The 126,899-nt window shown below is 28.5% G+C and overlaps 7 protein-coding genes, 1 long non-coding RNA gene and 1 pseudogene across 10 annotated transcripts; 5 read left to right on the top strand and 4 right to left on the bottom strand.

The window, feature by feature from the left end:
• Positions 1–19,156: 19,156 nt before the first annotated feature.
• On the bottom strand, positions 19,157–92,254 carry LOC119611199 (division abnormally delayed protein-like). Of its 2 annotated transcripts, none has more exons than XM_037966698.1 (2): positions 91,823–92,252; positions 19,157–19,179 (listed from the first exon to the last, which is right to left on the bottom strand). In XM_037966698.1, the coding sequence occupies exons 1-2, from the start codon at positions 92,118–92,120 to the stop codon at positions 19,172–19,174; spliced, it is 306 nt and encodes a 101-aa protein (XP_037822626.1). In that variant the 5' UTR covers positions 92,121–92,252; the 3' UTR covers positions 19,157–19,171. The 2 variants fall into 2 exon arrangements, with proteins under 2 accessions (XP_037822626.1, XP_037822625.1); XM_037966697.1 differs by lacking the exon at positions 19,157–19,179 and adding an exon at positions 73,633–73,704 and having other exon boundaries at positions 91,823–92,254.
• A 287-nt stretch (positions 92,255–92,541) lies between these two features.
• On the bottom strand, positions 92,542–98,390 carry LOC119611200. The gene is made up of 2 exons (XR_005232050.1): positions 98,133–98,390; positions 92,542–92,776 (listed from the first exon to the last, which is right to left on the bottom strand). It is a non-coding gene; the product is annotated as an uncharacterized LOC119611200 (long non-coding RNA).
• A 6,631-nt stretch (positions 98,391–105,021) lies between these two features.
• Positions 105,022–105,447, top strand: LOC119611198 (larval cuticle protein 65Ab1-like). The gene has a single exon (XM_037966696.1). The coding sequence runs from the start codon at positions 105,068–105,070 to the stop codon at positions 105,383–105,385; it is 318 nt and encodes a 105-aa protein (XP_037822624.1). The 5' UTR covers positions 105,022–105,067; the 3' UTR covers positions 105,386–105,447.
• A 1,993-nt stretch (positions 105,448–107,440) lies between these two features.
• Positions 107,441–123,087, top strand: LOC119611193 (larval cuticle protein 65Ab1-like). 2 transcript variants are annotated; one of them, XM_037966688.1, is made up of 2 exons: positions 107,441–107,807; positions 122,986–123,087. In XM_037966688.1, exons 1-2 carry the CDS (start codon positions 107,495–107,497, stop codon positions 122,988–122,990), a joined length of 318 nt encoding a protein of 105 aa, XP_037822616.1. In that variant the 5' UTR covers positions 107,441–107,494; the 3' UTR covers positions 122,991–123,087. The 2 variants fall into 2 exon arrangements, with proteins under 2 accessions (XP_037822616.1, XP_037822617.1); XM_037966689.1 differs by lacking the exon at positions 122,986–123,087 and adding an exon at positions 109,854–109,901.
• On the top strand, positions 109,499–109,938 carry LOC119611194 (larval cuticle protein 65Ab1-like). The gene has a single exon (XM_037966690.1). The coding sequence runs from the start codon at positions 109,541–109,543 to the stop codon at positions 109,856–109,858; it is 318 nt and encodes a 105-aa protein (XP_037822618.1). The 5' UTR covers positions 109,499–109,540; the 3' UTR covers positions 109,859–109,938.
• Positions 111,918–112,400, bottom strand: LOC119611196 (larval cuticle protein 65Ab1-like). Its single transcript, XM_037966693.1, has one exon. It carries the CDS (start codon positions 112,332–112,334, stop codon positions 112,017–112,019), a length of 318 nt encoding a protein of 105 aa, XP_037822621.1. The 5' UTR covers positions 112,335–112,400; the 3' UTR covers positions 111,918–112,016.
• LOC119611197 (larval cuticle protein 65Ab1-like) lies at positions 113,080–113,519 on the top strand. The gene has a single exon (XM_037966694.1). It carries the CDS (start codon positions 113,143–113,145, stop codon positions 113,452–113,454), a length of 312 nt encoding a protein of 103 aa, XP_037822622.1. The 5' UTR covers positions 113,080–113,142; the 3' UTR covers positions 113,455–113,519.
• On the bottom strand, positions 114,942–115,412 carry LOC119611195 (larval cuticle protein 65Ab1-like). The gene has a single exon (XM_037966692.1). The coding sequence runs from the start codon at positions 115,342–115,344 to the stop codon at positions 115,027–115,029; it is 318 nt and encodes a 105-aa protein (XP_037822620.1). The 5' UTR covers positions 115,345–115,412; the 3' UTR covers positions 114,942–115,026.
• Positions 122,632–123,087, top strand: LOC119611192 (annotated as a pseudogene).
• Positions 123,088–126,899: the final 3,812 nt, after the last annotated feature.

The following is a 126,899-nucleotide window of genomic DNA, read 5'->3' as shown; positions in this document are numbered from 1 at the left end:
TTAGTTATAGTCTAGTCTATAGATAGTCTATAGTCTAGTCTAAGTTAGTCTATAGTCTAGTCTATAGTCTAGTCTATAGTCTAGTCTATAGTCTAGTCTATAGTCTAGTCTATAGTCTAGTCTATAGTCTAGTCTAAGTAGTCTATAGTCTAGTCTATAGTCTAGTCTATGTCTAGTCTATAGTCTAGTCTATAGTCTAGTCATAGTCTAGTCCTATGTCTAGTCTATAGTCTAGTCAGTCTTGTCTATAGTCTAGTCTATATTCTAGTCTATAGTCTAGTCTATAGCTAGTCTATAGTCTAGTCTATAGTCTAGTCAATAGTCTAGTCTACAGTCTAGTCAATAGTCGTCTAGAGCTAGTCTATAGTCTAGTTATAGTTAGTCTATAGTCTAGTCTATAGTCTAGTCTATAGTCTAGTCTATAGTCTAGTCTATAGTCTAGTCTATAGTCTAGTCTATAGTCTAGTCTATAGTCTAGTCTATAGTCTAGTCTATAGTCTAGTCTATAGTCTAGTCTATGTCTAGTCTATAGTCTAGTCTATAGTCTAGCTATAGTCTAGTCTATAGTCTAGTCTATAGTCTAGTCTATAGTCTAGTCTATAGTCTAGTCTATAGTCTGTCTATAGTCTAGTCTATAGTCTAGTCTATAGTCTAGTCTATAGTAGTCTATAGTCTAGTCTATAGTAGTCTATAGTCTAGTCTATAGTCTAGTCTATAGGTCTAGTCTATAGTCTAGTCTATAGTCTAGTCTATAGTTAGTCTATAGTCTAGTCTATAGTCTAGTCTATAGTCTAGTCTATAGTCTATGTCTAGTCTATAGTCTAGTCTATAGTCTAGTCTATAGTCTAGTCTATAGTCTAGTCTATAGTCTAGTCTATAGTCTAGTCTATAGTCTAGTCTATAGTCTAGTCTATAGTCTAGTCTATAGTCTAGTCTATAGTCTAGTCTATAGTCTAGGCTATAGTCTAGTCTATAGTCTAGTCTATAGTCTAGTCTATTAGTGTCTATAGTCTAGTCTATAGTCTAGTCTATAGTCTAGTCTATAGTCTAGTCTATAGTCTAGTCTATAGTCTAGTCTATAGTCTAGTCTATAGTCTAGTCTATAGTCTAGTCTATAGTCTAGTCTATAGTCTAGTCTATAGTCTAGTCTATATAGTCTATAGTCTAGTTATGGTCTAGTCTATAGTCTAGTCTATAGTTAGTCTATAGTCTAGTCTATAGTCTAGTCTATAGTCTAGTCTATAGTCTAGTCTATAGTCTAGTCTATAGTCTAGTCTATAGTCTAGTCTATAGTCTAGTCTTAGTCTAGTCTATATAGTCTATAGTCTAGTCTATAGTCTAGTCTATGTCTAGTCTATAGTCTAGGCTATAGTCTAGTCTATAGTCTAGTCTATAGTCTAGTCTATAGTCTAGTCTATAGTCTAGTCTATAGTCTAGTCTATAGTCTAGTCTATAGTCTAGTCTATAGTCTAGTCTATAGTCTAGTCTATAGTCTAGTCTATAGTCTAGTCTATAGTCTAGTCTATAGTCTAGTCTATAGTCTAGTCTATAGTCTAGTCTATAGTCTAGTCTACGGTCTAGTCTATGGTTTAGTCTATAGTCTAGTCTATAGTCTAGTCTATAGTCTAGTCTATAGTCTAGTCTATGGTCTAGTCTATAGCTAGTCTATAGTCTAGTCTATAGTCTAGTCTATAGTCTAGTCTATAGTCTAGTCTATAGTCTAGTCTATAGTCTAGTCTATAGTCTAGTCTATAGTCTAGTCTATAGTCTAGTCTATAGTCTATTCTATAGTCTAGTCTATAGTTGTCTATAGTCTAGTCTATAGTTTAGTCTATGTTAGTCTATTGATCTAGTTTCTGGTTTTTGTCTCATAGTTTGGTCTTCTATATATGGTGTTTAGTCTATAGTTTGGTCTAAAGTTTAGTTATTGTCTAGTCTGCAGTCTAGTCTATATTTTAGTCTATGCCAAGAGTCTAGCCCTACTCTATAGTACTAGTTTTATAGTCTAGTATATAGTGTAGTATATAATCAGTATCTGCCTGAAACTAATTTCTCTAGACCATAATAAACTGAATCGCATACATTCTTTCTTAAAAAGCCTAAATAATTGAAATGCATGTTGCTGCCGCCTCTCAAAATAAATGACGTTATATGTATTATTATACATTAAATTAATTATTTTATAAATTTTTTGAAAATAAACCAATACTATATATAGCTGCATTTTAAGCATGGCTGCTACAGAACATACATGTGATCTAACTAACTGTAAGTGTGGCTACACTAACATAGCAACCGCATCCTCTAAAACAGTTGCATCATTTTGCTGCAATAAAACATGCAATTTTTTGCACTTTATTTCGTTTTATTGTTCATCTGTCTTTTTTTTTGTTAATATTAGACGATTTGCTGTTGTTGTGTTTGCAGCAACAAAAATAACAAAACTTTTGGTCACATGTGTTCTATGCCAATTTTAAGTTTTTTTTCTATTAAATGCGTGCCAGACAAATAGACAGCTTAAAATTGCATCAAAATTCTAAAAAATAACAAAAAAACCTATATACACATACTTGTGTATATGTATAGAATTACAGATGCATAGAGATGTGTGTGTGTTTTGTATGAGTAAAGTCATGTATGTTTTGTCTAAATAGTACTAATGCCAATAGTTTGTTAGTGGCTTTTGTAAAAAATTAATGAAAAATATAAGCGAAAACTGAAGCAATATGGATTTGTGTTTAAAAAACTATAAACAAAATATGTAACGAAAGGGTTCTACAATAAGGGGTGGTGTATAGCAAAGTCTGTAGTTTGAAATAATCAAGCTAGAAAGTCTGGACTTCAAATTGTCTATAATATTGACTATAGTTTGACTTTAATCTAAAATCTATATGTTGACTATTTTTTGACTATAGTCTAAGCTAAAGTTTCACTATAGACTAGACTAAAGCTGGACTATAGTCTAGACTTTAGCAGCTTATAGTATGACTAAAGTGTGGACTCTAAGGTTTGAACAAGGTTTTACTATAATCTACAATACAGTTCGACTGTAGTCTGAACGATAGTGTGACTATAGTCTAGACTACAGTTTGGCTGTATTTTAGTCGAATGGTTGTATATACTCTGGACTAAAGTTGACTATACTTTGGAATACAACTCAACTATATTATGGACTATAGTTTGACTGTAATCCAAAATAATGTTTAAGTATAATCTGGACTATACTTTAACTGTACTCTCGACTATAGTTTGCCTATAGTCTGAACTTTATTCTGGTTTATAGATTGACTATAGTCGGATCTGTAGTTTGACTTTAGTCTGGACTATAGTTTGACATATTAGCTTGAAAATAGTTCGATTATAGTCTGGACCATAGGTCGGCTATACTCTTTTACGATAGATTGTCTTTACTGCTAACTATAGTTTGACTATTCTCTAAACTGCAGTTTGAAAATACTGTGGAATATAGGTACTTATAGTTTGAATATAGTTCGTTTATAGTCTGGACGACAGTTTGTCTATACTCTGTACTATATCGTAGTTTGACTTAAGTCTAGTATATAGATTGATTATATTGCGAACTATGGTTTGACTATATCCTGAATTATAGTATTACGGTTATACGATACAAGGTTTGAGTATAATCTGGACTATATTTTGACTAAATTCTCGACTATATTTGGACTATACTCTTGACAATAGCTATAGGCTGACTATGTTAGGAAAATTTGCACATAATATTTTAAACATCCTCATTGTACAAAAATTTCAGAAATAAATCTTAAAATGTATAATATGAGGATTTAAACACAAGATTTATGTGTGTTAATTTTAAAAGCATTTATAAAATAAAACACACATATGAAATCAGCAGAAGCAACTAAAAAAAGAAATGTATATTTGAAAACAAATTATAATGTTTTTGGCACTACGATCAAAAAAATTAACTCAAGCGAAAAAAAGAAATTAAATTTAAAAAACTGATTTAAAAAAATAGCAACGACTAAAGCAAAAATATGATTCATTTTAGATGAAACTAAAAAACTAGTTCTGCTAACTTTTAGACAAGGTGTTAAAAATTGTTTGCTATAAAATGGTTCGAAATATTACGAAAGACGAAAGTGTGAGATTACTTTTCAACCACTTTCAATTCATTCCTGTCTATGTTATGAATATTCTATATAATTAAAAAAAATCTGCATAATTTCGTTTGAAAGCCATTATAAAACATGCAAAAATATATTGTTTTATTTAAAAAATGACTCATTTCTTTTTTTTTTCTTGCTGTTTTTTTAATTGTATGATGAATTTGTTGTATTTGTTCACATCATCCATCCATCTATCGATTCTCTTCTTAAACGAAAACATTCCCCAATTTTAATACCTTTCAATAAAATTTTCAACATTTTTTCGTTGTGTATAATTTGTGTTTACTGATGCCAACAAAATAAAAGATCTCGTGATTACCAACGCCTCTTTCCTTCTATATAGTATTTTGAAATTAAAAAAAAAAAAAAACATTCATATATCGTACTATTACGCCAGTCAATTCGGTCAAACGGTCTTTGACTTTTTCACAGTGAAATGAAAAATATTTTTATTCTTGTTTTTTTTTTCTTTTAATTTTATTATGTTTTTGGCAAATAAACCTATAGAAATTTTTACTGTTTAACAAATAATAAAAAAAAACTCTATGTGTAAAACAAATAAAAACTAAAAAAATTTTTGAATTTATAAACAAATATATATTTTTCGTGTTTGTGTTGCTGTTTTTGCTTGTTTTGCTAAAAAATATTTGACTCATTATATGACGGTTTGAAACGGATATTGCATAAATTATTTTGAGTTTTTTTTTTCTGTAAGCATTTTAGCTAATGACCCTACAGATGGAATTATAACAGGGTCTATAGTTGCTCTATAGTCGAGGCTGTGGATTTGCCCAGTTTTATGCTTAGACTATAGCAGTAGTTTTAACTTTAATCAATGCTATTGTTCGTCAATAGTTTGACTATAGACTGGACTAAAGTTTGACTATAGTTTGACTATAGTTTGACTATAGTCTGGCCTATAGTTTGACTATAGTCTGGCCTATAGTTTGACTATAGTCTGGACTATAGTTTGACTATAGTCTGGACTATAGTTTGGCCATAGTCTGGACTATAGTTTGGCTATAGACTGGACTATAGTTTAACTATAGTTTGGACTCTAGTCTGCACTATAGTTTGACTGTAGTCTGGATTTAGTCTGGACTACAGTTTGACTATAGTTTGGCTATAGTCAGGATTATAGTTTGAATATGGTCTGGACTATAGTTTGACTGTAGCCTGGACTATAGTTTGACTATAGTCTGGACTATAGTTTGGCTATAGTCTGGACTCTAGTCTGGACTATAGTTTGACTCTAGTCTGGACTATAGTTTGACTATAGTCTGGACCATAGTTCGACTATAGCCTGGACTATAGTTCGACTATATCCTGGAATATAGTTTGGCTATAGTCTGGACTATAGTTTGACTATAGTGTGGACTATAATTTGACTATAGTCTGGACTATAGTTTGGCTATAGTCTGGACTATAGTTTGACTATAGTCTGGACTATAGTTTGACTGTAGTATGGATTATAGTTCAACTATACTTTATCTATAGTTTGGACTATAGTCTAGACCATAGTTTGACTATAGTCTTGACGACATCTTGGCTATAATATAGATTATAGTTTTGCTAAAGTCTGGATTATAGTTTGGCTATAATATGGACTTGGATTTGGCTGTAGTCTAGACTACAGTTTGACTGTAGTGTGAGTGTAGACTAGACTACAGTTAGACTAAAGTTTGGACAATAGTTTTACTCTAGTTTGGACTATAGATTGACTATAGTCTGGACTGTAGTTTGACTCCATTTGATTACAGTTTTCATTATAATTTAGCTATAGTCAGGACTATAGTTTGACTATAGTCAAGACAATAGTTTGTCTGTTGTTAGGACTATAGTTTTACTGTAGTCTGGACTATAGTTCAGCTATAGTGTAGAATGTAGTTGGGATTATTGACTATAGTTTGATTATATTCTTAACTATAGTTTGACTATATTTTTAACTGTGTTTAGGCTGGGCTATAATTTGACTTTAGTCTGAAATATAGTATGACAAAAGTCTGGACTATACATTGACAAAAGCCTAGACTGAAGTTTGACTATAGTCTTGGCTATAATTTGGAAGATATTGTGGGCTAGAGTTTGACTATTCTATGAACTATAGTTTAATGAGATTAGGCGAAAGTTTCCTATAGTATGAGCTATCGTTTGACTATTTTAAACACAATTGATTTGTTACAGTCGGGACCGTATAGTGACTGTAGTTTGCCTTAACGTTTGACTATAGTTTGATTATAGTATGAGCTATAGTTTGCATAAGCCTGGACCATTGTTTGATTAAAGTCTGTTCGATAGTGGAGGTTGTTCATAAGTCTGATTGTCGAGACATAAAACTCTTCCGTGGTCCTATACATAAGCCTATTTAGTCTTTGGAAGGTGTTTTTCAAATTCGTCTTCTACCTCTGACATGAGTTTTATTTGCCATAGTGGTTGCCGGCATTTTTACGGCCAAATTATATGCAAAAATTTTAATTTACAAAATAAACAAATTCAAACGCCTATATTTTAAGTAAATAAAATATATATGTATTTATAGCAAAAAATAAACAAAATGTGATGCAAGATTATGCCCATCAACATGAAAGATTATAAGTTGGCAGCAAAAATAATTTTAAATTTTTTATTCCTTAAAATATTCTAAGAAAAATCATATATTTTTAAATACAAATAAATATTTAGAAATTTTTTTTATAAAAAATTTTCTTTAGCAAAAACAGGAAGTCTTAACTTAAAATTTAATTAAAAGTTTAGACTTATTAGAAAAAGTGAAATTAATGTTTTTTTTTTTCAAAATTCTTGTTAACCAACAATCTGGCTACCTTTTCATAACAGCTGATTTGAGAGAAATAACAGCAAGCAACTGGTTTTTATTCTTAATGAAATATTAGTTCTATTTAATTTTGTAATAAATATAAAATATAAGTGCTAAAAGTAAAAAACAATATAATAATTTATTACAACCATTAATTGCCAAGTGTTAAATATTTTAATTGCGTTTTATTTAAATAAAATTGAAAAAAACATATTTAATTTAAATTTATGATGGAGTCATGCGTAACAAATGTGACAATCAAACGTTATATTGCCACTATTTTTGAAATGAACAAAAAAAGTGTTAGTATGAGTGCGTGTTGTTGATTTATAATAAAAATTAAAATAATAAATAAGTTTTTTTATTTTTGTAAAAAATAAAAAAAAACTTACTACTATTTTTTATATACATACGTTGCATGCTTGCTAGCAGCAGAGAAAAACTTTTGTTCTTGACATAATTATAAACAAATGTTGTTATTTGTTTAAAATAATAATAAATATTTTCTTTGTTTTTTTTTTTTGTGTAACGTGTTTTTATTTGTTAGTGTTTTTTTACGAAAACTTTGACAACTTAAATTAGTTAAATTTCATAAAATAAACTTTTTACTTACATTTTGTCGGTAACTTAAAGTTAATTAGTAATAAATAATATACACATTTTTCAAATAATAGTTTACAAAAACAATTATGCAAAAAGTTTTTTTTATAAAATTTCTTTCACGAAATAAAAGGTCTCATAAAGCTGAATCTTTTAAATTTTTAGCAACTTTTATATATATAAGGCCTCCTTTATAGCTTTTTTCTTCATGTTTTAAAGCAACGGTCTAGAATCAATTACCAAAATCTGTCTTTGTTTATAGAAATAAAATATTTATATATAATCTGAATATTTAACCCTTAAAAAGATACGTAGTACATGACCTTTTATGAAATTATTTATTTTATTAAAGGATATACTTTTATTTAGGGTATTCATAACTTTATTAAAGTTTATAGTCGAGACTATATAGCCTGCTCTATAGTAGAAACTACAAACTACAGTTGAGGCTCTAGATCTGTTGCAGAGACTATATAGTAATCGAGTCTGTAAAATTATCTATAAGCAGGACTACAATCGAAATTGTAGCCAGATATGTAGTCGTGACTGTGGATGAATCTACACCTGAGTATATAGCACCTGATCTATAGTCGAGACTGTAATCTGATTTATAGTCGAATATATAGAGACTGTAATATGATTTATAGTCCAGACTATTGTCGAATATATAGTAAAGCCTATGGTATAATATATAGTCAAGACTATAGTCTAATCTAAATTCGTCAGTCGAGACTGTAGTCTCATCTGTAGTCGAGACTATAGTCTGATCTATAGTCGAGACTATAGTCTGATTTATAGTCGAGACTGTAGTCTGATCTATAGTCGAGACTATAGTCGAATATATAGTCAAGACTGTGGTTTAATCTAATTTATATTCGACAGTCGATACTGTAGTCTGATCTATAGACGAGACAATAGTCTGATCTATAATCTATCTATATAGTCGGAATCATAGACTGATCTATTGTAGCGAGTATAAACTGATCTATAGTCGAGACTATAGACTGATCCATAGATATATAGTCTGATCTATATATAAGACTATAGATTAAAGTCTGGTCTATAGATCTATAGTCTGATCGAGATCGTAGTCTATTCTATAGTCGAGACTGTAATCTGATCTATAGATCTATAGTCTGATCTATAGAGACTATAGATTAGAGTCTGATCTGTAGATTTATAGCCTGATTTATAGATTTATAGTCTGACTATAGACTGATCTATAGTCGAGACAATAGACTGATCTATAGTCGAGATTGTAGTCTGGTCTACAGTTGAGACTGTAGTCTGATATATAGTCGAGCCTATTATCTGATCTGTACTCGCGACTGTAGTCTGATCTAAAGTCGACATTATACTACTAATCTGATCTATTGTAGAGACTGTAAACTGATCAGTAATCGAGACTATAGTCTGATCTATAGTCAAGACTATAAACTGATCTGCAGTCGATACTAAACTTAATCTAAAGTCGAAGACAGTAGCCTGATCTATTTGACACGACAATCCGTTATATAGTGAAGAGTTTAATACATTTTTTTAACTTTAGTCGGGACAATGATCTGATCTTAAATTGAGACTTAAGTCTGATTTATAGTTGAAACTATAGTCAGATCTATATTCAAGTCTATAGTTTAATCTATATTCGAGTCTTTCAGACTGATCTATAGTCTAGTCTATAGTGTGGTCCATATTCGGGATTTAACACAGATCTAAGGTGTTGGCTATAGTCTGATTTACAGTCGTGACTAATCTACAGTCGGATCTCTATAGTAAAGAATTTGATCTGATATTTTATCTTTATTAGAGGCTGTGACCGACATTATAGTCTCTTAGTCTAAATTCGTCACTATATGTAGTCTCTTAAGAAGTAAAGATTTCTGTTGGCAAACTGTGAATACAACTATACGAAAATTATTTTTATTTACGCCATAAAGGAAACAAAAAATAAAATAATAAAAATTTTAAGAAGGCGTATCATACCCACAATCTATAAATATTTCTTGCAAATATCGAAATGTCTGGCTATGTACAACAAAAGAAAAGTAAAAATACAAAAAAAAAAAAAAAAAACAACATCAACAAAATATACTGCAAAAAGGCCGGGTCAACATTAACGCTAAATTACCCTTCTCCATATTACAAGCAACCTAAAAACAACAACAATAACAGCTATAAAATCCCCAACAATAACAACAGCAAAATTTAGTTTCTGTATAATACAACCCTAAATTATAGACTAAAACGTAAATGAAGACCATGAAAAAAGGGCAAAAAAATATTACCAGCAAAAAAGGGAAAATTTCGGTATTTACTGTCATTGTTTGCCAACGATGGCGAAGACGATGTGGTTGAGGAAAGGAACTACAATAACAAAAGCTATAGTTTATAATAGCAACAACAACTACTATAAAGAAAGATGACTAAAATATGAATGAATGATTTTTTTGGGAAATATATACGAAAAAATTTACACGTGCTTAGCAAATATTTTGTATTTCCTTTTTCCTATAGCAAACGATAACCCAGCGAAACATTTTAGAGGAGTTGAGGGTTTCGAGATATTTTTTTAATTTCTTATACTATAATATACTTTCGAGATTCTTTGAAATTTATTTTCATATATCATGTTTTTCATTAGGTTTTCTTGTCAAACATTTTGCTGGGTTATGTTCATACCGCAACAAACCAAATTGGTTTGAGAGTGCAGAATTGTTGTGTGTTCATGTTTTCAACATTCAACAACAAATAACCGAAAATTTTGAAATATGGTTTATTTATTCCGTGTTCACAATTGTGGTCTTTGTGTGAAGGATGAGGTACTAGTTAGTCACTGAGGAGTAGGAGTAATCGAGGCAACAAAACAAAAAAAAAAAATCACATGGAAAGAGTAAAGAAAATTCGTTTCGCGTGCCAAATTGTTGTTTAACCACTCAACCATGGCTTTTTTGGTCTTCTAATGTAATGGAAGACATAATAACCTCCTTCCCCCACTCACCACCAGTCATCGAAACCATCCCATTATTAAGCTTTAGCAAATTGTTAAGTTTGTTGCTGTTCCTGGGTTTATTTTGTTGGATTTAAACTTTTGTGTTCTACATTATTTTTCGCCAAAAAACAACCAGTCAAGTCTCTCGCTCTCTGTTGCCTCTTACTCTAATGGTTTGTTGTTTTCGCTAAAAAAGGAAAAATAGTTTATGGCTCATAGATTTACAAGGTTAAAAATTACATTTTTCATATTAGAAATACAAACAGCTTAGAATAGCACAAACGGCTGCTATAAACAGCATAATAAAAATTATCAAGAAATATAAGAATTAAACAGAAAAAACTCGTTACAAACGAATTGTCTGATGATAAATGATGGTGACTTAAGGGAAAATTATAAAAAACACACAACAGGAAATATTATGAAAAATATTAATTTATATTTTTGTTTGTTAAATGTTGTTTTTTTTTTTTTAGAGACAGAGAGGAAGAAACAAAACCTGGCTAAAATAATCATTAGTTTTAAAATATTTATTTAAGACTATTAAGGATTTATTAGCAGTTATGTTAAGGAATGTAATCATTATAATATTAATAAAATATTTTTTTCTTTTCTTTTTCAGGTAAGATTTTGAATTTAATTTCATCAGTAAGTAAATTTTATAATTTTTATATAATTAAAGAACTTTTTGAAATTTTTTCAATCACGGTTTCATAGTCAAGACTTTAAAATATACTATAGCTGAGATTTTTTATGTTCTGTAGTCATTCTGAAAACCGATCTACAGTCCAGCATTGAAACTACATCTACAATATGAACTTTAGGAGAATCTATAGTCGAGACTATAGTCGAATCTATTGTCGATACTGTAGTCTATTCTATAGTCGAGACTATAATCTAATCTATAGTCGAGATCAATGTATGATCTGGTCTATAGTCGTGATTATAGTCTGTTCTATATTCGAGACCATAGTCTGTTCTCTAGTCGAGATTGTAGTCTGATCTTCCGTCGAACTTTAAATCCAATCTATTGTCAAGAATATATTCTGACCGATAATCGAGAGTTTAGTTAAATAGTTGAGAGTTTAGATCAATATATAGTCGAGTCTGCAGTCTATTCTATAGTTAAGATAATTGTCTGATCTATAGTCGAGATTAAAGTACGATCTGGTCTATAGTCTAAATTATAGTCTCTTATATAGTCAAGACAAAGCTATATTCTGGTCAGAAAAATAGTCAAGAAAAAGTTCAATCTGATCAATAGCCAAGACTATAGTCTGTTCTATAGTTTAATTTTCAGTTGAAATTTTAGTTTAATCTATAGTCTGATCTATAATCGACAATTTATCAAGACCTATTGTCTAAAATTTAGTTTAACATACAGTCGAGATCAGTGCCTGGTCTAAGTTGAGACCAAGGTATCAAAGGTCGAGACAATAGGCAAGACTATAGTCTGGTCTATAGGCAAGACTACAGTCTAGTCTGTAGACAAGTCTATAGTCTGGTCTATATTCAATATTATAGGCTGGTCTGTAGGCAAGCCTATAGTCAGATCTATATGCAAGATTATAGTCAGGTCTACAGGCAAGACTATAGTCTGGTCTACAGTAAAGACTATAGTATACAGTCTAGTATTTAGGCAAGATTATAGTCTAGTCTATAGGTAAGACGGAACTATATTTAGGACTATATAGATATGTATTCCGGCTTATAGTCCAGATTATTTTCTGTCACTGTAGTCCATTTAATAGTCGGGACTGTTGACTATTCTATAGTCAACTCCCTAGTCTACTATATAGTCAAGAATAAAGTTAGATCCATAGTTTATGTTATAGTTATTCTTCTTAGCTAGAATTGCGTTCCAAAATTCTTCTTTAAATACAATTTTTAAATATTCTTCTAAAACTTTAAAGAAAATATTAAAATTTCTCAACTCCAAATTTACATTTTCCCTTCCCTTGAGTTTAAATATAATTTAAAAACTAGTTTATTGCAACATATTGTTTGATGGCTGATAGTATAGTTAAAATGTCATTAAACTTTTTTTTGTTTTAATATCATTTTGTGTTGTGTCATGTTGGATATTTTGATATTAAAGATTTTACAATATTCTTTTTTTTTTTTGCAATTTGGTGTGCTCTCTTTCATCATTAAAACATCAACATTTATGCAATCCAAACAACATTATTCATGATTCTCTAACATGGCTAAAGTCATCATCATCGTCATCATCCCTCATGCATTCATAACATAAGTTTGTCTGTCTATCCCTCCACACGCTCTCTTTCTCATTCTCTGGCTGCCTGCCACGTTGCTACTTCTATTGTCCTGTGAATGATATTTTTTTGTTCACATTCAAAGAAAATCATTTAACAGTGACATGTGCTGATGACACTGATATGACACTGACGTTGATATGGTTGATACTGAAAGTTGTCGTTGTTGTTTTTGCTATATGTATCTATGTGTGTGTTAGTGTAATAGTGTTAGTGTAATAGTGTTTTATTATTGTAAAAGTGTGGTGTTGGTGGTTACCACACACATACATACATCCATTAACATTTGTTACAGTATGCTTTTGATATGTCTGTCCCTCTTTTCAGTATTTTTGATCTGTCATGTTGTTTTAAGTGGGGTCGTCAATTGTTTACACCATTCTATATCCATCCATCCTGCCATCCATTCATATAGATTTTTCTTCTTCATCATTTATGTTTATGTTTTGTTTGAAATTATCTTTTTTTGTTGTCCTTATTCCTTCAATATACATAAGTTATCTAGAGGGTTGCTTGTTGCCAAAGATCAAGTTATTGTTTTCTGTTTCAATTGGAAACAAGTATTGAGAGTTTTAAGACTTTTACCCCAGTTTTGTTTATTTTCTTTATGTGTTGTTGTATTTTTTTATCCTTTTGCTTGAACTTTAGGGGATGTTATGAAAACTATAAATATATTTTTTTGTTACTTTATATTGTTTTTGTTATATTTTTGTTTTAAATTTCTTTAAAAACAAAAAGAGTTTATATTTTTTTTTTAACGAAAATTAAAGGAAAATGTTAAAGTTCAAAGGAAATGCTTGAGATTGGGGTTTTCTGTTGAAGTTAATATCTATGTATATATAAAGCATTGAATAGGCTACTTTCTTAACTATATAGTTATCTATAGGGTGGACTAAAGTTTATTTTAAAGTCGAAATAATGGTCTAGACTTTAGACGATACTATAAGTAGTCTAGACATTTGACTATTTTATAGTCAAGACTCTAGCCTTAAACACAATATGTATATTCTATCGTCTAGACATTAGCCTATACTATTGCTAAAACTACAATCTAGAATTAGGTCTATTCTGTAGTCTAGATATATACTATAGTCAAGGCTATAGTCTAAACCTTAATATATTCTGTAGTGTATACATTTTTATAGTCTATTCTATGATTTAGTCTCGACCAAATTCTATTCTGTAATCAAGACTATAGTCTATAGGCTGTTATATAGTCGAAGCAATACTTTATCTATTGCGAAGACTATAGTCTATGCGTTAGACTATTCTGTAGTGTACACATTAGTCCATGCTTTAGTCTATTCTATAAGCTAGACATTGGTCTATTTTATAGTCAATACTATAGTCTAAACTTTAATATATTATGTAATGTAGAGATTTGTCCATTTTGTAGTAAAACTATAGTCTAAACTTAAGACACTTTAAAGTCTTGACTAATATGTAGAATATTCTCTAGTCTAAATACTAGTCTATTATATTGTCAAGACTTTAGCCTATAGTAGGCTTTAGTCTATTCTATAACTAAAACTACAGTCTAGTCTATAGTTTATTCTGTAGCTAAGACTAGTCAATACTAATGTTACATGTAGTAAGAATTGGGTAAACTTTAGTGTAGACAATATCTATCTATCTATCTATCTATCTATCTATCTATCTATCTATCTATCTATCTATCTATCTATCTATCTATCTATCTATCTATCTATCTATCTATCTATCTATCTATCTATCTATCTATCTATCGTATCTATCTATCTATCTATCTATCTATCTATCTATCTATCTATCTATCTATCTATCTATCTATCTACTATCTATCTATCTAATCTATCTATCTATCTATCATTATCTATCTATCTATCTAGTATCTATCTATCTATCTATCTATCTATCTATCTATCTATCTATCTATCTATCTATCTATCTATCTATCTATCTATCTATCTATCTATCTATCTATCTATCTATCTATCTATCTATCTATCTATCTATCTATCTATCTATCTATCTATCTATCTATCTATCTATCTATCTATCTATCTATCTATCTATCTATCTATCTATCTATCTATCTATCTATCTATCTATCTATCTATCTATCTATCTATCTATCTATCTATCCTATCTATCATATCTATCTATAATATCTATCACTATCTATCTATCTATCTATCTATCGATCATCTAATCTATCTATCTATCCTATCTCTCTATCCATCTTCTATCATATCTATCTATCTATCTATCTATCTATCTATCTATCTATCTATCTATCTCCTCATCTATCATCTATCGATATATCTATCTATCTATCGTAGCTATCTATCTATCTATCTATCTATCTATCTATCTATCTCTATCTAAATCTATCTATCTACATATATCTATCTATCTATCTATCTATCTGTCTATCTATACTATCTATCTATCTATCTATCTATCTATCTATCTATCTATCTATCTATATCTATCTAATTAAAGCTTATTCTAATTTAAATTCTAATTTGATTATTTTCTGATGAATCTTAAAATAATTAAATCTACTAAAGTTTATTAACCCTCTAATGCTTTGTCAACAGGAAATAATATTGTAATATAAACATTTTTATAATATTTTTTTATATTATTTAACATTTTATTTTAGTTTGCAATTAAAAACTGTGGTTACTACGCGTTATAATTTAATTTGAAATTATAATTTTTCCATTAAGATTTATTTCATATTTTTGTCGCGCTCACAAGTCTTTGATATTATTTCAACATTTTTCATTTCACTTTCTATCAAAAATGTCTTTATAACTCTGCTCACATATTTTATATATATATTTTTCCTCATTTTTTGTTTGTTTTGCTTTTGTGAAAAACAACCAGACCAAAATGCAACAACTTCTTTAAAAGGAAGTGCTATGTGTATGTATGTGCATATCTCTGGCACTGTAGCTAAGTGTGTAGGTAAGTAAGTAGTAGTAGTAGTTGTTCACCTAGGTTTTGAAGTTATAGCTTGTCGTACGTGTATAATTTTGTGGAACTCTGTTGGCAGTAAGTAATAGTAAGTTGCCTCTAGTTGTCAACACATTTTTTAACCATAAATGTCGTACTTGTTGTGGTAGTTGTCGTTGTTGTTGTCTTTGTCACCATATATCGCCTTGATGGTCTTATTTTAGTCTTTAGCGTGGAATTTAAGAGATAACAACAAAAATTATTTATATGAAAAAAAAAAAACATATTAAAGTGGAGATGTCTTTAAAGGGAGTAGTGGTTTTATTAAGGGGCCTTATAAAGGAACTTATTTTCCCTTAAACAGTAGCAGGAAGTTTTTTCAAAGAAAGTTGGATTATCAAAATGCTTTAAAAATAGATTATGGATTATTTCATGGTTTCAGAAATTGAGAAAGGAAATTTTAATAATTTTTTTAATTACAATATATGCCTGCATTCTCCTTTCCCTTTTACCCCTAAAAATATTTTATATATATTAAACATTTACTTTTGCATAAATCATAAGAATATTTCAAAAATTTATAATTTATGATAATGCAGTAAAAATATTAAAAAAAATACCTATAAAAAACTGCTATTTTAAGTGCAAAAAAGAACCACCTGCCTTTAACAGCAACAAAACTATTCTGTTCAGCAATTTATAAAGAAAAAAAAATCGAACGACAAAAAGCACTTGCAGAGCAGTTGCAAATAATATGTATTAAAACGTATAACAAAAAATCGACTAGAAAATAGTTTCTATCTATTCTATTACAAAACATGTAACACAAAACACAGCCAGAGAGTCTTGTAAGTCACAGACTTATTGACGACAACAAAACTCGATACAATTTCAAACTGCAGCAAATAGATAGATAGACAGACATATATAGATTCTAATAACCCAGCAAACATTTCATAAACAAATTAAAACGCATGCTTAAAAGCACATAAATAATAAAGTTTGCTTTAACATTTTGTGTTAAAGAAAGTTAATAGTTTATAATATTTTTTAACGAAAATGTTTGCTGGGTTTATAAAATTATTTCACTTTAGTGTAGACTGTCTCTGTTACAATTGCCGCAGCATTACGACCAGCAATCTAGGTACATAATTTTTAATGAGTTTGTCGTATTGCAAAATAATAGTAGAGATAATATGGCTGAAATACCACGACAAACAACTTGACTCAACTATGCATTTATACAAATAGTTGCCCTATAGTTCTATATACTAATGCTTTAGTCAAAATTATAGACTAGACTTAAGTCTAATAATGTAGATTAAACTTTAGTCTATGCTATAGTTTAGACTTTTGTCTAATCTATATACAGGACTTTAGTCCATTTTACAGTCAAAACTATAGTCTAGATTTTTTTTCAGATTACTTTATAGTCAAGACTATGGTCTAGACTTTTGCCTATTCTATAGTCTAGGTTTAAGTGGGTTCAAGTTCATTATATCGAAGAGGGTATATTCCAGGCTGTAGCCTATTCTATAATAGAAATTATACGTTCTATTCTATAGTAAAGACCATAGTGTAGACTATATTATATAGGCTAAACTTAAGTCTATTCTATAGTTTAGACCTAAGCCTATTCTATCGTCTAGACTTTAGTCTATTTTATAATGTAATCTTTAAACTATTCTACAGTCTAGACATTAGTCTATTATAAATTCTAAACATTAGTATATTCTACAGTATAGTAATTAGTCTATCCTGCAGTCTAGACTTTAGTCAATTCTAGAATCTAGATTTTGGTCCATTCTATAGTTTAGACTTTAGTCTGCTCTATATTCTTGACTTTAGTCTATTGTATAGTCTAGACTTTAGTCTATTCTATAATCTAGACTTTAGTCCATGCTATAGCCTATCCTATAGTCTAGACTTTGATGTATTTTATAGTCTAGACTTTAGTATATTCTATAGTCTAGAGTTTAGTCTATTCTTTAGTCTAGAGTTTAGTCTATGGTCAAGACTTTAGTTTATTCTATAGTCCAGACTTTAGACTATTCTATAGTCTGGACTTTAGCCTCTTCTATAGTCTAGACTTTAGTCTATTCTATAGCTTAGACTTTAGTCTGATCTGTAGTCTAGACTTTAGTTTATTCTATAGCCCAGACTTTATATTATCTCTTTTTAATGGACTTCAAGTCTACTCTATAGTCTTTAGTCTATTTTATAGACAAAAGACTTTATTCTATAGAATGGACTTTAGTCAAGTATATAGTCTAGACTTTAGTCTACTCTATAGCGTAGTCCTCAGTCTATTCTATAGCCTGGACTTTGGACTATTATATAGTCTAGACTTTAATCTATTCAATTGTCTAGACTTTGATATATTCTATAATCTAGGCTTGAGTATATTTTTTAGTCTACTTTATAGTCTAGACTTCAGTTTATTATATTGTCTAGACTTTAGTCTATTCTATAGTCCAGACTTTAATCTATTCTATAGTCTAGAGTTTAGTCAATTCTATAGTCTAGAGTTTAGTCTATTCTATGGTCTAGACTTTAGTATATTCTATAGTCTAGACTTTAGCCTATTCTATAGTCTAGAGTTTAGTTTATTCTATAGTCTAGACTTTAGTCTAATCCATTGCCCAGACTTTAGTCTATTCTATAGTCTAGGTTTTAGTATATTCTATAGTTTGGACTTTAGTCTATTCTATAGTCTAGACTTTAGTCTATTCTATAGCATAGACTTTAGTCTGATCAGTAGTCTAGACTTTTGTTTATTCTATAGCCTAGACTTTATATTATCTCCATTAATGGACTTAAAAAAAAGGGTTCTGCTCTTCACAACTGCCGATCTTTACCCAAGTGTATTTGTATTACTTTCAGTGATGACAATACCCAGTAATAGTAATGTTAATAATGATCATCATCATTCAACAACATCATAATTATGTTCTAATTCTTTTCCCTAGAAATTCTATTCTTTTTTTCCTTTTTTATATAAGTACGGTTGTTTGCTAAACTTAACAAGAGTTGGGGGGTATGGAGAGGTATCGAAAAAAAAAATATAGTAAAATGCTATAAACTACTTATTGTTGCAGCTACGAATGGCATGTCAATTATTTGCAATTGTAGACAGTTTTTCAATGAATTTTAACCATATACAAAAAATAGAAAAATCTGAATTCAAAAACAACTAAAAATGGTAAAACGTATTTAGTGCACGAAGATGTAAACTGAAGATAAGAGGGGGCCTATGAAAGAGGGGCCTCGAAAGGTTTAATATATAACCGAAATTAGGTTTATGTTTAAACTTTAGAATGATTAACTCATTTTAAATTCTTATTTTAAATTCTTATTTTAAATTCTTACTCTTGTTGTTGCAAAAAATGTCTGATCAAAGTTATTTACCTGGAAAGAAAAGAAAAAAGATAAAATTAATACAGATTGTTAAAAAAATAATATTAAAAACAGAAACATTTTCAGATACATATATATTAATCGTTTATTTATATAAACCATTAACAACTTTATTAAGCGATTATTAATATTGACCTTAAATTCCTAAACTTCTGTATGGTACGATTTTTTTCGAAATCTAATCATGTCTGAAGTTTAGCAATTTTGTTACAAATATATTTGTTTTTTGAATTTTTCCCACTATCAACCCCTGGTGGCTATAGGTACCGACCAATGCTGTTTAGTTTAATATGAGTATTGGATGCGTATATATGGATTTGAATCCCATGACAATGACATGTTTATTCTAAACATTAATAGATTTGAAAGAGGAAGAGAGATACAAATAAAAATGTAAAAATAACACTGATATGAATAAAACATAATCATAACAATTTCCAATTAAAATTACAAACAATATAGCAACATAAGCGTAATATTACACAGAAACGAAGGTAACAATAGCAACAAAAAGTAATGTCTAGACACAGAGAAAATTAAATTAGTTAAAACAATTAAATTTTGTTGCAAAAAGTTGTGATAACCAAAATTTTCGCTTAAGGCAACCAAAATTTGGAGATTTTAAATGTAACTTGGAAAAAAATCTGTTTATATCGCATGGATACATAAATTTTACCTCTTTTTTTCTGTGTATTTAAAAGGTTTGAATTTTATATATAAAATTTCTTTTAGCATCATCAAGTACTCTGTACAACATGCATGCATAGCATTGCAGTAATTAAACAATTTCGAAAAATAACAGAAAAAAAATAGAGTGTGAGAGAGAGTGTAAGGCAAAAAGCAGCAATCAAAACTCAACAACTGAAAAAAAGAACTTATACAATAACATTAAAATATCACCGTCATTAGCATCATTGACGCTTGAGTAATCAACGACTAACAGCAACAAACAAACGAGAACAACAACGATAGCAACATCATAATCATTGTCATCATAGCAACATAAATATGCAATTGCATTTGGCATACATACATTAACACTCACTCACAACACTCTCATACACATACATACAGACATTGCCCAGCAGTTCGGAATAATGACTAGTCAATAGACTCGACTAAAGTCAAGTCTACAGTCTGTACTATAGTCTAGTTTTTAGTCTGGACTATCGTCTAGTCAATAGTCAGCGCTATAATATAGGCTAAAGTCTGGACTATAGTCCATTCTAGTCTTTTGTCTGGGATATAGTCATTTGGTCTTTGTCTTGACTAAAGTCTAGCTATAGTCTGGACGATAATCTAGTCTATAGTCTAGACAATAGTGTATGATCTAGTCTTGACTATAGTCTGTACTACAGTCTAGTTTGTAGGCTTGTAAAAAGTCTAGTCCACAGTCTAGTCTATAGTCTGGACTGTAGTCTAGTCATTAGTCTAGTCTAATCTATGTCTAGTCTAGTAGTCTAGGTCTATCTTAGTTATAGTCCTATAGTCTAAGTCTATAGTTTCACACCCCCCTAGGTATATAGTCTAGTCTATAGTCTAGGCTATAGTCTAGTCTATAGTCTAGTCTATAGTCGTAGTCTATAGTCCTAGTCTATAGTCTAGTATTATCGTCTAGTCTATAGTCTCAGTCTATAGGTCTAGTCTATAGTCCTAGTCTATAGTCTAGTCTATAGTCTAGTCTATAGTCTAGTCTATAGTCTAGTCTTATCGAGTCTATAGTCAGTCATAGTCTAGTCTATAGTCTATCGATATTCTAGTCTATAGGTCTAGTCTATAGTCTAGTCTATAGTCTAGATATAGTCTAGTCTATAAGTCTAGTCTTAGTTAGTCTATAGTCTAGTCTAAGTCTAGTCTATAGTCTGTCTATAGTCTAGTCTATAGTCTAGTCTATAGTCTAGTCTATAGTCTAGTCTATAGTCTAGTCTATAGTCTAGTCTATAGTCTAGTCTATAGTCTAGTCTATAGTCTAGTCTATAGTCTAGTCTATAGTCTAGTCTATAGTCTAGTCTATAGTCTAGTCTATAGTCTAGTCTATAGTCTAGTCTATAGTCTAGTCTATAGTCTAGTCTATAGTCTAGTCTATAGTCTATCTATAGTCTAATAGTCTAGTCTATAGTCTAGTCTATAGTCTAGTCTATAGTCTAGTCTATAGTCTAGTCTATAGTCTAGTCTATAGTCTAGTCTATAGTCTAGTCTATAGTCTAGTCTATAGTCTAGTCTATAGTCTAGTCTATAGTCTAGTCTATAGTCTAGTCTATAGTCTAGTCTATAGTCTAGTCTATAGTCTAGTCTATAGTCTAGTCTATAGTCTAGTCTATAGTCTAGTCTATAGTCTAGTCTATAGTCTAGTCTAGTCTAGTCTATAGTCTAGTCTATAGTCTAGTCTATAGTCTAGTCTATAGTCTAGTCTATAGTCTAGTCTATAGTCTAGTCTATAGTCTAGTCTATAGTCTAGTCTATAGTCTAGTCTATAGTCTAGTCTATAGTCTAGTCTATATATAGTCTATAGTCTAGTCTATAGTCTAGTCTATAGTCTAGTCTATAGTCTAGTCTATAGTCTAGTCTATAGTCTAGTCTATAGTCTAGTCTATAGTCTAGTCTATAGTCTAGTCTATAGTCTATCTATAGTCTAGTCTATAGTCTAGTCTATAGTCTAGTCTCTAGTCTAGTCTATAGTCTATAGTTCTAGTCTATAGTCTAGTCTATAGTCTAGTTATAGTCTAGTCTAGTCTAGTCGTCTAGTCTAGTCTAGTCTAGTCTAGTCTATAGTCTAGTCTAGTCTAGTCTATAGTCTAGTCTATAGTCTAGTCTATAGTCTATAGTCTAGTCTAGTCTAGTCTATAGTCTAGTCTATAGTCTAGTCTAGTCTAGTCTATAGTCTAGTCTATAGTCTAGTCTATTCTAGTCTATAGTCTAGTCTATAGTCTAGTCTATAGTCTAGTCTATAGTCTAGTCTATAGTCTAGTCTATAGTCTAGTCTATAGTCTAGTCTATAGTCTAGTCTATAGTCTAGTCTATAGTCTAGTCTATAGTCTAGTCTATAGTCTAGTCTATAGTCTAGTCTATAGTCTAGTCTATAGTCTAGTCTATAGTCTAGTCTATAGTCTAGTCTGTCTGTCTATGTAGTCTAGTCTATAGTTTAGTGTAGTCTAGTCTATAGTCTAGTGTCTAGTCTAGTAGTATAGTCTAGTCTAGTCTAGTCTATAGTCTAGTCTAGTCTAGTATATAGTCTAGTATAGTCTAGTCTAGTCTAGTTATAAGTCTAGTATAGTCTAGTCTATAGTCTAGTCTATAGTATAGTCTATAGTCTAGTATAGTCTAGTCTATAGTAAAGTCTATAGTCTAGTCTATAATCTAGTCTATAGTCTAGTCTATAGTCTTATATATAGTCTAGTCTATAGTCTAGTCCATAGTCTAGTGTAGTCTAGTCTATAGTATAGTCTATAGTCTTGTCTATAGTCTAGTCCATTGTCTGTCTATAGTATAGTCTAGTCTATCAGTTCTTCCTTCAATTCCTTCAAACTGCTGGGTCTCTCATTCACACACCACACCTACAAGCATTGATTTACAATGAAATTTTTTTGGTATTTTTTTTTTAAGAGATTTTTTTTGTCGGATGTGTGATGCATTTTAACTTGCAATGGCTGAATAATTCGTTATTTTAAAAATTTTATTCGAAAACAAAATGATTTCTTCATCAAATTTAAACAAATTAGATTTATTTATGTTGTGTAAGTTTTTAACACATTCTAAAAAAGACATGTGCACAAACTAAATAATGGAACGTTTTATTTTTGTTTAGATTTTGTCTGGAATTAGAAATTCTTTTCTATTTAAAAGATTTTCTTGGTGGCGCCACAGAAACGTTGTGTGTTTCATTTGTTTAAATTAAATGCAAATAAACTAACTAAATAAAGATTTTTTTTCAAAAGGTGTTTAATAAATAAACAAATATGTAAATAAAATTCGGATTTAAAATGTTTTACTAAGGTGGGGTTAAAAGAAATTATACAGATTTTTCTTTTAAATAGAAATCACAAATATTAACAAGGAAAAGTTATGTGATTGAGACTGTTTTGAAAAAGGTTTTATGCGATTTGTCCTAAACTTTAACCCTTTACACTAAAGCCTATGATAACTTTATTAGGCTGGTAGATTGACATAAAAAGACAGGAAGACAGACGGATATCGTAGTTACTGCTACGAGCGATATTTCGCTGGTTTCTAAATGGCTTTATATAACTATATATTTGGAGATGATTACAATATATTTTTTGATATAACTAAATGAAAATCAAGTACTATTTTAAATGATTTCCTCTTCCATTTCGCTTTGAATATGATTACAAAATTATTTAAACGCTGACAGCAACAGAAAAATTTTAAATTTGTTTTATTAATAAAATAACCCGGGAAATGCTGCAACATTTCAATATTTATATATTTTTAAGTGTAAGAAGCAGTTTTTTTTTTCAAGTTTTATGACCTCTAGATTTATACAATTACAGTATTTTTTTTTTGGTGTAAAAATCAGTATGCAGCATAGTTTATATGTTATAAAAGGCGAAATATTAGGGAGTTGCAGAAAACTAAAAATCATAATTCCTTTTAAAGTTTAATCATGCCCTTAGTCCTAGGAAGCTTTATAGTAAGATCTGGACTTAACATTGCTACACTTGCTTTCAATCACATATCTTTTTCAAGTCCAATTTTGTTTTTAATCTCAGAACTTTTCTTAGTCAAAACTTGACTTCATTTTCAGATCTTTTTGAAGTCACATCCTGGCTTTAGTATCAAATCTTTTCAAAGTCAAAACTTGACTTCATTCTCAGATATTTTTGAAGTCAAATCATGTCATCAATTTCAGATCTTTTCAAAGTCAAATTTTGGTTTTAACCTCTGATCTCTTCAAAATGAAATCCCGCTTTTAATCTCAGGTATTTTTGAAGTCAAATCTAGGCTTCCATCTGATAACTATTTGAAGTTAAATCTTGCCTTCAATCTCAGATCTTTTTAAAGTCAAATATTGGCTTTAGTAACTCGAAAATTGATTACATTTACAGATCTTTGTGAAGTCAAATCTTGTCATCAAAATCAGATCTTGTTAGATTTATATTTTGACTTTAGCATAAGATCGTTTTCAAGTCAAATATTGGCTTTAATTAATGATCTTTATGATCGCAGATTTTTTCAAAGTCAAAGTCTGAGATCTATATTGGCTTCAATTTCAGATCCTTTTAAAATATTGACTTTAATATCAGTCCATTTTAAAAACAAAAATTGATTTCAGTCGAAGATGTTATTGAAATCAAATTTAGGCTTCAATTTCAGACCTCTTTAGAGACAAATCGTATCTTAAATTTTATATATTTTCAACTTCAAAACTTGGCCCTAATCTCAGATCTTTTTAAAGTCTAAATATGACTTCAGTCTCAGATCGCTTAAAGCCAGATCTTGTCTTCAATTTCAGATCATCTTGAAGTTAAATCTTGGTTTTATCTCCCATATTTTTAAGTCTAATATTTTCTCGATTTTAAGACTTTGGAAACCAAATCCTGGCTTTATTTTGAAGTAAATTCTTGGCTTCAACTGAGGATCTATTGAAACCTTAAGCCAGTATTTTGACGTAAAGTCAAAATCTAGATCTTTTGAATGTATCATCTTTGCTTCTAACTTAACTTTAAGAAAATTTGGAACTCCAAACGTCGCCCTTCTAATTGTCCACATACTACTACATGTAAAAGTACCCCATCGTTTTGTGCTTGCATAAAGTACATGGCAAACATTTATTTAAAACCTTTAGGGATTCTTTTTTTTTTTTCATATATAAAACATGCTGTATATATATTTGCCACTGCTGTTGCCATTAAAACAAACTGCATTTACAGAAGCATGACGGGCAACACCCACATGTACTGCATACATGTTTTGGGCGAAAAATGAAATAATTTTTAATAAAAAAAATATATAAAAACACATAACGAGTACAATCTAGTAAAATATTAAATATATTTTGTAGTTAAACATGAATTACTTACAACAAGATTTTTTTTTTATTTTATTAAAATTTATGAAGAGTTAAAATCTACTTAAAATGTAAAAAATTATGTGAAAAAGTTAGGAAATTGTAAAGAAAATGAGGTTAAAAAGGCATAAGCTATTGAATATGTTTATAAATTAAAAAAATTATAAATAATTTTGAACATTTTTAAAGAATTTAGAAAAAAAAATTGGTTATTTTTTATATTTTTTTAAATAAAATGAAAGATAAGTAATAAAGTTAACAAGTCTTTGGCTAAACTTATAGCTATTAACATAAGCTATTAAAAAAATAAAAATCTTTAAAAATTCCCTAATATAATTCTGTTGAATATAGCCTCAAACCTCCATAAGGTTTCAACATTAGCAAAAATTTCAACTGTTTATTATATAATGAAAAAAACCTAAAATGCTAAATATTTTTTGCAAACTAATAGTCATTAGCATAAGCTACTTAATAATATACAATTTTTTTAAATTCCTTAATATGTAAACATTTAAAATCACCTCAAACTTCATTGAAATTTAGCAAAAAACTGACTTGCTTGCTCTATTTAATAATAAACCCTTTCCTTTGTTTTAGGTTTTTATATTCAAAATTATTATTACTTAATATAAGTTTTACTTAATCATTGCTTAATTTACAATACCACTGCCAACAGAAACCTATACAAAAAAAAACTATCAGTATAAAAACTTTTTTTTGATGATGATAAAGTTGATCAACATTATCATTATCATCACTATAATCATTTGCAGTAACAGCTTTTAAAACATGACTTCATTAATTATTATGGCACTCATTAACAATGGATTGTTGTATTTATCACAACAAAAAGTTTCGTATAGAATACACACTCCTCCCCTAGATAATCCCAGTAGTTTTACCAGGAGTCAATGTTGCCCTTTGATTCAGTATTTGGAGTAAATGTCTTGCTGCTTGTTTAACTTAAATTTTCAGATTTTTAGCTTATTTACTCTTTGTAATAAAAAGAAAATGTCTATTGTCCCCCAGGTAAACCAATAGGTAGTTAGTCATCACTTTACTGTCTCCCAGTAATCCAGTGGGAAGCCAATAGTCACCTTAAAGTCCCTAAGCTATCCGGGGAAAAATCTTTTTAAACTTTGAAAATTACTTTAAACTTTTGTACTTGGCAAGTAGTTGTCTCTTTATTGTCCCCAAGTAATCCAATAGGTAGTTAGTCATCACTTTACTATCCTCCTGTAATTCAGTGGGAATCCAATTATCACCTTAAAGTTCCTAAGCTATCCGGAGAAAAACCACTTTAAACTTTGGAAATTACTTTAAACTTTTGTACTTGGCAAGTAGTTACTTAACCCACCACAAGTAAACTATGAAGGAGTCAATTGTGCTTACGATTTGCAGGGCAATTAACTCAACGAAACTCTCTTCTCTCTCGTAGCATAGTACAACAAAGAATTTTTATTTTTTATTTTTTACAACACAAAAAAATCTTGAATAAAAACCTCTACTTATAGATACAGTGTTTAACATAAGTATTATCTAATATTGTTGCCAAAACGCAAAAAAATATGTTATCAATTAATTAAAAAGTAATCTTAAAAAAAGCTTGAACTCAAATTGTTGCAGATAATTAATTTGTTATTAATTTATTTTAGTTATTAACATTTTGTAGTTTTTGTCCCACTGTTTGTGTTTTTACATATGGTTTTTTTTGTTGCCGGCTACAATTGTATTTGCAACTGCTGCTGCCTCCTGAACTTTTGATTCATTTGTTCGCATTAATCCATTGTAGTTTACAGAGGCAGAAAGAGACCTTTAAAGGAAGTAATTAATGAGACAGCCCATTAGGGGAAAATGTTCGAGATATCAATCCTAATAATGGATGAAAAACTTGGGTTTAGTTGTACATCTTTTCTTGACTGTATATAGTATCAAACGAAGGACCTTTTCTACTTCCAAATTGTCTTCAATCGTGTATGTTTTTATCCCAAACTTAAACTCAATCGTAGTAGATCAAACTTGGTTAAGAAATCATAACTTAATCAATAGATCAAACTTGCCTTCAAACTTAGATTTTAATAATTTAAATATAGCCTAAAACACATGTATTTTCAAGCTCAAACAAGTCTGTATACGCAAGTTTTTATATATTTTAAATGTAGCTTAATTTATAGCTCAAACTTGCTTTTAATCATAGTTGTTATAATAACACAAACTTGGCTTCAAACTTACTCTCAAACATATGATGAACTTGCCTTTAGACAAAAATTCAAATCTGATTTCAAACATGTCTTTAATTGCTATTGTTTTTAACCAAACTTGGCTTCAAACATTACCACCATTATTGCGGAACTTGGCTTCCAACATGTTTGCAACCTTAGGCTCGAGAATTAAAGAAAAAGTTTTCATATCGAATGACAATAAAAAAATTAAAATTACTATTAAATGTACTCGATCAAGTAAACCAAACATGGCTTCAAACATGACCACCAATATATACCAATCTTGGCTTCAAATTTACTCTACAACATATGCCGAACTTGTTTTAAGATGTGGTCGCAGTAGTAGGTTTTTTATATATAAATCAAACTCGCTTTAATTGTTCTTTTTTCCAACCAAACTTGGCTTTAAACATTACCACATATGACAAACTTGGCTTCAAACATGTCTGCAACCTCAGCAGATGAATTAACGAAAAAGTTTTCGTATCGAAAACACATTTCGATATCGAATGGCTTCATCTACAAAAGGAATATTACGATCAATTTTACTGAATGACGTATGCGATAATTCGGACCAGTCTTTTACAGTTTAAACTTGATAACAATCGAAGATCGATTTATAGCTCAATATACTCATAATTAATTGATCCTATTATAGCACAAATTTGACTTCAATCATTGTGGTTTTAATAATTCCAATTTGTCTTCAAACGTGGCTCTAAGTGTTGAGTTTGAATCGAAGGACAGCTTCTTCAATTTATAATGTAAACTTGACTTCAAACATGTTCTTTCAAACATATCAAACTTCTCTTTAAACGTAACTCTAGCTCAGCTCTGTCTTAGCTCAATCTTGACATCATTCCTATTGCACATATTGAGATCAAACAGACCCTATTATAATCCAAACTTGCCTTCAATCATAGGTATTTAAGTAGTTCAAACCTGGCTTCAAACATGCATTAATCTGGATAGTTCAAACCAGCTTCCATTAGTATAAAACGTATCTTCGATTGAAGTTCAAATTTGACCTTAAAGGTGTTTCATTTAAAGTCAAAACTTGATTTCAATCATCCAATCTTATTTTGGATTGTAGAACTTGAAATTAGATTTCACTAATAGGACTTTTTATGTAAATTTTGACTCCAGTTTGATCTTTTTTAATGTCAAATCTTGACTTCAATTCTAAGTTTCTTCATAGGCAAACATAACTTCAATCATCTAATTTTATTGTGAATAGTAGAACTCGAGTCTTGACATCAATTATAGGACTTTTTATGTCAAATTTGCCTCCAGTTCAAACTTTTTTGGCTTCAATTCTAAGTTTTATTGAAAACATTGCGATCAAACTTTAACATTAATCTTGGCTTCAATGGTAGATCTTTCTAAATCTAAATCATAGGTTTAATTGAAGGCCTTTTCGTGGTCAAATGCTTTTTCCAATAATAGATTCCTTTAAAACGAAATCTCGATTTCAATCCTTGATTCTTATAATGTATATACCCTGCTTTTATTATAGGTCCTATAAAAGTCCAATCTTGGTTTCAAATGTATTTCTATTCCTTAACAAATGTCATCATCATTTGCTAAACTTCTCCTTATGAATTCCTTACTTTACACCTCTGCATATTCCTTCTTGTTTTTACTGCATCATTGTACTTTTTTTATTATTGTTACGTATGACAAAGTGGCACTTTAGTTAATCTTTACTTAAAAAAATAAAATAATAACCAAACTGACAATTAAGTTATGGAAGCTCAACTCATACTCTCGCCATACATCATCATACTCATGGCAACAACAATGTCATTATTAATAATAAAGTAAAATAACAAACAATAAAACACCAACATAAATAAATACATATAAAAAAAAAAAACAATAAAATTGTGACACCCAACAGTACAAAAAAAAAAAAATAAAATTATACAAGAATATTAAGGCAAAAGTTGCCTGGCGCTAAAACCACATTAAAATAGGGGGATTTACAGAATACAAGCGAAAAAAATTAATGGCTGCTTAAAGCCAGTGAAAGACAAGGTGCGAAGGACCATTTAAGCTTTCGACAGTAATTTTATGTAAATTAAGGATTATTTTCTTAAACAATGAATATGTTTTTTTTTTAAATGTTTAACTTTTGTTAATTAATTTTGTAATAGTTTTAAAGCTAAAAAAAAAACTTTAAGTAAATTTTAATTACTAATAAACTTGTTATTAACAATTATAACTTAGTTCTTAGTTAAAAAAAATCCCATTTTGGCACACTTTGGCTTCAATGTCTAACCAAAATTAACAAATATTTTCCTTAAAAAATTACAATTTAATATTCTCGTTACTTGAAAATTTTGCCAGAAAGAAAATTCGCAAATTGCTTGAGTTTTTCTTACATTTTTCCTTAACAGCAAAACTCAGTGGCTTGTAATCAAATAAAAGAAAAAGTTAATGGAAAAACTTTAAATGAGATTTTTGATAACCCACCAACAACTATTATCAGCAAAAAGAAAAACTGTGCTAAAAAAAAGGAGCAAAATACAAATTCTACAATTTTCTTAAAAAAAAAACAGAATTCCCGCTTATAAAACGTGTTGATTAGTTTTTAAATATATATTTTTTTATTTCTTTAAATATTTGCAATAGAAAGAGAAGAAATAAAAAATAAATCTACTAAAATTCTGCTTAAATCTATAATCCTTACGACTTACAATTACTAAACCAACACTTTAGGAGGACTATTTCTTCCTTCACTCCTTTTACTTTTGGTTTTAAGTAGTTTTATTTTCATTTTAATACTTGTACATTTACTCTTAACACTTTTTGTACACATTAATATGATAGAGGATTTTTCTTTCTGGGAAACTCTATAAATGGTGGCAAAATTATTTAAAGGATATGTAACTGTTCGTGTTTTTAAACTCCTCTTTAATCTTAAGTCTTTTATAATAACAATTTTTCATTAATCGAAGATTTTTTTATGACTTCAAATTTATCTTCAATTGCAGATTCTTATTAAGTTCAAACTTGGCTTAAATTTAAGATCTTTTAATACTTCAACCATGTCATCAAACATGTTCTTTAAAATTCTTTGCAATTATTTCCCAAACTTTACTTAATTTTTGGTTCAAACTGGCTTCAAACATTATTTAAATAAGTAGATCTTTTAATACTTCAACTCAAACTTGCTTTAACCAAGATTTCAAACATGTACTTCAAATTAAACTTCAATTATTTCCCAAACTTTACTTAATTTTTAGTTCAAACTTGGCTTCAAACATTATTTAAATTGTAGATCTTTTAATACTTCAACTCAAACTTGCTTTAACCAAGACTTCAAACATGTACTTCAAATTTAACTTCAATTATTTCCCAAACTTTATTAATTTTTAGTTCAAACTTGGCTTCAAACATTATTTAAATAAGTAGATCTTGCAATACTTCAACTTAAACTTGCTTTAACCAAGACTTCAAACATGTACTTCAAATTTAACTTCAATTATATCCAAACTTTACTTAACTTTTAGTTCAAACTTGGCTTCAAACATTATTTAATTAAGTAGATCTTTCAAAACTAGAATCGTAGGTATGTTTAGAGTTCAAACTTGTCCTCAAACATTACTTCAAACATGGTAATTATTACAGTTAAAAATTTTTATTAAATAGTACGACTTTTCATAGTTTAAGTTTGGCTTCATTCGTAGATTTTTTACAGTTTAAACTTGGCTTCAAATACGCCTTCTATTATGGATGTCTTTATAGTTCAGACTTTGCTTTCAAATATGTCATCGTTCATAGGACTTTAGTACTAAATTGTCTTTAATTGTATATCCTTTAATTATGATTTAATTTTTAGTTCAAACTTGGCTTCAAACTTCAAATTTGGCCTTCAAACGCGTCTTCAATTGTAGAGCTTTTTATAGTTCAAACTTGCTTTCTAACATGCGTTTTAAGGTCTTTTAATGTTCTAAATTTTGTCTTCAATTGCAGATCTTCATTATTATTTTATTTTTAGCACAAACTTGGCTTCAAACTGGAGTTTTTTTTTTATAAAATTTTGATTACATCGCAAATTTTTTTATAGTTTGCTCTTGTCTTCAGATACACACAAGTCTTTTTATGCCTAAAGTTATTCCACAAACGCAGTTTCTTTTTAGGTTCTTTCCTTCAAACATGACTTTAATCGTAAGTCATTAAGGTTCAAATTTGCATTCAAACTTTATTTAAATACGACATCTTTGAATGCATAAAATTCATCTTTAATAGCAAATAGTTTAAACTGTTATGGTTTAAATTTGTCTCCATTCGTAAGTCTTTCATTAATTCAAAATTGGCTTTGGATATAGGACGTTTGCCGTTTTAAAACATTGCCTCAAGAGTGAGGCTGTTTATAGTTCAAACATTGCTTTCATCGAAGACACATTCGTTTTCGAAAATCGACGTTTTAAAATTGAAATTTGTTTCAGTTTCAACAGTTCAAACTTGTCTTCAATCATACATCTTTTTAGAGTTCAAACTTTGGCTTCAACCCTAAGCATTTGCCTTTAAAAATACTTTCCATCGCAAGCCTTTCTATAGTTCAAATTTAGCCTCAATCAAGAACCTATATAGAGTTCGATGGAGGGTGTTATCGTTACCCATTCTAAATGCCTAGAACTCTGTATTCAGTCATGCAAAGTGATTTAATAAAATCTTTCCCTTAATCTTAGGAGAGTTTAGGGTCCAATCTTCAATCGTATCAAATTTTCTGTTCAATCTAAGGCCCGTTATACTACAAACTTTTCTTCAATCATATATCTCTCTATTATCAAATTTTCATTTCAATCTTAGGACATTTAAAGTCCAAACTTTTCTTCAATCGTAGATCTAACTATACAAAATTTTAAATCTCTCTACTATCAAAATTTCTGCTTAAACTAAGGCCCTTTTATAGCCCCAATATTTTCTTCAATCGTAGGTCATTTGAATATCTTATTATGTCTTTAATTTTGACTTTGATTGTTGGCCCATTTACAGTCCAATATTAACTTTAGTCTAGGTTCTACTTATAGTCTAACCCAGGCCTAAATCGTAGGTGTATTTATAGCTCAATCTTATCTCCAATTGCAAGTTTCTTAATAATCTAAACTTTCAAAACATATAGAACTGCTCCAAGTTTTGTTAGGTCATTTAAAATTCGTTGTAGTCTTTGCTTTAAGCTCTCTTTTTTATTGCCATTATATTTGATACAGCCCTGTCTATGTCTCTCAACTTCCTGTTCTGGAGTCTCATTCATTCTCTTTTACTATTTGTTTACAAGATGAAAATCCTTCAAGGCATACAAAGCGATTTTTTTATTTGTTAATATTCTATAAAAGAATAAGCAGACTTTAAGGGGAAGGATAACCTAACAACAAACATAAACAAATGTTTTTGAAACTATGATGAAAATAACAAATTTCTTATTACTTTTTTATAAAAATACATAAATATATTTTTATAAATCTTGAAAAACTATGTCTTTAGCTTAGCATACCTTCCCCCCTTTTGTTAAGGCTTTAACTAATTTTACTACTCTACTGCCTGCTACTTTTACTATGACAGCTAATAACAAGGCAGCTTTTCCAACAACAACAACTATAATGCGTACATATTTTTGTTGTTTTTTGACTTAATACAGTAACAGAGACAAAAAAAAACGAAAGACATCTCCTTAGTATTTAAGCCAAATAAAACAAAAAAGTTAAAGCAGCCTTTTAGGCGCTTAAGGCAAGTTGTGTATGTGTGTGTGTTAAAGTATTTGAATAGTGTAGTTTTAACGTTTTTTTTTTGCTCCACAAACGTACAATGATGTGTTAGACATGCTATAGACTTTAATAACATTTATACATACAATATAAAAAAAGAAAAAATCCCAAAAAAAGAAAACAAAAAAAATTCTAGTGAAACATAAAAAGTGACTTAATACAAACATCTAAAAGATATATTTATATACTAAAATATATATAGACACATACACTTACACCTACTTACAAAACTTGACAAACAGATAAATAAAGATTTGTAATAAAGTTTTTTTTTCTAGTTCCGTTTTTGCTCTCTGTTAGTACATATTTTGTAAGTAAAGAGAGAATAGTTAAAGACATTTAAGCAAATATACATTTGCTTACACATACATATACATCTTTTATAACATTTACAACATTAATAAAATGAGAGATTAAATAAGTGTTGTTTATTTGTATGGTGTGTATGTATGTGTGTTAGTAGATAAAGTTCCATAACTTGGCTTAAATAGTTTTACACACAAAGTGTTTTGTTAAGAAGAGTTTTTTTTGTAATGAAATTTCATTTGTTTCAGTTTTCTTCTTCTTATCTACTTAGTTCCTAAAAATGTGTCAACTTTTTTTTTTGGAATGTTTTGTTTTAATGTAAATTGTTCTTTACTCACTTTATTTGTGGTGTTTAAAAGAGATTTATACTAACTTCAGCCATTACGAATAACTAGCTTTTTGTTAGTTAATTAAGACAAGATTGATTAGTTAAAGTTTTAGTAACTTGAAAGATTCTTAAGAGTAATAATGATAAGGTTAATGAGTAAGATGTAGGATAACAGGTCTTTGAACTAAAGTTTCTCAAATCAATATAAAGGATTTTTTTAGATAAAAATCGGCTTTAATCATGGGTTCTTTTATAGTAAAATTTTAGCTTCGTTTACATGGGTCTTAGTAGTCCAAACCTAGCTTCAGTTGTAGGTGTCTTTGTAGTTCATTGAAGATATTTTTATAGTCTAATCTTAACTTCAATCCTAGACTTTTTACGAGTCCGATCATATGGTACAAATTTAGTTGCAATTGAAGACTTTTTAAGAGGCCAATCACAGCTTCAACCTTATAACTTTATATAGTTCAATCTTGTAATCGATCGTAAATCTTTTTCTAAAACAATCTTAGCTTAAATCGCAGATATTTTAGGAGTCCACTCAAAGCTTCGATCATAGATCTTTTGATAGTACAATTATAGTTTCATTCACAAAACCCAATTGCTTAGAAATAATGTAATCTTAGTCCAATCTTTGCATCAGTTGTGCATCCCTTCATAGTCCAATCTTAACATAAACCGTAAACTTTTAAACGTCTAATTATAGCTTTGATCGTATATCTTTTCATTGTCTAATCTTAACTTTGATCTTTGATCTATATATACTACAATCTTAGCATCCATCACAGATGTTTTAATAGTCCAATCTAAGTTTCGATCGTAGATCTTGTTATAAAAGATTGTAGATCTTTTGAGAATGCAATTGCTTTGATCACTGATCTTTTTATAGTCTGATCTTAGTTCCAATGGCAGAACTTCTAGGAGCCCTATCATAGCTACTGTTGTACATCTCTTTATAGTCCAATCTTAGCTTAAACTGTAAACATTTTACAGCCCTTTCAGAGCTTTGATCGTATATCTTTTCATAGTCCAATCTTAAATTTGATTGTATGTCTTTTTATAGTATAATCTTAGCTTCAATCGTAGAACTTTAAAGAGTCCAAACTTTGATTCAATAGCAGATGTTATAAGAGACTAATTTTAGCCTCTATCGTAGTTCTTTTTGTGGTAAAATCTGAGATCCCAAAAGTGATCCAATCATAGCTTTCGATGATCTTATTATAGTTCAATATTAACTTCAATCGCAGATGTCAGAGTCCAGTCTTAGCTTATATTCAAGATATTGTTAGTGTCCAAACTTTGCTTCAATCGTAGATCTTTTTATAGTTCAATCTTAGCCTCAACTTTAGATCTGTTCATATTCGAATATTATGTTAAATAGTGGGTTTCCTTATAGTTAAAACTTAGCCAATCATAGATTCAATTGAGAGTCTCTTTGTTGTCCTATATTATCTTTAATCCGTCTCTTTATAGGCCAATCTTAGTTTCGAAAGTATATCTTTATAACTTCAATCATAGGTCTTTTTATAGTTCAATCTTAGGATCGATCGTAGATCTTGAAAAAGTGTAATCTTAACTTTGATCGTAGATGTTTTTACTAAATAATTTTGGCTTCAATTTAAGATTTCTTCATGATCAAATATTGTCTTTAATGGTGGTTCTCTTTGTTTGTAGTCCTCTCAACAGTGCAATATTTTCTACAATCGTGGCTCTCTTTTAGTTCAATATTAGATGCAATCACGAGACCCTTTATAGCTCCATCATAACATCACTATTATAGTACTTTATAGTCCAATCTTTACTTTATTCGTAGGACTCTTTATAATGTAATATTTGTCTCAATCATAGGTCTTTTAAAAGCCCAATCGGAGCTTCCATTATAGCTAAAATTTAGCTTTATTGTAGGTCTCCCCTCAATCTTATTATAGTTTCATCGGAGGTTTTTAAGTCGCTGTAACGCAGCTTTAGTATTACATATTTAGTTAATCCAACTTCTTATCTTTGATAAACTTTTCTCTTTATTTCCTTACAAGAAATCATAAAACTTATAAACTTTGCTATTTTTTATTATTATTAACAATCTAATCAGACACATCACATGAGTTCCTTCAAGTCAAAAGGTCATAATACCCCACATAAAGTCTGGAATTTTTGACAACACTTTTTTATGATGTTCTATGTTTATAATGTTAAAACCACAAAATCTCCTAAATTATCAACTTGTCAAATGGTATTATCAATAAACTCCTCTTCTACGCTGCTTCTATTAATAAATACAAAAAACTCTTAACCATTGTTGGTAACTTCTTGTGTGTGTTTGTTGTTGTTTGTGGATACTCAATAAATTTGTTTATACATGAAATGAAATAAAACTAAACTTCCGGGGATTTTAGATATTGTATGTATTATTGATGTCAATGTCAAATATTTTTGTTATTTTTATTTTGCTTCTTTTTTAGTTTCTTTTTTATGGACTTTTCTCTATATGTATATCTTTCTTCACCCCCAAGCGGTGGGGACTAGTTGTGTGTGTTTAAACGCTAGACACGAGTGTAAAGTGTTAAATAAATATAGAAACTAATATATATATTTATACTAAAATATTTATTTATATTGAAATATAGTTGAGGAATATTTAAACAAGAAACAACAGGTAGATAAAAGTTAGGTAATATTTGTTTTTCAGTTTGTTGGAATGTTGAGTGTGTACAATGAGGCCTATAGGGTGAAATTTATTGGAGTAGAGAGGAAATCATAAATTTGTAGGGGAGTTAATAAATTTTTAACAAGATTTTTTAATAAAAAATATAAAACTTAAGATTTTTGTCATTGTTTTCTTTAGAGGGAGCATAATACATACATTATTAATAAAGGAAGTTTAGATATTGAAGGGAGTTACGAAAAAGGTAATATTGAGCAATATTGGGAGTCAAATCTTAGTTGCTGTTTTTTTACACCCAAATCTTAGCTTCGTTTTTGGCCCAAATCTGAACTTCAATCCTAGCTTTATTTAAAATCGAATTCAGACTTCAATTATAGGTCTCATTAGAGTTTTAAAATACTTTTTATCGTAAGTCTTTTTATAGTCAAACCATAGCTTTTATCATAGATCCGTTTGAGCCAAATCTTAACTTTAATCCTAAATCTCTTGAGAATGCAAACTTAGCTTCCATTGTAAGATTCTTCGAATCCAAACTTAGCTTCACATCGCCAAACCATCTTTTGTTAAAAGCTTTTCAGTGACTATTCAACACGATCCGAATGTGATCCATCCATCCTCACCGATGGCTCAATATCAAACCACGGTGTAGGCGGTGGCTTTTACATAGCACATTCTGGAACGGAAGTTTCCTTCAAGCTTCCTGACCAATGTAGCGTTCTTCAGGCTAAACAGTCAGCCATATATATGGTATTAATATTCGAATATATACCGATAACCAAGCAGCCCTTAAGATTCTAAGTCCTAGAATGCCGGGCATCCCTTAATGAGATGGCGAAATATTCCACAATAGGACTGTACTGGATTCAGAACATCAACAAATTCCTAGTAATACCATTGCGGACTCTCTTGCCAAGTTGGGTTCCTCACTTGCAAGAGAGCATACCGACCCTTTCGTCGGCATACCGCATTCAACCTGCAAACGCTCTATAGATGAAAAACTATATGAGCTTGCGCAATGCAGGTGGTCGACTGAGGCCACCTGCAGACAAGCAAGGATCATGTGGCATCATTTAACCCACAAAGAACCCAAGCCTTTCGTCATATTCCGAGAGTGACTGGCCACTGGCCTTTCGGGCTCCATGCAAGAAGACTAAACTTACCCAGTAATGACTTCTACAGGAGCTGCCAGGATAAAGAGGAAGAAGAGTGTATAACTCACTTCCTTTGTCATTGTACAGCCTAGCAATTCATAGAATGAGTCTGTTAGATGGCTACTTCTTGCATGACTTAGCGGATCTATCGGAGGTCAACATCCGAAGGATATATTCCTATATTCGTGCGAAAAACTGTTTCGGTTTAGGAAACCAGAGTAATTAGGTCGAAGTGTACTAATACGCTGACCCTTTTCACTCGTTTAAGGTATCACAAAGGGATCAATATACTGGACCCCCAAGTGTGTCCCTAGTGAAGACATCGCGAGGACGACCTGCTAACCTAACATAGACTTTGCTTAAACCTTTTGACTCTTTGGAGTTCAAACTTAACTTCAATAATTTGAATCGTTGGAGCGGTAGGTCCCTTTAGAGCGATATTTTAGCTACAATCTTAGATGACTTTGAATTAAATCATAGATTGAATCAAGGTCTCTTTATAGATCAAACTAAGCTTCGGTTTTAAGTCTTTCTAGAGTTTAAATCTTAGCCTCAATCTTAGTCTCTTTAGATCCGTTTATAGCTTCAATTGTAGGTAATTTTTAAGTATAAATTTTAGCTTTAATCGTACAGCTTTTGGAGTCAAAACTCAGTTTCTAACCTAGTTCTCTTAAGGGAACAAATTTAGCTTTAATCATGAGTTTCTTAGAACTTAAAGTTAGTTTTAATAGTGATACTCTTTAGAGTTCAAACTTGGCTTTAAGCCTAGACATTTTTCATTATAAAGTTTGATCTGAATCTAGGTCTATTTAAACTTCAATCTTGGCTTTAATCATAGATAAGTCATAGATAAGAAGTCAATCTCAGATCCCTTTAGTGTCAAATTAAAGCTTCTGTTTTAAGTCTTTTTAAAGTTAAATCTTAGTTTCAATCATGGATGAAACTATATCGTGAATTTCCTTAAAGACAAATTCTCGTTTTAATCTTAGACATCATTCAATTCAAACCCCTGCTTCAATTACAGACCCTTTTAAAGTTTAAATCTGCAATACAGGATCTTTTTGGAGCCCAGTCATCAGTCAAAACTTAACTTTAAGCGTAAGTCTACTTCTAGCTTAAACTTAGCTTCAATTGTTAAACCCATTTAGTGTCAAATCTTAGCTTCAATCCTACACTAAGCGGAAAAGCCTCATTCTACTCATGAATTTCATCATTTTATCAATGAAATGTTTCGTTGCATTAATGAAGAATGTTTCATTGATTTTATGAATTTATTTTTCAATCCCCTTTGTTAAATTATTATATCTATAGATATCTTTGTGTCCAATCTGGGCCAATAAACCCCGTTAATTATAGAAATCTTGGAGTTGAGGATCTTAGTTTACGTTTTTGGCTGCTTAGAGTTGAAACCTAGCTTCTCTTAAAGGTATCTTTAGGAAAAAATCTTAGCTTGAATTTTAGGTTTCTAACGAGATTAAATTAAGCTTCAAATGTTGTCATCTTTAAAGTTTTAATCTAATTCTCAATCGTAGATAACTTTAGAAGCAAATCTTAGCTTTTTGAGTGCCTTTAGAGTTAAATATTTATTATTGAAAGCCTAATTGGAGTCAAATAATTGCTGCAATAATTGATGCAATTGAATAAATCATTAGATGCAAATCTAAGTATACGAATCTAAGCTTCAATTGTATATATATTACCGTTTTTAAGCTTTAATCGTAGTTCTTTTAAAACTAAATTTTAATTTAAATTATAGCTTTCAGTAGAGCAGAAAAATATCTTCAATTATGGACCCTTTAAGCATAAGTAATTGAATATTTGCTCTCCCCCTCTACTTTTTAAAACATTTGATTTTTCCACTTAAATTATTAACATTCATTTTAAAAGGTTCTCTTTAAACACTTAGTTCTTGTTTTTTAATAACAAATATTTTTTTTATACATATTTAAAATAAAAAAATAAAAAATATTTATACAATTTATTTCCAGTAAATTGCATTTGATATTTATGTATTTATGCTTTTTTATTACGAATTATTATTAAATAAGCACTCATGCATTTCAGTTAAAATATTTTAATGTGAAAAGAAAATATTAAAATGAAAAAAAAACTAAAGAATGGAAAAAAAATTGATATACTTATGTGCGCATATTTTTCCATGCCATTTAAATCCATTATGCATGATGTGCACCCTCCACATATGCTCCTGGTAGTATAATAATATTATAAAGTAGGATCATGTGTAACGCCTCATACAATGCGAAAAGCAAACAGAATAAAAATATGAATTAAGTTCAATTCTTTGCATTGAATGGATAAATAATAAAGAGTGGTAGGTATTGTGCAATGTTTAATATTATTGTTAAACAATTAATAATTGAAATAAATATTTTAAGGCATACATGGGAGCAAAAGAAAAGGGAATTAAAAAGGGCAAAATTAAAGCTTTAAGGGGTTAATAGTTTGTTTGTTGTTAAAGAGGGGAGGTGGTACACTTTTGAAATAAGTTAAGTTAAGCTTTTTTTCACAGCTACTCAGCTAATTTAGTATTTGAGTAAAAATCAAAGTTTGAAAGCTTTTTAAGAAATAAAGTTAAAAAGCTTTTTAAGCAAAATGTTCGCTATTTTAAAGTTCTAGACAATAACTTTTAAATGTTAAAACGTTAAAAGTAATCATTCTTGAAAAATCTCTTAATTATGAAAGCTTTTTACAACTAAACTTATTAAGCTTTTTAAGAAAACTTAACAAATTTCAAAAGTTGAAGTTAATGACTATTAGTATCCAAAAATAAATTTTAAATTTATTAATTGCCAACAACTTTAATGAAGTTTTGTAAAGAACAAATCTCCTAAGTTTAGCAGCATTATAATAATAAACATAAAAAGCTTTTTTAAAAAACTTTTCCATTTCAGAAACTTGAAGTTAAAAGCTATTGAGATCATGATTTTATTAATTGCAATAAAATTTATCTCATTTACAAATAAGTGATTTTGTCAACTTTCTTTTAAGAAAAACCTGCTAAGTTTGGCAAACTTTTAAAGCTTTTAACGTAAAATTTTCAATAATTGAAAGTTTAAATAAAACTCTTTGAAATGTTACAAAGTTTATTACCATAATAAAAAACTAATAAAAATGTATTTCTTTAATTTGGCAAAAGTTTGGAAGCTTTTTAAAGCTAAACATTTTAAGCTTTTACTAAAAAGCTTTTTCATTTCTATAAGTCCAAGTCAATAGCTATTATATGAAAGAAAGAAAATTTGCTTTTATTAATTAACATAAAATTTATTTAAGTTATAAATAACTGATTTTACCAACTAAATTTTTGAAAAACCTGCTAAGTTTGGCAAACTTTTAAAAGAAAACTTAAAAAGCTTTTAAAGTAAAATTTTCAATAATTATAAGTTTAAGTAAATCTGTTTGAAATGTTGCAAAGAAATGTTGTATTTATTAATTATAAACAAATTTTATTAATATAATTAAAAAAATATTATAAAAAATTATATTTTTTGAATTTTGCAAAAAATTGAAAGCTTTTTAAAACTAAACTTATTAATTTTTTTTAAAAAGCTTTCTCATTTCTAAAAGCTTAAGTTAATAGCTACTATATGAATGAAAGAAAAATTTATTTAAGTTACAAATTTGTGATTTTGTCAACTTCATTTTTGAAAAACTTGCTAAGTTTGGCAAACTTTTAAAAGTAAACTTATAAAGCTTTTAAGGTAAAATTTTCAATAATTAAAAGTTTAGGTAAATTTTCTAAAATTTCTTTGAAATGTTAAAAAGAAATCTTTAATTTATTAATTGTTTTAAAATTTTATTAACATAATAAAAAATTTATCTTTTTTTTAAATTGGCAGAAGTTTAAAAGCTTTTTAAAAGAATTTTATTAAAATTTTTAAATAAAATTTTCTGGATTTAAAAACTTAAGTTAATAGCTTTCAGATAAACAAAACATATTTTGAATACATTAATTATTTCATAACTTTTTTATAAACAAATAATTGATTTTTTATAAAATATTTCTGCTCGATTTCTTTTGTTCATTTTTCACTCCCCATTAAAACTATTAAAGATTTTTTTATTGCAAACCAATTTATCAATATTGTAAAGCCTTAAAATTTATTAAAATTATTTTTGTTAAAAAGAAGATTTGATTTTTTTAAGTTTTTTTTTTTTTTTTATCAAACTAAATTGAATGCTCAAACAGAAAGGGGAAGAACAACAAAAAAAATTTCATTAAACAATATTTTTTATTGTAGAATGAACTCTAAAAAAATTGTCATATTTTATCGTACAATAAGTGGATTATTTTTGACATGCCATTATTGTCATAGGAAAGCTTGAAAATAGCTAAAATAAAAAAAGCAATTTCAACAAAATGTGTTTAACTTAAATGTACATAGTTCAAAAAAACATAAAAATTAGGGAGGCTCACTAAAAAGACAAAGACAATAAACAATACTTAATGTTTTTTCATAACAAAACAAATTTTAAAAATTTGAAATGAAATTTTTTAATAATTTTTTTTTTTTACAAAAGATAACCCTAATAATTATGTATTTAAAAAACACATTCAAAAGAATTTTACACTATAACAGCAACAGCAACAAAAAAAAAAACCCCTGAATGATTGCAATAAGTCAACAATAACAACAAAGTGACAAAAACATACACTGAACAAATAACTAAAAAAAGCTAAACTGAAATATAAATCTGAAACAATCAGAGCAAAAACAAAAAAATGTATAGTCTCACACCCACCACAACAACTACGAGTAAGAAGTGTTGTTGTAATTCTGTTGTTTTTCCATTTGAAAAAATACTATTAGAGATCGAGGAAGAAAATTGAAGGAACAAATTTCAGGCTTTTAATATGAAACTCAGTTTAAGCGAAACATAATTATTAGGGTGGTAACCAGAATTGAGACTTCTTTTGAACAAATATTTTGTTTGGGATTTTTGGGGATTTTCTTAAAGTTTTTTTTTAGGACTTACAAAGACACATGCAAGTTTAAGGCTTTTAACCTGAAATTTAGTTTAAGCTAAACATAATTATTAGGGTGGTAACCAGAATTGAGATAAAGTAAAGTCTCAAAAATAGTTTTTTTGGAATAATACTTTTGTTTAGGATTTTTGGGGATTTTCGGGATTTTTCTTAAAGTTTTTTTTAGGACAAACTCAGTTTAAGCGAAACATAATTATTAGGGTGGTAACCAGAATTGGGATAAAGTAAAGTCTCAAAAATACTTTTTTGGAACAAATCTTTTGTTTGGGATTTTTGGAGATTTTTTGGGATGTTTTTAAATGTTTTTTTAGGACTTACACATGCAAGTTTAAGGCTTTTAAACCGAAACTCAGTTTAAGAGAAACATAATTATTAGGGTAGTAACCAAAATTTAGATAAAGTTAAGTCTCAAAAATACTTTTTTGGAATAATACTTTTATTGAGGATTTTTGGGATTTTTCTTAAAGTTTTTTTAGGACTTACTAAGCCACATGCAAGTTTCCGGCTTTTAACCTCAAACTCAGTTTAAGAGAAACATAATTATTAGGATGGTAACTTCAATTAAGATAAAGTTAAGCCTCAAAAATACTTTTTTGGAACAATTCTTTTGTTGGGGATTTTCTTAAAGTTCTTTTAGGAATTACAAAGACACTTGAAAATTTAAGGCTTTTAACCTGAAACTCAGTTTAAGCGAAACATAATTATTAGGATGGTAACCAGAATTTAGATAAAGTTAAGTCTCAAAAATACTTTTTTCGAATAATACTTTTGTTTGGAATTTTTGGGAATTTTTGGGGATTTTCTTAAAGTTTTTTTAGGAATAACAAAGACACATACAAGATTCAGGCTTTTAACCTGAAATTCAGTTTAAGCGAAACATAATTATTAGGGTGATAACCAGAATTGAGATAAAGTTAAGCCTCAAAAATACTTTTGGGAATAATTCTTTTGTTTGGGATTTTTGGGTATTTTCTTAAAGTTTTTTTAGGACTTACAAAGACACATGCAAGTTTAAGGCTTTTAACCTGAAACTCAGTTTTAACATAATTATTAGGGTGGTAACTTGAATTAAGATAAAGTTAAGCCTTAAAAATACTTTTTTGGAACAATTCTTTTTTTTGGATTTTTGGGGATTTTCTTAAAACATTTTAGGAATTATAAAGATACATGAAAATGCTTTAAAAAAGTAATAAAAAGAATGATTACAAAGTTTCAAAAACATTTTTAAAGATTTTTTTTTTGAGTTAGGGAATTTTGGGATTTTTTAAAAAACTTAGGAATTCTTCAACAAGTTGGTAAATGCTTAAGAAAAGTTTAAAAAATGATTTGTAATTTATTTTCTATTTATCCTAGAGTGTTTGAACTGCTTTTATAAAGAAATTTTAGAATTGGGAATTTTGGGGATTTTTAAAAAGTTTTTAGGAATTAACAGAAAATTGTGTAAAATGCTTTAAAAATATACAAGCCTTCATATAAGAATTAATGCAATGTATTTTTCATTATTTTCCCACTCCTAGTAATCTTTTTTTAAGAAATATTTAGTTTGGGAATTTTGGAATTTTTTTGAAAAAATTTGGTGTTTTTTTTAAATCTTTTGAAATTTTATATATAAAATGTACTAAATTTGATATATTTTAGTTATCTGCCTGAGTTGCCAAAAACCCACAAAGTTTTTAAAAAAATTTTGGGATTTTGACAAAAAAAATTTGGGAATTCTTAAAAAACTGGGGAAATGTTTTAAAAAGTTGTGAAATTTTAGTAACAATGATTTGTAATTAATTTTTAGTTACTTCTACAGCCTTAAAATTTCTTTTATTAAGCATTTAAATATATGGGTATTTTGGGGGTTTTTAAATTTTTTCAAAGAATTTTGCAAAAATTGTGAAAAAATGTTTTAAAAACCTGGTAAACATTAATAAGAGAATTATAACAAAATATTTTTAAAGTATTACAGAGTAAAGAATCCCTTTTTGAAAGAAATTTTTGGTTTGGAAATTTTGAGATTTTTTTAAAAAAAATTTTTAATTTTTAAAATTTTTTAAACCAATTTATTAAAACTGTTACATTTTAGTTATTTTTGCTAGCTCAGTGTTCTTTTCCTAAAAAAAGTTATTCTTTTCTGAAAAACCACAAAGATTTTAACTAATTTTTGGGAATTTTAGAAAAATGTTTAGGAATCCTTAAGAAAAAACTGGGGAAATGCTTTAAAAATACCCAAAATTAAGGTATAACAATGTTTAACTTATTTTTAATTTCTTTTAAAGTTTTAGTAATAATTTAATAAAGAAATTTTAGATTTGGGAATTTGGGAGATTTTGGGGATTTTTACAAAATTTTTGGGAATTACACAAAACTTGTGAAAAGTGAGTTAGGGACTTCTAAGCAAGGCCAAAAATGCATTTTGCTACTTTTTTAAATTTCCAAACTTTTTTAAAAACAATTTAATATTTAAAAAAATGTTTCGTTAAATTATCTTTTCAATAAAGTATACGTTTTTGTAGACAAAAAACAACTGCCTTATTAAATTTCCTACACACAAGTACATATTTTTGTAGACATGTAGACATTTTAATGCTGCCATTTTTCTGTTATCTATATGCAACATAACAACTACTTAGTTGTGAACTTTGACTTGTAAAATACTTAAATTGTTATAGCAGGTTATTTATGACAAGGTATTTAAAAGTAATTAAACACTCAACACCTGATAAGGCAGAAAAAGACAGACGCAGTCATTTTCCCAAGTTTTTATGCAGTTTAAATTTACTAAATTTAAGGGATTTTTTAAAAAACCTTTAGGAATTCTAAAACTTGAAAATATATCATATTTAAGTTAATCCCCTACATTTTGAAACATTTTATTTCAAATTTGTTTAAAATATATCAATTGGAAATTTTGGGGATTTTATGAAAACTTTTTGGGATTTATTTAAAAAAACGTAGGGGAAAGTTTAAAAGCAATAATTAAGTTTCATATCATGTTTTGCCTGTTTTCTTAAGTGATTTTAGCATAAATATTGTAATTGGGGATTTTGGAGATTTTGAAAATTTTTTTAGGAATTTTAAAAATATTAAGATCAATGTAAAATTAATGAAGTCCATAACATTTTTTTTATAATCTCGTGTAATCAGCATCATTTTCTTGAATTTTTTCCTTTAAATTTGTTTAAATTTCTGGGATTTTGAAAAAAGTTTTTAGGAATTATTATAAATACTGGGGAATGCTTGAAAACTGTTAGAAATTTCCTGTAATTTTTGTTTACATAGTTTAATTCAAAACCATTTTACAGATTTTTTAATGTAATTTCCAAAAAATATTTCAAGAGGAAATTTTGGGGATTTTATAAAAACTTTTTGGGAATTAAAATAATAGTTAAAATTTCTGGAATTTTCAAAATTGTTTTTCCTGAAATTTTAACAATACCAGGGGAATACAGCAAAATTAGTGATTACATAAGGAAACTTTTTTAAGTTTCTTTAGAAATTTCCTTTTTAAAGAAAAATTTATATAATCATACTGGGGAAAACTTAATAATATAAAATATGTTTGAAATTATGTTTTAATAGGTTTTAATTATGTAAAATATGTAGAGATTTCGTTATAGGGAATTTTGGAGATTTTCATAAACTTTTTGGGAATTTGAAAAAAGTTTAAGAAAATTTAAAATTTCTTCATTTATAGTTAATGTAGCATATTCCTGATGACTTTTAATTGTTTTATTCGGTCATTTTCTTAAATATTTCAATTGGGCATTTGGGAGATTTTATGAAAACTTTTTGGGAATTATAAAGTAAAGCTGGGGAAAGCTTTACTTTACATAAAATAGGTAAGAAATTATGTTTTAAAAATATAAAATATGTAGAGATTTCGTCTAGGGAATTTTGGAGATTTTCAAAAAACTTTTGGGAATTCGAAAAAAGTTTAAGAAAATTTAAATTTTTTCATTTATAGTTCATATAAAATATTCCTGATGATTTTTACTATTTTATTGCGTAAATTCCTTGAATATGTCAATTTAGTATTGGGGGGATTTTACACAAACTTGTTGGGAATTAAAAATAAAAACTAGGGAAAGCTTAAAAACATCAAATTTGTTTGAAATTAGGCTTTAAAAGGTTTTAAGGATATAAAATATGTTAAGATTTCGTCATAGGGAATTTTGGAAATTTTCAAAAAACGTTTGGGAATTTGAACAATTTTAGGAAAATTTTAAATTTCTTCATTTATAGTTAATGTAGCATATTCCTGATGATTTTTAACTATTTTATTGCGTAAATTCTTGAATATTGGGTATTGGGGGGATTTGACAAAAACTTTTTGGGAATTATAAAATAAAGCCTGGAAAAGCCTAAAAACATAAATCGGTTACAAATTATCTATTAAATATAAAATTTGGTAAGTTTTTGTGATGGGAAATTTTGGGGATTTACAAAAAATTTGTGGGAATTTGAAAAAAGTTGAAAAAATTAAAAATTAAATGCTTTATAGCCTATTTAGCACATTTCTGATGATTGGGTATTTGGGGGATTTTACAAAAACTTTTTGGGAATTAGAAAATAAAGCTGGGAAAAGCTTAAACACATAAAATAGGTTACATATTATGTCTTAAATATAAAATTTGGTAAGTTTTCGCGATGGGGAATTTTGGGGATTTTCAAAAATTTTTTGGGAATTTGAAAAAAGTTGAAGAAAATTAGAAATTTCTTCATTTATAGATCATGTAATATATTCCTGATGATTTTTAACTATTTTATTCCATAAATTCCTTAAATATTTCAGTTAGGTATTTGGGGGATTTTACAAAAACTATTTGGGAATTATAAAATAAAGCTGGGAAAAGCTTAAAAACATAAAATAGGTTACATATTATGTTTTAAAATAAAATTTGTTAAGCTTTCGTGATGGGGAATTTTGGGGATTTTCAAAAACTTTTTGGGAATTTAAAAAAAGTTTAAGAAAATTAAAAATTAAATGCTTTATAGTCTATTTAGCACATTTCTGATGATTTTTATTCATTTTATGTTGTAGTTTCTTAAATATTTCAATTGGGTATTTGGGGAATTTTACAAAAACTTTTTGGGAATTATAAATTAAAAATGGGAAAAGCTTAAAAACATAAAATCAGTTACAAATTATCTATTAAATATAAAATTTGGTAAGTTTTTGTGATGGGCAATTTTGGGGATTTTCAAAAACTTTTTGGGAATTTAGAAAACAGTTCAAGAAAATTAAATGCTTTATAGCCTATTTAGCACATTTCTGATGATTTTTATTCATTTTATGTTGTAGTTTCTTAAATATTTCAATTGGGTATTTTGGGGGATTTTACAAAAACTTTTTGGAAATTATAAATTAAAGCTGGGAAAGCTTAAAAACATAAAATAGGTTACATATTATGTTTTAAATATAAAATTCGTAATGATTTCGTGATGGGGAATTTTTGGAGATTTTCAAAATTTTTTAGGGATTCGTAAAAAAATTAAGAAAAATTAAAATTAAGTGTTCTTTACATCATTATTTTATAATGTCATGATTTTTATAGTATTTCCTTAAAATATTTAGCTTTTTACAAAAATTTTCCCCAAAAAATTTATAAAATTTTCTTAATTTTTTTTAAATATTTATTTTACTTTTTATTATATAGAAATATTTGAAAAATTTATATTATTAGTTTTATTAAAATTTTCAAAATTCCTTTATGTTCTACAGATAATAAAAACCACTCAACTTAATGTAACCTTACAGCCATAAAATCCTTTTTTATATAAATATCCCTTAACAAGGACATAAAACTAGAGTAAAAAATACACACATCCATTTATTCAACACAAAATAAATCATTCAAATCAATTTTGATTAAATACTTTCAAGCCTAAAAGAAAAACGAGTCCTGTATTTTAACATACAACAACAAAACAAGTCCCCTCAAACATAAAAGGGAACTTGACAAATGTTAACGGAAATAGGGGTTGTTGGTTAGGAGGGGCAGGGGGGCAGTATAACAAGCCTTAAAATTGAGTAGTAGCTAATATTTTATGTATGCATTAGAAAAATGAAAACGAAAAAAAGTCTGAAAGAGAAAAAAACCAAATAAATTTGAAATGGAAACAAACTTTTCCTTTTAAAACACAATTTTATTTTGTTTTGTGCTCTTCACTCTCTTTCCCTTAGTTCCCAAAACTTTTGCTAGAAATTTGTAAATGTCACTGGAAAATGAAATAGAATTTATCAAATTCTGTAAACAAAAGTGAAAATGTTTTAGAAACTACGAATTCTAAAAGTGAGGTTAACAAACTTTTAAAAAGGGTTTTTTTGTTTATAAAACAAAAATTTTTTTTGATAAAGTTTTTATTTCGGTTTTTGTATAAAATTTAAACTTTGATTTAATTAAATATTTATTGCATGTTAAGTTTTAATTTTTTTTTCTGTTTGATTTCAATCAATATAAATTATATGACAAATAACTGTCAGCAATCAAGTTTTTGTTTGATTCTTTTTTATGGTTTCAAAACAAAAAAATTAAAAAACGATTTTTTTCTGTTAAAAGTATTTAATTATATTTAATTTTTGTAAATTTTTTTTTATGTTAAGGCTTGATTTGTTTTTCTTAACACACGCACTCATACGTTTGGTTTGTGGGTTTTCTTTTTTATTATGTGAACTTTTATTAATTAAAATGTCAAATAAATCATAAATTGTTACACAGACCTGGAGCCATAACATAGTAAAACATGTGTGTGTGTGTTATAATATTGCATGATTATTGTTGAAGTGTGCTTGTTTATGCTACTAACAAATCGAAAGAGATTTAAATTTGTTAAAAGGTTTGAAACAGATGTTAATTTTTTTAAATTTTTCAACTTTGTTTGCTTTCTTTAACAATTTTTGCAGAGATATGCTTTTTTAAAGCTTTATTTATGTTATATTTACATTAAAATTGTTAAATAAACAATTTTTCAAAATTAGGGGATTTTGGAGATTTTTGAAATTTTTTTAGGAATTTAACAAAACAACTGGAAAAGCCTTGAAAAAAACAGAAATGTTATAAGAATAATGGAAAATTGTTTTAGTTAATAAAAAAGTACTTTTTCAAAGTGGGGATTTTGGAATTTTTTCTATTTTTTAGGAATTCTTCAAAAAATCTGCTAAAAACCTGTAAAAGTATAAAAAACATTGAAAAATTATTAAAATATATTTTAATTGTTTAATAAGTATTAAAATAAACAAATTTTGGTAGTTGGGGATTTTGGAGATTTTCGATTTATTTTTAGGAATTAATAATAAAGTGTGGGGAGGCTTTGAAAACTATAGGAAAATCTTGTAAGGAGAATTAAAATATGTTTTTATAACTAAAAAAAGTATTAAGTAGGGTTTTTTTTTATATGGGAATTTTGGAAATTTCTCCAATTCATTTAGGAATTTTTTAAGATATCAGGTAAAATCCTTTAAAAGTATAAAAAATTTTGTAAAAACAATTAAAATATATTTTAGTAGTTAAATGAGTATTAAAACAAGTAAATTTTGGTTGTTGGGAATTTTGGAAATTTTCGATTTATTTTTAGGAATCAATCAAAAGGTCTGGGGAAGTCATGTAAACTATAGGATAATCATGTAAGAATAATTAAAATAAGTTTTCAATAATAAAAAAAAAGTATTAAGTAGAATTTTTTTCAATAAGGGGATTTTGGAAATTTCTCCAATTCATTTAGGAATTCCTCAAAAAATCTGCTAAAAGCCTTTAAAAGTGTAGAAAATATTGAAAAAAATGTCAAAATGTATTTTAGTTGTTTAATGAGACAATTTTGGTAGTTGGGGATTTTGGAGATTTTTGATTTATTTTTAGGAATTAATAAAAAAGTGTGGGGAAGTCTTGTAAACTATAGGAAAATCATGTAATAATAATTAAAATAAGCTTTCAGTAATAAAAAAGTATTAAGAAATGTTTTTTTTCTTTTTTTTTCAATAAAGGGATTTTGGAATTTTTTCCCAAATTTTTAGGAATTCTTCAAAAAATCTGCTGAAAGTCTCTAAAAATATAGAAAATATTGAAACAAAAAATTTAAAATGTATTTTAGTTGTTTAATAAGTATTCAAATAAAACAATTTTAATAGTTGGGGATTTTGGAGATTTTCGATTTATTTTTAGAAATCAGTAAGAATGTCTGGGGAAGTCTTGAAAACTACAGGAAAAAAATCATGTAAGAATAATTGAAATATATTTTCATTAATAAAAAAAGGATTAAGTAGAGTTATTGTTAAATGTGTATTAAAATAAGACAATTTTGGAAGTTGGGGATTTTGGAGATTTTTGAAAATTGTTTAGGATTTTTTTTTTTAATATATGGGAAAAGTCTTTTAAGTTCTGAAAAATGTTGCAATAATAATTGAAAATACTTTTAATTACTAAAAATGCGTTAAATAATGTATAATGTATACTTCAGGGGATTTTGGAGATTTTTGAAAATAGTTTAGGAATTTGTGGGAAAACTTTTAAAAGTATAGAAAATATTACAATTAATATTAAAATAGGTTTTAAATGGTAAATGATTAGTAAATAAATCAATTTTTGGTATATGAGAATTTTTGGCCATTTTAAAAATGGCTTAGGAATTTCCCAAAATGTGTGGGGAAACAATTTATGTTTTAGAAACTATTGATTAAAATATGTTTCAGATTTTAAATAAGTGTTAAATAAGTCAATTAAGCTATTTGGGAATTTTGGCGATTTTTAACAAGAGTTTAGGAATTTTTCGAAATCTGTAGGAAAAGCATTAAAATTATACAAAATTGAGTAAAAGTGTTTAAAATAGCTTTTATTTAGTGACTACCTTGTAAAATAACATGTATTTTTCTTATTTGGAGATTTTGGCGGTTTTTTATAAAACAATTTTGGGAATTTTAAAAAAATCTTAGGAAATCGTTGTAAAAGTAAACATTTTTATAATTATCATAACTACCGCATTTAACATCGTGCCCAAGATTTAAATTCATTTTTAAAGTGAATTTTTTGGTTGAGATATTTTGGGGATTTTATAAATTTTTTTTAGGAATTTATCAAATACCAGGGAAATGAGTTTAAACTGTAGAAAAGTGTGTTAGATGTTTTTAAAACATGTTTTGTAAAGTAAAGAGTGTATTTAAAAACATGTTTTTGCTATTTAGGGATTTTGGAGATTTTATAAAAACATTTGGGAATTTAAAAAAAAAATACTGGGGAAGTTTTGTAAAAGTGAGAAATTTTATTTTCACCATTCCTAAGGCTTTAAGTTGTGTTTAAAATAATTTTTTTGAAAGAAATCTTTCTAAATTTTTTTAGCAATTCATTAAAAAAATCTGGGGATTTGGGAATTTAAAAAATGCTGGGGATGTTTTGGAAAAGTGAGAAATTTTAGTTTCACCATTCCTAAGGCTTTAAGTTGTGTTTAAAATAATTTTTTTGAAAGAAATGTTTCTAAATTTTTTAGCAATTCATTAAAAAAATCTGGGGATTTTAACGATTTTTGAAAAGTTTTTTGGAATTTTAAAAATTTTTTTGGGGGATAACTTTAAAAATGGTGAAAAGTTTAGTAAGCATGATTGAAATATAGTTTTGTTAGTTAAATTAAACGTTTGTCGAAATTTGGGAAGAAAATTTTTTTAAGAGATTTTGGGATTTTTCCAAATTAATTTGAGAATTGTTCAAATAATTGTTTTAAGCTTTAAAATTTTATAAGAAATTATTTTCAATGTTTTTTAGTGATAATTTTAAACTTAAAACTATATTTTTTTAAAGTGGGGATTTTGAAAATTATTTTAGGAATCAATGAAAAAAGGGGGAAAGCTGTAAAAAGTTAGAGAATTATGTTAGAATGATTTTTCTAGTAATTTTCTAAATTCCCAGAGTGTTTTAAACAACTTTAAGCAAGTTTTCGGAACTTTTTAATAAAATTTAAAAAAAAAAATTATAGAAAAACTTTATTGTATGGCTAACCCTTATAAAATTCATGTGTTGTAACGGAAGTTTTATGTTCAAGTATATTAAACAATTTCCGTTTTTCTACACCATCTAACGCTGTGATCACATTATTGTCTTGTCAAAATTAATAAATATATATTGATGAATTTTTGTTTAGATTCAAAAAAGGTGAAGGTCTTTTGTTGTTTTGTTAAAAAGGGCTTTTTTGTGTAACAAAAACTGGTTTGAATTTATTAAATTTTTTTTCTAAAAACCGTTTTTCCCCACTTGTCAAAATAACACCTCATAAAAACTATTATTTCTCTATTGTTTTGTACACTCTAGAGCGCGTGAGAGAGTAGGCTTTTTTTTATTAGTTACAAGGTGATTTTGAATGAACACATTTTTTACGGATTTCCAAACATTAACAATAGTTTTACAACCATGTTAATGCGGCTATTGTAAGTTTTCGTTTTTTTTCTTTGTTGTTGTTTTTTTAAATGAAAATAATAAAAATATTTAAAATCAAATAATTTAAATGGATTTTTTTTTAACAAAATTTTACCACACGCATTTTTTAACAAAAAAGGAGGATTAATTTTATAAAAATTAAAGAAATATAAAAGCAAATGAAAACTTTCATTATTACCTTTCAAATGCTATACCTATCAACATTTTAATATAAAAAAGGTCGAAGGTTAAATCTAGTTTATAACGTTATATTTTATAAAATAATTGTTCCCTCTTTTAAAAAAGTTTCTAGTTGAAATCTGTAACATTTTTATAAAATTTCTGTTTAATTTTTTATAATTTAAAACCCAAAACCTTGAACTTTTTTCTATTCATTTGTTATTTTTTTTACAACTAGAAACTCTTTGACAAATTAAATTTGTTTCTAGTTAAATATTTTATTTTTTCTTTTTTTTCAACAAATCTAATTAAACAAATAAAGTTAAATTAACAAACTGACAATGAATTTTAAATTGTTTAAGTGAAAAAAACACAAACAGCTAAAAAAGAAAAAAAAAAAAAACAACTAAATTATAAATAATTTAAATGGAAATAATTAAATCAACTTGATTTGTTTAAATAAAATATGTTTGTGAGTAAATTATTATGAAACAATTATGTTTTACGGTTTTATGACTCAATTAATTGTTTAAAGTGCTAAAAAAAACATAAACAAAACTATTAAAACAAAAAAATTCTAAAGAAAATAACATTAAATCATTTCCATAAAAAAAGGTTTTAAAAACAATTAAAATCAAATAAATTCCAAAAAATGCTTTTTTTCAAAAAAGGTTAACTTAAATTTCGTTATAAAATTCTTTAAAATATTTTACATTTTAATGTGTTTTGCATAAGTTAAACATGTTTATAAGTTTTTTGCTACATTTTGCTCCATTTTTAACGAAATTTTTGCAATTGGAAATTTTGGGTATTTTTAAAAACTTTTTAGGAATTCTTAATAAAAGCTGGGAAATGAGTTAAAAACTTGAGGGAATTTATTCAAAATTATTTGTATAGAAGATTTTTAAATTCTGTAAGTCTTTAAAGTAATTTTAAAATAAATTCCCATTTTTTCTTAAAAAAGGGGAACTCAATTTTGTTGAAAAAGGCCTAAAATTTCAAAATTTTCAAAAAGTTTACTAAAATTAAACTATATTTTCAAGTTTTATTAAATGTTTCCACATTTTCAGGAAATTTTTTCAACATTGGGATTTTTGGGGATTTTGAAAAAGTTTTCAGGAATTCTTAGAAAAAACCGGGGAAGTATTTATAGACTTAGGAAATCTAAAATAATTTAATACTAAAGCATTTTTATATTCACAATCTCTCTAAAGTACATTTTTTTTAATAAAATGACGTTTTTTTCTTTTAAAAATAAAAAAATAAAAAACGGGAAACCATTTTGTTTACAAAGTTCTTTAAAACTTTAAAATTTTCAAAAAGTTTACTAAAATTAAACTATTTTTACAACTTTTATTAAATTTTCCATATTTTTAGCCACTTTTTTAAAAATTGGGATTTTTGGGGATTTTGAAAAAGTTTTTAGGAATTCTTAGCAAAAACCGGGAAAATATTTACAGACTTAGGAAATCTGTAAAAATTTAATACTAAAGTATATTTATATTCACAATATCTCTGAAGTACATTTTTTCTTAAAAAAATTACGTTAAAAAAAATTAAAAAACGGGAAATCAATTTTGTCGAAAAAATTCTTTAAAATTTTAAAATTTTCAAAAATTATACTAAATTATACTATTTTTACAAGTTTTATTAAATTTCCCATATTTTTAGCAACTTTTTTAAAATTGGGATTTTTGGGGATTTGAAATTTTTTTTTAGGAATTCTTAGAAAAAATCAGTGAAAAGATTAAAAAACTTAGGAAATTTGTAAAAAATTAATACTAAAGCATTTTTATATTCATAATCACTCTGATGTAACTTTTTTCTTAAAAAAATGCTATTTTTTAAAAAAAGTTTAAAAAGGGGAACTCAATTTTGTTAACAATTCTTTAAAATTTCAAAATTTTCAAAAAGTTTACTAAAATTAAATTATTTTTACAAGTTTTATTAAATTTCCAGCACTTTTAGCTACTTTTTTAACATTGGGTTTTTTGGGGATTTTGAAAAAGTTTTTAGGAATTCTTAAAAAAAAACTGGGAAAGATTTAAAAATATTTGGAAATTTATTAAAATGTAGTTTCAAAGCTTTTTTATTATCAACATGGTTGGTAGTAAAATCCCAACTTTTTTTTTTACTGGGGAACTCAAATTTTAACAGAATTTCTTAAAAAAAGTAAAAATTTTACAAAATTAAGTAATTTCAAGGAGTCTTGCAAAACATTTTTTACATTACAACTGTCATTTTGTAATTGAGACTTTTCAGGAATTTTAGAAAGTTTTTCCTTTATTTTACTAAAAACCTTTTATTATCAAAAAAACTTGAAAATTTGTTTATTTTCTTAACAATTTTTTCCCTGAGTGTTTTATTTATTTGCTGGCCATTCATACTTGTCTAAAAACAACAACTTCCTTTATGAATTTATTTCTCTCTTTTTAGATATTTTTATGTGTGTACTTCTTAAAATGTGCCGGTTTAAATGTTTATTTTTGCTGTTTGTTCTACAAGTTTTTAAAGTTTTTTTGTAGATTTTTTGTTTCTTTCCTTTCTTCTGTGATGTATTTTTGAGATACAAAGAAATGTATGTGTAAGAAATTTTCAGATTTTTATCAACGCAGTAAAAGAAAAACAAACAACAAAATAATATGTGATATGCAGCAGCTCCTTTTTAAGAAACCGGTTCAATATCAAAGAAATTTACACTCACAAAAAAATATGTAAAAATTGGTCATTGTTTAACCTTAAAACCATGTATTTATTTTGTTATTTTTGTTGAGAGTTTAATATTCTTCTTTAAACTTTCATTTTAGTTTTTTGATCTTTCTTCCTTTTTAGAATCTTTGCCTGAAGATTTTGGAATTTTTGTTTAACATTTTGATTTCGTTTTCTTTGGAGTTTACGCTTCAATAACTCTTTGGGTTTTTTTCAAGTATGATTTTTTAGTTCTGTTTTCCTTACATTCAATTGTTTTCTTGGCTGTGATGCTTCAAAACTTTTAATTCCTAAAATTTCTTTTAAAAATTTAATTAAAAAAAAATCTTATAAGGAAAGGAAATATTTGGAAAATTTCCTATAAAAAAGGGAATTTTCAAACATCATCTATAAGAAAAGGGAAGTTTTTGAAAATTTCCTATGAAAAGGAAATTTATCGAAAATATTCTATAAAAAGGCAATTTATCGAAAATTTCCTATAAAAAGAATATTTATCGAAAATTTTCTATAAAAAGGAAATTTGTCGAAAATTTTCTATAAAAAGGAAATGTATGGAACATTTATTATAAAAAAGAAATTTATCGAAAATTTTAATAAAAAGCAAATTTATCGAAAATTTCCTCTAAAATAGAAATTTATCGAAAATTTCTTCTAAAATAGAAATTTATCAAAAATTTCCTATAAAAAGGAAATTTATCGAAAGTATTCTCTAAAAAGGAAACTTATTGAAAGTTTTCTTTAAAAAGGAAATTTATCAAAAGTTTCCTCTAAAAAGGAAACTTATCGAAAGTTTCCTCTACAAAGGAAAGTTATCGAAGGTTTTCTTTAAAAAGGAAATTTATCGAAAATTTCCTATATAAAGGAAATTTCTAGAAAATTTCCTATAAAAATTAAATTTCTCGAAAGTTTTCTTTAAAAAGGAAACTTCTCGAAAGTTTTCTTTAAAAGGGAAACTTATCGAAAGTTTTCTTTAAAAAGGAAACTTATCGAAAGTTTTCTTTAAAAAGGAAATTTATCGAAGTTTCCTATAAAAAGGAAATTCCTCGAAAGTTTCCTATTAAAAGGAAATTTATTGAAAATTTCCTATAAAAAGGAAATTTATCGAAAATTTCCTATAAAAAGAAATTTTATCGATAATTTCCTATAAAAAGAAAATTTATCGAAAATTTCCTATAAAAAGAAAATTTCCTATAAAAAGGAAAATATATCGAAATTAATCGAAAATTTTCTATAAAAAGGAAATTTATCGAAAATTTGCTATCAAAAGGAAATTTCATTTATTTTGAAATTATAAGTGGGCGGGGAGTCACGCCCAAATTAAGAAAATCTTAAATCCGTATATTTGAGATAATATAACAGTTACGAGTCCTCAAATTTTGTCGGAGCCACTTTAGTGCCAATATGATTAATTAGGACAAAAAGTAGGCGGACTAGGATTAGGGTGCGTGGCACCTCCCATATAAATTAAATACAAAAATTCGTTTATCTTGGAAACTATTACAGTTAGAATCTTAAAATTTTGCACGAATTACTTTAACATCCATTTAAACATTTTGGGCAATAAATTGGCAGACTACCCATGAGGGGAGCGGCACCTCCCATATTAATTAAATACAAAAATTTGTTTATCTGGGAAACTAATGGAACTAAATTCTTCAAATTTTGCACGAAGAACTTAAATATTTATCTGAACATTTTGGAGCAAAAAAAAGCGGACTTTCATCTGGGGAGCTTGAAGCCCCCATATTAATTAAATAGAAAATTTCGTATATCTGAGAAACTATTCGAGCTAGAATCTTCAAATTTTACTTGAAAAATTTTGACATTCATCTGAACATTTAGAGTATAACGGGTGGACTTTCAGTGGGGAACTTTGCATCTCCCATATGAATTAAATGTAAAATTTCGTTTATCTGGGAAACTAATAGAACTTGATTCTTAAAATTTTGCACAAATTATTTTAATATTCATCTGAACATTTTGGGGAAAAAGTGCGGGCTTTCATCTGGGGAGCTTGAAGACCCCACTGAGAAACTATTAGAGCAAGAATCTTCAAATTTAGAGAATAACGGGCGGACTTTCAATGGGTGGCTTGGCACCACATATATGAATTAATTACAAAATTTCGTGTATCTTGGAAACTTTTATATTCTTCAAATTTTTCATAGATAGATAGAAATTGGCGATAGATAGAAACAGGCGAACTTGCAATAATTTGCTTAACATCTCTCATATGTAACATATTGTAAATCTGGAAAACTATTGTAGTTAGAATCTTTAAAATCGTTAAGTGGGTGTTTTATTTATACATATTGCTTTTAGGGTAGCAAAGCACACTGGGTATAGCTAGTTACCTATAAAAAGGAAATTCGATTTGGTTTTTAAAAATTTTTCATATAACAAGTGAAAAAAATACCAGAAAAAGTTACAAAACAGTTTTTTTAATTTTTTTTCAGAAATTTTCAAGTTCAACAACTGACAATGAATGAGCAAGCATTCTGTTTCAATTGGATTTTAGTTAAAGAACAAAAGGGCTTATTTACCATTTTTTTAAATAAAACAACAAAATTGATTTAATTTAAATACGTTTAACTAAACAACTAAAAAATTAATTCATAAAAATTTTAAAAGTCTAAAAAAAAACTTTTGTTATTTATCTCATACTTAACTAAAACATTTTTTGTTTTAAAAAATTTTTAATTTGAAAAAAATGTATCTGTTGTGTTCACTTCATTTCATTAATGTGTGTTTTTTTTGTGTTCGTTTTGTTTTCTTTGCTGTCGGCATTTTTCTTTAGATGTCCAATAGAGTCAGTCTCAGTCGTCATTCATTCTGGTCTAAAATGTACATACATGAAACTCTTTAGACCCACACACACGCACACATGATGATGATGATTTTTTGATTCTGTTTTCTGTTTGTAAAGAGGAACTGGAAAAAATGTTTATAGTTGGTAGTGGAACGGATAAACGGGTATCTTTTAGTTAATATATATATATTTTTTTCATTTTCGTTTAAAAATTTGTGTTTTAATTTCAAAAAGTACAATTATGTAAAAATAGAAGAAAACGGGTTTTTGTTTTCAAACAGAATTTTAGTTTTTCAAAATTAAAAATTCTTTTGAAATTGTAAAAATATTTAAATTGTTTGTTCTGTTGGTTTTATTTTACTTCAAAAGGTGGTTTTTTTAAAGACACTTTCGTTTTTTTTTTTTCTTCTATATAATGACAATTTTATGACAATAATAAGGTTTTATAGGGTTTTGAATAAATTTATTAAAATAAGCTTAAAATTAGACTTTTTTCCTAAAAGCGCTTAATATCAAAGTCAGGCTTAAAGTTCTTAAAATTATTTAGTTTAAATATGCTTTAATTTAATTTTATTTTAAATATTATTGAAACCTGTAAATTTGTTTATATTACTCTATTACATACCCGTTTTTTAATCTCTTTTAAATTTTATTGTTTAACAACTTTACATACCTGCAAATAAAAATAAATAAACATATTTAATTAATTGTTATGGTTTAAATAAAATATAAAAGTTAATTTTATTTAAATTATAAAATAATTTAAATTAAATACAAAAAACTGATGGCAGTTTTCTTTAAAATGCCTTTAGCATTTTTATATAATTTGCGTTAAAAAACAACTGACATTGTTAAATACAAGCCTAAAGGTATGCTTTAAATATTAAAATTAAACTTACGACTTCAAGAAAATGAAAGAGAAGAGTGTATGTATGTAAGCAAGGTTAACTATTATTTTATGTTTAGAAGACGATGAGAGTGAGCTTGGGGGGGAGTAAGGAAGGAGTGCAAGAAGCTAAACAAGGTTAAGAAGAAGAAGACATTGTTGTTTATGTTTTGTAATGACAACTAAGTCCTTTAAGTATAATTTGTTAAATGAGTCAAGGCTAACTAAATAAACAATAATGAGAAAATATTTATAAAGTATATAATGAGAAATGCTTATGTGTTTGAAATAGGTAGACAGACAAACAAGCTGTCGGACTAAATGAGCTTATGTGGAAACAAAGAGAAGGGAGCTTACAAGAAAGCAAGAGAGACTTAAACCAGTTAAAGTATATATTTATTTTGCTTAAGTGTTTAATAGAGGTAATAGATAAAGAGAGAGAGAGAGAGAGCGAGAGACAAATCATCACTTAGATTAAACGCCCTAGCAGTTTGAAAAAAAGTAAATGCATCCGTTAAAGCATCTATTTATTTTGCTTAAGTGTTTAATAGAGTGTTTAATAGCCAAAGAGAGAGAGAGAGAAGTCATCACTTATATTAAACGCCCCAGCAGTTTGACAAAGACTCAATGCATGCGAAAAAGTTTATTGAAAATGTCTTATAAAAAGAAAATTTATCGAAATTTCCTATAAAAAAGAAAATTTATCGAAAATTTCCTATAAAAAGAAAATTTATCGAAAACTTCCTATAAAAAATAAATTTATCGAAAATTCCTTAAAAAGAAAATTTATCGAAAATTTCCTATAAAAGAACATTTATCGAAAATTTCCTATGAAAGGAAATTTATGTAAAATTTCCTATAAAAAGAAAATTTATGTAAAATTTCCTATAAAAGAAAATTTATCGAAAACTTCCTATAAAAGAAAAATTGTCGAAACTTCCTATAAAAAGAAATTTATCGAAAACTTCCTATAAAAGGAAATTTATCGAAAATTTCCTATAGAAACAAAATTTATCGAAAATTTCCTATAGAAACAAAATTTATCGAAAATTTCCTATAGAAACAAAATTTATCGAAACTTCCTATAGAAACAAAATTATCGAAAACTTCCTATAGAAACAAAATTTATCGAAAATTTCCTATAAAAAGTCAATTATCGAAAATTTCCTATAAGAAGGAAATTTATCGAAAAATTTCCTTAAAAAGAAAATTTATCGAAAATTCCTATAGAAAGAAAATTTACGAAAATTTCCTATAAAAAGAAAATTTATCGAAAATTTCCTTAGAAAAAAGTTTATCGGAAAATTTCCTATAAAAAGGAAATTTATCGAAAATTTCCTATGAAAAAGAAAATTTCTAAAACTTTCCTATAAAAACAAAATTTATCGAAAATTTCCTATAAAAAGACATTTATCGAAAAATTTCCTATAAAAAGGAAATTTATCGAAAATTTCCATATAAAAAGGAAATTTTATCGAAAATTTCCTATAAAAGATGGCAATTATCGAAAATTTCCTATAAAAAGGGCAATTATCGAAAAATTTCCTATAAAAAAGGGCAATTATCGAAAATTTCCTATAAAAAGGCAATTATCGAAAATTTCCTATAAAAATGCAATTATCGAAAATTTCCTATAAAAAGGCAATTATCGAAAATTTCCTATAAAAATGCATTTATCGAAATTTCCTATAAAAATGCAATTATCGAAAATTTCCTATAAAAAGGGCAATTATCGAAAATTTCCTATAAAAATGCAATTATCGAAAATTTCCTATAAAAAGGAATTTATCTAAAATTTCCTAAATCCTATAAAAGGCAATTTATCGAAATTTCCTATGAAAAGGCAATTTATCGAAAATTTATCGAAAATTTCCTATGAAAATCTTACAAAAAATTCCTTTAAAAAGAAAATTTTTTAAAAATAGTTTATATAAAACGAAATTTTTCAAAAATTTCCTATAAAAAATAAATTTTTGAAAAAATATTTTTCAGTTTATTTAACAGTTAAGAGATGAAGTATATTATTTACTATTCAAAAATCCGATTTCTTTTTCAGCTCCAAAACTGTGCTGCTTCTTAAAAGGTAAGTCCAGTTTCTTTCTTTTTCATTTATATTCCCCTTTATAAGGCAAAGACCTTGCGTTTTGAATCAACAAATTTATCTACAGGCTTGTAATTTGATATTTGCTTTAACATTTTTCAAACCTAAACAACAGTTTCTTTTTATTACTTGTGTTTTTATAATTTGAAATTTTTGGCTAATGTTGTTTTATTTTCTATTTTGTTAAACAAATTAGTCCTAAGTTTACACACAATTAAATATATAAAAATTCAACTTTTTTTAATATATTCTTCTGAACAAAATGACAAATTAAAGTAAGAAATAAACATTTTTTAAATGATAAAATTACCAAAAAAATGTATATTTTTATCTTAAAAGCCAGCAGCAGCGTTTTAGAACAGAAGACAAATGAAAAAAAATTTGAAATTCAAATATATATAACGTTTTTTGTTGTTCTTTTACTCTGATTACTCTAAAAGAATGAGAAAACTTTTTCTATATGACTTAATTTTAATAATGAAAAAATATATTTTAAGAAATAGAGGTTTGTTTGCTAAGGAAGTATGAGCTGGTAGTTATAAAAACCTGTTAACAAAAAGGGAGTAGAGTTTAAAAAGAAAAGAGCAGACAATTTTAATTGAAGAGACTAATAACATCTCACTTAAAAAGTTTTCAGATTTTAGGGAAATTGAATTATATTACAAGAATTTTTTTTTAAATAATGAAATATTAAGGAAATTTTCAAAAACTATTGCCTACTTATAGAGTAATGTATATACATATTTGTAGAACCCTAAAAGTAGTTTAAAGTTAACCAACTTCGTATATATTTAGAGAAGATAATTATATAGAGATCTTTAAAAAATTTTATTTTATCAATTTCGTAAGTTTTCAATAAATTTATAAGAATATTGCCTACTTTTAGGAGCAAAAACGTTTTTCTTTAATATCTGATATGAAACTTAGAGAAATTCCTATCCTTAGTTTTATATAAACTCAATCGCATCATAAAATCTACTACTACTACTACTTATAAATGTTTCTTCTGATATCATTCTTACACCTGTGAATACCCCTAATTGTATGTATTGCCTTTTGCAAATATTAGAAGAAGAAGAAAAAAAAAACAACATAACTGACAAAAGCATACTTAAACAAATTTATGTAAATCCCCTAAAATATTACAATAATCTTATACGCACACATCTTCGTCATCTACACACAAACACATCGATTCGCCAACATTTACACATTTATTGTAACAGATAAGACAGACGGACATATATACAGACAGACAGTCAAGTATTTGTTGAAGGCGTTTTCCAACATTTGTATGCCTTTTTTCTACATAATAAATGACTTTTTGAAAAAAATGGTATTTTATAAAGAAATAACCATTCTATAAAAAATAATGTGAAAATAAAATAAAAGCTGTATGTGAACGAAAAAAAAAGCAAAGAATTGGTATGAATTTAAACAGGTGCCACTGTCATCTTAATGTGTCAACACATACAATCATAATTTTTTGCGTTGTCGCTTTTGTATTAACCATATTCCGGAGCTTCAACTTTTTTTCCTGTTTTTTTTTTACTTTTTTCCTTTCAAATGTTATACTGGAAGTGGTATGGTTAGGGTAAAGTTTCTTAGAAATATGGATTTTCTATTAAAATGAAATTTTTTGAAAATAACTTTTAAACATTACATTTTTGTAAAATTTAAAATACTGTTGTTCTGACTATGAAGTAGATTGTAGTCCGAGCTATATACTATAGTCATGACTAGAGAATAGACTATAGTTTGTAATATAAACTAAGGCTATATAATAGACTATTTATAATAGATCAGACTATAGTCCATACTATGTACTAGACCATTGTCCAGACTATCGACTACACCATAGTCCAGACTATCGACTATACTATAGTCCAGACTACAAATTAGACTTAAGTTAATACTATAGATTATACTTTAGTGCATACCATGGACTATACTATAGTCCACACTATAGATCAGACTATACTATAGATCCATACTATATATCACACGATAGTCCATACTATAGACTTGACCATAGATGAGACTACAGACTAGCCTATTGCCCGCACTAGGCTTGATTTATTTATGGACTGAACTATAGTTTAGACTATATACTAAACTGTAGTACAGACTATAGACTGGACTATATTCCAGACTAAAGACGAGACTAGAGTTCATACTATAGGCGATACTATAGATCAGACTATATTCCATACTATAGATTAGAACATAGTCTAGACTACAGACTAGACTACTGTTCGGACTACAGACTAGAGTATTGTCCGCATTGCAGGCTAGACTTTAGTTAATACTATAGATTATACTTTATTCCACACTATAGTACAGACTATAGACTGGAATTTATTCGAGACTAAAGCTCAGACTATAGTCCGCACTGCACGACTTTAGTTAATACTATAGACTATAATATAGTCTACACTATAGTTAGACTATAGACTAAACTATAGTACAGAATATAGACTGGACTATATTTCAGACTAAAGATGAGACAACTTAGAGTTAAGACTATAGACGAGACTAAATATAGTTCTACCATAATCTAAGGTATAGTCCAGACTAAATGCAGACTATAGACTATACCACAGTTCAGACATGTTTATACCAGTCTGGTCCTGGCTATAGACTAAAATGTAGACAAGATTATACCATAGTTTAGACTACAGACTAAACTATAGACCACACTTTAGACTAAACTATAAACTGGACTATAGTTCAGACTATACACTAGACCATATACTATACTATACTATAGTTCAGACTATTCTGGTCGTGACTATGGAGAAAACCACAGTCAAGATTATAGACTGTGGTATAGTCCAGACACACTTTAGACTAGTCTATAGTCCACACTATCCAGACTATAGCCTACACTATAGACAAAACCATACCACAGACCAGACCATAGTTCAGACAGCAGACTAGACTGTAGTCTATACTGCGATTAGACTATAGTCTATACTTCGATTAGTCGGACTAGAAAATGACTGTTGCCCACACTATGGAATATACTATCGTCCACACTACAGACTAGACTATAGTCTACACTATAGACTAGACTCTAGTCCATGCTATAGACCAGACTATAGTCTATGTTTTACCCTAGACTATAGTCCGCACTATAGACTATAGTCCATATTATAGAAGATACTATACAATTAGCTTTTGTTCAGACTATGGACTATTGCTCAGACTAGACTATAGTTCAGACTATACAATAAACTGTAGTTCAGACTATTGTTCAGACCATAAACTAGACAATAGTTCAGACTTTTGATTAGACTTCAGTTCAGACTAAAGACTAAAAAACTATACTTAGTTCAGGCTATAGACTAGAATATAGATCCTTTTAAATACTTCAAACCTTATTCATGTCATTTGCAGTGTATATCTTTTTAGTCATATTTTGTAGCCAGTGTCAGAAGCGGCTTATTTTCTTTTATATCTTAAAAAATTCATATCTTTTATAAGTAGATTATAAGATATGCCTGAATGTTAGTAATAATGCTATTGTTTTTCTTGTTGTTGTTGGCGTTTTAATATAAACAAAATATCCATGGTGGTAAATGTTTAGCATATTAATATACAGTGACAAAAAGTCAATAAGAAAAAGGCAAAAATTAAAATAAAAAAAATTATTACAAAGTATTACATACAAAAGGGCATTACTATTTATGACTTAATAAATATCTTTTTCTATCTTAATAATTAGATAGCAAAGAAATTCAGGAATCTGTTTAAAACGATAGTTTCTCTGAGTAGTGAACAAATTTAAAGAATGTTTGTTATTTTCATGATTACACCTTATTCATAAATCATATTTTTCTGCTCTTAACCCACTGTAATTTCCTCCACACGAGAAGACCTTTCAATGTGTTTGAGCAGAAAAAAACTATATATATTCAAAATGTATTTTGCATATGAAATTTTTATTATAATTTATGATTTAATGTTTCTACTTTTGTTATAATTTTATTTCTTATTTCCATTTTGTTCTTCTTTTTTTCTGCCGTTACTGTCGGTGGAATTGTTATAATTTTTTGTCAAAATATCAAGTGATTAAATTTACATAAAAACAATAGAATTTATTAGTTGTATTTCAAGAAACTGGGGAGTATCTTGTTTATTTAAAATAAAATTAAAAAATAAAGCCACTCATACACAAAACACAATTTTAAGAAGAAAAAAATTAACATAACATTTAAATGCAAACATAATAATTAATAAAAATTGTCAAGCTATTTAGCATAAAATTTAGATTTTGTTTAAACAAAAAGGTAAGAAACTAAACCATTGGTACCGGTTTAAAACTGTTTTTAAAACTTTTTAAAAACAATAAAAAATTTTGTTTTTAAAATGTATATTTGTTAAAGCCTAAAAGCACACACCATTAAAGTTCGTTAGTATTGTCCTTCTAACTCACTTAAAAAACAAGCAAAACTGATCATAAAACCTAAAATTAAATTATTCGTAACAAATTTTTTAAATTAAGCGCCTAAAAGTTTACTACATTTAAAGCAAAAAAAAGGTCCTTCCTACACGCTTTATTACGTTCTGTTTTAATATTAATTTTACAAATTAAACATTTAAAAAGTCCTTTTCTTTCAAATTCTTCACAAAATTCAACAACGTCATTGTCAAAATCATGTTGCAAACTAATTTTGTATATTTTATTTTAAAAATCCAAAAAAAAAAACACCAAGTCATACTTAACCTAAATTTAAGTTTTCCTCTTCTTCCCAACAACAACAAAAAAAGAATACAAGTTAAAAATTAAGTTGTTTATTGTTGTTTTAAAACTCATTGTTTATAAGAAATAAACAAAAAAAAAAATAGCAACAACTGCCATAAAAAAATTATATATATTTGCAAGGAAAACTTTCAAGGTTCCTTATTTTATAATTACTGCGCTATTTTGGGCTTGATGTTAATGTTATTGCTTGCGGAGCTTTAAAACATCAGCAAAAAACAACAACTACAACGTCATCATCATTATAATACAATTTTATTTTAACCCCTCTTTTGGAAACTAGAAACTTAAGCAACAGAGTGGGTACAGTGGGTGTAAAAATGGTATAATATAAAAAAAATCCCTATGTTGAATTATAGCCCTGAATAGTTCAGTCTATAGACCACATTAAAGACTGGACTAGACTGTAGACTAAACTATACTATAGAATAGTTTAGACTATAGTCCAGACTAAAGATTAAACAATAGTTAGGGATTTAGACCATTTTGTAGACTATAGTTGCAGACTATAGACTAGACTATAATCCAGGCTAAACTATAGTCCAGACTATAGGCTAGACTATAGACAACATTAAAGATTAAACAAGAGTTCAGACTATATACCACTATACCAGATTATATTCTGACTACTGTCCAGACTATAGATTAGATTATAAGCCAGACTATAGGCTAGACTATAGTCCAGACTATAGGCTAGATAATAGTCCATATTACTAAACTAATCTCCAGACTATAGACAATAATCCGGACCATATGTAGATTAGACTATAGATCAGACTACAGATTAGATTAGATTACAATCCAAACTATAATCCAAACTATAGCTTAGACTAGACTATAATCAAGACTATAGACTAAACTACTCTCCAGACTATAGGCGATAATTCAGACTATAGACTAAACTAATCTCCAGGCTATAGACAATAATACAGACCATATGTCGATTAGACTATAGATCAGACTATAATCCAGACTATAGATTAGATTACAATCCAAAGTATAGTCCAGACTATAGTCCAAACTATAGACTAGACTATTCTCCAGTCTTAAGATTAGACTATTCTCTGGACTATAGATTAGACTATAACCCAGACTATAGACCAAACTACAGTCCATACTATATGTTAGGCTACAATCCAAATAGAATCGCCTACAACTAGACTGTCATCCAGACTATAAGCTAGACTATAGACCAAACTATAGGCTAGACTATAGTCCAGATTAAGTTCATACTAGAGTCTCGACTGTAGTCTAAACTATAGACTAAACTATTCTCCAGACTATATGTAGATTATACTATAGATCAGTCTATAATAAAGACTATAGATTAGACTATAGTCCAGATAATAGGCGTGACTATATTCCAGACTATAGGCGTGACTATATTCCAGCCTATAGGCTAGACTATGTTCCAGAATATAGTCCAGACTGTAGTCCAGACTATAGTCCAGACTGTAGTCCAGACTATGGTCCAGACTGTAGTCCAGACTATGGTCCAGACTGTAGTCCAGACTATAGGCCAGACTATAGTTCAGACTATAGGCCAGACTATAGTCCAGACTATAAACCAGACTATAGTCCAGACTGTAGTTCAGACTATAGTCCAGACTATAGTACAGACTATAGGCCAGACTATAGTCCAGACTATAGTCAAGACTATAGTCCAGAATATAATACATACTATAGTCCACACTACAGTCCAGACTATAGGCCAGACTATAGTCCAGACTATAGGCCAGACTATAGTTCAGACTATAGTCCAGACTATAGTCCAGACTATAGGCCAGACTATAGTTCAGACTATAGGCCAAACTATAGTCCAGACTATAGACGAGACTATTGAACAGACTATAAGACTATAGAACAGACTATAGACCAGACTATAAACCAGACTATAGTCCAAACTATAAACCAGACTATAGTCCAAACTATAGACCAGACTATAGTCCAAACTATAGTCCAGACTATAGTCCAAACTATAGTCTGGACTTTAGTCCAGATTATAGTCCAGACTGGACTGTTGTTAAGTCTTTAAGCTGGCTTATAGTCTATCCTGGTTTAAATTAAAGAATTTTTAGTCCAAATTTTGTCATATTTCTTCCCACTGTTCTTGAGCTTCAAGCTGCATTTTATGCATTTTTTCACTTACTGCCTCAGCCTAGGCTGTCTGTCTCTTGTCATTTAGTCCATGTTAGTATAAACATACATACATATAAACTACATATATTTACATTTATTTATATGTGTATGTACTTGTTTTTTTTTTTGGTGTGAGTATATGTAGTAGTAATAACGAAATATTTATACACAAAAGCAATGAGTAAAGAAAAATTGTTCTAGTTTTAATGAATGAATAGCTGTACATATGAATAAACTTAATAGGTTGGCACTTAATTAAGGAAAATAAACATAATGTTAATAAAATAGATTACTAGGAAGTTTTTGAAAAGTTGGAATTTTGATATATTACTAGTAGAGGATATAATAATAATAATATATAGATTTGGGAGTTGGTTTAAACATATCGTATTAACCAATTGGAGCAGTCTACTGTTTGAAAAAAACCATATGATTATTTGCAGTTTCCATTGCCAGTAAACATTTGATATGCAATTTTTTTCACCAAAGGGAGCCAAGCACTCTGATTATATGTTTGTTTGTGTTTTTCATATTTTGCATTTTTCTCTTTTTTATTTCCAAAACGAAACGTACATTTTCATTTTTTAATGAAAAGAAAAATACTAAAATTATAACACAAGTACCAACAAACAGAAAAAATAGGTCTGTTTAAATTTGGCCTCAATAAAGATGAAAACAAAGAGAAATAAAAAAAAATCAATCAATATTTTGATAAATTACAAAAAAACTAAAAACTATGTAAATGATTTTTAAACAGAAAACTATATTTGTACTTAACCACTCTAAAACTCTAGAGAACTACATTTCACACCCCGTTGGAAGAAAAAGTAATTTTCCAAAAAAAAAAATTAAAATTCCCTCATCATCATCATTTCGAATGATATTGATGATTGTTTGTATTTTTTTCCATTCCAAATGACTAATGATCGTGTGAAAAATAAATGTTAGTTTTTTTCACTAGTTTTTACTCTCTTACTTTTTCTCGAAAGAACCCTTTTCAAAAGATCATTTACTCTATAAATATTCTTAAGAATTCTTTTAATTTTTCATTTATTTAAACGTTTTTCTCTATCTTCCGTTTTCTTATATTATACTTATCATATCTTTTACAGGTAAACCTCAAATATTGTCTTAATGTATTTTCAGTTTTTTTTGTTTAAAAGAAAAATTTAAGGGAAATTTGAAATTATCACCCTTAAATTGAACGTTTTGGTGGCATTACTACCTGTTAGCTGTTCGTTTGAAGTAGTATTTGTAAATGTAACGAATTTATGTTAAAAACCTTAATGGCTTAAATAAAAGGTTTTTAATAACTAAAACTCAATTGACTTTTAAAAACTATTATCGAAAATTACTTGCTACAATAATTGTTTAATAGTTCTGAGTGCATTTGTCAGATAATGAAATTGTATTGTAATGGTGAGTTGTGAGAAAAGCAGTAGCTTAGCTTAGAAAGGCAGGGTGAAGTCAGCAAACGTTTATAACTTAAATTAAAAATTTTAATAATAATTTTATTTAAATTATGGAAATTAATGGTGACCTATTAAGAATTTTCTCTATAGATGAAAGGTTATAGTTTAGTCCATAGTCTGGTCTATAGTTTAGTCTATAGTCTAGTCTATAGTCTAATCTAGAGTCTAGTCTATAGTCTAATCTTGAGTATAGTCTAAAGTCTAGTCTTAAGTCTAGTCTAAGGTCTATTCTAAAGTCTAGTCTAAAGTCTAGTCTATAGTCCAGTCTATAGTCTAGTCTATAGTCTAGTCTATAGTCTAGTCTATAGTCCAGTCTATAGTCTAGTCTAGTTACTATAGTCTAGTCTATAGTCTAGTCTATAGTCTAGTCTATAGTCTAGTCTATAGTCTAGTCTATAGTCTAGTCTATAGTCTAGTCTATAGTCTAGTCTATAGTCTAGTCTAGTCTATAGTCTAGTCTATAGTCTAGTCTATAGTCTAGTCTATAGTCTAGTCTATAGTCTAGTCTATAGTCTAGTCTATAATCTAGTCTATAGTCTAGTCTATAGTCTAGTCTATAGTCTAGTCTATAATCTAGTCTATAGTCTAGTCTATAGTCTAGTCTATAGTCTAGTCTATAGTCTAGTCTATAGTCTAGTCTATAGTCTAGTCTATAGTCTAGTCTATAGTCTAGTCTATAATCTAGTCTATAGTCTAGTCTATAGTCTAGTCTATAGTCTAGTCTATAGTCTAGTCTATAGTCTAGTCTATAGTCTAGTCTATAATCTAGTCTATAGTCTAATCTATAATCTAGTCTATAGTCTAGTCTATAGTCTAGTCTACAGTCTAGTCTACAGTCTAGTCAATAATCTAGTCTATAGTCTAGTCTATAGTCTAGACTATAGTCTAATCTATAGTCTAGACTATAGTCTAATCTATAGTCTAGTCTATAGTCTAGACTATAGTCTAGTCTATAGTCTAGACTATAGTCTAGTCTATAGTCTAGACTATAGTCTAGTCTATAGTCTAGACTATAGTCTAGTCTATAGTCTAGACTATAGTCTAGTCTATAGTCTAGGCTATAGTCTAGACTATAGACTAGACTAGACTATAGACTGGACTATAGACTAGACTTTAGACTAGACTTTAGAATAGACTTTAGAATAGACTTTAGAATAGACTTTAGACTAGACTTAAGACTAGACTCTAGACTATACTCAAGATTAGACTATAGACTAGACTCTAGATTAGACTATAGGCTAGACTATAGACTAAACTATAACCTTTCATCTATAGAGAAAATTCTTAATAGGTCACCATTAATTTCCTATAATCTAGTCTATAGTCTAGTCTATAATCTAGTCTATAGTCTAGTCTATAGTCTAGTCTATAGTTAGTCTATAGTCTAGTCTATAGTCTAGTCTATAGTCTAGTCTATAGTCTAGTCTATAGTGTAGTCTATAGTGTAGTCTATAGTGTAGTCTATAGTCTAGTCTATAGTCTAGTCTATAGTCTAGTCTATAGTCCTAGTCTATAGTCTAGTCTATAGTCTAGTCCATAGTGTAGTCTATAGTCTAGTCTATAGTCTAGTCCATAGTCTAGTCTAGTCTATAGTCTAGTCTATAGTCTAGTCTATAGTCTAGTCTATAGTTTAGTCTATAGTCTAGTCTATAATCTAGTCTATAGTCTAGTCTATAGACTAGTCTATAGTCTAGTCTATAGTCTAGTCTATAGACTAGTCTATAGTCCTAGTCTATAGTCTAGTCTATAGTCTAGTCTATAGTCTAGTCTATAGTCTAGTCTATAGTCTAGTCGATAGTCTAGTCTATAGTCTAGTCTATAGTCTAGTCTATAGTCTAGTCTATAGTCTAGTCTATAGTCTAGTCTATAGTCTAGTCTATAGTCTAGTCATAGTCTAGTCTATAGTCTAGTCTATAGTCTAGTCTATAGTCTAGTCTATAGTCTAGTCTATAGTCTAGTCTATAGTCTAGTCTATAGTCTAGTCTATAGTCAGTCTATATCTAGTCTATAGTCTAGTCTATAGTCTAGTCTATAGTCTAGTCTATAGTCTAGTCTATAGTCTAGTCTATAGTCTAGTCATAGTCTAGTCTATAGTCTAGTCTATAGTCTAGTCTATAGTCTTGTCTAGTCTAGTCTCTAGTCTAGTCTATAGTCTAGTCTATAGTCTAGTCTATAGTCTAGTCTATAGTCTAGTCTATAGTCTAGTCTATAGTCTAGTCTATAGTCTAGTCTATAGTCTAGTCTATAGTCTAGTCTATAGTCTAGTCTATAGTCTAGTCTATAGTCTAGTCTATAGTCTAGTCTATAGTCTATAGTCTAGTCTATAGTCTAGTCTATAGTCTAGTCTATGTCTAGTCTATAGTCTAGTCTTAGTCTAGTCTATAGTCTAGTATAGTCTAGTCTATAGTCTAGTCTATAGTCTAGTCTATAGTCTAGTCTAGTCTAGTCTATAGTCTAGTCTATAGTCTAGTCTATGTCTAGTCTATAGTCTAGTCTATAGTCTAGTCTATAGTCTAGTCTATAGTCTAGTCTATAGTCCAGTCTATAGTCTAGTCTATAGTCTAGTCTATAGTCTAGTATATAGTCTAGTCTATATGTAGTCTATAGTGTAGTCTATAGTCTAGTCTATAGTCTAGTCTTTTCTAGTCTATAGTCTAGTCTATAGTCTAGTCTATAGTCTAGTCTATAGTCTAGTCTATAGTCTAGTCTATAGTCTAGTCTATAGTCTAGTCTATAGTCTAGTCTATAGTCTAGTCTATAGTCTAGTCTATAGTCTAGTCTATAGTCTAGTCTATAGTCTAGTCTATAGTCTAGTCTATAGTCTAGTCTATAGTCTAGTCTATAGTCTAGTCTATAGTCTAGTCTATAGTCTAGTCTATAGTCTAGTCTATAGTCTAGTCTATAGTCTAGTCTATAGTCTAGTCTATAGTCTAGTCTATAGTCTAGTCTATAGTCTAGTCTATAGTCTAGTCTATAGTCTAGTCTATAGTGTAGTATAGTCTAGTCTATAGTCTAGTCTATAGTCTAGTCTATAGTCTAGTCTATAGTCTAGTCTATAGTCTAGTCTATAGTGTAGTGTATAGTGTAGTCTATAGTCTGGTCTATAGTGTAGTCTATAGTGTAGTCTATAGTCTAGTCTATAGTCTAGTCTATAGTGTAGTGTATAGTGTAGTCTATAGTCTAGTCTATAGTGTAGTGTATAGTGTAGTCTATAGTCTGGTCTATAGTAGTCTATAGTGTAGTCTATAGTCTAGTCTATAGTCTAGTCTATAGTCTGGTCTATAGTGTAGTCTATGTAGTCTATAGTGTAGTCTATAGTGTAGTCTATAGTGTAGTCTATAGTCTAGTCTATAGTCTAGTCTATAGTCTAGTCTATAGTCTAGTCTATAGACTAGTCTATAGTCTAGTCTATGGTCTAGTCTATAGTCTAGTCTATAGTCTTGTCTATAGTCTAGTCTATAGTCTAGTCTATAGTCTAGTTTATAGTCTAGTCTATAGACTATAGACTAGGCTCTGAAATTCTACGTAAATTCAATAAAATACTTACTTCAAAAGCACAAAAAAGTTACATCAAATTCATTATGTAAAGCTTACCTAAAAAGAAAGAAAAAATAAATAAAGTAGTATAATTTTAAATGAAATTTTCAAAAAGTATATTAACGGATTTAATTGATTTCAATGTTATCAAGAACTCATATCATTAGCTATCGTATAATGAAATAAATTTTGCCGATTTTTTCGTGGAATAGATATTTTTATACAGAATTTTAGCTTTAATTAAAGATTGCGAATTTTAAATACAACTGATTGTTTTGAAATATAGTGTTTCAACCTTTTTCGGTAGATAACATACATATATTATAGATTTTAAAAATTTTATTAAAAATTCCCTTAAATCTCTAACATCTTCAGGCCCTGTTTTCTTCCTTTAAATTTATTTGTATGTTGGAGAGTTTTAATCTCTTAAATTTTGTTCTATTTTACTCTAACAAAAGTCAATTTTCTTAACACTTGTATAGTTACATTTAATATGTATGTATTTATAATAAATTTTCTTGTACAATTACATTCCTTTGTTTCTTAGATTATTGAAAATGACTTTTCAATTTTCTTTCAGGAGTTTTTCTGTAGGTGTGTACATTTCATTCTTTGTTTTCCTATAAAATTTTTTATTTGTTTAAAATATACATAGAAGATAAACAAGGAAAAATATAGAAAGAAAACGTTAGATAGTTTTTTCCAATTCTTAAGAAATTTTTTTTTCATTCTAGGAAAAGAAATGAACAGCAAATAATAATAAAATAAAAAAATGTTGAAAACCTTTCAAACAAACAATTTTTGTTTTAATAAAACATTATAAATGGGTTCACACTTAAAAATAAAACACATATCCATTCTATGAACTCTATAGTTAAAGAGGAATCGTACATTATATTTACATGTAAAGGTATTACTTCCGTTAAAGTTTTATGATTTTTTTAAGTTTATTTATTTTCACTATTTATTTTACGTGAGTCAAGTTTTCTAGTTTTTATAGTTTTACTTAGAATTTTATTCAAAAATTTATTAACTTTATATTTATAAATTGTTATAAAGTAATTTGTTTATTTAACATAATTGTTTACTACCTAATGGTTTATTTCTTTTTGTTTAATATTAAGAGAATTCTTGTTGTTGTTTTAGTTCAATTTTTTTTTTTTTTGATTTGCATTTTATAATTTAATTACTAATATTACGCTTAGATTAGCAACTTTTTATTTAAACAAAGAGCTCTTTTTTATAAACAATCAAATATTGACAGCAATTTTATTATTGCATAGACATTGACAGACAAAAGGACGGACGGGCGGGCGTGTGTTTATAATAAAAAAAGGAGAGGGGCTAGCATTAGACATATGTGGAGATAATAGGGTGTCTCGTTTAAAAGTTTATAGTCTATACTATAGATCAGTTAATAGTCTGGAATAAAGATCTGTCTATAGTCTTGACTATAGTTCAGTCTGTAGTCTTTAATATAGATCTGTCTATAGTCTTTACTATAGATCAGTCTGCAGCCTAACTATAGATCTGTCTATAGTCTTGACTGCAGATCATTCTATAGCCTAAACTATAGATCAGTCTATAGTCTCGACTGTAGAGCAATCTATAGCCCTTACTATTGAGTATAGATCAGTCTATAGTCTATACTATAGATCAGTCTATAGTCTATACTATAGATCAGTCTATAGTCTATACTGTAGATCAGTCTACATTCTTAACTATAGATCAGTCTACGGTCTTGACTATAGATCAGTCTATAGTCTTGAATATAGATCAGTCTACAATCTTGACTATAGATCAGTCGAAAGTCTTGACTATAGATCAGTCTATAGTCCTAATTATAGATTTGTCTAAGTATTGACTATAGAACAGTTTATAGTCTTAGACTATAGATCAGTCTATAGTCTTCACTACAGAACAGTTTATTGTCTTGACTATAGATCAGTCTATAGTCTTTACTATAGACCACTCCACAGTATGAAGTATAGATCAATATATATTCTGGACTATAGATCAGTATATAGTATTGACTGTCATTTTATAGTCTTAACAATAGATCAGTTTATAGTCTTAACTGTCGATTAGTCTATAGTTTTGACTATAGATCAGTCTATAATATTGACTATAGATCAATATATAGTCTTGACTACAGATCATTCTATAGTCTTGACTATAGATCAGTCTATTGTCTATTGACTATAGATCGGTATATGTTCTTGATTATAGATCAGTCTATAGCCTTGCAGTCTATAGTCTTGACTAAAGATCAGTATATAGTCTTGACTATAGATCAGTCTATTGTCTTGACTTTAGATCAGTACATAGTTTTGACTACAGGTCAGTTATTAGTCTTGCCTATAGATCAGTCCATAGTCTTGATTATAGATCGGTCTATACTCTTGATTACAGATAAGTCTATACTCTTGACTATAGATCAGTCTATACTCTTGACTTTAGATCAGTCTATAGTTCTGACTACAGATCAGTAAATACTCTTGACAATAGATCAGTCTATAGTCTTGGCTAGAGATCAGTCTAAACTCTTGACTATAGATCAGTCTATACCCTTGACTATAGATCAGTCTATACTCTTGCCTATAGATCAGTCTATAATCTTGACTATAGATGAGTCTATAACTTTGGATATAGATTCGTCTGTAGTCTTGACTATAAATCAGTCTATACTCTTGACTTTAGATCAGACTATAGTCTTGACTATAGATTAGTAAATAGTCTTGCCTGCAGATCGGTCTATAATCATGTCAGTAAAGTTCTCAAAATGTTGAGTTAATTTTCTTTTGTTTCCTTGCCCCGTTTTTTTATTTCTTTTCTGCTCACCCTAACAAAATTCTCTACACTTTCAAAAAGAGTCTAAAGTTCTTTTCAGTTTTTGCTAAATGTTTATAAATTGTCTTGATTTTGTTTATAGATTTGTTACTCTCGTATTTTTATATTATTTCTAATTTTTTTTTCTACTTCTTCTTCTGCTCGTTTATAGTTTCAAAATTGAATGTTTAAATAAATTTATTCTTGTAGTAGTTGTTGTTGTAATTAAATAAACATTGTTTCTTGCAATGTATTACATGTGTTAGAATGAAAACATATTTAAATTTTATATAGTTTTTTTTTTAAATTTTCTAAACAATAGCAAATCTAAACGATTATGATGGAGCAACAATTTAAATTTTTAATTTCAATTTATAACAAAAAAATAATTTATAATTATAAATAAAAACAAAAATGATTGACATTATGTCTAGATTATTTATAGAGAAATGATTTGTGAGATAATTTTTGGTGCAGGGAATAGAAGAAAATTAAATTTTTTATTTATAAATTTAATACAAAGTATTTAATTGCTGTTTTAAGCAAAATTAGTTAGTAAATAATTTTTTAAATTTATTTTGACAGTTTTATGATAATTTTAATCGGGAGTTAAAAATTGAAAAAAAAATGGGATTTAGGTTTTAAAGGGATATTACACTTGGGTGTGAAATTTTTTAATATAAACTGCAGTTTTTTGTGTTTTTAAACACAATTGTTTATTTAACAAAATAATATAAATTTAACAAAAAAATTATCTTATCTTTGAGCCCAAGAAATGTTTTATTTTCCTGTGTATTTTTTATTTTTCTTTTGAAAATGATAGAAATAGTAAAGTTAACAAGACCATACAAAACAAATATTTATAAACTGCATTTAGCACATAAATTTAATCAAGTCTTTTTCTACAAAAAATTAATGATAAGATATAATTTCATTTAACAGCAAATTGTTGTAAATAAATACATTTTTTTTTTAACTAAAATGTTAAAAATTTTTAAATAATTATAAAAACTATTAAGAGATTTAAGAAAAAAATATTCAAAAAATAGTCACGAGTTATATATTTATAATTTAAATAGAAAAATTAAATAATAATGAGTATTATGTTATAAAATGTTATTTATTTTGTTAATAATATTAACAATTTTGTAATAAAATGGGAATTACACCATTGCCACAATAAAAATAAAGTCTACAAAATAAACTCTTATAAACAGATAAAATTTTACATCAAAATTTGCTAAATTTTGATTGCACCAAAAAAGTTCTATACCTGCTTTATCCTAACACTTCTCACCCCCTCTAAATGTTTATGTGGAAATCGTGTAATCTTCTGTACAGCCAACAAATTATAACACAATATTGTTAAAATTCTCAGTTTGATTTTATTTCTTTCACAAATATTTGCTTAATTTAAATAAATAGAAAAAATAAATAAATTGTAACATTTTTATTTGCATTTTTTTCTCAGTTTTTACGTTTATTTGGGTATGTGTGTGTTAAATTTTAATACAACAAGATTCAAGATTACAAATTATTTATTTTGTTATATTTTGTAAATATTTTTCTTTGTGAGAAAAACAAATAGATTTTTGATTTGTGATAAATCTTTCAGATTTTAAACAAAGTTGTTAAATAGATTTAACGCCATGATTGAGTTTATGGGGCAAGAAAATGGAAATTTTAAAACAAAATTTATAAAATTTTGTCGCTATATTACTATTTATAGAAAATTTTATCTTAATTTGTTTAGGAAATTATGTCTCGGCATATATTTCCGTAAAAAATTTGGCATAAATTTCTATAGAAAATTTTGTCTTGAGATAAATTTATTTAAAAAATTTTATCATAACATAAATTTCTGGACATATATTTCTTTATCTCGAAATCAATTTTTCTATAGACAATTTTATCTATTGAAATAAATTTCAAAAACAAATTTTCCAAAAAAAATTTTGTTGACATAAATCTCTTTAAACAATTTTGTCTTAACATTAATGTCAGGACATAAATCTCTTTATCTTAAAATCAACTTTCTATAGACCATTTTATCTATTGAAATAAATTTCTAAAAAAAAAATTTCATTATTTTGTCTTGACATAAATATCCAATAGAAAATTTTATCTTGACAATAATTTTCTTTAGAAAATTTGGCTTTGACATTAATTTTCTATAGATAATTGTATCTTGACATCAAATCACAAACATTAATTTTCTATATAAAATATGATCTTTGACATACATTTTCTATAGACAATTTTATCTTGATATTAATTTTCTATAAAAAATGTTTATCTTGACAGTAATTTTTTTATCGAAAATTTTGTCTTGACATTAATTTTGTATCAAAAGTTTATGTTGATAATTATTTTCTATAGAAAATTTGTCTTGACATTATTTTTCTAAAGAAAATTTTGTTTTGACAGAAATTTTCTATAGAAAATTTTGTTTTGATATTAATTTTTGATAGAAAATTTTGTCTTGACATTATTTTTCTATAGACAATTTTATCTTGATATTAATTTTCTATAGAAAATTTTGTCATGACATCATTTAATTTTCTATAGAAAATTTATCTTGGTATTATTTTCTATAGAAAATTTTTTCTTGACATCAATTTTCTAAAAATTATTTTTGTCTTAACATTAATTTTCTATGGAAAATTTCGTCTTGACATCAATTTTCTGTAGAAAATTTTGTCTTGACATTAATTTTGTATCGAAATTTTATCTTGATAATTATTTTCTATAGAAAATTTTGTCTTGACATTTATTTTCTAAAGAAAATTTTGTGTTGACAGTAATTTTTGATAAAAAATTTTGTCATGACATTATTTTTCTATAGAAAATTTTACCGTGATATTAATTTTCTATAGCAAATTTTGTCTTGACATTAATTTTCTATAAAAATTTTGTCTTGACATCAATTTCCTATAGAAAATAGTGTCTTGACATTAGTTTTCTATAGAAAATTTGGTCTTGACATTAGTTTTCTATAGAAAATTTTGTCTTGACATCAATTTTCTATACAAAACTTTGTCTTGACATCAATTTTATATGGAAAATTTTGTATTTACATTAATTTTCCACAGAAAATTCAGTCTTGACATTAATTTTTTTCCCTTTATTTAGTTGTTTCCTTCTCTAGTTTTCAAATAGTTTTATAGCAAAATTTTTTCCCCACTTTTTATTTCTTAAATTAATTAATATTTGATGAAGTTTTTTATTGAATTTCAACTCCCATTAGCACTTAAAAACCTTTTAATATACAAAAACAAAGATTAATAAATCCCCTTTTTCATCTGCATGCAGAAAATATTTTACAACAAATACAACAATAACAAAAACATTACACATTTGCATATGCAAACACACTTGCATGTAAATAAAAAGAAAACATCTCTTTAGTCTCTTTTACTTATGCATGAAAACTATACAAAAAACAAGATTTACACATGAAGAAATTTTCCCAGCAAAGTTGAGTTCAATTTTGTAAAAATCTCAATTTTCAAATGCCACCCACCACCCCGTTTTCCACAAACTAAAGCAATAACTATAAAGCTCCTTTTTTCAATGTGAGCAAAATTAAAAGGAATGTAAAGTGTCTGTTTTATATGAATGTATGTATGTGTGTTGGTTTTTGCTGTAAAAAGCTCAATGTTGAAATATTTATATTAAGTTCTTGTTGTTGTTGCTGTTATTATTGTTTTTCAATATGTTAGTTTGTTGTTGTTGTTCAAATGCTGTATTTTTTGATTGTTTTCTTGTTATTCCTTGTATGATTGTATGTACAATGTACACACATATGTATGTATGTATGTAAGTATGTAATTGTGTATGTGTGTTTTTGAGCATGTAATCTTTTGAGAAAATGCAATTGCTACGAAGGGAATATTATTTTTAGAGAGAATGAAGCAAAAAAAAACTAAAAAATAAATAAATATGAAATAACAGGAGTTTTTGGCTAACAAAGCTGCAGAAAATTGCTTTTTATATATATAAAAAAATATATCTCACACAAGGCTGGAAATTCCAGTACTATAGTACTTTTACCGGTACTTTATAACATATATTTTTCTATATTACTTAGTACTTAGTTCATCGACAAAATATTAGTCCAAAGACAACATCAATAGGATAGTCGAAAAATTAATCAATAAACATATCCATAAACTATACCATAGACTCCACATATTATTCAAACGTCTAGTCCAAAGGCTAGTCGAGAGACTAATCTACAAACTAGTCCAAAGACTAGTCCATAGACTAGTCCAAATACTAGTCAAAAAATGTGGTATATGGTAAGAAAGTTTTTAGATTATAGATACTAGCCAATATTTTAATATATTTTAAAATTAGATTTTTTTTTAGAAAGTTATGTCTTGACATAAATTTTTGTAGAAAATATTATCTTGAAATACATTTCTATAAAAAATTTTGTCTTGAGATAAATTTCTATAGAAAATTGTGTCTTGGTATAAAAAATTTCTTTACACAATATTTTCTTGACATAAAACTTTTCAAAAATTTTTTCTTAACATAAAATTCTATTTCAAATATTGTCTAAACATAAATTTTTCTAGAAAATCTTGATTTGTCTTGACATACATTTTATATAGAAACTTTTGTTTTGGCATTAATTTTCTATAGAAAATTAGTTTTGTTTTGACATCAACTTTTGTTTGACATCAACTTTCTATAGATAATTTTATTTTGAAATAATTTTCAATGAAAAATTTCTAATTTTTCGTCAAGTTTGTCTTGATATTAATTTTCTATTGAAAATTTTGTCTTGACATTAATTTTCAATAGAAAATATTGTCTTGACATTAATTTTCAATAGAAAATATTGTCTTGACATTAATTTTCTATAGAAAATTTTGTTTTAACATTAATGATCTATAGTAAATTTTGTATTGACATTTATTATCTATAGAAAATTAATGTCAAGACAAAATAGAAAACTTTGACTTGACATGAATTTTTCATAGAAAACTTTGTTTTGACATGAATTTTCTATAGAAAATTTTGTCTTGACATGAATTTTCCTTAGAAAACTTTGTTTTGACATTCATTTTTTATAGAAAATTTTGTCTTGACATTAATTTTCTATAGAAACTTTTGTTTGACATTAATTTTCTATAGAAAATTTTGGCTTGACATCAAATTTCAATAGAAAATTTTTTCCTGACATCAAATTTCTATAGAAAATTTTGGCTTGACATCAAATTTCTATAGAAAAATTTTTCTTGACATCAAATTTCTATAGAAACTTTTTTCTTGACATCAAATTTCTATAGAAACTTTTGTCTTGACATTAATTTTTTACGGAAAATTTTGTCTTGACATTCATTTGCTATAGAAAATTTTGTCTTGACATTAATTTTCTGTAGAAAATTTTGCCTTGACAACAAATTGTAGAAAATTTTGTCTTGACATCAAGTTTCTATAGAAAATTTTGTCTTGATATCAATTTTCTATGAAAAATTCTGTCCTGATATCAATTTACTTTAGAAAATTTTGTCTTGACATCAATTTTCTATAGAAAATTCTGTCTTGACATCAATTTTCTATAGAAAATTCTGTCTCGACCTCAAGTTTCTATAGAAAATTCTGTCTTGACCTCAATATTCTATAGAAAATTTTGTCTTGACATCAATATTCTATAGAAAATTTTGTCTTGACATTATTTTTCTAAAAAAAACTTTGTCTTGACATTAATTTTCTATTGACAAATTTTTTTGACATTAAATTTATATAGAAAATTCTGTCTTGACATTAAGTTTCTATAGATAATTTTGTCTTGACATCAATTTTCTATAGAAGATTTTGTCTTGACATTTATTTTCTATAGAAAATTTTGTCTTGACTTTATTATCTATTTTCTAAGGTCTATCGGATAACAATCAAATAAAAATCCATAGTGTAATACTTTTAATGATAAAAGTACTTTTAAGGTTAAAGCAGAAAATATTTCAACATTTCCAAGTCTGCTTTATATATTTTTTATAAATACACTCACACAAATACAAATAAATACTCACACATTTATTATTAAAGCGCAAGAATTGTGTTTTTTGCAGTAAAAATGATAAGGTTACAGACAAAGGACTTTTAAAACGGAAAAAATAAGGGAAAGAATTTCTAACCAAATAAGTTTTAAATGTTTTTGGTACTTTCATAGTTTAAGGTACTTTTTTATTTTTGAGCATTTGTACCATTTTACCATATACATACATGGTACTTTGTATATTTTTGCTGGTTTCGGTATTTTTCATATATTTGTGCATTCTTTTGGAAAAAATTTTTCTAAAAACCCCCAAAAATGTTAGTACTATTTTTAGTACTTTTTAATTTTAGTACCATTTTTGATATTTTTGGCTAGTTTTGGAAATTTTCATAAAATTTTGCATTCTTTTCTTAAAAAAAATTTAACTTTTGTTGAACTCTTTTGCTTTTCATATCTCCTTCTTTTTTGCCAAAAATGTGACATCATTTTTAAACATTTATTCAAAATGTACCATCCCATTCATGCATTTTTCTTTATAAAAATATTAAACATTCTTTTATTGTTTTTTATTAAACAAAGAAATGAAAAGTCATCATTAATTAAAACGACTTTATGACAATTTATTTGATTGTGCAATTTATATAAAGAGTGGGTGTAAAGAAAAATTTATAAATAAAATTTAACAAACAAAAAAAAAAAAACGGCCAAAAAGTCGTTATTAATAATTTCACATTAATGTAATTTTTTTTTTATTTTTTTAACAGTTTAATGAAAATTTTTATGAGCAGATTGTAAAAATAATAATATAACATTTAACAAATTTTTATAATTACCAGCTTTTATTGTTGATTTTGAATAGTAATATATAAAAGTTATAAAGATCGTAAAAGTGTGGGCTGTTTTGTAATCGGGTTTCTTAAACACAATAAAACTATTTTGTTGTTTTTTCAAGTTTTTTAAGGTTAAAACCATATTTTATAAGATTTTAGTTGTCAGAGATGTGTGTGATCTTAAGATATGTGATCATTTTGATCTTCAAAATATTAATTATCATAAATTTAATATGTTCTTATCAATGTTGTTCAATCAATTTATATTGTCAATAAATAACATCAAAGTTATTTTTAGTTTGTTTATGTTAATATTGAAAAATTTTTAAAAATTTATAAGTAAGATCAGTTTATTTGGTACCCTACTTGGTTTAGAGAAATCAATCTTTTGTTTTTTTTCAAAAAAAAAAAAATTTTAAACTCTAAATTTGGTTAGTTTTTCTATTAAACTTTAACAACATTTTTTAACCAAAAAAGCTTTTGTTTATAATTTATTAATCAGCTACGTTTTTGTTTATAAAATGTTAAATCATATTTATTTCTAAAGTCATTCACAGTTTATGTATGCTTTGCTTTAGTTCTTTTGAAAAAAAAGTAAATAAATTTATTTTTGCTTTAGGAAATGTCTATAAAAATAGTTTTATAACTATAAAAATACACTCAGACATAAACAATACAAACACAAATGTTATGTGTGATTGATTAGTTTGATATCTATGTATGTATTGTATCTCTATCTGGCTATCTGCAGGTGCGTATCTTGCACATTCATTTGTTGTTGGCATGAGTATCTAAAGTTAAATAGAAAAAATAACAAGATAAATACTAGATAAATAATAAATAAACAAATAAAGTATGAAAAAAAATTGTTTAACTATTTTAACATTTTTTTTCATTCAACTCGTTTATTGTTTATTTATTTGCACTTTTAATTTACTTTATAAATTATATACACAATATATTTTTTTTCAATTTTATTTTATGCTTTATTTTCTTTAATCAGTATTTTGATTTCAACATGCAGTTTGCAACAATTCAAAAAATAAGTCGTAGATCCTTAAGAAATGTACTCTATATAATGTAAAGCTATACTTCTTCGTACTCGATATATTACCGAATGTTATCCTGAGTCTTAAAGTTTTCAGAAAAAAGATAAAAGTTCAGAAAAAAGATGAAAAAAATCTTTAAAAATACTTTTAAAGCACTTGTCCGTCCATCCACTATAAAAAAACAAGCTTAGTCCTTAAACCCTGGCCCCTTCAAAGCAAACCTTGAGCTTACAAATAATGTAAGGTCTAAGAGTTGAGTATCTAAAATTCGTTGCCACCCCATCTAATATTCTGGTTTTGTTTATCTATGATTTTTATACTAAATACTCGTATTTATTTTAGTTTTTTTTTTCTTTTTTCAACTGCATGAGTTAATAATAAAAACTAAAGAACATATTAAACATGTGAGTAAAATTAAATAAACTTAACTATTTTATTTATCTAATATTAAATTGTTTTATTTTATTTATTAAATAAAATGAAAAATGGGAAAGGTATTTATGCTAGAGATTAGAAAGTCTGTATCTATCACCTAAATTAAGTCATTCAAAATAGAAAGATAACGAAAAATATGGGTCAACTTAACCCTTTTCCCAAATAAAAGTGATTCATACAGCAAAGATTTTAGAAAATCTTAAGACTCAGACAAGTTAAATATATCCAATATTTCTTCAGTATAGAAAATTTTAAATAATTTTCTATAGTTTTGACTATAGACTAATCTATAGTCTAGACTATAAACTAATCTATAGTCTGGACTATAGTATAGACTAATTTATAGTTTGGACTATAAACTAATCTATAGTCTGGACTATAGACTATAGTCTGGACTATAGACTAAACTATAGTCTGGACTATAGACTAATCTATTGTCTGGACTATAGACTAATCTATAGTCTGGACTATAGACTAATCTATAGTCTGGACTATAGACTAATCTATAGTCTGGACTATAGACTAATCTATAGTCTGGACTATAGACTAATCTATAGTATGGACTATTGACTAGTCTGTGGTCTTGACTATAGACTACTCTATAGTTTGGACTATAGACTAAGCTATAGTATGGACTATAGAGTAATCTATTGTCTGGACTATAGACTAATCTATAGTCTGCACTACATACTAATCTATGGGCTGTACTATAGACCAATCTATAGTCTGGACTATAGACTAATCTATAGTCTGGACTAAATACTAATCTAAAGTCTGGACTATAGAGTAAGCTATAGTCTGGACTATAGACTAAGCTATAGTAAGGACTATAGACTAATCTATAGCCTGGACTATAGACTAATCTATAGTCTGGACTATAGACTATTCTATAGTCTGGACTATAGACTAATATATAGTCTGGACTATAGACTAATCTATAGTCTGGACTATAGACTAATATATAGTCTGGACTATAGACTAATCTATAGTCTGGACTATAGACTAAACTATAGTCTGGACTATAGACTAAACTATATTCTGGACTATAGGCTAAACTATAGTCTGGACTATAGACTAAACTATGTTCTGGACTATAGACTAAACTACAGTCTGGACTACAGACTAATCTATAGTCTAAACTATAGACTGATATATAGTCTGAACTATAGCGTAAACTATATCTTGGACTATAGACTAATCTGTAGTCTGGCCTATAGACTAATCTATAGTCTGGACTATAGACTAATCTATAGTATTGACTATGGACTAATCTATAGTCTGGACTATAGACTAATCTATAGTCTGGACTATAGACTAATCTATAGTCTGGACTATAGACTAATCTATAGTCTGGACTATAGACTAGTCTATAGTCTGGACTATAGACTAATCTATAGTCTGGACTATAGACTAATCTATGGTCTGGACTAGGGACTAATCTATAGTCTGGATTATAGACTAATCTATAGTCTGGACTATAGACTAATCTATAGTCTGGACTATAGACTAATCTATAGCCTGGACTATAGACTAATCTATAGCCTGGACTATAGACTAATCTATAGCCTGGACTATAGACTAATCTATAGCCTGGACTATAGACTAATCTGTAGTCGGGACTATAGACTAATCTGTAGTCAGGACTATAGACTAATCTATAGTCTGGACTATAGACTAATCTATAGTCTGGACTATAGTATAATCTGTGGTCTGGACTATAGACTAATTTATATTCTGGACTATAGACTAATCTTTAGTCTGGACTATAGACCAATCCATAGTTTGGACTAAAAACTAATCCAAAGTCTGGCCAATAGACTAATCTATAGTCCGGACTATAGACTAATCTATAGACTGGACTGTAGGCTTATCAATATTCTGGACTATAGACTAGTCTTAAGTCTGGTCTATATACAGGTCTAAAGATTTTAAAATTTCAATAAAAATCGCAAAAATTCTTATAGTTCAAGTCGAGCCATTTAGAAACCTTTGAATGAAGTATATAATTCTTTCAAAAAAATAATTTTCTCTTGAAAACCACACAACAATAATGACTTTGATTAGAAATCTTTTTCTTTAAAAAAAAATAATTAAACAAAATCTTTTTAGCCAAAAAACACATACAAACAACAACACACCGACAACGTGTTGGGAAAAATAACTGCAAAAAGCTTTTTGATGTTTTTCCTAATGTTTTCTTTTTTGTTGCCGTTGGTTTTTCATAAGATTAGAAAGAACAAATACTCGCACACACACATAAATTTATTGTTCATTTTTTTTTTTGTTAAGAAAATTTGGAAAATTTATTTGTAAATTTTTGGTTGCCTTTTTCAGTACCTGTATTGGGAAATAAAGAAAGAAATATTTCCTTTGATGTTTCAGGCATTTAAATGTGCGTAAGTAAAATGTGTAAGTGTGTTTGATGTTTCTTCTTTTTTTTTCCACAACAAAAAGGAAAATTATGTCAGGTATTTAGAGTTAAATGGCTGGCATAATCTTTTCTAAACATTTTTTTTTAGTTTTATAAAATACATAGATAATTATTTGGAATTTCAGATATGCTACGGCTGCTGTAGATGCAGCCGCTTTAATTGTGCGTAACACTGTGTTTGAGGACATCATTGTGTTTAGAAACCAAAGTAAATTTAGTCTTTTGCTTGTGTCTATCGCTTTTAGACAAGGTCGAGTAATCAATAATCATTATTTTGCACTTAATTACCCACACCATTGAAGAATTTACTTTTACTTACAAAAACACACACAGACATTTCTCTGTCCCTGCCTTATTCTCTCTTCTGCTTGCTTCTACTTTATTTAACTCAAATACCTTTTAACATTTTTATATAAACGCATTTTCTTGTTACTTTTAAAAGTCATTAGATTATTTTTATAATTGAAAGAATATGAACATTTTTCCTAGAAATATATTTTTAGTCATTTAGTAGGTGTTGCGATATTTTTTTTTTTTGAAAAATTGTTAGGAAGTAAAATCAACTTAATGCCAAAAACATTTGCCAGAATTTTTAATTTATTTACTTGACTTATTTTATGCTCTAATTTGGGAGCAGGCTAAGGAGGAGGTAAATGTTAATAATTTGAAATTATTTAGGAAATGTTGGGTATAATTTTATTATTACATAAAATTTAAATTGATTTAAGATTTTATTTTCAAATTTTAGACTACAGATTCTACTATAGAATAAATTATAGAATAATCACCACTGTAGAAGAGTCTATATTATGGACTATAATATAGTCTATAGTCTTGACTATAGAACAGGCTACAGTCTTGACTATAGAATAGTCTATTGTCTTGACTATAGAATAGTCTATAGTCTTGACTATAGAATAGTCTATTGTCTTGACTATAGAATAGTATATAGTCTTGTCTATAGAATAGTCTATAGTCTTGACTATACAATAGTCTAAAGTCTTGGCTATAGAATAGTCTAAAGTCTTGGCTATAGAATAGTCTATAGTCCTGACTTTAGAACAGTCTACAGTCTTGACTATAGAACAGTCTATAGTCTTGAATATAGAACAGACTAAAGTCTTGACTATAGAATAACCTATAGTCTTGATTATAGAATATCCTATAGTCTAGACTATTCTATGTCTATAGTCTTGACTATAGGACAATCTATAGTCTTGAATATAGAACAAACTAAAGTCTTGACTATAGAATAGCCTATAGTCCTGACCATAGAATAGCCTATAGTCAAGACTATAGAGTAGTCTATAGTCTTGACTAAAGAATAATCTATAGTCTTGACTATAGTATAGCATATATAGTAATGACTATAGAATAGTCCATAGTTTTGACTATAGAATAGTCTGTAGTCTTGACTATAGAATAGTCTATAGTGTTGACTATAGACTTGACTATAGAACAGTCTGTAGTCTTGACTATATAAAAGTCTATAGTTTTTACTATAGAATAGTCTATAGTCTTGACTATAGAACAGACTATAGTCGTGACTATAGAACAGACTACAGTCTTGACTATAGAACAGACTAAAGTCTTGACAATAGAATAGCATATAATCTTGACTATAGAATAACCTATAGTCTTGACTGTAGAATAGTCTACAGTCTGGACTATAGAATAACATATAGTCTTGACTATGAACTGGTCTATATTCTTGACCATAAAATTGTCTATAGTCTTGACTATAGAATAGTCTATAGCCTTGACTATAAAATAGAATAGTCTATAGTCTTGACTATAGAATAGTCTATAGTCTTGACTTTAGAATAGTCTATAGCATTGACTATAAAATAGTCTATAGTCTTGACTATAGAACAGTCTATAATCTTGACTATAGAACAGTCTATAGTCTTGACTATAGAAGAGTCTATAAAATAGTCTATAGCCTTGACTATAAAATAGTCTATAGTCTTGACTATGACATAGTCTATAATCTTGATTATAGAATAGTCTATAGTCTTGACTATAGAAGAGTCTATAGCCTTGACTATAAAATAGTCTATAGTCTTGACAATAGAACAGTCTATAGTCTTGACTATAGAACAGTCAATAGTCTTGACTATAGAACAGTCTATAGTCTTGACTATAGAACAGTCTATAGTCTTGACTATAGAATAGTCTATAGTCTTGACTATAGAATAGTCTATAGTCTTGACTATAGAATAGTCTATAGTCTTGACTATAGAACAGTCTATAGTCTTGACTATAGAACAGTCTATAGTCTTGCCTATAGAACAGTTTATAGTCTTGACTATAGATCAGTCTACAGTCTTGACTATAGATCAGTCAATAGTTTTGTCTATAGAATACTATAGTCTTGACTATAGATCAGTCCATAGTCTTGACTATAGAACAGTCCATAGTCTTGACTATAGAACAGTCTATAATCTTGACTATATACTATTCTATAGTCAATCTCGACTATAGAATAGTCTCTGGTCTTGACTGTAGAATAGTAGAAACGTTTGATATATTAAAATATTTACGATTTTGAAAACCACTCCCAAACATAAAACATAATATTTATTAATTTTAAAACTTTATGTACTTTAAACAAATTAACTAAAATGAAATTTAAAACTTTTGCTCTCTTCCTCGAGTAAAATTATAAACCAACATAATTAATAAACCATTAAATTTAAATCTATTATCTAAATACCAACAACAACAAGACAAACACAGCAGCAACAGAGTAACATTAAAATTAACAGCAGCTGTGTAGCCACCAAGAACCACATAATAATCAATGTTTAAGCATTAATTTAAAAAGTGAAGAAAAGCAACAAACATAAGAAGGAAAGGCAAGAGGTAAGAACTAATTAAGTTTCCAAACTCATAAAAATATTTTCGAAAAGAAAAAGCAAAAGACTAAAAGTAATTAAAAATAATAAAAATAATTTAGTTTTATTTTGATTTTGTTTTGGAGGGAAAACTTAAAATAAAATTGTAGTCTAGACTGAGAAGAAAATCAAAAAAATTAGAACAAACATATTAAATTTAAACAATTTGTTTAAAAGTATACAAGCGATATGTTATGATTTCTATGTTTAGAATTAGTAGAAGGAGAGCTAGAGTTATAATTAACACTTTGGGGAATTTTCTAATATGACCATAAAAATTAATATTTGATGAGCTTTAGAAATTATGACGCATAAAAAGTGACACGATTTACAAGGTCTAATAATATAGAGTTATGTAAAGGGTTTTACAAAAATTGTGGGAAATCTTTTAATGGTAATAAGAAATTTTTATTCTGCAGTTTATTTAACACCATGTTTTGGTTGAACATTTTATTTTTTTTCAAACAACTTTTCAATGTCATTTATTTTTATTTTTACCATCAATATGTATTTCAACAATTCTACAGGAAATTTATATTAATAATAAATTATCACCTTTGTGGTTTCAATTTATCAATTACCTTTGAAAGTATTTTATTAAAAAATCAAACAAAGAGTAAAAAAACAAATTATTTGTATTTGATTATTTGAAAAATAAATATGAAAAAAAAGCTTCAGATGTTGCATTAAAAAAACACCTGAAGATAAAAATAGAGTAAAGTCCAGGCTACTAGACTATTGACAAGAAAAACAATGTCCCATAACTGACTCAAGGTCAGACTATATATTAGTCAATGGATTAGAATATAGTCTATACTATAGATTATTGACCCGGCAATAGACCAGACTGTAAAACAGACTATAGTTCAGATCATAAACTACACTATTGGCCTGAGAGCACACCTGCTTATAGTACAGACTATGGTATAGACTGTAGACCAGGTCAACCTATAATACAGTCTATAGACTATAGTCGAGACTATTGTCCAGACTATAGTCCAGACTATAGTAAAGACTGTAGTTCAGACTATAGTACAGTTCAGGCTATATGCCAGACTATAATCGAGGCTATAGTCCATACTATAGTCCAGACTATAGTTCAGACTATAGTACACACTACAATACAGACTATAATGCAGACTATTGTCCAGACTATAGTGCAGACTATTGTCCCGACTATAGTCCAGGATATAGCCCCGTCTATGGTATAGGATATAGTCTAGACTATGTCCAGGCTATAGTCTAGACTATAGTATAGACTATAGTCCAAACTATAGTACAGTCTATAGCCAGACTATAGTACAGACTATAGCCAGACTATAGTACAGACTATAGCCAGACTATAGTCCGGGCTATAGTACAGACTATGGTCCGTGCTATAGCACAGACTATAGTCCAGACTAAAGACTAGACAGTAGTCCAGACTGTGGACCAGATTATAGCCTGTGCTAAGTATAGTTCAGACTATAGACCAGACCATTGTTTAGTTCAAACTACTGTGTAGACTAGAAAACAGTACAGACTATAGACCATACTTCAATCAAGTCGACAGACTAAATATATAGTCCTTTGACAAATCGAGAATATTTTCAGATTTTGTAAATTTTTTTCCACAATTTATCGAGGAAACTTACTGAATTTTGTCCCTATTCCATTTATTTGCTTTCTTTTTTAATTTTTTAACCTCGACTTACCTTTTTCATTAAAATGCTGCGGCAATTGTATATCAATCGATTCGAAATAATCGCGAACCTCATTACAATGTTGATTCGCCGATTCTGTAAGAGTAGAATCGCGACGTTGCAAACGTCTATTATGACTGTGATGATGACTATGATGCTGTAGCTGTTGTTGTTGTTGTGAGTCTAAATCCAAATTTTTAGCCGATGTTGAGACAACAAATGTACCAACCAATATCACTGAGATAATGGTGAATTTCAATAAAGTATTATTAAGATAGGGGGATGATGATAAATTCTGTTTTAAGGCCATGATGAAGGGTTTAACAACACTTTCGTTTGTTGTTGTTGTAATAAATTATTATAAAACAAATTTGAAAGAGAAATTAAAGGGTTTCTTTCTTATGGATTGAAGTAGGAAATTTATTGAAAAATTACTTTTTATAAAAATTTTATAAATTTTTAGGATTTTTTTATATAAATAATAGTTATATATTGCTTTTTTAGATTTTTTATATTATTTAAGGTTTTTTGGAATTTTTTAAAAAATTTTATTTTTTTGAAATTGAACTTTTTTGTAATTTTTTTTTACATTTTTTATTAAAAAAGTTTGTTTTTTATTTTTACTTTTTATATAATTTTGGTCTCACTTTTTGTTTATTTATTAGATTGTAGATATTTTTTAAATTTAAAAAAAATTTTCCTTGTTTTTGAAATGAGTATTTTTTAGCACATTTTTTTTTCAATTTATTTTTTTCTTTAGATTTTAATTTGTTGCTTTTGTTATTTATTTTTTCGAAAATTTATTTTCGTTTATTTTTTTTTTTTGTAAAATTTGTTGTTTTCTTTTCTATTTATTAAAGATATGATTTGTTTTTTATTGCTGTTGTTATTGGCCTTAATTTGTGCGTAGTTTTAATGATTTAGCTCCTAAGATACTTTTGTATCTTATGGATTTTTTTCACGTATCTGTGGAAAAAACAAAACAAAAAAAGCTATTATTAGTTAGGTGTTTGTTATTTTAGAAATATTTATGTTTTTTTTTTTTTTAAAGAATTGTAGAAAATTTTTAAAAGTATCTTTAAGATACCTAGTGATTTGTGTATCTTTAAGATATTTTGGGAATATTTTTCATAATTTTAACAATTTTTTCTTTGTTTTAGTCTATTATTTTATAAATCTTTAAAAATATTTTATAGATTTGTTATAAAATTCGAAATTAATTTTATATCTTTAAGATATTTTTTTTTTCAAGAAAATTTTGTATCTATTAAATCATTTCTTTAAAAATAGTTGTTTTTCATCATTAACCATATATATTTTTTTTATAAAAATAATTTATAGCATTTTTCTACATTTAAATGTGTGTATTTTTTTCTATATAGCTTTAGATACTTTTGTATCTTTTAGCTAATTTAGAAAAATCAAGTTCATTTTTTCCACATGTAACAACATTTATATATTTTTTATAAAAAATTTATAAATTCTAAATAAATATCTATAGCTATTTTGAGTAGGCCTCTTATAATCGTTGTTGTTTTTTTTTATCATGCTAAAGATACTATTGTATCTTATGTTGTTTTTTAATATTAAAACTCTTTAGAAAAAACAACAACAAACTATTATTTAATAGTTTATTTAATTTATGTTCTATATATGTTAAAATATATTTTTTTAGATTTTTTTTATTAAAAAAATATATGAGGAATTTTGGCGTCATTTTCATTTAAAAAACTATTACAAAAAAATAATAAAAAATATACATTTTGTAGATACAATGTAGTAACTATTATGATTTATTAAATCTAAATCTTGATTTATTTTTTGGACTTTTCTATTTAAATAGCATTCAAAGATATTTATTGAATATTCGCGATTTATTCATGAGTTGTAAGTTAAAAGTATATCTAATCATACATTTATAGCTTTCTGAACATAAATCCGATTTTGACAATCTAAACAGCTGCTGAAAGGTCATCAGTAGTCCTTCTTCAAAATTCATATGAAAATTTATTGGTTCTTTTATTGGTATCACGAAGAAAATGCTAACAAATTTATTCATAATTTTCCGTTTTATCAAGTCAAAAGTGTCATGAATGAAGCTGCTTTGAACAATCATAACTTTTTAAATTGCAACTCGTTTCCATAGGTTTAAACAACATTTGAAAGGTCAAGAGGTCTTCAATGAATTCCACATTAAAGGTTATTATTTAATATTTTATTAGTGGAATTAGAAACAATTTTACACAATTTTCAGTTTTAATAACACAAAAAATTCAGATTTCAAGTTAATTTGAACAATCATAACTTTTTGAATGGCAACAGGATTTAATCAGTTTAAACTGCATTTGAAAGATAAAGGGGTATTCTTTGAATTTCATATGAAAGGTCATTGGTTACCCTTTTAGTACTAGAGAGGAAATCTGACAAATTTTTACTCAATTTTCAGTTTTCTTAAGACAAAAATTTGACAATTTTGAATACTCAGTTTAAGTACAGTTCGAAATTTCTAGAGACCTGCTTTGTATAGCATATGAAAGTTGATTAGTTCTCCATTCAAATGGTGAAGAGGTCTTATTTGAATTCCACATAAAAGGTCATTGGTTCCCCTGTTAGTATCAAGAAGAAAATCTAAAAATTTTTTAACACAATTTTCAGTTTAGAACATTCATAACTATTTGAAATGCAACTGTAATTCATCAGTTTCAACTGAATTTGAAAGTTCAAGGGGTCTTCTACGAATTCCATATGAAACCTTATTGATTTCTCTTTTGATTTTAAAATTTGAACTATTTTTTTATAAAAAGTTGTCAATTTTACAAATTATGTAACTTTAAACAATCAGAAGCTTTTCCAACAGTTATCCGATTTTATTACAGCATTTTTGCAACTTAAAGTCTTCTCAGTGGCCTCCGGTAGGTTAGTGGTTAGTATTCTAGTCTGGTAGACCTAAGGTGGTGGGTTTGATTCTCACCTAAGGCACTGGTTAAGGAGCGCACAACCTAGGCTCGATAGAGGCCTAGGTGTATTTCTTCGGATTTGATGTATATATGTTCATCCTCCTCTTAAACTAACTAAAGTTTTCCGAACCTTTGGAACTATTTAAGCTGAATTTAAAAAGTTTTCTTTAAAGGGTCATATGAAACCCTAATGACTTTTTTGAAGATTTTTGAAATTTTAAGTTCTTTTTATAAAAAAGTAAACAAATTTGATATATCAAGTAACTTTGGACATTTAGAACTTCTACAGCTGTTATCCGATTTTATCACTTTAAACAGCATTTGAGAGGTCATGAGGTCATCTACTTTATATATTTCTTCTATATTATTGCAACTTAAAGTGTTTCCAACTTTTCAAACTATTTAAGCTGAATTTATAAAGTAAAAGGTTGATATGAAGCCCTATTGATTTCTTTTAAGATATAAAAAAGTTAAAAATTTCACAAATCAAATAACTTTGAACATTTAGAACTAGTTCATCTGTTAACCGATTTTATTACTTTAAACAGCATTTGAGAGGTCATGAGATCAACTTAAAGTCTTTCCAACTTTTCGAACGATTAAAGCAGAATTTATAAAGTTAAAGGTCATATATAGCCTTATTGACTTCTCTTTACAATTTTGATATTGTATTATTACGCATTTTGGAATATATATAACTTTTTGTAATTGAAAGTTAAAGAGGTTTTCTTTAGTTCCTTGAACATTTTAATTAAGTTTCAGAATATTTATTCTATTAATAGTTTTATTGAAAATGAAAAATTTCAGAATAAATATATTCAAACACGTTTGATCAGGTATAACTTTCTAAGTTGAGAAGCGATTTCCTCCATTTTAGCAACATTTGAAAGATCAAGAAGTCTACTTTGTAATCCAAATGAAAAATTCTTAAAATATATTCACTCGTCAAGTCTTTGTCATAACTTTTTATGTTTAAATGCGATTTATTCCAATTAAGCAGCATTTAATACATCAAGAAGTCTATTATTCTTATTTAAAAAAGGTCCATACGAATTCATTACATGTTTAAGTTTTGTTTAAAATACATTTTGTTCACGATTGTAATTTTAAGCTTTCATAACTTGGAAAATATGGTTTTAAGAAATCAAACTTTTTTGAACGCCTTTAACTTTTGAAACTGCAACACGATTTTAATAATTTTATCAGTATTTGATAGATCATGATGTCTACTTTCTAAAACACTTTTATTATATTTTAAAAGCTTAATGACTCCATTTCTTAACAGTTTTAAGTTTCGTTAAAATGAAAAAATTCTTCAAAGTTTTCATAACTTTGAAAACTGTAGTCAGATTTTATTGTTTATAACTGCATATTAAAGGTTATTAGGGTCTTCTATTAAAGTCTTTAAAAATTAATAAATTTATTTAGAAATTTAATTTTGTTTAAAGTCATAAATCAAGCAAAATTTTAAACACTTGCATTATTTTAAAATATTTTTTTTATCAATTTAAACAGCATTTGAAAGTTTAAGAGGTCTTCCTTTTTAAACCATTTAGTCAATAAATATTTATGTTTTTATTAAGAAAAGAAAAAGCTTTTAAAAGACACATAATTTTTTTAAAGGTCTTGATCCATAATCCGATTTTTCAAGGAATTTTTTTTAACACACTTTTATACAATTTATTTGAAAATTTTTTGAATTTGAAAATTTTTAACACTTTTCACAAATTTTTTAAAAATTTTTTTTCAAAAATTTACGTTTCTTTAATAGTATTTTTAATTTTATCTAAATTTTTTTAAAATTTTTAGATTTTAGTTTTTGATTTAAATTAGATTTTTATGTTTAATTATAAACTTTCTTAATAATTTTAGCATTAATTTATAGTTTTTTTCGAGATTTGTTAATTTTGTTGACTTTTTTGCACTTTTCTTGTAAAAGTATCTAGATACTTTTACTTTAAACTTTGTTTTGGTTTTAAATTCAATTACATTTTCTTATAGAAGTTTCTTTTAAAAGATTTCTTCCATATTTGTTTTAAAGCTTTTAGATTAACACTTTTAGATACTTTTATTTTTATAATTTCACTGAGAAATGTATCTTATAAATACTATGCTTAACAGCTGATTTCACATGTACGTTTTTTGTTTTTGGCTAAATTTCAAAGTATTTGCTTTTTTTTCTTTTTGATTAAATGTTTTGCTTTATTTTATTTTGCCGGTTTTTCTTTATTTTGTGTTATTTTTATGTGTATTTTTACAACAGTACGACGACAACTTTTTTTTTTGATTGTATAATATATACACACCAACTTACAGATAGATTTGAAAAAAACACACACACACAGATACACAAACACTGCTACAAATAGACTACACTCACGTTTACAATGCCAATGTACAAAAAAAAAACAAGCCATGAGCAAAAATAATAATAAAAAAAAAATCTTATAAATTCAATGAGACGCTAAAATATACACTGACAAACCAATGTTGTATTAGTATAAACGACAGACAAAGTGCCGGACTGAGATACTAAACACACATAGATACGAAAATGTATATTTACAGAAAACAACGAATAACGAAAAAAGTGCGAGATACACGCGCAAATCTCACTCACTCACTCACCGTCTGTCACTCTTAACTGAACTGAGACATACAACTTCGTTCGACATTAAACATTTGCAAATGTATGGACGACAACAGCAACAACAACACTGAAGTAGTTTCAAAAAGTTACAACAACATCAACATGAAAAGTAATAGATACAATTGACTGTGGAGCCAACCGGGGATTGTTTGTTTTTAATGTTGCCACAACTTTACCACCCTAATGCTGCCACAACATTACAAAGAGTTTGGTTGTTGGTTGCGTTTGATGGTTGGCTTTGTGTGTTGGAAAGAGAAACAAACAGAAGTTTTGTATAACAAAGGTTTGAAGTCAGCCAGACACTACGGCAGTTGGATTTTATTTCTTTTTTTTTTTTTTTGTTAAAACAACATTTAATTGTTGTTAACACGGACCCACGGTGCCACTAATGTATCTTATTCAGTGCTCAATTTTAGACAAAATGACAGACTGACGACTCTACGCAGGTTGTAGGTAGGAAAGTGCCAATGGCGTGAACAAGAAAACTTGATAAAACACTGCAGTCAAAGCAGCAGAACTGCTTAACAGTCACTTCAAGCCAAAAAAATAAAACATGAAATTAAACGCGTCAGTTGCCAATAATGTTGGTTTAAAAATTGTTTTTAAATATTTTTTTCCCGACAAAAACTTGCTCTTTAAAAATACATCTTAAAGATACTTTTTCTATACATTTCAATTAAAAATCCATCTTTAAAAAAAAAAATATTTCTCTTACACTTTAATTGCAATGACATAATCTTTATTATAAATCTCATTAATTTTTTTTACACTTTTTTTTGTTTGACTCGTAAAAATCAGGTTTATTTCTTATAATTTACAACAGTTAACACTTTTTAATTCTCAAAACAACAAAAAAGAATCTTCTTCCTGTTTTCTTTATATTCAAAATTTTATATATAATTTTTTCTATCTCGATTTTTTCACGTTTTTAGTACGAACTACCCCACACGTCTTAACGCTTTGAATGCTCGTTCACAACTGACTATGCTTTAAGAATTTAATGTGCTTCCAACATGCTAGTTAAGCTTCAAACCTTCCTACAAGTTTCGTTACAACTGTGTGGATTCTAATTCATTCATTCATTTTCCAAATGTTGCTATCCAACTTTCGCACAACTTATCAACATGTTGCCTTCATACTTGTCTGCTGTCAGACATAAAAGTATCTTTAAGTTTGTTGTTGCAGCCAATTTACCTGTTTTAATATTCTCCCTACCTGCTAAAAATAAAATATTCTTGTTATTGTCGTCGTCGTTGTTGTTGCTGCTGCTGTGTTTTTATTAGTTGTAGTATTTAACGCCATTTTTCGCCTCAATTAGCACATTTGAATTTAAAGTTTGGCGTCTCATGTGTCGTTGTCTTCTTTTCTTTTCTGCCTTTTTTTAAATTTTTGTTTCTTAATTTGTTTATGGTTTGTGGAGGTTTTTCTCTGTTGTCTTTCTTACTTTATGGGTTAATCCAGTTTTCAGGCTTTATGTAGGATAACACTTCGCTTTAGCATAATCAATTTATTGTTAAAACATAAGCCCTCGTAAGACTAAACACGAAATTGTTTGAACTAAGTAAATATTCATAAATACACAGTGCGTCAAGAAAAAATTCCCCATAAATAACATAGAACATTAGTTGCATGATATACAACTATTTTCTGTATTTTCTTTAGAAATTTTGGTTCTATACATGATATTTTATAAAAAATCCAACAACTTGGGTCTTGGTTGGTTAACGTGGTAGTTCACTGAACGCGAACTGTCAAGTAGAGTCGTAGAGACTACGTTTTGACCGGACCACTCCACTCGTCAGATGTAGTATTTATAGGATTAGATCCAGCCTGTAGCTGTGCGAAATCTGAGGATATCATTAGGCCAATATATCTCACCAAGGTTAGATATGAAGTAATTGCCATTGGGAGCGGTTTCTCTTTACACTGAGCACGAACTGTCAAGTAGAGTCGAAGAGACTACGTTTTGACCGGACCACTCCACTCGTCAGATGTAGTATATATAGGATTAGATCCAGCCTGTAGCTGTGCGAAATCTGAGGATATCATTAGGCCAAGATATCTCACCAAGGTTAGATATGAAGTAATTGCCAAGGGTTTCTCTTTACACTGAGCGCGAATTGTCAAGTAGAGTCGAAGAGACTACGTTTTGACCGGACCACTCCACTCGTCAGATGTAGTATTTATAGGATTAGATGTAGTATTTATAGGATTAGATCCAGCCTGTGCAGTCAAAGACGAGATGAAAGACCGTTTCTTTCTTTTCCTTGACTTTGCCACTGCGACAGTGATCGTTGAAAGGGAGCCCAGGCCTATTTGGTCTGCCTATTACCTAGAGTCCTGTTATTACTGCTATTAGCCTCGATATGTCCCGCCTACTTCGGTTTATAAGGGGTCTTGTGCATTTCACACAATAACTTGGCCCCTTTACATGTGTCTAGGTTATTCCACCTATTTTCAGCCTTTTGAAGAAAGAATCCGAGTTGCCATTTGAAGAAAGAATCCGAGTTGCTACTGAAACGGCGTTGGAAATGTCAAGAGCAGATCCTGTTCTGGCAAGCTCATCTGCCTGTTCATTACCGTAGTAGTCCCTATGCGCAGGGATCCAAACAAGGGTAATGTCAGACTGGAGACCCAGCCTTTGACAGATACTTCTTGCATTGTCTAACTAATGGGGAAGTGGTAGTATAAGAGTTTAGTGAGAGAAGTGCCGCTTGACTATCGACAAAGATTACTATGTTGTCGCGAATATTGAGGACTTGGGTCTTAGTCGGTATTCTCAAAATCGGGCCATTAAACCCTTTTTTGTGAATACTCTTGTCCTCGAAAGAACCGATCGCTGCGTTCTAACAAATATGAGTTTTGGGTCTGAGGCTGAGCACCAATTCATTGTCTGAATGGAGCCTGAAGCCCAATAAGTTTGCTTTAACAAACTTCTACCAAAGGTGGCGAAAGTCAAGGTCATCGAAAGAACCATGTTTTAAAGCCTTAGAGTATTAAAACATTTGAGACCTAAAAAGAGTTTTATACCAAACGATCTGTGTTCGTGGACCAATTTTCCTCTGTGTTTTATCAGACTACTTATGTCTAGAAAGTTTGCTTTAACCAACTTCTAGTAAAGGAAGTCAAAATTGGAGAGTCTTGTACCAAGAGATCTTGGTACAAGAATCCTTTACTTCTAGTAAAGGAAGTCAAAATTGGAGAGTCTTGTACCAAGAGATCTGACGCCTTTGACAAATTATTCTACTTCGTCTAAACAGTGTAAGAAGTTAATGTTATATTTTTGTAATCTATACATTCTGAGATGGGTCTACTCCTTATATACATAAATATATAGTAATCGATTTGTCTGTATGGCATAAATTTTCTGAAGTTAACTTCGGGATATTAATTTTCAATACTTCTATCAGACATTCGTTTGAAAATCATCAAAATGGGGTCAAAAATAAATAGGGTACTTCTCGCAGACACAGGGATGGAGTAAATTCAAGATTCATTCAATAATGCTCAGTTATATTACTCATTCAACTTTCAGCGTTAAGTGCAGCTTTGACGCCCAGACCCTCAAGTGAATAATAAGATTAGGACATCTGAATATAATTTATAAAAGTCAGCTTCTCAAATCCCTCAGGTTTAGATCAAGCCCTTAAAGTATGATGGAGTTCTACTAGATTGATCAATTAAGAATATACGTTCTGGAATTTGTAAATGGTAGAAGCATAATCCAGTTAACTGTCCACTCTGAAGATAAAATCAAGAACCTACCCAGTTGTAGATACAAAATGTTTATCGGAGTAATCTTATGTACAGGCACTTAAATCATTCTGGTTTTCCAGGAATAGACTAATTTCTCAATATCTAAATCGTAAGACCCAAAGATCTGTATTTTGTTAATGGTGCAATTTTATTAGGGTAGATTGTTGGTCCTGTATTTTTGTACCACTAAAGATAATGTCCAGAGCCTGTAGCATTCCAATCGATATTGTTAGTCTCACATCCAATCATAGACAAGAACTGCCGAAGTATCTAACGGAGCTTAGTATCTAAGAGCATTTATATAAAGATCGAGATTTTTAAGATTAGTCCAGTTAACTGCAAATCTGGCTCTTGTATATATATATATAAAGGTTTATAGGGCAGAATACAGCAATTCTCTTACCTCTAAAGTTTAAATCAAAGTCCTGAAGAAATCTTTTCAACATCGTCGAGTCTCAGATATGATAAGTTTAACGGTTCAACTATACATATTTATGTATAAGTGTTTAAGTCATTTGGGTTTTCCAGTATAATGGTGTTCACAATAAACCAATGAAGAATAGATTGTGGTTGCCTGCCAGGTTCTTGGTATTTTATATAAACAGTAAAAGTTTATGAATGTCAGAAGCTCTCCGGATAACAGCGGGAAAAGGTTTAATTTTTTTAGAACAAAGGCAAAATACCAACTTTTTCACAGATCTTTAAGTGGAAACCCCTTAACCAATTTAACCCATGTATGTCAATACAAAATACTCTATAAGAAAGGAAATGAGACCCCTCACAACTTCTCTTATACTTCCTTCGCCTAAGCTCGAATTAATGGTCTCGCTCTTCCAGATAATCCCCTACGATATCGTACATAAATTTTCTTGAGCAATCTACTTATAGCTTATGTAAAAATTATATTTTATCGAGGCGGCTGTCCATTATTTTGCTGTTGTTTGCGGTTTTATTTTATTTCTTACTTTCGTTCTCTTTTGTAGTTTTGCTAACAATTTCATTCCAATGTTTTAGCCTTAATTTGAATTGAGTTGAAGGACACTTTTTTGTTTTATATTCTTTCCCTTTTCTGTACGGTATTTGTTTCTGTTTTGGGGTTTTCTGATTTAAGCCGCTAACTGCCAATTGGTAGAAATGTCCGACCATCCGTATTTCTTTCCCAACTACCTAAATACCCTTTCTATGGCAAAAACTGTAAAATGAAACATAGTAATTTTCATACATCACTACCTAATTTTGTTGTCTATTCTAGGAGTCTAATTAATTTTATTTGACTTTTGGGATTTAACCCAACGTGTGCTAATTAAGTTGTCGCTGTTGATTTTAGTTATTGAACAAATTCCCTGAAATTATTTAGTGTTTTAAAACTAGTTTGGGAAAATTATCACTGCAAATATAGGAAGGTATGCATTGTTAAATGGTTTAAGTTTATTGCACTATGGCTTAAGTTGGCAAATCTTCTATTTGAAATATCCTATATTGTAAAAGTATTCAATGGTATGTGAAGCCATGACCAAGTAAGTCTATGAATATTATTACTAAATTATTAATATCTCCGAAGTACTTTTTAACTGTAAATTGTGTGTTTTAACCATTTAATTTTCGCTTTACAATAGTAAAAATTAATTATTTAAAATTTCTATATAATATTATATTCATTTAACTTAAATAAAAAAACAATATTTAGTAAAGAACTCGGCTTAAACGTTTGATGCTGTTGTTGTGTTTTATGCAGCAGCAAAAACAACAATAACAAACAAATATTTTGTGCAACACATACTCAAACACACATCCAAGCCCACAGCAATACAACAGGAACAGCTACAGCAAAGAGGGAACAATGAATTTGTACAGGTAGAAAAATATTTTAACCACACACATACACATAACCATTATGCAAGTATTTTTCATACACTTGAATGTTCACATAAATTCGCTTGTGCATATTAAGACGGCTACAGTTGTTTGAAGATCAATAGTATTATGGAATCTATTCCTGAACTAGAAGTGAACTAAAGCTGAACAAGAAACTGAACTAGAACTAACCTAGAACTGAAACTAGAAACTGAACTAGAACTGAACAAAAACTGACTAGATCTGAACTAGAACTGAACTAGAAACTGAACTAGAACTGAACTAGAACTGAAACTAGAACTGAACTAGAACCTGGAACTAGAACTGAACTAGAAACAGAACTAGAACTGAAACTAGAACTGAACTAGACTGAACTAGAACTGAACTAGCAAATGAACTAGAACTGACCTAGGAACTGAACTAGAACTGAACTAGAACTGAACTAGAAACTAAACATAGAACCTTGAACTAGACTGAACTAGACACTGAACTAGAACTGAACTAGAAACTGAACTAGAACTGAACTAGAACTGAACTAGAACTAGAACTGAACTAGAAACGGAACTAGAACTAGACTGAACTAGAACTGAACAGACTGAACTAGAACTGAACTAGAACTGAACTAGAAACTGAACCTAGAACTGAACTAGAACTGAAACTAGAACTAGAACTAACTAGAACTGACTAGAACTGAACTAGACTGACTAGAACTGAACTAGAACTGAACTAGAACTGAACTAGAAGGAACTAGAACTGAACTAGAACTGAACTAGAACTGAACTAGAACTGAACTAGAAACTGAACTAGAACTGAACTAGAACTGAACTAGAACTGAACTAGAACTGAACTAGAAACTGAACTAGAAACTGAACTAGAACTGAACTAGAACTGAACTAGAACTGAACTAGAACTGAACTAGAACTGAACTAGAACTGAACTAGAATTGAACTAGAACTGAACTAGAACTGAACTAGAACTGAACTAGAACTGAACTAGAACTGAACTAGAACCTGAGCTAGCACTGACTAGGGGTGAAAGATCTTTTTTCGTGTTGAATTTTAGAATTCTCTACATTGAAAGTATGATTAAGGTTCAGTTGCATTCGTTGCAATAAAAAATATGATATGGTCGGAAACTTAAGTTGCTTATTTGTTCGATAACACTACTTAGTTTCTCTTTAACTAACAGTTAAGAAATTCTTTATTAGTGTAGAGCTCAATGATGTCTCATTCTATCGTCTGTATCCATTTTACTTGGATTATTTTATTATATTGCTGACTGTTGCTCGCTTAAGAGTAAGACATGATTGAGCATGTTTGTTAGTCGTTGAGTGTGTGAAAATTTTAAATTAAATTGTATTAAAAAAATGGAAAAAATAAATAATCAAAAGTTTGTTGTTATTGTTATAGCTGCTTTTTCAACATTATGTCTGCATTTGATTTTTATGCTCAACATCTTCTGATAGTGGTGATGGTGGTAGTGGTGGCAATAATGCAAGGATAACAATTAATAAAATGTTGTGTGTGTGAGGGGTTTATATAAAAATTTGATTTAAATTTATATTCTGTAGCTAAACATTAGCTAAAAGTTTAATTTTGTTTTAATAATTTTAAAACATATGCGAAACTTCTCTACATTTGATATTTTATAATACAGTTTGTTAGCATTTTAGCAGAATATCGGGAATAACACATAAAAGTAATGCTTTATGACATTTTTAGCAAAATTTGAATATAATGAAAGCGTTCTAACTGAAATAATCAGGTTTCTAAAAGTTATTGCATAAAAACTCGTAGCATTTAAACAAAAAACATTTTTTTTTTTGTGACAATTTTACTTTTAATGCAATAATTTAATATTTAAACTATTAAAATTAAATCCAGTTTTTTTGGGAGTAATTTGCATACAACAAAAAAAAGCATAAGAGAGATTCTCTTAAGTCCCGAGAGAAATTGCATATAAATAATCCAAGATTCTGGAAACAGATCATCATTCAGTTTTTTACCAAACAAACGAATAATACACAACAATTTAAACAAAATGAAATTCTTCATTGTTTTCGCTGCTCTCTTCGCCCTCGCTTTGGCTGCTCCCGCTGAACACCAAGCTGAAATCGTTCACCAAGAATCTGATGTTGAACCTGAGGGTTTCAGATTCCTTACCGAAACCTCTGATGGTACCCATCACGATGCCGAAGGTAAGGTAAAGGATGTTGGCTCTGAACACGAAGCCATCGTTGTTCACGGTTCTTACTCCTGGGTTGATGAAAAGACTGGCGAAAAATTCACCGTTAACTATGTTGCCGATGAAAACGGTTTCCAACCTGAAGGTGCTCATTTGCCCAAACCCGAACATTAAGTGAAAGTATGAAGTGAATTGTTAAATTGTTGTTTAAAATAATTTAATAGTTTATGATTTTTGAAAAAGAAATAAATGAATATGAATTTTAAAATTTTATAAAAATCTTGATTTTTAATTGTTTTAAGTAGCTGAAAAGTTTTTGACGAAAATCTTTGTAGTGAAAAGTCGAAATCGAAAATAAAGGTTTCGAGAACAATATCACAGTTTATACATATATGGGCAATTTCGTGTCAAGTGACCCAACTCATAAAATCGATTTGGATGAAATTTGCACCAGGGTTAGTGCTATTGTATAGTAGGCCAGGCACAGCTCTATCGGCCAAGAACTGCCGGACTTAGAGGGGGTTAAAATTGTAAATTTTGGTCATACAAAGTTTTATTCAAATGAGTGTAACTTTTCACCTATTAGTCCTAGCAAAAATTGTTCAAAGGAGTTCAGATAGCTATTTCTTCATTATTTCCACTTTTTTTAATTTAAAAACTTTTTTAATTTTTTCGGATTAGACTGTATTCCACATTACATAATTATTTTTAAATCGCTAAGGTGATGGGTAGAGGTTATCCAATAAAAAGTTGTCTCAACCACTATTTAATTACCTTCGATATTAGTTAGTTTGAATGCTTGTTATATCAAGCTCAAAGAAATACACCTGGGCCTCCATCGGGCCTGTAGTGCCCTCCTTTAACAGTGTCTCTGGTGGGAGTCGAACTCAGGACCTCCAGTCTAACATACATACTATAACACTAACCACTATCCTACCGGAGGTACATTAGACTAATATCCCTTCGATATTGGGCTTAAAACTCTACGGAAAATGGGTTCTATTAGCAGTTTAAGATTCAACCGCTGGTCTATAAAAATAGTGCAAAGAACCAAAACTATCAAAATTTTCTGACCAATTTATAAGTAAAGAAAATCGTCAAGAAGCTTTTGCGAATCTGTAGACTACACAAAAAACTCTATCAGACTTAGTATGGGGCAATTTAATCGAAACAATCTTGAAAATAATATATAGCAGAGTTGATTAAGCTATGCCCGTCTATCTATCTGTATATCGGTTTGTAAGGTACCAAAATATCTAGAACCAAATCTTGAATAATTCTATAATTTCGAAAATATAAAGATATAAGAAATTCCAATATGGAATATCTTCAAATTATTGTCGACTTCAAACTATCCTGAAAACTAAACACCTACTGTAGAGCTTAGAAGGCAATGGTAACCTACTACTATCTGTATTAAGATGTTCAGGATAAAATAGGGACTTAGTCCCAACATAGTTCAATAAAAATACATACACAGAGGGAAAAGGAAATAACATTTAGACAACGGATTGTTTGTCAATAGTGAGCTTACCACGTTTGTTAACATTTAGACAACGGATGTGTATGAGTATGAAATTTAGATTTCGACAACGAATTGTTGCAATGTTGTCAACATTACAAAGTGTTGTCGTACGTATGTATATACTTTGACAACGGATGGTATTGAAAAATTATAAACAGTTTGGTGTCAATTTGGTACCAGGTGTGTATCTTTCTTTTTCTCTCTGTGTAGCTGTAGTACGTCCTATTTTTGCAATCTCTAGGATGGTGGACTTTAACTAAAATAAATTTTATTGTACAACTTATTCCTATCAATTTTCGGATGTTAGATTTTCTATCATTATTTCTATGTTAAACATAGCTAACTTCTGGAGAAAACACGATTTCCCCAGATTCTAATATGTATTTTGATTTATGTTACTCTCAGCCGGTGTATAAACAACAAATGAATTTTCTATAAAAATTCTCTTTAAATACATACTTGATTCTAAAGTATTATCAAAAAATATAATAAATTTTGCCAACCAAGTCACCGAGACATGGTCGATTTTATGCATATTGCAGTTATATAAATTTTGACTACAATAAAGAAAACCAGTTTTTTTAATGATTTGCATAAATACTTAGAAGAAATGTCTTTAAAAAAACAAGCTTTAACATTTTTGGATTCAATACTAAACACAATCTTATGATTTAAAAAAAATCCCTATAAAAACTTTTAGATTCGTTTAGAACATTATCATTCAGTTTTTACTTTCGAACAGAATAATTCAATACAAAATGAAATTCTTCATTGTTTTCGCTGCTCTCTTCGCCCTTGCTTTGGCTGCTCCCGCTGAACACGGTGCTGAAATCGTGCACCAAGAATCTGATGTTGAACCTGAGGGCTTCAGATTCCTTACCGAAACCTCCGATGGTACCCATCATGATGCCGAAGGCAAAGTAAAGGATGTTGGCTCTGATCACGAAGCCATCGTTGTTCACGGTTCTTACTCCTGGGTTGATGAGAAGACTGGCGAAAAATTCACCGTCAACTATGTTGCCGATGAAAACGGTTTCCAACCCGAAGGTGCTCATTTGCCCAAACCCGAACATTAAGTTTTTGACTGAAAATAAGTTGAATTGTTTTGTTAAATCATTTAATAGTTTTTTTATTTTGAAAATAAATGAAGTAGAATAATTAAATTGATTGGAATGTTTATTTGATTTATGTGTTAGGAAGTGTTGGTTGTAATGATCAATTTCTGTTTGAATTTATAGTTTTTTTTTACTAATAAATACATATATCTTGGATTAGTTGATGCCTATTAACCGGGAATTTACCGAATTCTGTTATCGACAAATTTAGTCATAAATACTTCGATTGTTAAGTTTGATATACATATATATGTACATGGCGCCATCCTCTTGAAACAATATCACTCCCGGATCATTGTCATTAATATGTTGAATCTAAAAAAGATTTATCATAGTGCGATGAGGATCATCATTGATGGTAACGCGAGCTCCAATGATGCCAAGATCATGTAAAAAACATTTGTTTATTTACGGAAAAATCCTAAGATGTTTGCATCCTGGATTCCGTTATCTTCTTTTTTATAAAATCTAAATACAACAACAACATAAAACAGTAAGGCAGCTTGATATTTAATGAACAAAATATATTTTGAAAATACATAGGCTGTTTCGGAATTTTGCTCATATCTCCGTTGCTAACAGTCAACTTCTCGAAACTCAAGATTTGGATCACGAAAATATCTGGGATCTTTAGAAAATTGTTTAAAACAGGTTGTCGGTCAGATCTTAATCGATTCGATTTCTCTAAAACATATATAATAGTATTACTCGAGATTTGGATCCAGACATATCTGCGGTCTTTAGAAATTTGATTTTAAACGATAGGCAGTCAGACAATGCGTAATCGACCTGACTTCTTGAAAGCATATAGAATTATATATATATCTAGGGTCTTCATAAAATTGATTTTAAACGACAGGCAGTCGGACAGAGATTAATAAACTCCGTAATCTATAGGCATCTCAAATATACAAACTTAATGATCAACTTATATAAACGCTTCACACGAAGGTGAAGTGTTTAATAAATCTTATTTATGACCAGATAGGTGACTTTTTGTTGGTTTGCCGGTTCGAGAGAAGCTAGAGGGATAAAGTTTACCGAAATATTCTTTATTGAAATCTTTCCAAAATCGACTCTATAAGATCTCCTTCAAAAAATACTTTTGAATATACATATATCAACTAATTTTTCCATGGATAGATCCATAATTAATCCTAAGTACCCTCCACCGCTTTTTCAGAAAATCGCTTTAATATTAATAAATTAAATTAAAAATCCAAAAAAAATCGATAAAAACTATTTGGTATAAGAAATAAATTACTTTCTCGAATTCTGAAGAGATCAGTTCATAATTGACTCAAATCCACAAACAGGCCCTATTCCGAAAATAATCGAATTTCTATAAAAAAGATAAAATAAGCTCAAATGAATACATTTTCATTTATGTTTCAAGTTATTTACTAATATTTAATTATGACCAACAACCCACTGTGCATTATGAATTTTAAGTTTATTGCAAGAATATAAATTTTAACTGCAACAAAACAAAAAAAATCCAGTTTTATTTTAATTATTTGCATAAACATTTAGAAGAAATTTCTTTAATACAACAAACTTTAACATTTTAGGATTCGGTGCAAAAAAAAAAAAAAACACAAAATTAATAATTTCAATATAAAAACTCCAAGATTCATTATGAAAATCATAATTCAGTTTTTACTTTCGAACAGAATAATTCAATACAGAATGAAATTCTTCATTGTTTTCGCTGCTCTCTTTGCCCTCGCTTTGGCTGCTCCCGTTGAACATGGTGCTGAAATCGTTCACCAAGAATCTGATGTGGAACCTGAGGGCTTCAAATTCCTTACCGAAACCTCCGATGGTACCCATCATGATGCCGAAGGCAAAGTAAAGGATGTTGGCACCGAACACGAAGCCATCGTTGTTCACGGTTCTTTCTCCTGGGTTGATGAGAAGACTGGCGAAAAATTCACCGTTAACTATGTTGCTGATGAAAACGGTTTCCAACCCGAAGGTGCTCATTTGCCCAAACCTGAACATTAAGTTGAATTTAATATATTAAAAGACCTTTGAATTTAATAGTATTTTTGGAAAATATATGTTGCAATAGAATAATTAAATTTTGTAATGGTTTTATTTATTGAATTATTTTTTTGGAATTATGATGGAGAGGGATATATTTGGATTACCCCATTGTGCATTTTATAAGAATATCTAGCTGTGCATGTCCGTCTATCTCTTGAAGGCATGATAGTGCCTAAATGTAGGAAACAAGCAGAATGAAATTTTCTACATATTTATGTTCTCCACGGAAAAGGTTTATTTGGTTTAGAGAAGACCCCAAGTATATCAAGTATTAAACATTAACAAACCAACCAAAACTTAATTTTGAAAAAAAAAAATGGCCACTCGATTATCGTTTATGAAAAACAGAGCAAGCATTTCCTATGCCCGCGTGCTTTTCGGCCGTTACTGAATTTACAACAACGTACTCACTCGTATTAAAAACTCATTCAGTCTCGTTTGAGCGTTCATTGAACGAGGTTGTGTTGTCACATGTCTGCTAAAGCAGGGATGGACATATAATTTATAATTTTTTTCTAAATAAACGTATTTTTAAAGATTTTTTAATCCTCTTTAGCTATTTTATGCAAATTAGTTTATTGGATCAAAAAATCGTTTTCTCTATGTTTAGGAACAAAAACATATCTTCTATAGAAATTGAAACTAAGACTGATATCCTTAAGTGATTAGTGCTGAGTAGATAACTGTTTGGTTTTTAAAACCATTATAAATCGACTTTCGAACAATCGACTTTTTGTCGAAAAAAGTTGAAGTCGACTATTTTGTTTCAAAAAAGTCTGTGAAAAAAGTCGGAAAGTCGACTTTGTTAATAAAAGTCGAAAAAAGTCGAAAAGTCTGAAAGTCGAAAAAAGTCGATAAGTCGAAGAAAGTCGAAAAGTCGAATAAAGTCGAAAAAAGTCGAAAAGTCGTAAAAGTCGAAAAAGTCAAAAACTCCAAAATTGTAGAAAAAAATCAAAAAACAGTCGAAAATTTTAAAAAAGAGAAAAAAATGTCAAAAACTCTAAAATTGACGGAAAAACTCGAAAAAAATAAAAAAATAGTCGAAAGAAAGTCGAAAATAGTCAAAAAGTCGAAAAAAACGAAAAGTCGGAAAAAGTCGAAAAAAGTCGGAACAAGTCGAAAAGTCGGAAAAAATCGAAAAGTCGACTATTACTTTTCATAAAATGCAAAAAGTCGACTTTTAACTAAATAAAAAAAGTCGAAAAGTCGACTTTTCGTTTCAACTATAGAACCCTAGTGTAGAGATTCATTATTTTAACAATCGGGGTGTACTAGTATTAATACTTTGTTGATATTCAATATGAAGATTACAAGAAACTGTGTTATGATGGAGTATATAAACTGATGAAGCTTCTCCTTAACTTGGAGGTCTTTTAATTCCTACGATCGTAGAGCGTGATACATACTCAATCATGCTAGAGGCTTGTACCAAGATGTACATAGTCTGTGATCTTTTTAGATCGGAGCATTCACGAGAAAAGTGTTTTATCTTCTTCGCCTAAACAAATTATGTAGTTCTTTTTAGGTGGGTAGAAAATAGGATCAGAAATGCGTCCTATAATATTAGTATCTAGTAGGTATGTTTCTAAGAAGCTTAACGTATGTCAAAGGCAGAGAAAATCAACGTCCTTTTCAGTGCATGATAGGACCAGACCATTTTAAATCGTACACAGAGGAAAAAAAATGTACACGCCTGGTAACAAATTAACATCAAATTTTTCAATAACATCCGTTGTCAAGTATATACAAGAACATCTAATGTTGACCACGCAACGTTGTCAACATTGCAACAATTCGTTGTCGCTATCTAAATTTTATGCATATCCGTTTTCTAAAAGTTAACAAACGTGGTAAGCTCACTATTGATAACGGATTTTGAGCTTACCACGTTTGTTAACTTTTAGACAACGGATGTGCATAAAATTTAGAATTTCTTCTAAGTTGGGATAGGAAATGAATGTGCGAAGCATACTTCTAGAAAACTCCTTAAATTTAAATAACATAAAAACAACAATTCAATTTAATTATTCTATTTCATTTATTTTCAAAATAAAAACCTATTAAATTATTTAACAAAACAATTCAACTTTCGCCGGATTTATTATCACACAAGCACTTAATGTTCGGGTTTAGGCAAATGAGCACCTTCGGGTTGGAAACCGTTCTCATCGGCAACATAGTTAACGGTGAATTTTTCGCCAGTCTTCTCATCAACCCAGGAGTAAGAACCATGAACAACTATGGCTTCATGATCAGAACCAACATCCTTTACTTTGCCTTCAGCATCATGATGGGTACCATCGGAGGTTTCGGTAAGGAATCTGAAGCCCTCAGGTTCAACATCAGATTCTTGATGGACGATTTCAGCACCATGTTCAGCGGGAGCAGCCAAAGCGAGGGCGAAAAGGGCAGCGAAAACAATGAAGAATTTCATTTTGTATTGAATTATTCTGTTCAAAAGTAAAAACTGAATTATAACTTTCTCTCATAAGCTTAAAGCTTTTATAGATCTATTTTGGGGTTGTTTTTTGGTGGGTATTGCATAGCAAAATGTTAAAGTTTATTTTTCTTAAAGAAATTTGTTTAAAGTATGTATGCATATTAATAAAATAAAAACTGGATTTTATTTTTATATTTTAAAATATAGAATTATTGCATTGGGTATAAATCACTGAAATTGCACAGTGGAACCGGATAGTAAAGATAATGTAGTAAATTTAGATAATTTAAGTGATTTGGTAAATGGTGTCTCAACATTTTATGCTGTTCGACCAAGAGTAAATCAACATGTAAAAGACTAAAGTCTAAGGTCCTGGTTGATCTTACTTGATATATCAAAGTACTCTTTGTAAGCGACAGCGAATACAGTCTTCACTTTCCTTAGCGTAGATAACTGAGAGCGAGGACAGTAGTGTGATGCTTTATTATACTCTAAGTAAATTCATTGTACTCCAAGTAAATTGTGATTTATTTTATTTACTGTACAAATCAAATTTTTGCATGAATTTTGCAATACCCTGTAAAATCTGTTTCTTTATAACTTTTAAAGTTTTTCATATAGAAAAGAGTTTCGTTATTTCAAAGATGTTTATGATCACAAATCATGTTGCATTTTTTCATAACATTAAAAATTTTAGGATCTAATATATTCAAATTTTCAATATAAAAACTCTGATGATTCGTTAGTGAAATCATTATTCAGTTTTTACTCTCGAACGGAATAACACAACAATTCAAACAAAATGAAATTCTTAATTGTTTTCGTTGCTCTCTTCGCCCTCGCTTTTGCTGCTGAACAACATGCCGAAATCGTTCACCAAGAATCTGATGTTGAACCTGAGGGCTTCAGATTTCTTACCGAAACCTCCGATGGTACCCATCATGATGCCGAAGGTAAAGTAAAGGATGTTGGTACAGAACACGAAGCCATTGCTGTTCACGGTTCTTATTCGTGGGTTGATGAGAAGACTGGCGAAAAATTCACCGTCAATTATGTTGCTGATGAAAATGGCTTCCAACCTGAAGGTGCTCATTTGCCCCAACCTCAACATTAAGTTGAATTGTTTTGTTAAATAAATTAATAGTTTTGGAAATAAATTAAATGGAATAATTAATTCTATTAATTCGTTTTGTTATTGAAAGTATTTTGTCCAACATTGAAAGTTTCGATTGGGAGATCAAAGGTTTTTAGTTGATACTGAGGACATCAGAGTGGTTTGATCATTATAATTTTTTTTTTTTAAGAAGTCTTTCATAACACAAGCCACAATGATAAAGCTTTTTAGAAACAATTTATCTAAATCTCAGTATTATTTGGTGTGCCGATTCCGAAGATGCCAATATATAAGTGGTGTCATACACCTATTTTCCACATCTTTTTCTCTAAGCGGTCGTGACTATATATTTGTACTTGATATGGAACAGCTGATATCAGATTCTGTTTCAACAGCTAAAAATCATTGAAATAGGTTTAAAAAAAGTTTCTTACAAACCTTGATTTTGTTGACCTGCATAATCTATTCGGTAGACATATCGGTTAAGCGATCTAAGCCTCATTATCTCACTGTTAGGGAGAGGTTGTTTATCGTTAGGAAAACGAACATTGTCTAAACAAATCTGTGACAACAAGGAAAAAGTACATAAGTTGCTTTTTGTACTTTTCAGGAAATCGTTTTAAAGTTTTAAAATTCCTATACAAAACTATAGAATATCTCATTTAAAATGTGAATGAAATTTTTTCTTGTTTTGAACTGATTTTTATAACCAATTGATACAACATAGAGTTGAGTAAACTGATTTCAAATAACTTGAGATATGTACTTTTTCATTTTTGCCACAGAACTTCTCTCAAATCTAAATCATCCCAAATTATCAATTATTGACTTGTCGAAGATCACACAGTGACATAATTGAATAAGATTACAAAAAGGAAATAAAAATCTTATTTCTAAGTGATTGGACCATCTAGTCCGACCATTGATAGCTCAAGAGGTCTCCAATATAGAGCATCTCAGGGATATAAAACATTAGACGAGTACTAAGTTCTAAAGAATTAAAATTAATATATAATGTTCCACTTTTCACTCACCCTATATAGGGCGGTAAAGGAATTGTTTAAAAAAAGCTAAAAAAAATTCAAGGAACGGACCAGGGTTATTCAAAATTTATACATATTTATGTATAATTCAAATTTTAATGAAATGTACTCAAATCGCATAGATGATGCCAATAAATGAAAACTAATTTTGTAAAATTCAATATTGTCTTAATCATCTTGATAAGGGGTTCTATAATCACTCCCTTATCAATATAAGACAATATAATCTTAAAAATCTTATTTTCAGTATTTTTGAAAACGTTTTTCGTAAATGCTTGGAAAACAAATTTCAGATTTTTTGGACTTAAAAATTTCTCACCAACAATCCCTTTATCGGTCTAGATATTAAAATAAAGATTTAATTGTTCTTCATAAAATCCCCAAATTCCTTTAAACTCCCCAAAAAACTTCCATAGAATTTAAATTTACATTAAAATCGTTTGAATTTATTTAATTTGTTCAAAAGCTTCTTTTTTTTATTTACAACAACTCATAAAGTATTGTTTTCACTTTAACTGATCACAATCACTTAATGTTCGGGTTTGGGCAAATGAGCACCTTCGGGTTGGAAACCGTTTTCATCAGCAACATAGTTGACGGTGAATTTTTCGCCAGTCTTCTCATCAACCCAGGAGAAAGAACCGTGAACAACGATGGCTTCGTGATCAGTGCCAACATCCTTCAATTTACCATCTTCGTTCTTGACGGTACCATCGGAGGTTTCAAGAGCGAAACTGTAGCTTTCGGGTTGTACATCAGATTCTTGACGAATGATTTCGGCTTGATGTTCAGCGGGAGCAGCCAAAGCGATGGCGAAGAGGGCAGCGAAAACAATGAAGAATTTCATGTTGAATTGTTGTGTTATTCGGTTGTTTGATAAAAACTGAATGATGATTTAATCCCAGAATGTTGCAGTTTTTATATGATTCCAAGTGTCAAAAAAAAAAATAACAAAAAATAAAGCCATAATGATGACAAAATTATGCAAATATTGTGGTATTTGCAAATAGAAAACTGGATGATTTTGCAGGCAAAAATATTAGACAATATTTTTTTTTTTAATAATTTTAAGCCATCAAACAAGTAATAGAATTAGATGATTTTAGTTGTTTTTATTTTTCTTCATTTGCCGGTTTTGTGTACAAAATTTATATCTAACTGTTAACTATTGTTTATCTCAAGTTACGAATACTAGATTGAGATGGTGCTAATGATGTCTACAAAAGAATTAAATCAAAAACAAGTTTAAACAGATTTATACTAATCTCTGATGATAGCTGAAATGAAGAACTAACGTACTCTAAATGAATGCTATGCACTGTGTCTAAAAAAAGTTTACAGACAAAACTTATAAGTAATAATTCGGACAACAGGTCAGATTTTAGTAGTCTATAGGTCAGTCTATGAACTATACTATCGTTCAGACTATACTATATTACGGACTATGGACTAAAGTGTACTCCAGACTACAAACTAAACTAGACTAGACTATAGTTCAGACTATAAACTAGATTATCAGACTAGAGAGTAGACTATAGTACGACTACACAATTAGATAGTATAGTACCGACTACACAATTAGATAGATAGATAGATAGATAGATAGATAGATAGATAGATAGATAGATAGATAGATAGATAGATAGATAGATAGATAGATAGATAGATAGATAGATAGATAGATAGATAGATAGATAGATAGATAGATAGATAGATAGATAGATAGATAGATAGATAGATAGATAGATAGATAGATAGATAGGATAGATAGATAGATAGATAGATAGATAGATAGATAGATAGATAGATAGATAGATAGATGATAGATAGATAGATAGATAGATAGATAGATAGATAGATAGATAGATAGATAGAGAGATAGATAGATAGATAGATAGATAGATAGATAGATAATAGATAGAAGATAGATAGCTAGTAGATAGATCGATAGATAGATAGATAGATAGATAGATAGATAGATAGATAGATAGAAGATAGATAGATAGATAGATAGATCGATAGATAGATAGAATAGAAGCTAGATAGATAGATAGATAGATAGATAGATAGATCGATAGATAGATAGATAGATAGATAGAATAGATATATAGATAGATAGATAGATGATAGCTAGATAGATAGATATATAGATAGAATTAGATATAGATATGATAGATTGCTAATAGATTAGATAGATAGATGGATTAGATAGATAGATAGATAGATAGATAGATAGATAGATAGATAGATAGATAGATAGATAGATAGATAGATAGATAGATAGATAGATAAGATAGATAGATAGATAGATAGATAGATAGATAGATAGATAGATAGATAGATAGATAGATAGATAGATAGATAGATAGATAGATAGATAGATAGATAGATAGATAGATAGATAGATAGATAGATAGATAGATAGATAGATAGATAGATAGATATAGAGGATAGAATATCGATAAGACTCTGGACTTAATTTATGTAAATTATATATTCCTTTATAGTTTTCAACTTCATGCCAAAGTATTATTTTGTTCCACTGTGCCATGTTCTAGTGATTGAAGTGAAAGTAAAAACTGATCCTATCTATAATAGCGTTCTTATTCTCTTTGACATTTTATTCTTCTTTATATTTAATATTTTAACATTCCCAATTAGATCAAACGTTATTAGTTCTCCCACTGTGGTACTGCTTACTCAATATTTCACTAATTTTTGTAACAAACACAAACCCTAAACCAGTTTTCTGTCCAATTCGTATTAGGTTAAATAAATATTCTTTATAGTGGGTGTAATTTTGGCAATAAAATTAATAACGATTACTTAATAATTCTTCATATAAATTAATTAAATTCTAATTTTAATGCAAATCAAAATACAAATATTTCAAGAGTAACGACTTAAAAAACAAACAAAAAAATTCCAATAAAACTCGTTAGCTCACTAGTAGACATGTTTGACATTTACGCCATTTTATGTCATCAAACAAAAAATGTTTAGAAATTCTTTTAGCACAGTTAGAACATACACACAAACTTATATTTAATTTAATATTTTTGTTTTATAAAACAAACAAAAAATAAAAATTTCAATTTTTATTTACGTAGGTCAAAAACTGGCTTAAATTATGTGAAATAATAATAAAACTAATATTTAACAAGAAACTGCAAATAATTTAAATTATTTTTGTTCTTGTTTTGAATAATGAACAAAAAAGTAAGAAAAAAGTGTTTGTTATGTTCGTGGTGCTATTTTATTTAGCCGGTTTGTTGAGGTTTAGCCGGTTTAGTAGCATTCATCTGTCTATCCATGTATCGACAATTTAATGAACTTTTTTTAGTTAAACATTGATTTTTTTGTTTTATAACAAATGAATTTATAATAACTGTAGTTTAAGTTAAGAATGAGTGTTTTGAGTTTGGTCAAGCGTTTATAACATATTGAAATAATGTGAAATCATTTCAGACTATAGTATACTCTTTAGACCAGGCTATAGTCTACTTTATAGCGCAACCTACTCTGTACTCTGTAATCGACTCAATGTCGATTAGTCTACTTTATAGTCCCGACTATAGTCTACTCTATAGTCCCGACTATAGTCTACTCTATAGTCCAGACTATAGTCTACTCTATAGTCCAGACTATAGTCTACTCTATAGTCCAGACTATAGTCTACTCTATAGTCCAGACTACAGTCTACTCTATAGTCCAGACTATAGTCTACTCTATAGTCCAGACTATAGTCTACTCTATAGTCCAGACTATAGTCTACTCTATAGTCCAGACTATAGTCTACTCTATAGTCCAGACTATAGTCTACTCTATAGTCCAGACTATAGTCTACTCTATAGTCCAGACTATAGTCTACTCTATAGTCCAGACTATAGTCTACTCTATAGTCCAGACTATAGTCTACTCTATAGTCCAGACTATAGTCTACTCTATAGTCCAGACTATAGTCTACTCTATAGTCCAGACTATAGTCTACTCTATAGTCCAGACTATAGTCTACTCTATAGTCCAGACTATAGTCTACTCTATAGTCCAGACTAAAGTCTACTCTATAGTCCAGACTATAGTCTACTCTATAGTCCAGACTAAAGTCTACTCTATAGTCCAGACTATAGTCTACTCTATAGTCCAGACTATGGTGTACTCTATAGTCCAGACTATGGTGTACTCTATAGTCCAGACTATGGTGTACTCTATAGTCCAGAATATAGTCTACTCTATGGTCCAGTCTATAGTCTACTCTATGGTCCAGTCTATAGTTTTCTCTATAGTCCAGACTATAGTCTACACTTCAGTCTAGACTATAGTCTACTCTACAGTCTAGACTATAGTCTACTCTACAGTCTAGACTATAGTCTACTCTACAGTCTAGACTATAGTCTACTCTATAGTCCAGACTATGATGTACTCTATAGTCCAGACTATGGTGTACTCTATAGTCCAGACTATGGTGTACTCTATAGTCCAGACTATGGTGTACTCTATAGTCCAGTCTATAGTCTACTCTATGGTCCAGTCTATAGTCTACTCTATGGTCCAGTCTATAGTTTTCTCTATAGTCCAGACTATAGTCTACAATACAGTCTAGACTATAGTCTACAATACAGTCTAGACTATAGTCTACTCTACAGTCTGGACTATAGTCTACTCTATAGTCCAGACTATAGTCTACTCTATAGTCCAGACTATAGTCTACTCTATAGTCCAGACTATAGTCTACTCTATAGTCCAGACTATAGTCTACTCTATAGTCCAGACTATAGTCTACTCTATAGTCCAGACTAAAGTCTATTCTATAGTCCAGACTATAGTCTGCTCTATAGTCCAGACTATAGTCTACTCTATAGTCCAGACTATAGTCTACTCTATAGTCCAGGCTATAGTCTACTCTATAGTCCAGGCTATAGTCTACTCTATAGTTCAGACTATAGTCTACTCTATAGTCCAGACTATAGTCTACTCTATAGTCCAGACTATAGTCTACTCTATAGTCCAGACTATAGTCTACTCTATAGTCCAGACTATAGTCTACTCTATAGTCCAGACTATAGTCTACTCTATAGTCCAGACTAAAGTCTACTCTATAGTCCAGACTAAAGTCTACTCTATAGTCCAGACTAAAGTCTACTCTATAGTCCAGACTATAGTCTACTCTATAGTCCAGACTATAGTCTACTCTATAGTCCAGACTATAGTCTACTATATAGTCCAGACTATGGTGTACTCTATAGTCCAGACTATGGTGTACTCTATAGTCCAGACTATGGTGTACTCTATAGTCCAGACTATGGTGTACTCTATATTCCAGACTATGGTGTACTCTATAGTCCAGAATATAGTCTACTCTATGGTCCAGTCTATAGTCTACTCCATGGTCCAGTCTATAGTTTTCTCTATAGTCCAGACTATAGTCTACACTACAGTCTAGACTATAGTCTACTCTACAGTCTAGACTATAGTCTACTCTACAGTATAGACTATAGTCTACTCTACAGTCTAGACTATAGTCTACTCTACAGTCTAGACTATAGTCTACTCTACAATCCAGACTATAGTCTACTCTTTAGTTCAGACTATAATCTACTCTATAGTTCAGACTATAGTCTACTCTATAGTCAAGACTATATTCTACTCTATAGTCAAGACTATATTCTACTCTATAGTCAAGACTATATTCTACTCTATAGTCAAGACTATATTCTACTCTATAGTCAAGACTATAGTCTACTCTATAGTCCAGACTATAGTCTACTCTATAGTCCAGACTGTAGTCTACTCTATAGTCCAGACTATAGTCTACTCTATAGTCCAGACTATAGTCTACTCTATAGTCCAGATTATAGTCTACTCTATAGTCCAGACTATAGTCTACTCTATAGTCCAGACTATAGTCTACTCTATAGTCCCGACTATAGTCTACTCTATAGTCCAGACTATAGTCTACTCTATAGTCCCGACTATAGTCTACTCTATAGTCCAGACTATAGTCTACTCTATAGTCCAGACTATAGTCTATTCTATAGCCCAGGCTACAGTCTACTCTATAGTCCAGGTTATAGTATAATCTATAGTCCAGGTTATAGTATAATCTATAGTCCAGGCTATACTTTACTCTATAGTTTACTCTATAGTCCATACTATAGTCTACTCTATAGCCTATAGTTTACTCCATAGTCCAGACTATTGTTTACTCCATAGTCCAGACTATAGTCTACTCTATAGTCCAGACTACACTCTTTTATATAGCCCAGATTATAGGCTGCTCCTATATTCTCCGATATAGTCCAGACTTTTCCAAGGAACACTACGGCCCAGCCTATAATCCATTGGTTGCACTATAGTCCAGGCTTGATTGGTTTTCTGTAGCTTATTTAAAATTCGTTTTGCTTTTGCACTAACATTCTTTCTTTGTTTTAGAAAACATTGCATAATTAGTAACTTGTTGTTGCCTTTTAGCACATTGCTAATTAATTTATATAAAATATTAATATGAATTTTTTCATAAACATATTTATTGATTAGAAATTTATGTAGAACTTTTGCACTTAGCAACCGAAAATTTATAGATTTGTTTTAAAACAGTTTTAAATACATAAATTTCAAGGATGGGGAAAGGGTGAATATGGTGTATTATGGAATTGAGTTCCATTTGAAATTTAACGATTTATTAACAATTTTCTGTTAAAATAAAATTCATTGAAAATATTGTATAAAAAGAAATTTTTGGGAAAATTTTCTATGAAAACAATTTTTTTTGGAAAATTTTTTATAAATTTTTTTTGAAAATTTTCTATAAAAAGGAAATTTTTTGAAAATTTTCTATAAAAAGGAAATTTTTTGAAAATTTTCTATAAAAAGGAAATTTTTTGAAAATTTTCTATAAAAAGGAAATTTTTTTAAAAATTTTCTATAAAAAGGAAATTTTTTAAAAATTTTCTATAAAAAGGAAATTTTTTGAAAATTTTCTATAAAAAGGAAATTTTTTGAAAATTTTCTATAAAAAGGAATTTTTTTTTAAATTTTCTATGTTTTGAAAATTTTCTATAAAAAGGAAATTTTTTGAAAATTTTCCATAAAAAGGAAATTTTTTGAAAATTTTCCATAAAAAGGAAATTTTTTGAAAATTTTCCATAAAAAGGAAATTTTTTGAAAATTTTCCATAAAAAGGAAATTTTTTGAAAATTTTCCATAAAAAGGAAATTTTTTGAAAATTTTCCATAAAAAGGAAATTTTTTGAAAATTTTTCATAAAAAGAAAATTTTTAGAAAATTTTCTATAAAAAGAAAATTTTTAGAAAATTTTCTATAAAAAGAAAATTTTTAGAAAATTTTCTATAAAAAGAAAATTTTTAGAAAATTTTCTATAAAAAGAAAATTTTTAGAAAATTTTCTATAAAAAGAAATTTTTAGAAAATTTTCTATAAAAGAAAATTTTTAGAAAATTTTCTATAAAAAGAAAATTTTTAGAAAATTTTCTATAAAAAGGAAATTTTTTAAAATTTTCTATAAAAAAAATTTTGAACATTTGCTATAAAAAACTTTACACAATTTCTATAAAAAGATATATATTTTTAATTAAAAATTCGGCTTTTTGGTGAAGACGACGAATATAGATATGCCGGTAATATTGATTAACCACATAAAAAGCTATTGTTGTACTATTTGATGCAACGCTGCCAAATTTCAGAGTAACCGACTAACACAATTTTTAAAATCATTTTAATTAATATAACTGGAAGAGTTTTAAACAGAAGATAAGATATTATAAAGTCTAGATTTCAAGATTTCAAGAAATTAAGATAAATTAAAATTTAATAAAAATAAAAATAATTTACTCGTTTTCTTAATAACACAAAAATTATAACTGGTTCTAAAAATATTCTCTAATTAATTCCACTAAACTATTGCCCATTATATTTTATGCACAATTACTTCTTTCTTTCGGTTCTATTGTTTAAACAAACGCAACCAGTTTGTTTTTACGTTTTTAAACAAATAAATAATTTTTTTTATTTCTAAAATAAATCTCCAAAATTTGAACCTTAACATTTGCATTAAAACAAATTCTCAACATCCCGAGAATCGTATAAAAACTAATAGGTTTTTAAACGAAAACCATCATTCAGTCTGTGTTCAACAAACGAATAATATCAATAAACAAAATGAAATTCATCATTGTATTCGCTGCCCTCTTCGCCATCGCTTGGCTGCTCCTGCTGAACACGGTGCTGAGATCGTCCACCAAGAATCTGAGGTTTTGCCTGAGAGCTTCAAATTCCTTACCGAAACCTCCGATGGTAACCACCATGATGCCGAAGGTCAATTGTTGAATGTTGGCTCTGATCACGAATCCCTCGCTGTTCATGGTTCTTTCTCCTGGGTTGATGAGAAGACTGGCGAAAAATTCACCGTCAACTATGTTGCCGATGAAAACGGTTTCCAACCCGAAGGTGCTCATTTGCCCAAACCCGAACATTAAGTGTTTGACTGAAAATAATTTCAACGAAAGTTGAATTGTTTTGTTAAATAATTTAATAGGTTTTTATTTTGAAAATAAATGGAATTTAATAATTAAATTGTATGTGTTATTAATTTATTTAAAATTAAACAGTAAGGCTTGAGGATTACTAGAATCCACGATTCAATCCTTATGAGTCATCAAAGGTGCCAAGCATTAAAAAAGTATAATTGGGATTAGAAGATAAATCGCTCGATGATATCTTGTGAACTTTTTTTATGGAATAATGTGGATACTTGCTACAACAAGTAATTGTTTATGTATTTGCAGTGAAATCTTTCTGTGAGAGAATTTGGGACCTAGTTTAAAGCATTAAAACGATATCTTTATTTCACAATTTGTTCTTCTTGTTAATTAAAACATTAAAGATTTTATTTAAAACATATAAATTCAATTTTATTATTTCTATAATTTTGGCCGGATGACTAAGATTTTTGATTATCACACACACACATACTTACAACTTACCTTTTCCACCGATACCAATTCCACAATTCTTTTGTATCGTTAAGGAATTTGCACATATAAATTATATATTTCTTCTTTTTTTATTTATCTTAATGATGATGTGGCAGTGTTTTAATTTCATCCTTAATAATGTTGCTCTGTCTCTCTGTCAGAATTCATTCTGTGACAGGGATGGAAAATTATGTACCATTTAACATTTTTTCAGTACTTTTATATACCGAATATACTGATCCATAGAATAGTACGTGAAGTAATTCTTAGACTAGTGTACAGACTAACCCACAACCTCCACAATAGATTGGCCAATAGAATAATCAATAGACTAGCCAATACTCAAACAACTATTTAGTCCATACACCAGCAAATAATGGCCAATAAAACAGACTAGTCAATACATTCAATAGACTAGTCCATAGTATAGTCAAATGTCTAGTCCAAACACCAGCCAATTGACTAGTCCGTTTATCAGTCCATAGAGTAAGTAGTCTAGACTAGTAAATAGATAGTCCACCCTATAGAATAGCCAATAGTCCAGTCTACAGTCCATACTATTTATAAGTCTATAGATTAGCCTATAGTCTAGCCTATAGAATAGCCACTAGTCGAGTCTACAGTCAAAACTATAGATAAGTCTATAGTCCAGATTATAGATAAGACTTTTGATAAGTCTATAGTTAAGACTATAAACTGATCTATAGTTAAGACTATAAACTGATCTATAGTCCAGACTATAGACTGATCTATAATTCACACTATAGACTGATCTATAATCCAGACTAGATACTGATATATAGTCCAGACTATAGACTGATATATAATCCAGACTATAGACTGATCTAAAATCCAGACTATAGACTGATCTATAGTCCAGACTATAGACTGATCTATAGTCCAGACTATAGACTGATCTATAGTCCAGACTATAGACTGATCTATAGTCCAGAAATATAAGACTGATCTATAGTCCAGACTATAGACTGATCTATAGTCCAGACTATAGACTGATCTATAGTCCAGACTATAGACTGATCTATAGTCCAGACTATAGACTGATCTATAGTCCAGACTATAGACTGATCTATAGTCCAGACTATAGACTGATCTATAGTCCAGACTATAGACTGATCGATAGTCCAGACTATAGACTGATCTATAGTCCCAGACTATAGACTGATCTATAGTCCAGACTATAGACTGATCTATAGTCCAGACTATAGACTGATCTATAGTCCAGACTATAGACTGATCTATAGTCCAGACTATAGACTGATCTATAGTCCAGACTATGACTGATCTATAGTCAGACTAAGACTGATCTTAGTCCAGACTATAGACTGATCTAAGTCCAGACTATAGACTGATCTATAGTCCAGACATAGACTGATCTATAGTCCAGACTATGAGCTGATCTATAGTCCAGACTATAGGACTGATCTATAGTCCAGACTATAGACTGATCTATAGTCCAGACTATAGACTGATCTAATAGTCCAGACTATAGACTGATCTATAGTCCAGACTATAGACTGATCTATAGTCCAGACTATAGACTGATCTATAGTCCAGACTATAGAGCCTATAGTCCATACTATAAGGCACTGATCTATAGTCCAGACTATAGACTGATCTATAGTCCAGACTATAGACTGATCTATAGTCCAGACTATAGACTGATCTATAGTCCAGACTATAGACTGATCTATAGTCCAGACTATAGACTGATCTATAGTCCAGACTATAGACTGATCTATAGTCCAGACTATAGACTGATCTATAGTCCAGACTATAGACTGATCTATAGTCCAGACTATAGACTGATCTATAGTCCAGACTATAGACTGCGCTATAGTCCAGACTATAGACGATCTATAGTCCAGACTATAGACTGATCTATAGTCCTAGACTATAGACTGATCTATAGTCCAGACTATAGACTGATCTATAGTCCAGACTATAGACTGATCTATAGTCCAGACTATAGACTGATCTATAGTCCAGACTATAGACTGATCTATAGTCCAGACTATAGACTGATCTATAGTCCAGACTATAGACTGATCTATAGTCCAGACTATAGACTGATCTATAGTCCAGACTATAGACTGATCTATAGTCCAGACTATAGACTGATCTATAGTCCAGACTATAGACTGATCTATAGTCCAGACTATAGACTGATCTATAGTCCAGACTATAGACTGATCTATAGTCTAGACTATAGACTGATCTATAGTCCAGACTATAGACTGATCTATAGTCCAGACTATAGACTGATCTATAGTCCAGACTATAGACTGATCTATAGTCCAGACTATGGACTGATCTATAGTCCAGACTATAGACTGATCTATAGTCCAGACTATAGACTGATCTATAGTCCAGACTATAGACTGATCTATAGTCCAGACTATAGACTGATCTATAGTCCAGACTATAGACTGATCTATAGTCCAGACTATAGACTGATCTATAGTCCAGACTATAGACTGATCTATAGTTCAGACTATAGACTGATCTATAGTCCAGACTATAGACTGATCTATAGTCCAGACTATAGACTGATCTATAGTCCAGACTATAGACTGATCTATAGTCCAGACTATAGACTGATCTATATTCCAGACTATAGACTGATCTATAGTCCAGACTATAGACTGATCTATAGTCCAGACTATAGACTGATCTATAGTCCAGACTATAGACTGATTTATAGTCCAGACTATAGACTGATTTATAGTCCAGACTATAGACTGATTTATAGTCCAGACTATAGACTGATTTATAGTCCAGACTATAGATTGATCTATAGTCCAGACTATAGATTGATCTATAGTCCAGACTATAGATTGATCTATAGTCCAGACTATAGATTGATCTATAGTCCAGACTATAGATGATCTATAGTCCAGACTATAGACTGATCTATAGTCCAGACTATAGACTGATCTATAGTCCAGACTATAGACTGATCTATAGTCCAGACTATAGACTGATCTATAGTCCAGACTAGACTGATCTATAGTCCAGACTATAGACTGTTCTATAGTCCAGACTATAGACTGTTCTATAGTCCAGACTATAGACTGTTCTATAGTCCAGACTATAGACTGTTCTATAGTCCAGACTATAGACTGTTCTATAGTCCAGACTATAGACTGTTCTATAGTCCAGACTATAGACTGTTCTATAGTCCAGACTATAGACTGTTCATAGTCCAGACTGTAGACTGATTTATAGTCCAGACTGTAGACTGATTATAGTCCAGACTAAAGACTGATCTATACTCCAGACTAATATTGACTAATATATAGCCCAGACTATAGGCTGATTTATAGTCCCAGGCTATAGACTAATCTAAAACTATAGACAGATCTATAGTCCAGGCTATAGACTGATCTATAG

The sequence above is a fragment of the Lucilia sericata genome, unplaced genomic scaffold (genome assembly GCF_015586225.1).
Source record: "Lucilia sericata isolate MDLA Ls3-8-SP2 unplaced genomic scaffold, ASM1558622v1 Contig001387F_arrow, whole genome shotgun sequence".
Taxonomy (NCBI): domain Eukaryota; kingdom Metazoa; phylum Arthropoda; class Insecta; order Diptera; family Calliphoridae; genus Lucilia; species Lucilia sericata.
Note: the sequence above shows the minus strand (reverse complement) of the source record. Positions and strands in the feature narration are given on the sequence as shown.

Coding starts and splice junctions, on each gene's coding strand:
- LOC119611199 (XM_037966697.1), bottom strand. CDS start 92,120: ATGGCCTTAAAACAGAATTTATCATCATCCCCCTATCTTAATAATACT. Junction 73,705..91,822: donor GCAGCATTTTAATGAAAAAG/GTAAGTCGAGGT, acceptor CTTTCTTTTTAG/GTAAGCTTTACATAATGAAT.
- LOC119611198 (XM_037966696.1), top strand. CDS start 105,068: ATGAAATTCTTCATTGTTTTCGCTGCTCTCTTCGCCCTCGCTTTGGCT.
- LOC119611193 (XM_037966688.1), top strand. CDS start 107,495: ATGAAATTCTTCATTGTTTTCGCTGCTCTCTTCGCCCTTGCTTTGGCT.
- LOC119611194 (XM_037966690.1), top strand. CDS start 109,541: ATGAAATTCTTCATTGTTTTCGCTGCTCTCTTTGCCCTCGCTTTGGCT.
- LOC119611196 (XM_037966693.1), bottom strand. CDS start 112,334: ATGAAATTCTTCATTGTTTTCGCTGCCCTTTTCGCCCTCGCTTTGGCT.
- LOC119611197 (XM_037966694.1), top strand. CDS start 113,143: ATGAAATTCTTAATTGTTTTCGTTGCTCTCTTCGCCCTCGCTTTTGCT.
- LOC119611195 (XM_037966692.1), bottom strand. CDS start 115,344: ATGAAATTCTTCATTGTTTTCGCTGCCCTCTTCGCCATCGCTTTGGCT.